The sequence below is a fragment of the Saccopteryx bilineata genome, chromosome 2 (assembly GCF_036850765.1).
Source record: "Saccopteryx bilineata isolate mSacBil1 chromosome 2, mSacBil1_pri_phased_curated, whole genome shotgun sequence".
NCBI classification, from domain to species: domain Eukaryota; kingdom Metazoa; phylum Chordata; class Mammalia; order Chiroptera; family Emballonuridae; genus Saccopteryx; species Saccopteryx bilineata.
In genome coordinates, this window is record NC_089491.1 from 346,642,286 (window position 1) to 346,758,741 (window position 116,456).

Consider the following 116,456-nt stretch of genomic DNA (forward strand, 5'->3'; position numbering starts at 1 on the left):
GGAGTAAGAAGAAAAGATGGAGGGCAAGCATGGGAGCCACGTGTCCGTTGGTCTGGACTCTGGAGGGACGAGGCATTCTATCCTGCGCCCTGCATAGAACCCTGCAGAGGTAGTAAGACATCATAAAGATTCAAGGATGGTGTGTGTCTCTGTCTGTTAGGGCTTTTGTCACAAAATGCCACAGAGTGGATGCCTTATCAGTGACAGAAATATACTGCTCACAGTTCTGGAGGCCGGAAGTCCAAGATCAAAGTGTGGGCACGGTTGGTGTCCTGTGAGAACCCATTTCCTGGTTTACAGATGGCATCTTTACCCTATTGTCACCACATGGTGGAAGGGGTGAGGGAGCTCTCTAGGGTCTCCTCTGTAAGACCACTAATCCTACTCGTGAAGGCTCTTGCTTCATGACCTAATCACCTTCCAGAGGCCCTACCTCCTGATGTCACCATCACCCTGGAGGGGAGGATTTCTACATGTGAATTTGCGGCAGGGGGGACCAAGCCTTCAGACCATAGTAGTATGTTTGAACATGCTGGGAAGAGGCACACTGATTGCCATGCAACCAAGAAAGGTAGCAAGACAATCAGGAAGCCGTAAGGAGACCGTGCAGAGCAAATGAGTATGTCCCTTGGCTGCCCGCATGAATGGGCAATGCAGAGCCACAGGGCTGTGGCTGTGTGGGCAGATAGTGCCGACGAGGGACACCGAGGACCATAAAGGCACACCCCCTCCTGGTGCTTTAGGCTTATGTAAGCTCTGAGAACTAGTCATGACCCAAAAAAGCAGTGAGGACCCCTACTGAGCTTATTCCAACCTGGTAAAAAAAAAAAAAAAAAAAAAAAAAAGCCTGAATACAGAAATTGAGTTGTTACAGAGAAGTAGAGAAAGAAATTGTTTTTCTTTCTTGAGTTGAATATTAAGATTTCTACCCCTGACTGACTTATTTTCATACCAGTCTTATCCTTTCTGCTAGACTCCAACAGGGCAAGCACGTAGCTTTCTTACCTGTATCCCCTACCATGGCTGGCCCCATGATTTACTCAAAATCGATGCTCAGACAACATGTTTTTAGGTTGAACTGAATTGAGTCAAGTACAGATAGTGACATAAACAGCAAGGTTGGATGACCAGTGGCACTGAAACAATTCTTCCTGATTTATGGGAAGGGTCCCGGACATTTTTCATGCTTTCATAAGAAAATGGAAGCATGGCATTGGTGGTCTGGCAATGTTAATGGCATTTGCTTCTCTGGCGTAGTGAAGGTTGTTTGAGCCCCCACCCACCCGCCCATGATGAGAAGGAGTTGGCATTGACTCTCATGATCAGAGAGCACCTGCAGTTCTGCAAGATTGTACTACAGAATTGTAGAAGGGGGAGAAATGTTAACCAAATAAGCCAACACTCTCATAAATGGGGAAAGAAATTAAAAAACTGAAACCCAGAGACAGAGTTCATGAGCGTCAGAGCAAGATTCTGCGCCCCCCTTCTCCCCGTTTCGCTGTCCAGCTGACCTTCCATGACCTGCCCTTTCAATCTGCCTCCGGGAGATCCTCAACTCTCTTGCTCCACAGTCTCCGTTGTCCACACTCCCGACAACCTGGGAAAACCTCAGCTGGGATCAAGCCAAGGTTCCTGAGCTCTGTGTATACCTGGGGCTGCTGAGTCTCAGACGACTTCACAGTAGGTGCCACCATAAATTCATGGCGACGGCCAGACTCTCCTGGGCTCTCCATGCTGCTGGCCATCTATGAATTCTTCCCTGCCCCTCTCTCTCACCATCTCCACTGCAGTTATTTGACAATTTTTCTACTTCCCTCCAACTTATCTGACCTCACTACATCTCCCCTGATCACTCAGTCCTACAGAAATGAACCCTCAAAGTCCATGATCCCGGACCATTAGACCTACGTGTGCACCTGCATTCCCAGTCCGTCCTTGTATCTGTGCGCTGAAGTCCACCCCTCACAAAGTGCTCATTCTTTGCTTTGTCCCTTCTCCGTTTCCTTTTCCACGTCTTCTTCTGAACTACTTCCTTGTCATCAGCACTGAGTAGCTGCACACAGGTGGTTCCTATACTTAAAATCAAACGAACTTCCTCAGCCCCTTGTCATCATGTCCTTGTCCCACAACCCCTCACTTCTTCTCCCTTCTCGGGTTCTCTGTACTCCCTGTCTCCATTCCCACCAGCATGGTTGTTGCCTGTGGTCATCAACAATTGTCCTCACCAGGGGCCTCATCACTGGTAAGTCCAATGGAGTGTGTCCTACCCCCCACCCCCACTGGACAGCAGTCTTCTTCTTCTGGAAACATCCTCTTGATGTCTGTGATGACACATTCCTCTGACTCACCTGGTCGCATCCCGTCTCTTTGCCGAGCTACTGTTCCTGTATCCGTTCCTAGCAGCCTTTGGACTTGCTAGGCTCTCTTCTCCGGTCACCCTAAATGCTATCGCTAAGCAGTTTTATCTACTTCCTTGACTCCCATTACGATCTAGGTTGAGAACTCCCAGATCTGTACTTGCTTGTGCACACCTGGGCCTGAGCACTAGATCAGATGCAATTGGATGTCTGCATGTAACATTTCTGACTAAACATGTTTAAAACTAGACTCCTTACCTGTCCCCTCCCATCTGCCAGTGGAAGGCAGTGCCATCAACCCGGATATCATCCTGGGCTCCTCCTCCCAAATTCACAACTCCCAAATTTAATCACTGAGTGCTCTCAAGTCTCCTCTCTCAATAGCCTTCAAAATCAGCCCACTTCTTGAAAGAACCCACATGAAGTGGATTCAAATCCCAGATCTGCCTTTTGGTTATGCAAGTAACTTAGCCTCATTATAGTGTCTTCATTTATAAAAAATGTGAGTGGTAATAGGGGCCTTCTTCATGGGGACGCTAGGAGGACTAAATGAGGTGGGGCGTCCAGGGGGAAGACTTTTGGCACAAGGTTAGCCTAGTCCTCACTGCTGCTGTCCAGAGCCAGCCATGTCCATGCCATCTCTTCTCTGGCTCATGCTGCCGTGCTTCTTGTGTAGGACCTAGATCTCCCCACAGATACCATCAAAAGGATCTTAGGAAACACAATGTGACAAGGTAGCTTCCAATGTGACAAGGTAGCTTCCCTACAAAAAACTTCACAGTAGCTTCCTATTGCCCTTAAAAGACATTTCAAATTTCTGAACTTGGCTTCCAAGTCCTTTGTGATCTGGACGGAAGCTCTCTTTCTTTACCTCAAACCCTCACCTGAGTGGTCATCCCAGCTCCTCCTCATCCTTCGGATCTCAGCTTAACACCCTTTAGAAAAACAGGCTTTCTCCGCCCAAGTCTGAGGAACTGCCCGTTCTCTCCTAGTCTGGAAAACTCACCACTGGACCCATCACTGAGTATGTGTGTGTTTCTTGGTGCAGATTATTAGCTCTACTATCTTTTACACTTATTGCTTTATTTATTTTTTAATATTTTTATATTAAATAAATAATCTAGTTTTATTTTTAAACTAGATTTTGAGGTCCCTGGAGGGCAGGGACTTCCTTTGGGGCACTGCTAGTTCCTGAGAACCTAGGAGAACGTCTGGCATCTAGAACACGTTCAGTAGCTATTTGTTCAACAAATTAGATGACACCTGGGCTCTCATCTTCTCAACACAGTTGTCAACTTTTTAGGCGGCGGAGTGCATTGCGATTTATTTCAGAAACTGAACACCCAGTGAATCTTCTTAAAATACTGTCTAATGGGTTCTTGCTCAGAGACGTCTCACCTTGAGAAACCTTGTGAAAAACCCTTCTCAGGTGAGCTCCACCCCCTCCTGGAAGTATATCTTTATGGACTTGGCCCCAGAGGCCCTTCACCTTGAAGAAACCTTCGTTCTTCTTCTGATGGAAAGATTTTTTTTTACATTAGCAAAGCCTATGGGTTACTTTAACATGAAATAATGACCTGAGCCACACTTGACAGCCCTTTCTACTTAAAATTATTTGTGAGAGTCAAGTGAGCAGTTAGTCGATCAATGGCGGATTTCACTTTGGACAGTCTCTCCTTCCTAACACTTTCGCTGTAATGACTTGGAATGTGTGGGAGCCTCGGTTGGTCTTAGAAAGCAGAAAAAGAGAGTTTCTTTCATGTAAAAGTGTTCTTTTAGAATACCTTTCCTCAGGCCAAAATAGAGGAGGGTCAGAAAGGGCCTGTGTCACTAACTATTATGAATAAGCATTTGTTGTTTTCATATTAGTGTTTGGTTATTTTTTTGGTCACCCAACTCTGTTCCCTTATCCTCCCCCCTTTACTCTTTCCTTCCTCTTCTTGAGGAAGAAGGAAGGGGAAAAATAAGACAAAGTATATCATAGATATACCTATACATTCATAGAGGGAGCGGAGCTCACAATATACAGAGAAAGAAGGGTCTGCATATAGGCACGTATATTCTATTAATATCTGTGCATGATATGTGTGTGTTTGTATGTATATGTGTGTATATATATAAATACTCAGGATGTCCCAATGTGTTTATTGATTAATTTCTGAGGCCATCCTCATAAATAGGTAGAATTTCCATAGATGCATATGAATATATGAATGTGTTCATATGTATACAAACATATATGCATAATATGGTACATGTGTGTTATCTAATATATCCATGTAATATATATATAAATAACATATATAGGTATATATGTTCTGTGTATGTGAATGTGACATACAGGGTGGGGCAAAGTAGGTGTACAGTTGTTCATGTGGAAAATAATATAATAATTAATAATAACACAAGAATAAACTCCGTTTCATGTATTCACAACTGTACACCTACTTTTGCCCCACCTTGTATATACACAGATATGCATATAAATATATGTGTGTGTATATATATAAATATGTGACTATATATCACATATATAGTACATATCTTTATTATATATATAATATGAATATATATCCATAAATTCTTATGAATCTCTGGAAATTTTTTGTTCATTTATGAAGATAACCCTGGATATTAAAAAACATGTTAGGATATACTAAGTAATAATAATAATAAACATCTTGGAATATACTACGTCCCTCGCAAAACTGCACCAACCATACGTACTAGCTTGAATTTTTATTTATTTTTATTTTTATTTTTTTAGTTTGAATTTTGAATGCTTAGTAATCCCTAACCTTTTGGGAAATGTCGGTAACCTTTTTGTTTGGTCTGAATTTGACACACCTGCTTTCTTCCCAAAGCTGTCCTCTGACGACCAAGTAAATGATGTGTGCTCTGGATTTGGTGCTGATTCCCTGAGACTACCTGAAAAGCCTGCAGACACCGGAGAATGTTACAAAGACTTACCCAGGTGTCCTAGTGAAAGCCATCTCGTGCTTCTTACACTGCGAACTGTCTGCTTGTCCAGGACAGGTCTCCCTCCAGCCACCGTGCTGCGTTGTTGCCCCAGAGAACAGAGGGCCTCCCCAGAAGCAGCTCAGACCCTCCTACTTTGTCCTGTTGCAGGAAGAAATAGCCATCTCATCTCTCCACTTCCTGATGCCTGAGGGCAGCTTGCCCCTGCTCCCTGGGTTATAGAAGCTCCATCCCTCTGACTGTCCTAAGGGCAGCAGTGGGGGTGAGACTCCCAGGGTTTTTGTAAACCAGCCCTGCCTTCCCGCTGAGTGTTATTATTAATTAGCTGTGCAATCCAGGGCACATCACATTCCTCCTCTGAACCTCAGTTCCTCTCTGTCAACTGCAGAATTTGGACGATCCTTAAGGTCCTTTTTGGGTCTGCTGTTCCATTCTACCTTTCTAAGTTGCCTTTAATAAATGTGGAAAGGCCACGGTCATTCTAGTCCCCATGCTATGTATTAAAAATGTTTGCCCCGATTAATGAAAGTTAAATCTCTTTTGTGCTAAATACCAAATTAGGACTTTGGGAGATGCTAACAGTAGATTTAACAGTGGTCAGTACGATGCAAAAAGATCTTGAAACTCACTATCCGTTTACTAACGAGATCCGAAATTGGAAACATTACAGGATAGTTTTCTTCTCTTTAAGAGTTCTGGAAGCAACAGAAGTTTCTGTGACCTGGCGATCCTAGGACAGCCTGACTGTCAAGGCAGGCGTCTGAAAAAAACGTCTGGGAGGGACCAGGCCAGGTGGGTTATGGAAGACTCTCAATTCTGTGTTTATATAGTATTTATATGTGACTGTTAAACTGTTGATGGAGGCAAAAACAGCTCCAGGCGTTAGACAAGGGAGTCAGACTGGACCTCATTTCGGCAACTTGGGTACTTGAGTTCTGGCTAAGAAAGAATTTAGAACCAAGACTCAAACCAGAGAAAGTTTATTTAGAAAGTCACAGAGGTAGAAGAAGTGAGCTGTCGAAGGAGTGGGCTCAGGAAACCAGTTACAGAGGCAGGAGGAGGGGCCCTTGAAGCTTAGAAGAGAGACAGGAAAAGGTAACCAGGCACCTGGAGGGAGGTAAGGGGGGAGGAGAGGCGCCAGCACTGGCCAGGACAGGGAGAGAGCTCTCTGGTCCTCCATCCTAAGGGCTTTTAAGGTTGAGGATTTTAGGCCCTGGCCGGTTGGCTCAGCGGTAGAGCGTCGGCCTGGCGTGCGGGGGACCCGGGTTCAATTCCCGGCCAGGGCACATAGGAGAAGCGCCTATTTGCTTCTCCACCCCACCCCCTCCTTCCTCTCTGTCTCTCTCTTCCCCTCCCGCAGCCAAGGCTCCATTGGAGCAAAGATGGCCCGGGTGCTGGGGATGGCTCCTTGGCCTCTGCCCCAGGCGCTAGAGTGGCTCTGGTCGCAACAGAGCGATGCCCGGAGGGGCAGAGCATCGCCCCCTGGTGGGCAGAGCATCGCCCCCTGGTGGGCGTGCCGGGTGGATCCCGGTCAGGCGCATGCGGGAGTCTGTCTGACTGTCTCTCCCCGTTTCCAGCTTTGGAAAAATACAAAAAAAAAAAAAAAAAAAAAGGTTGGGGATTTTAGAGGAGGTCCCAGGGGAGAATCTCCATAGAATATTCGTCAGTTTTCCAGGTGTTATCCTTCCAGCATTGTCTCTACCCATTGATCAGCACCAGGGCAGAGGGTCATTGGTCAATGCAGCTGGTCCTGAGGTCAGCCTCAGTGTCACTTGTCTGGTTTTGCTGCTTTTCTGGGCACACAACTGAGGCCTAGATGTATTCAATGCGGGTCAGAACCTGGTTGTCCTGGGGGCTTAGTCCTTAAGGGCTAGTCTCTGGCCCCTTTGTTCATTCTCCCTCTGTAGGGGGTCTAACCACATAACTAGCAACATGCCAGGGAGGAAAGGTCAGGGGAGGGTCCAAACCCCATGACCAGTGATATGAAAGGTCAGGGGGTCTAAACCGTATAACCAGCAGTATGCTGGGGGCGGGGAGCTTACCCTGCGGTTAAGGTCCCTGTTTGCCCAGTTTTGCCTGTTGCTAGGCACCCGGGGCCTTCCACCCTGGTGACCTTCTATACCTAGGCCATCGTCCTTGCTCTGCTCATGCCTAACTGCCTACCACAAAGCCATCTTCGAATTCAGGGGACAAAAATAAGTCAAGAGCTAATGAAACAAAAGTAAAGATTAATGATAAATGAGAGAACTACGGGAATGAATTTTGATCCAGCCCCTACAGCAGTGGTTCTCAAAGTGTGCACCAGGGCTCACTGGTACGTCCTAGAAGATTTCCAGGTGCACCCTATAGTATTCCAGAAAAGATGTGCCTGTTGGGGACCAAAAACCAACAGGGTTTTTGGAGTTTAGATTTTTGGGGGACAGAGGTGTGGGGAATTGGCTGTAAGCTGACAGGCTGCCCAACCCCCCACCTCACTTGCCTGATTAGGTTGCAAAAGGCTGTTAAGCTGTGGTGCTGGATTGTTTACACTACCCCTCATATTCCCCAGAAAGACTGGAGGCAAGTTTCTTCTATCCTTTGTTTGGTGTAAAGTTAAGATGATATGTATGATGGGGATTTTCTGCACCCAACACAATTAAGAGTAAAAAGAGAGAAATTCTTCAATGTATTGACGAGGAAATGAGTGTTTGCCTTTCAAATATATGCCCAAACATTGAAGAAATTGCTAGGACACATTAGGCTCATGTTTCTCATAAACACAAGAATGAAAAAACTTAACATATTTGCACCGGGACCTGCCAAATTTACTAGATCTAACTAAGAATGTATCTATATATGTAAAAGATAAATTTTTAGTCATTTTTTAATTTTTAACCCCTCTTTTTTATGAATTCTAAAAAGCATAACTCAAAAAATGTAACATAAAAATGTTTTTTAAAGTCAGAATAAATTTAATTTTGTTCAATTACCATAAAAGCATGCTTGGACTTTATATTTTTTTCTTTAATATTTGACTTTATTATAACATATTTCTCATAAATTTGTATATATTGCACCTACAATTATTTGTAGGATTTTTTTTTTTTTTTTTTTTTATTTATTAATTTTAGAGAGGAGAGGGAGAGACAGGAGAGACGGGGGGGGGAGGAGCTGAAAGCATCAACTCCCATATGTGCCTTGACCAGGCAAGCCCAGGGTTTCGAACCGGTGACCTCAGCACTTCCAGGTCGACGCTTTATCCCACTGCGCCACCACAGGTCAGGCTATTTGTAGGATTTTAAATGTGTCCCGACTTCAAAAAGTTTTAGAACCACTGCCCTACAGGGTTTATTTTGCGTGAGTGAGCGAGAGCTGCCTGGCGCAATCCCGTGTCTTCTTCCCTGTCCACCAGGAAGAAAGAGAAGATCGTCAAATGAGATAGAATTAAATGAAAGAGCGCAGGCTCGTCCCACTCTGCGGGGATGAGGGGGAAAGCCATAATTATTTTCTCAGTGTCTCCACCCCATCATCATGCTGTCTGTCTCAGGGAACCTTGTGTCTGCCAAGCACTGCATTCAGAAAACACCCATTCTCTTTCCAAGGTGGGAAATGAGTCAGGAGCTTCTGCCTAGTGAAGAACACTCAGCATGACAGACCAAGCATGATTGAAGCCCACTTAGTCGTCTTTCAGAACAACCCTTAAAGCAAATTTGCCCTCCACTGCATCATTTTGCTGATTTTCTTTTTAAGAGCAAGAGGAAGGGATTAAGAGAGAGAGAGAGAGAGAGAGAAAACATGAATTTTGTTATTCCATTTATTTATGCATTCATCGGTTGATTCTTGTACATGCCCTGTCCAGGAATCAAACCCGTAACCTTGGCATATCAGTACAATGCTCACCAACTGAGCTACCCAGCCAGGGCCCATTTTACTGATTTTAACTAATAATTGATGATTGTGCTTGCCACTAACTGTACCAAAAAGGGGAAGGGTGGGGTGTAGAAGGAATTTACCAGAGTTAGCAGTGCCAATTATGTCTATTACTAGAATAACTAGTTATCCCCAGTCTCTGTTTCACCCATCTCCTTCCTGTACCAGGGCTCAGCCTGTGGACCTAATCCAGGCTGCCACCTATTCTTGTAAATAAAGTTTTATTGGAACACAGCCACAGACATTCACATGTGGATTGTCTGCAGCCGCTTTCACACGGCATCAGTGGAGTGAAGTAGCTGAGACAGAGGCCGTTTGGCTTGGGAAGCCAGAAATACTTACTGTCTGGCTATTTACAGACACAGTTTGCCATCCCTGTCCTGTAGCAATAGAACACGCAATGTTGAGTTGTACCCATTGCCTGGAAAAGAGACCTTGTCTTTTTGCCTTCCCACTGCAGGTTGGTGGAAGCCTGGCACCACTTCACCTTATACCATGAGATAAGCTTGAGCACTGCGGCTACGCCGGGTAGAGCAGTGGAGTGAGGGGTGTGTGTGTGCGTGGATTCTGCCACCATGGACCATATTGTCCTGGGGATGCTCAGCCCAGACAAGAGAGAGATAAATTTAGTCTGCGTTTTTTTGTCACTCGCCACTAAATCAAATCCTAATATATTGGGTATGTCCATTTTTCAACATAAAGTATAGACCTGGTTGGTTGGCTCAGTGGTAGAGCATCAGCCCGGCATGTGAATGTCCCGGGTTCAATTCCTGGTCAGGGCACACAGGAGAAGTGCCCATCTGCTTCTCCACTCTTCCCCCTCTCCTTTCTCTCTCTCTCTCTCTCTCTCTCTCTCTCTCTCTCTCTCTCTCCCCCTCCCTTTCTCTCTCTCTCCCTCTCTCTCTCTTTCTCTCTCTCTCTCTTCCTCTCCCACAGCCATGGCTCGGTTGGAGCAGTTGGCCCTGGTCACTGCAGATGGCACCGTGGCCTCGCCTCAGGCACTAAAGAAAAATAACTTGATTGCCAAGCAACAGAACAATGACCCCAGATGAGTAGAGCATCACTCAGTAGGGGGTGGTTTCCTGTTAGGGCACATGTGGGAGTCTGTCACTCTGCCTCCCTGCTTCTCACCTAAGAAAAAATGTTTAAATATTCTTTTAAACAAAATGTAGCTAGAGCTAAAGAGATGTTTTTAATGTATCTTCCCTGAACAAAAACACAGGTATCTGCATCAAGTCAAAGAAAAGATGTGATTAGAGCCTCTTAAGATAATTCCAAGCAAGTGACCTCCAGACCATTTATGGAGAGCTAGGGATCGCTCCTTGTTTGTATCTGAAACTTCAGTTTTGTAAGCTGTAATTTTCTTACCTTATCGAACCCATCCTTAATTGGGCGAGGACAGGATGTTCTTTCTCGCAATGATAATAATTATGAAACAAAGTTGTGAGGTCCTAAGTACTTAAGACTGTCAGAGGCAAAATGAGTGCTTTTCTCACATGTCGCTGCAAACTGATAGGTGCTTGTCGAGGACCAAATCAAGGACATATTGGCTGCAGCTGGACCTTTCCCTCCTGCAGTTATATTTAAATTTTTTTTTTGGCTTTCACTGTTAAGTGGTGAAACTGTTCCATCACAACAGGCGGGAATCCTGTGCCTGGTGTCACGGCAGGTGCAGGGCACATGTTGGAACAAAATGCCTTTTTATTAATTTAATTAGCACCTGGGATCACAGGCTGGTGATGCATTACCTAGAAGCTGAAGCATGAAGGCCACATAATCTTCCTCCCCTGCCCCTACCCGTCCTGTAGATAGCCCCAGGGTCTCATTCTTCTCTAGTTTCTCCTAGTGAAAGGTCACTTGTCATGTATAATCCTGTTGTCACCTCTTGGCTTTACCAACCTTTCTCTTCAATTTTTTTTAAAAAAAGTGAAAATATAAGTCTTTCTAGAAATGTGGCCATGTATCCAAATATTTTATTTGCTTAGAAAATGTTTGAGAATTAGAGGACGAGTACTCAGTAATATAAATGTCTCAGGCAGAGTCATAGAATTTAGGGTAGTGAAAGACACTGTTAAAATCCCTTAGCCTCGGCTTCTGAGCCTCTGGGGAAGGAAACGGAGGCCCAGAAAAGTGAGGTGCTTTGTCAACAATTTTAGGAGAGACTGGACTAGAAAATAAATCCTTGACTTCTCACCCAGAAGATAATAAGACACTGAGCTGACAGAGCGTGTGTCGTGGGTTTTCACACCCCAGAGATGTTTCCCGGAGAATACGACCCTCCTTTTCGAGCTCGCGGACCGAGTTAGGATAGCCATAGTCAAAGCATGGTCCTCCACCCAGTGAACTTTGGGATTCCTGGGTTTGCTGTTCAAAGATTCAGCCGCCCATGGGCAATCAGAAAGGTCTCTCTGTTTACTGATTTTGCTAACATGGGGATTTGAATCATATTAACAAAACACGTGATAGGAAAAATCTCTTAGAGTGAGGTGACATTCACTCTGCACACCAACCCATCGTTGTCACCCATAGCTTTGTTACTCTCTTCTTGTGAACAAGGACTCAGTAACCACCATAATGTGATATTTTTAAATGATTTTTATTGCGAGAAAATTGCTCTTTAAAGTGATAGAAAGTCAGTTCACACTGACCCAGGCCAAGAAGTGGGGGCTGGGGGGGAGGGAATGATGGATTCTTGTAACTGAAAAGTCTAGGATGTCAGAGCTTTAGACAGGGCCCGATGCCATGTTAAAAGATGTCCTTAAGACTGTATCTTTCAACTTGGCGTTCTTCTGCATTGGCCTCTTTCTCGGGGAGTCTCTCGGTGATGACAGGAGGCTCCCAGCAGCTACTAACATACCTGAGCAGGTCCCCACTCCTGGGGTTGGAGTGTGTGGTCAGATTATTGAGCCACAATTCCATTCCAGGTAACAAACCTACACTACAAAGCCTGTCCTCACTCAGAGCATGCAGACCTCTGCCTCTCTAAATGCAGTAATTCTTCATTGAAACAGTTTATACTGTGATTATATACTCCCTCATTTTGTTATAAAAACATCTGTGGGAGGGATCTTTCTCCTGCCAACCATGTTTATTGCCTCCTCACTATTTACTTTATACCCCCAATGATGCTGAGCATAGTATTAAGCATAAGGGATGTGTTTAATAAAAGTGTATTGGTTAGAAAATTGGACGTAGGATAACAAAACACTATTTACTAAGAGAACTCATCTTATGAAAAGACCACAGTGATTTGGTAACTGGGACAGTAAGTTATGTGTAAATAGTGCTTCCAAACCTTTGAGGGTACTTAAAAATCATCTATTCACTTTGCAACCTTATTAATAATCCTAACTTGATTTTCCAATGTGTGTGTGTGTTTTATTTTTTAACAAAGATGGTGTAATGGTAAAATGCAAGTTAGGCCCTGTCCAAATTGACTCAAAGTTTGTCATAATTGGGTCTAATGTGTTCAATTCCGCTGCAAATAAAAATTCATGGCGACAGTTCTCTCTCTGCTAGTCTTTTAGTCCCGGTGTCCATAGTGTGAAAGCTGGCCAGTCTTGGTAAGTTCATAGAATTATGCCACGGTGATGTCAAAGTAGATGGCCTCGCCTGACCAGGCAGTGGTGCAGTGGATACGCTCTAGGATGCAGAGGACCCAGGTTCAAAATCCCAAGGTTGCTGGCTAGAGCGTGGGCTGATCCAGCTTGAGCGCAGGGTTGCTGGCTTGAGCATGGGATCATAGACGTGACTCCATGGTCATTGGTTTGAGTCCAAGGTCACTGGCTTGAAGCCCAAGGTCGCTGGCTTGAGCAAGGGGTTACTCATTCTGTGGTAGTTCCCCAGTCAAAGCACATATGAGAAAGCAATCACTGAACAACTAAGGTGCCGCAACAAAGAACTGATGCTTCTCATCTCTCTCCCTTTCTGTCTGTCTGTCCCTATCTGTCTCTCTGTCTCTCTCTCTCACTAAAAAATAAAAATAAAATAAAAAAATAGATGGCCTCAATAAGCCAACACTGTGTGTTCGTTGGTGGAAGAGAGAGCATCCCTTTCTCAGGACAGAGCTGCAGGTGGGGCGTTAATTCCTCGTGGAATTTCCAAGCTGAATGTGGGGATCGGGACTGAAACAGTTAATACCATTTTACTTACCTTATCGGAGTAAAGTCATTTTTCTGGTGGAAAATGGAGACAGTTATCGCTTAATCATCCTAATTTTTCTTACTGCATATTAGGAAAAGTCACCAGGTCCCTGGCACTCTAATTATAGTGTCTTATCAGCCTTCCCACTCCAGTGGGTCCCGGCCACTTCCTCACCCCTCACTAAAATAGCTTCTCAGAGTTCTGCCATTCAGCTCCTGGTTGGAGTTTCCTGGCTTAAATTAGATTTATGCCATATAGATGAAGCCCTCTCCTTTTGATTTTTATTTCTCGGCCTTGTTGGGCCAGCTGTCTTTACCGATGGAAATCAGGTTCCTTCTTAAGGCAGCGTTCATCACAGGACCTGCTGACTGCAGTTCTTCCCACCTGACGTTGCATCGTGTACTTCTTTGCCTGTGGGCTGCTGTGGTGACACTCAAAATTATACCTACATTTAATTTTAATTTCTAGCACAATTTCTCAGAGCAGCAAATAGAAACAAGTGATCAGAAGTGCACAAGCTCCTGACATGAGAATAACTTGAAGGAAGAGAAAAATGATGTATATGTGGGGTTTAAGAAGGATGTGTCCAATGCACAAATGTTACTAGATACACACACACGCACACGAGAAACACAAACCATAGTCATATTTCCCCAATATTTTAAGGTACACAGAGTGTGACTTTGCATAGCTGAGTTTCAAAAACAATAGAACAAGCCTGACCAGGCACTGGCACAGGGGATAGAGTGTTAGCCTGGGATACAGAGGACACAGATTCAAAACCCAAGGTCACCCGCTTGAGCGTGGACTCACCAGCTTCAGCATGAGATCATAGACATGACCCCACGGTCACTGGCTTAAGTCCAAAGGTTGCTAGCTTGAAGCCCAAGGCCACTGGCTTGAGCAACGAGTCACTCACTTTGCTGTAGCCCCCTGGTCAAGGCACATATGAGAAGGTAATCAATGAACAACTAATGTGCCGCAATAAAGAATTGATGCTTCTTATTTCTCTCCTTCCTGTGTCTGTCCGTATCTGTCCCTCTCTCTCAGTCTCTGTCACAAAGAATCAGAACATCTGATGAACCCACAGTGCAATGTACAGATGTTGCATTATAGCACCATACACCTGAAATCTACATAATTTTATTTGCCAATATCATTCCTATAAATCCAATTTTTAAAATTAAAAATAAATAATAAAAACAAACAAAAAGAATCAAAACTTTAAAATCATGCGCATTCTTACGTGAGTACTTTGTAACACGTATTCTGTTACGTTTATAAGTAGAATTTAATCCCTTTCTTCATGACTTGCAGTCATCCTTGAGAACATTCTTCACTACGCTACGCGTAGTGAACAACTAAGGTGAAAAATTAGGATAATTAAGCGATAACTGTCTCCATTTTCCACCAGAAAAATGACTTTACCCCGAAAAGGTAAGTAAAATGGTATTAACTGTTTCAGTCCCGATCCTCACATTCAGCTTGGAAATTCCATGAGGAATTAACAGCAGCTACATTGTGGCAGATAGCACCCGAGGACAAAAATAAGTCTTAAGCATTTCCATTCAAAACCACAAACGTGTGTGTTTGCCCTCCGTGCCAGTCGTGATGCTGAGTTCTAAGAATAAAGACGGACAAAACCTGGGCCCAGGATCCAGAGCTGCTCGTTTTCCCGGAAGGGACATGAGCGCACAGGAGAGGGGTGGTGAATGCGCACAGTTGCCTGGCCTCCGAGGTGAGCAGGAACCAGAACGTGAACGTGACCCGGAAGTATTTCACACGGTGGGCTGACCTGCTCAGACTCAGAGCTTCACCCGAAAGGCCACAAGAAGGATGGACAAAGTCGATGCAAACCTAGGGATAGTGAGAGATGTTTGGAGAGGTCTGCTCTAGTCCTAACAAGAAATGATGCCACGCTGAGCTAAGACAGTGACATATTAAGAGATAAAACCGACAGAACCCGGCGTCTACTTTAATGGTGAGATCAAGATGCAAGAGGAGTCTGAGTTGGACAACCAGGTAGATGACGCTGCTAGCCAAAATGGGGCGTTCAGTAGGGTGGGCTTGGGAAGAAAGATACTGGGTTTCGTTCTTCATTCATTTATTCAACAAATATTGATTGGCCTCCCTGCAGGTGCCAGTCCCTGGGTTGGTCCTGTGGGTACAGTGGTAAGCCAGGAGAACATGATCCCTGCCCTCTGGGAGCTTACAGGAAAGGACTAACCGAGCCATCCCATAAATCTATGTGCAGACTTCAACGTCGAGGATCGCAAGAAAGGATAGGATGTGGGGCTGTAAGGCATTATCACTGGGGGGCTGATCACTTCAGGGGGGTCCAGCAGCTTCCTGGGGAGTCCAGGTTACAGTGCAACTAGAACAGGTGAGTAGGAGCTAGCTAGGTGAGGGGGGGGGCAGATGTCCCCAGAGAAGAAGCAGAAGGTCCAGGGGCCCCATACTGGCAGTGGGATATTTTCAGGGAACTCATAGAAGTACAGTGTTGCTCAAGCAGCAAGGGCAGGAGCGAAAGCCAAAAGAGCACATTGATGCCAGACCACAGAAGGCCTTGGAGGCAGGCAGAGGGTCAGCCCGTCTGCAGCCATGTGGCATTGCTGTCTTTGGGACCGCAGCACACTTCTGTACCAGCTGATGAAAGCTGCTGACCAGGCACCCGGGAGCTGGCCCCGCCCCCTCTCTTCCACTGACCCCGCCCCTCTGCTGGACTTCCCCATTATTCAGCAGCCGAAAACATACTCTGGCACGAAGGGGCAGCAAGTGCAGATTTTTTAAATGCTGCTCTAAGACTCTGGCATCTGTTCTGCTGACCAGCACCTGTTCAATACTGGCTATTCAATATATTTGCTATTTTGACTGCGATCCCTCTCTGTGGGACACGTAAGGCGTGAGGGGTTTATTCCAAGAACGAGGAGATGCGTTTGAAAAAGACAACGTGTGCAGATACGTGTTTTGAAAATGCCACTCCAGCTGCGGGGTGGACAGCAGACTGGGAAGGAGCCGAGTAGGGGCAGATGGATCCGTTAGCGGACTGATGTTCATCCTGCCTTCTGGTAGGGTAGTGACTGTGGTAGAGATGGAGAGAGATGAACAGATTCAAGAGAGAGAAAGAGAGAGGAAATCCCAACCGGAATCCCTGCAGGCTCTCTCCTAGTGATTTGCAAACAGATTCTAACATTGATAAGGAAATGCAAAATGTCTAGAGACATCAATTATCAATTTGTTGTTCCACTTATGTATTCATTGGTTGATTCTTCTATGTGCCCTGCCTGGGGAATCGAACCCTCAACCTTGGCATATCAGGCCGATGCTCCAGTCAACTGAGCTGCCTGGCCATGGCCATGAGCTCAAAATTGTTTTTTATGGATTTTTGGTGGATTCCCTGGGACTTCTACATATAAGATTATGTCACCTCTGTATGGAGATAGTTTTACTTCTTCCTTTCCAATTTGGATGACTTTCATTTATTTTACTTTATTTTTTTTGCCTGGTTGCTCTGACTGGGACTTCCTGTGCTATGTTGAATAGAAGTGGTGAGAGTGGGCAGTGGCGTGCAGGTTGGCATAGGGCAGGTCAGGGGTGGGCATCCACACAGAGGGGGTCCAGGTGCTGGCACGGGCAAGAGGCTTTCGCAGTATGCAGGGACTTGAGTTTTTGTGCCAAGAGGCCTGCAGAAAGCTTGCCAGGCCAAGACTGCAGGGACACAGAAGTCTGATTCTCAAAATTTTAAGAATTAATTCAGCAATAATTTAACTCACACTTATTATTGACTCTTTTTTTCAATAAAAAAAAAATTGTTGAATCTCTACTCTGTGTCAGGTGCTGAGTTGAATGCTCTTATTTGCAAGGCAACAGACTAAAGGCATACATCTGGCCCTCAAGGTGCCTTGAATCTAGACCAGGGGTAGTCAACCTTTTTATACCTACCGCCCACTTTTGTATCTCTGTTAGTAGTAAAATTTTCTAACTGCCCACTGGTTCCACAGTAATGGTGATTTATAAAGTAGGGAAGTAACTTTATAAAATTTATAAAAGAGTTATAGCAAGTTTAAGCATATAATAATAATTACTTACCAAGTACTTTATGTTGGATTTTCGCTAAGTTTGGCAGAATAAGTCTTTTTTTTTTTTTAATTTTTTTTTAAATTTCTTTTTATTTTAAATTTTTATTTATTTATTTTTTACAGGGACAGAGAGAGAGTCAGAGAGAGGGATAGATAGGGACAGACAGGAACGGAGAGAGATAAGCATCAATCATCAGTTTCATTGCGACACCTTCGTTGTTCATTGATTGCTTTCTCATATGTGCCTTGACCGTGGGCCTTCAGCAGACTGAGTAACCCCTTGCTCAAGCTGGCAACCTCAGGGTCTCGAACCTGGGTCCTCTGCGTCCCAGTCCGACACTCTATCCGCTGCGCCACCGCCTGGTCAGGCCAGAATAAGTCTTTATAAAACAACTTACTATAGTTAAATCTATCTTTTAATTTATCTTTGGTTGCTCCACTACCACCCACCATGAAAGCTGGAATGCCCACTAGTGGACGGTAGGGACCAGGTTGACTACCACTGCTCTAAACACACAGATCAATAGAACAGACTCGAGAACCCAGACATATGTGCATACAGATTACTCAACTAATTTTTGACACAGTTACAGAAACAACTCAGTGGAGGAAGTTTCGCTTTTTCAACAAATGGTGTGAAGTGGTTGGATATGCTCAGGCATTAAAAAAAGAGAGAGTGAGAGAGAGAGAAAGAGAAGGAAGGAAGAAAGGAGAGAGGGAGGGAGGGATGAAGGAAGGAAGGGAGGGAGGGGGGAGGAAGGAAGGAAGGAAGGAAGGAAGGAAGGAAGGAAGGAAGGAAGGAAGGAAGGAAGGAAGGAAGGAAGGAGAAAAAAGAAAAAAAGAAAGAAAGGAAACCACAACCTATACCTCACACCTCATACAAGAATTAACTCAAAATGGATCCCAGAGTTAAATGTAAAATATAAAACTAAAACATTTAGAAAAGACATTAGATAAAAACTTTCAGGACCGCCTGACCTGTGGTGGCGCAGTGTGATAAAGCGTCGACCTGGAACACTGAGGTCGCCGGTTCGAAACCTTGGGCTTGCCTGGTCAAGGCACATATGGGAGTTGATGCTTCCTGCTCCTCCCCCTTCTCTCTCTCTCTGACTCCTCTCTCTCTAAAAAATCAATAAATAAAAAAAAAAAAAAAAAAAAAAACTTTCAGGACCTAGGGCTACATGAGGGTTCTTAGACTTGACACCAAAAGCACCAGGATGTATAAGAGGGGGGGAAATGATACACTGTATATCATCTGAATGGAGAAGGACTTTGCTCTGCGAAATACCAGCTTAAGGGGGTAAAAAGGCAAGGAGCCTCGAGTCTAGCGCCGCAGAAATACAAGCAACAGGAATCCTGGCCGCAGTAGAGGCCCAAGCAAAATGCTGTGAGAATACAAAGGAGAAAGAGATTAAGTTCAGCCAAGGGAATCTGGGATGCCTGAGAGGTGATAACTGATGTGGGGTTTGAAAGGCAAACAGGCTTGCAACAGATGGTCCCAAGAGTAAGAAGAGCATCCCAGGCAGAACCAACAAATGCTCCAAGGCAGGAAAGTGCACGAATGTTTATACAGTGAGCAGCCCAGGCAGATCCTGCATGATGGGAGGAGAGGGGAGGACGTGGCTGGAAAGGTGGGCCTGGGACAAATTGTGCAACTGAGCGCCGTGGGGACATAGCCCTGCCCTCACATAGCCCTCCAAGGAGAAAATAATTTTACTTAAGATGAGAGGTGCTGAGAACCCTGGGAGGTGTGAACTGTGAGCATCCAGCAGAATGGGATTGTCTGGCCAGGGGCCATCATGCCTGATGCCCATCTGCTCGAGGTGGCATGGCCTGGGGGGGAGGGGGCAGCTGTGAGGGACTGTGCTGCCTCTCCTCTGTGTGGTCCCTCTTCTGCCCTCTGTCTTAGGCACAGGCTGGGCTCCCTGGTCTACCTTCTACCCGTGGGAGTGTCTTCCTCGCTTCCTCCTGCAGTCTCTTTTCAGCTCAGCCCTCAGCTAGTGTGGCATTTCAGCCTCAGGAGTGGACGCAAGTCAGTTAGCAAGTGATCAGTTCGTTACTCTATGTCTCAGAATTGTGGATCCCCTGGGACAAAAACAAAAATCACCTTCATTTGACCATTAGAGTTCTGCATCCACTCTTGACATCTCCTCATCTTATTCTATAAGGGAAACATGTCTGGGGTTGGGGGGGTGCAAAGTAAATTTTTGACCCGTTTCTCCAAGGTGGCCTTGCTGGTACGTTCAGCAAGTAAGTCCTATTGCACTATCCAAGTAGCATTTCCTCATTTAAAGGCAATTAAGTCGAACAGTCTTCCAACAACCAGGGAACTGGATTGCCGGACATTTACCTAGTCCAGTCCTAATCTAGTAGTAGAAGGTTAGAGTTTTGGAAGGAAGGAGGTACGGAGAAATAAAAGCATCATGGACAGATATGTGGGAAACATGGACCAGCTTCCAAATGGGAAGGAAGATTGAGTGGTTATTTTGGACCTTGAGTTCCTGGTTTCCTAACTGTCTTAATATCTCTTGCTCCCCTACCAGGTAATTCAGGTAAGGGTTTGTAGCTCTTGGTCTCGTCATTGTATTTCCCCCCTTGATGAACTGCCGAGGCTCACAGAAGCACACTTGAAACTGATAGCATCCCATAGAAAAGCCAAAAACCTACAAGTGGCATTGTCACTACTGAGATGAAGCAGTGGCTGTTGACATTGAGATGTGTTTCTGGACGTTATCAGCCAAAACGAAGTGTAGCCCTCACTGTCCGGCCAGAGGTTGGTTTGTGGCCATAGCCTGACCAGCTGTGCTCCCTGTCCAGATTCCAACTCTGAATTCAAGGCACGTTCTTAAAAAAAAAAAAAAAAAAAAAAAAAAAAAAATTATACAAATTCAATAAAGTTCTCTTCACTTGCCATTTCACAGAAAAAATTAATGGGGGCAGAGTAGTGTAATTCCCCCCATATATTTTTGGTGATTATCTATTCATTGGGAACTCCAGCCTACAGGCTTCTTTAGTGTCTGTTTTGTTTTTTTAATCCCTAAAGTGAATATTGAGTCAAAAAGCAACTGACCCTACAGATTCCAAAAAAACAAGCTCGACGGTCATCAGAATTTCTTAAATTCTCTCTGTTCACATTGTCTAAATACTATAGCTGTTCTTTCAAATCTATCATATCAACAAATGGTGTTGATGGGCTATGAAGTTTTTCCTGGCACAGATGTCGTATGACCTGAAAAACACACTCCATCATTCGTGACTAGAATGTTCTCTCCAATTCATGCCAATAAAAACTTGGAATGATCCAAGATAGAGTTTATACGTATTACACTGCACACAGAATACAAGAAGACGGGCTCAGAACTTTAACCCCATTCCTGGTGATCCAGAAAGAAAGTTCAGGGTGAGAGGGAGTTTCTCAGAGGACTTTTGGCCAAGTTTAGGTCAAAAAGCCAGGATAGAGGGTAGTAGAGAAGAGGCCAAGAAACTTAATAGGGAGAATGAATGGGGCTAGGAGCCTGGTGAATGTTTCAGATTCCTTCAGGGAAAGAAAAAAGAAAGAGGACATTCCCAACAAAGGACATGACCAGGGCCCCCAAGCTTCCAGGGAGACCTGCCTGGTTGTCAAACACGGCTACAGCCTAAGGTCCCCCAGGAATGGAAACTGGGAAGGGCGATGGAGATTGTGCTCTGAAGATGATTATTAAGTGTCTTCTTTTTAAAAAGAATTATTTATTGATTTTAGCGAGAGAAAGAGGAAAGGGGAGAGAGAAATGTTGATTTGCTTTTCCATGTAGTTATATATTCATCGTTTGATCCCCTGACTGGGGATCGAACCCTCAACCATTTTGTGGTTGGGACAATGCTCTAACCAACTGAGCCAACCACCTGTCCAGGGCTTAAATGTCTTCTTACGGAATGTGGACCCACTGAAAGTTTTCTGTAAGAGAGTGATACACTAATGATAGTAACATACCAAATGCTTACTATGTGTCAGCTGTCCAACACTATGAGATGTTCTCATTTCTTTCTTAGAGCCAACCTATAAAGTGTGGACTCTTCCCATTTTACAGATGAAGAGACTGAGGTGTAGAACAGTGAAATAACTTGCAAAATCTGGTTTTTGGTGGAGCCAATATTTACACGTAGATCCTCTAGCACCAGAGCCCATGCTATCTTGCTTCTGGAGGAAGTCATCATTGTGTTTTAGAAAGATACCTCCATGGCTGTGTGAGGAGGAGTTAGAGGAGAGACAGGAGGCAGGGAGACCAGCCAGGAGGTCATTGCAGCAGTCCCAGTGCGAGCTAATTCAGGTCTGAATCTGATAGGACTTAATAAACAGGTGGATATGGAGGAGAGGATAAAAATAAATACCCAAGGCATCTAACTTGAATGGATATCAGAAACATAAAACAAAGAACAAGATATAGGGTGGGTCAGCTGGAGAAGACAGAATAGTGGGCTTTGTTCAAGGCTAAATGATTTGAAATATGAAGGACGTCCAGGTGGAGGACTCTGCAAACTGGTAGAAAATATTGTGGGAAAGGTCAAGGCTGAAGATGGAGATGGAGGTGGATACCCTTGAACGTCATGAAGCATTCAGAGCTCCTTCCAGGTAGGAGCCCTTCCAAGACCCTGCCAGGGGCTTACCTATCTATTTATTCATGTCTTCAGAAGTGTTTGCAAAAATTTCAAGAGTACATTGCTGTAGCTGTAGTTGATACAGACAACAACTGCTACCTCTTCCCAACCCACTTTCTCCTCACTCCCTTTCCCCTCAGGTCCAGCGGCACTGGGGTATTCCGGGCATTTGAGGGAAGCTGAGATAGAAATACGATATACTGTGGGATTCATGGGCTATGTCTGTGTGATTTCCACGCACAGTTAGGTTATTGGAAGTCATCCTAGCATAGAAATTTTCTCTTTTTTTTTTTTTTGTGGCAAAGACACAGAGAGTCAGAGAGAGGGACAGATAGGGACAGATAGACAGGAAGGGAAAGAGATGAGAAACATCAATTCTTCGTTGTGGCTCCTTAGTTGTTTATTAATTGATTTCTCATATATGCCTTGACCAGGGGGCTATAGCAGACTGAGTGACCCCTTGCTCGAGCCAGAGACCTTGGGCTCAAGCTGGTGAACCTTGCTCAAACCAGATGAGCCCACACTCAAGCTGGCGACCTCAGGGTCTCAAACCTGGGTCCTCCACATCCCAGTCCGACAATCTATCCACTGCGCCACTGCCTGATCAGGCCATAGAAATTTTCTTGAAGAACACTCTTGCCCCAAATTGTATAGATGTCAGGTACCACGGAACTTCACTGGTTCGCTGGATTGAGTTAGAGGTGATAATTGGATATAGTTGACGATTGAAGCCATATTATCATTGCTGACAAGACTGCACAAATTGTTAGCAAGAAAAGATTGCCAAAGGCCCTGGCCGGTTGGCTCAGCAGTAGAGCGTCGGCCTGGCGTGCGGGGGACCCTGGTTCGATTCCCGGCCAGGGCACATAGGAGAAGCGCCCATTTGCTTCTCCACCCTGCCCCCCTCCTTCCTCTCTGTCTCTCTCTTCCCCTCCCGCAGCCAAGGCTCCATTGGAGCAAAGATGGCCCGGGTGCTGGGGATGGCTCCTTGACCTCTGCCCCAGGCGCTAGAGTGGCTCTGGTCGCGGCAGAGTGACGCCCCAGAGGGGCAGAGCATCGCCCCCTGGTGGGCAGAGCATCGCCCCTGATGGGCGTGCTGGGTGGATCCCGGTCAGGCGCATGCGGGAGTCTATCTGACTGTCTCTCCCCGTTTCCAGCTTCAGAAAAATACAAAAAAAAAAAAATAAAAGATTGCCAAGAATACAGCCTTCAGGAATCCACATTTAAGTAGCGGGTAGGAAAGAGCCAAGTGAAGGAAAAGTTATCAGATAGGTTAGAAGAGCCATGAGTGTGTAGGAGTTTGGGAGCCAAAGGATGACTAGTATCGGGATGGAAGGGAAAGCAGTAGGAGTACCAAGTGCAGAAGAGAAACTGTTGAACTTAATAGGTTGGTAGAAATGGGCTAAGGAGTCCCCAGGTGGTAAGAAACTTGAGGTAATGAGTGTAAGCTACTTTTAAAAGAAGTAAAGTACCATTTGCTCTAACCAGAGTATCTCGCTCAGTGCTCACGAATGTTAATTTTATGTGTCAACCCGTGTTTTAGAAAGATACAAATCTTTCTAAAAATTTGTTTTAGAAAGGGACAAATCGTAGCATTGTCAGCCACAATGCCCTGACATTTGGTCAACCATTATTCTGGATGTTTCTGTGAGACTGGTTCTTGAATGATATTAACACTTAAATCAGCCTGACCTAGTAGTGGTGCAGTGAACAGAGCATTGACCTGAGATGCTGAGGAGCCAGGTTCAAAACCCCAAGGTCACCAGCTTGAATGTGGGCTCAGCAGCTGAGCATAGGGTCACCGGCTTAAGTGTGGGATCAAGACATGACCCTATGGTCACTGGCTTGAGACCAAAGGTCATTGACTTGAATCCCAAGGTTGCTGGCTTGAGCAAGGGGTCACTGGCTCAGCTGGAGCACCCCCCCCCCACAAGGCACATATGAGAAAGCAATCAACAAATAATTAAAATGCTGCAACTACAAGTTGATGCTTCTCATCTCTCTCCCTTCCTATCTGTCTATCCCTGTCACTTGCTCACTCTCCAAAAAGAAAAACAAAACAAAACAAAAAACCCACTTAGATAAGTGGACCTTGAGTAAAGCAGATTGCCCTCCATAATGTGGGTGGGCCTCACCCAATCAGTGGAAGGCCTGACTAGCATTATCACTGACCTTCCCCAAGCATGAGACAATTCAGCAAGCAAATGACCTTCAGATTTGATCTGCAGCATCAGCCCTTCCCTGGCTCTTTAGCCTGCTGGCCTACCCTGCAGATTTTGAACTTGCCAGCCTTCAAAAGCATGTAAAATCTCTCTCCACAGACAAAAAGATAATCTAGTTCCGTTCCTCTGAAGTACCTAGACTGATACAGTCCTGTGGAAATGCATACTGTTTAAGCATGTCCTCCAGAAGCTTGCCTGGTGCGAGGTAGCTGGTGGAGCTCACATCAGAGGAGTGGGAAGTTTCACTAAGGAGACTGCATTCAAGGTGGGCCCCGAGGGATGGATTGTGTTGGGTAAGCTGGCTGGGAAAGAGCAATTGGAGTGAAAGTTGTAATTGGATAAGGAAATGCATGGAGCCCTTTAAGGCAGTGGTCCCCAACTTTTTTTGGGCCATGGACCGGTTTAATGTCAGAAAATATTTACACGAACCGGTCTTTAGGGTGGGATGGATAAATGTGTCACGTGACCAAGACAAGCGTCAAGAGTGAGTCTTAGATGGATGTAACAGAGGGAATCTGATCATTTTTTAAAAATAAAACATTATTCAGACTTAAATATAAATAAAACGGAAATAATGTAAGTTATTTATTCTTTCTCTGTGGACTGGTACCAAATGGCCCACAGACTGATACCAGTCCGCAGCCCGGGGGTTGGGGACCACTGCTTTCAGGCATTCGTAGGAGTTCAGTTGGAACCTAGTCGAGTCTATACAGCAGGTCCTTGAATAAAATCATTTCGTTCAAGGTCGTTTCATTATAACATTGATGAGAGAAAAAATTAACTCCCAGTCAGGACCACTGTGCATGGAGTTTGCACATCTCGCTGTGTCTGTGGGTTCTCTACAGGTGCTCCAGATTCCTCCCCCACCCCAGAGATGTCCTGTTGAGGTGACTGGTGTGTCTGCATTGTCCCCATCTGAGAAATGAGGGTGTGTGTGAGTGAGCCTGTGATAAAAGGCACCCTGGGAAGGGGTTGGACTCCACCTGTGCCCTGAGCTGCCAGGACAGGCTCTTGCCATCCTTGACCCAGAAGTGGAATAAGTGGGGTGGAAAACAATTAATCTTGTTTTTATTCATCCTTCCTAAATGTGTGTATAGGCTCACATTTATTTCAACATTTCATCTTAGAAGTGTTTGGGGTCTTTAGACATTTGGTGACCTTTTTTTTTGTTTGTTTTTTTTGGGGGGGGAGTTTGTTTGTTTTTTTACAGAGTCAGAAAGTGGAATATATAGGGACAGACAGACAGGAACAGAGCGAGATGAGAAGCATCAATCATCAGTTTTTCGTTGTGACACCTTAGTTGTTCATTGATTGCTTTCTCATATGTGCCTTGACCATGGTGCTTCAGCAGGCGGAGTGACCCCTTGCTCGAGCCAGCGACCTTGGGTCCACACTGGTGAGCTTTTGCTCAAACCAGATGAGCCCGCGCTCAAACTGGTGGCCTCAGGGTCTTGAACCTGGGTCTTTCCGCATCCCAGTCCGACGCTCTATCCACTGCGCCACCGCCCGGTCAGGCTGGTGACGTTTTTGTGACCAGAAATATATATAAAAACTTAACTTTTGCCTGGCCGGGCGGTGGCGCAGTGGATAGAGCGTCAGACTGGGATGCGGAAGACCCAGGTTCGAGACCCCAAGGTCACCAGCTTGAGCACGGGCTCATCTGGTTTGAAAAAAAAAAAATAGCTCACCAGCTTGCACCCAAGGTCAATGGCTTGAGCAAGGGCTTACTCGGTCTGCTGTAGCCCCACAGTCAAGGCACATATGAGAGGGCAGTCAATGAACAACTAAGGTGCCACAACGGAAAAACTGATGATTGACGCTTCTCATCTCTCTCCGTTCCTCTCTGTCTGTCCCTATCTATTCCTCTCTCTCTCTCTCTCTTTGTCTCTGTAAAAGAAATAAATAAAAATAAAAAAATAAAAACTTAACTTTCATTAATTAGCCTATGGTAACATTGATTTCGCTCTCTGTGGTTTCACTTAAAGTTGCAGTTTCCAAGAACCTAGAGACACTATTAAATGGGGAGTTACGGTATAAAAAACTAGAGGGAGAGAAGTTTGGATGGACCTGTGAAAGCCAAAAGCGTAGAGGGTGTCTCAGTATGAGGAACAAAGTATGTGTCATTCTTTTGGTAGAAAAGAGGGACTTATTAGAGGTCTTGGCTTCGGGAGGTAGCATGCCTGGGTTGCACATGACAAACAATTCTAACTACTGTGTGAGCTGGGTTCCAACCACCCCTTGAGTACACAGTGAGCAGGGCACTGTGATCAATGCCATGGATACCATAATGACACAGCCTCCACATTGAAGGAGCTCACTATCTGGGAGAGGAAGGAGACAGGGAAGGGGCCATTAGCATGTGCTGTTGATGAACTCTTTAATAAGAGGCAGTGCCTGTTGTAAAACGAGGGCACCTAATCCACATGGGTGGGTGTGGGTCGGGGTGAGGTGGGGAAGGTCATAGAAGCTTCCTGGAAAAGGGGATTTTACGGCAGTTTTCTGAAACTGAATAATATGCTCATACAGACCAGGTTGAATCATTAGAAAATGAGTCACAATTTCATATGGTCCAGCCTAGTTGAGTGTTACAATGGCGTTGAGATCCCCCGGGGCCAGACCTCAAAAGCTGAATTCAGGACTATCTTACAACACTTATTTTCTGTCTTATGGGTCCCCAAATGAGAGGCCTACGACGTCTCAGTATGCAAAATCTGAAATCGGATAGATTAGATTTCTAAAAATATTTCTGTCTCCTTCCCCCATTCCCTTCTTTTGCTAACTGCTCTGCTTCCAAGAACCTCTGACCCATGGCCTTCCACCTGCTGAGGTACTCAGTGTTCCTTCCATGATTTCCACTCTTCAAGGGCTGCTGCTTTGTGTTGGGAAGCCAGCGAATTGATTGAGGGAATGTCAATGTGTGAGTGACTCCGGAGCCCTGTTGTCCTCTCAGAGCTATTTGGGTCTTTTAAGAGAAAATGCTAGGAATCTTGATTGGAATTTGGCCAGTAAAAACAAGGCCTTTGTGTATCAGTTTGTATAGACCATTTATAAGTCAAGAGTTCAGAAGGTGGGGCTACCAATTCTGTCTTCCCCATTCAGACGTATTTAGTTTGTGACTTTGGTTAAGTTGATTTCTGCTTCCCATTTTATATCTACTTACAATTTAGCCTTATTAAAATCTTGTTTGACATTTGATGGGCCAAAATGAGCTATGAAATTCTTGTCTAATTAACTAAAACAGAGGATTTCAAAACCTGCCTCTTCAAAAAAGATTGATGACTCATTGTCCTAAGTGGAAGAAATCATGATGTTATTTCATCTCTTTCCTGCATCCTTTAAAGACTAGGCTGGTTGAATTACTCTGTGTCGTTATATCACATCTGTAGTTATTTTTCTAAAAGAAACTGGTTTTTCAAAAACATCACATTTAATGTATGTTTCATGATTTGGATCAGATAAACAAGTTTAACTGACAGTCTTTTTACTTGGATCCTTTTCCTTAACATACACTATTTCAAAAGCAAATAAGACATATTGTCATGTGCCATAATGCCAGTACCAGAAATTTTAAAGTAATAACATTTGAAACTTTAACAGAAGAAGGAGTAGTTCATTAAACCAGTGGTTCCCAAACTCAGGTCACCAGACTGGCCCTGGGTGATTATGTATTCAGTACCTCCACCATCACCACTACCATCAGCATCATCTTCATAGGTAATGTTTATTAAGTATTTAATTCATAACATCATGAGATAATATTATCACGCCCATTTTATAGATGAAGAAATTGAGGCACAGAGAGGTTAAGTAACTTGCTCAAAGTTAACCAGCTAGGAAGTAATAAAGCAAGGATATAAACTCTGGCAGCTGCAAAATCCTTCACTGTCCCTTCCTACCCAGTTTAGACTCGGTTGACCTGGGATGAGCTCTGGAATCTATATTCAAGTCCCCAGTTGATTCTGAAGCAAAGGATAGGTTTGGGAACTACTCCATTCAATGAATTTACTTGACACTGGATGGCTAGTTCCTTACTCAGGTCTTAGAAATAATAGGTCACATGGCTAGTCGAGTGACACAGTAGCCTTTCATTTGATGAGTAAACAAATATGTTTAAACACTCTTCAGTGTTCTTCAGGCACAATGCTAAGGGACCTGGTGAACTTTAGCAAGTACAGCTAGTGCTCGACTTACGACCACAACTGGTTCCAACAGACCAGTCCTAACATGATTGGGTTGTAAATTGAGTAGGCTTTATGTACAGTACTATGAAATGATGTTATAAAAATCTTTAAGTCACATTTTATCATAATTTTCTTTCATTATTGTTATATATCATAATTTTCTTTGTTCATTTTATGCCATTTGTATCATCTCTACACCATTTTGTTTCTTATTTTTACATTTGTCAGGTTTAAGTAAAACATTGCATTACCAGTACAACTGTTCTAATATTTGCAAAACATACAAAATTACAAAATACAGGTGCATACAAAAATACAAAATACAGGTGTAAAAAATACCATAGGAAACATTTTCCCAATTGCAAAACCTATCAAAATATATAAACGTGTACAAAACATTTTATTGGCCCATGGTGCTTGGCTGTGGATTGTTGATGTCGTCATCTGAGGCAGCAGTTGGGGTTACCGGAGTTGGTTTTTTCATAAACATGTGCAATCACATTCACTTTCTTTCCTCCTTCGTACTTGTTCATTGATTGCTTTCTCATATGTGCCTTGACCAGGGGGTTACAGCAGAGCAAATGGCCCCTCGCTCAAGCCAGTGACCTTGGGCTCAAACCAGCAATCGTGGGGTCATGTATGATCCCATGCTCAAGCCAGCGCCCCTGCACTCAAGCTGGTGAACTCATGCTCAAGTCAGATGAGCCCACTCTCACTTTCGTGTCGAGATCGATGGTCTTTCTTTCCTTCTTGGCAGGCTGAGGTGTAGACAAAGACAATTTCCTCTTGATAGACATCTTGGGAGGGGTTTGATGAAAAATATCCAAGACACAAAACACAAATTGCTGTACTGAGTCTGGGATAACAGTTGAAATGGTGCACGCAGAGATAGTAGTGCTGCCGAAAGCTGGTCCGCACTGTTGTACACCCAGCTGGGCAACACTTGCGCTGCCAGACGCAGAGCAGTCATGGCTAGCGATTGTAAGTCATAAAGTCGAATGGTTGTAAGTTGCATAGGTCGTAAGTCAATCAATATCTGTAGTATCTGACCCACGGCACAGATCACCAGGTTTAAAGGCACATGGGAGAAGCTGGCAGTCCGGGAGAGATCACAGAGGCCTGGATTGAAGGTCCAGAGTAGGCTTCCTGGGAGGCGTGGTGTGCTGGATCTCTGAGAGGGGAGCTTGATTTGCCGAAGCAGGAAAGGAGGAGGGAACTATTTGTTAAGAGAACCAATGGCAGCAAGCTTTGCTAAATGGTGATCCCAGACCGGTATGTGTAGGCCAGTTGTAGGCCCAACAGGACTGGATGAAGCTGAAAGTTGTTTTGGGAAAGTGCCTGGAATTAAATTTGGAAAAGGAAGTTAGGACAAGGTTATGGTAAACCCTAAGTACCAGGTCAGAGTTAGGACTGAACCCTGTAAACAATGGGGAGCCATAGAAAAAAAGTCTGAAAGGGTGAAGTAACGGTATTGAAGGTCTCACTTTGGAAAGAACTGTCTGTATTCAGTCACTGGGCTGGCTGAAGGGACAGCAATCAGAACCAGGAAAACCATTGAGAAGGCTGAAGAAACAATATCAGTCAGGGAAAACACCGTCGTCTAGTTGTGGCTATACGCCAATTTGGGAGTCAGGTTATGCCATTGACCAAGCAGAGTGATTTGTCTAACATCTCTGGGTCTGAGGTTTTTCTCATTGGAAACCGGATGAGAGATGACGACGTCTGCTCTCACAGACTGACCAAAACACACAAAAGATTTCTCTAGGATGGGGACTGGTTCTGGGATACAAGCTCAGTGGGTCAGGATTTTGAGTTTTCAGGCCCATGTAATTAGTGTTGTCAACAGCAATAGGGAAGGCTGTGGACCTTCACTTTCCGGAGACGAGGAAAGAAAGGGAACTAACAGTGTATCAGAAATTATGCTGGAATTATAAAGAAATTGCCCTTCATTTAAGAGTTAGGTCTTTTTATCCCCATCTAACAGTTGACCTAACTAGAGTGAAAGATAGTAGTTTGAGTCATATGTAAACTACGGTCTGCCTAAATCTAAAGCTTGGCCTCTTGTACTTTAGCATATTGTTTTTGACTTGTAAAGTTTATATTTTATTTCACTGGTTTTGGCCTGATAGTCTAGTTGGAGACTATTTTGAACTTTGATTCTGACATCTATCAAGTTAACTCTCTGTTGTGCCAGCGGCAGAGGCCAGACAGGTTCACACTGGACTTGGGCAGACGGTAGAGGAACTGTGGAGCCGGAAAGCGTCAGGCCATCACCCATTTATTGGAGGCTCGCAGAGACGGGTGGGCAAGCAAAGAAACAAAGGTAAACTGCCTTACACAGTGGAGGGTAAGGGATCAGGAACACCGCCCCTCACAGTGGTGGATGAGGGAATCAGGGAGCCGTACCTCGCAGAGGCAGGAGAGCAATCTGGGAGAATCGCCACCAAGAGAAAGCACCCATAGCTCTTCACAGAGACACACGCGTGGCTCTCTGCCACGTGCTCACACACTAAACGTGCAGCTGGGAAACCAGCAAACAAGCCTAACACAGCTGTTCCCTGCCCCCCTCCAAACTTTCGATCCACTGGAAGAGGGACATCAGATTTAAAGAAATTGGGCAAGAGAAATGGTGGAAGACTATTTTGGAGTAGATGGCCTTGATCTGCTAGGTAGGAGGCAAGGTCACCCCAGAGTGGAAGTAGCGTAGCAATGACTTGGTTGTAAAGTGGGAGTAAAAGACAATGAAATAGTGTAACTGCTAAAAATGACAGAGCAAATGGAAGGAGAGTAAAGGACAGAAGGAAGTTAAACAAGAACTGAAGCAGTGGGAGGAGGAGACGGTGGCACATGTGGGCCAAACACTTCCATTAAGAAAAATAAAATGGGCCCTGGCTGGTTGGCTCAGTGGTAGAGCGTCGGCCTGGCGTGCGGAAGTCCCGGGTTCGATTCCCGGCCAGGGCACATAGGAGAAGCGCCCATTTGCTTCTCCACCCACCCCCTCCTTCCTCTCTGTCTCTCTCTTCCCCTCCCGCAGCGAGGCTCCATTGGAGCAAAGATGGCCCGGGCGCTGGGGATGACTCCTTGGCCTCTGCCCCAGGCGCTAGAGTAGCTCTGGTCGTGGCAGAGCGATGCCCCGGAGGGGCAGAGCATCGCCCCCTGGTGGGCAGAGCATCGCCCCTGGTGGGCGTGCCGGGTGGATCCCGATCAGGCACATGCGGGAGTCTGTCTGACTGTCTCTCCCCGTTTCCAGCTTCAGAAAAATACGAAAATAAATAAATAAAAATAAATAAAATAAAATGGTGGAGGGAACAAACAGCAAAGGAAAAGTTGGCCCACCCGTTTCCTGTGTTAACTGTGGGAAGTCACAGACGGGGAGACCATGTTGAATGATCAGATTGGAGAAGACAGGGAAGATGGGGATACATTGTCTAAGGAAGATTCCAGTAAGGGGAAAACATGAGGATATACCATTAAAGTCATCGCCCACAGGGTCAGGCCTTCCATTTTGGGGGTTTTTTGTTTTTTGTTTTCCAAAGTTAAAAGTGGGGAGGCAGTCAGACTCCCACATGCGCCCAACCGGGATCCACCCAGCATGCCCACTAGGGGGTGATGCTCTACCCATCTGGGGCATTGCTCTGTTGTGGCTGGAGCCATTCTAGTGCCTGAGGTCTGCGGAGGCCATGGAGCAGTCCTCAGTACCCAGGTCAACATTGCTCCAATGGAGCCTTGGCTGCGGGAGGGGAAGAGAGAGATAGAGAAAAAGGACAGAAGGAAGGGTGGAGAAGCAGATGGGCTCTTCTCCTGTGTGCCCTGACCGGGAATCGAACCAAGGATTTCCACACGCTGTGCTGATGCTCTACCGCTGAGCCAACTAGCCAGGGCCAGGCTTACTGTTTTTACCTTCAGTCTTACCATATGGCCATACGCAAAAAGAGAACAACATCTAATTTTCTTTTGACTAGGTTATTTAGACATACAGGATATAAACCAAGAGTTTTAGACCCTTACACATAATGAGAAGACTATAAATACTTTGGCGACAAGTACATACAAACGCAATACTTTTAAAGATACTTAACAGATGCTGACAAAAGGCATTTCAATAGGAGTAACCACACAGACCAGTGGGATAAGTCTTCTAAGAGAAACCCACCTGGCTCAGGAAACAGTACGGACTAATCTGCGTAGGGCCTAGGATTTCTACTCCAAGGTGGTACTAGAATTTCTGTAGTTTTAAGTTGGAGCAAAACAGGAAGTCACATTCATCGTGTCTTCTGCCCAGAAAGGATCATTTGAAATCCTTCCTCACTTGTTCATGAAATTAGCTGGCTCTCTGGTATGCTGTGAATGCACCACGGTATCAAGGTGGGAGCCCCCCCCCCCACCTCTGTGCTTTCTCCAACTCTGTCACCATGGCAAGCCAGGTGGCTGGCTATTTGTGCTGCTGCCAAATATAAATTTATATTTAGAGGATTTCCAGTCCCCCAATGTGACAGTTAATTTAAAATGAGTGCAATTAACTTCAGCCTACACCTGAAAACAACACTGTTTTAGTCACACCTCTTACCACCCATCTATGGAAGGCCTTAAATTCTAATCTTGATCTGTCTTTCACAAAGATTAAGTGATTCAATGTCAACACCTGCCCCCTCCTCCAAAAAAAAAAGGAGTCGGTGAAAGTAGGAAGCGGGGAGCCTAGCGCAGTTTTACGTTAGAACCGATTTTCCGGAGAGAGGTAAGCTCAGGCTTTCAGGGGCTGATCAGGCTAAAGGCCTGCAGCGGTGCAGGGGCCGGGGCGTGGGCTGCTCGCTCCCCTGAGGTCTGCGTCTCCTTTTTTCAGGGCACCTGCCACCTGCCTGTCCTACCGGCCGGCCCGGGATATGCGTGGTAACTGTCCCGGTCCCGGCGACACGCCGACGGCGCGCGGCCGTGTTCCACGTCGGTTCGGGCAGTGTGCGGAGTGTGCGCGCCGGGGCGGGGCGCTAGGACCCTCTCCTCAACTGTTTCGGGGCACTTTCTCCCGAGGCCTGGGGCCCCCAACCGAAAAAGGTGACTCCTCCCCGTTGGGTCCGAAGTGGCGGGAAGCCGGGTCTTTGGAGCAGGCGACCCAGACACGAGAGGAGCTGTAAAACGTGGAGGATCCCTCCGGGGCGCCCGGCCCGGCACGGCGCGGGGCTCGGGGCCGGCCTTCAGGTAGGACTCGGCGGGGGAGCGGCAGGGGACCCCGCGGCGGCAGCGGGGGGTGTCTGGGTCCCGCACCCCTGCGCTCGCGGCCAGGGCGGCAACGGTTTCCCGGCGCCCCCGCCCCGGACCGTGCGTCCCGGCCCTCCCCGCGCGCCTGTCCCCGCGGTCGCCGGAGCCGCTGAGGCCGCGAGGGCGGGGAGCGGCGAGAGGGCGGAGGGTGCGCGGTGCAAGCGGCGGCGGCGGGAGGAGGGCCGGCGGGCGGGCAGGGGCGGAGGCGGAGGCGGGGGCCGTGTCGCACGCAGCTCCAGGCGGGGCGGCCCCGGCGGCGGAGGGACGCGGGCAGACCTTGGCGGGACGGGGATTTAACCGGGGCCCGGGCCCAGCGACCAGGCGGAGACATCGCCGAAGCCACTGGGGCGGCCGGGAGATGCGGGTGAGTGTGGCGGCGCGCGGGGGCCGCGGGGAGGCGGCGCAGGCCCTGGCCGGAGCCGCGGTGTCGCAGTGAGGGAGCCCGCGGCGGCCAAGCTTGGGCGCCGGGCGAGGCCTGAGCCGCCGAGCCGCGGCGGGGCGGAATGGCGGCGGAGCCGGGGCCTCGTGGGCGGAGGGCGCCGGGGGCGAGCGGGGCGGCCCTGAGTCAGCGCGGGCGCGGGGCGGTCGGGCCGGGCCTGAGCCCGCACCGGGGAAAAGCTCGATTCATCGCGCCTGAGGCGGCGGCCTGGCGGTGGCCAGGCCGGAGCCGGAGCAGTTTGGCAGTGCGCGCCGGGCCTCCGTGCGGGGAGCCCCGCGGGGCGCCGGCCGGACCCTTCCCCCTCGCCCGCGGGGCCGCTCCGCCCCGACTCGGGCTCTCCCGCGAGTGCGGGGCCCGGCCGGCCTACCGCCCGCCCTACTTTCCGGTTCCCCGCCGGCATTGTTGCGATGGTGCTGGTCGCGGTTATTGAGTAATAGTGGCCCTTGGGCTCTGTCCCCTCGGGCGAGCAGGCCGGGGAGGCGGCAGGGATGCGAGTGCGGCCCCCGGCGCCCGCGAGTCGGGCCGGGCCTGCGCTGCGGCCTCGGCGCGCCCCCGACCCTGCGCCCGGCGGGAGCGCGCGCTGACCCCGCAGGTAACCGCGCGCGGCCCCGGGGCCTCCCCCTGCCACCTGGGGACGTCGTGGGCAGTGGGCGGGGTGATGGGCTAGAGAGGGCAAGGCTTTGTGAGCACTCCTGGAGACGGACCCCCCAAGTATGGGCTTTTCACCCCGGAGCGAGCTCTCTGCCAAAAATAGGATCCTCTCTTCCGATTGGAGGGCTGCTGTCGCTTGTAGTTCGTAGTTGGGGTTAGTGGTTAGTGTGCAAATACGGAATCGCATCAACGTACTCCGGTCTTTATTTTCTCTGTGTACAGGCCCCTTCCCGTGGTGGCCTTAGAACAGCTCAGGTTGGGAGAGGAGTAAATGGTCACGCAGTGTTTGAAAGGCACTTACCGGGGTGACAGCAGGGAAACCAAAGTCACTTTTATTTTAAGCCCTGAGCTTCAAGAACCTACACATACCTTAACAACTCTGCAGATGTGTGCAGTTTTAAGTTGAACACTCCATTTTATGACCAGTCTGCCTGGCTGCTTTTCCGAAGTCCTGGAGAGCTTGTGGGTTGTGTAGGGTTGGGGGTAGGGTTGTTTTGTTTAGAAAAAACTTGGATATGAGAATTTCTGTGTGTGTGTGTGTATGTGTGTGTTTAAAAGGTCCTTGGATATTAGAAAAATATTTTACTTGCAGTTACATTTGTTGCTTCTCATGGTAATTGGGCATAGTTGCTTCTTTGCAACACTGGCTGGCTTTAACTCTATTTTGCCCATTTTTGGATGTTTCAGGAGGGTGCTCATTAACTTGAGAGGGGTGGCTGAATTCTCTTAAAATGTTAAACTACTTTTTTTTCTCATTGGTGTCATCTTTTACAAACTATTTTGCTAAAGAGTGGGGCAGAATTTAGATATAGTAGGATTTTTCACTAACTTATGAAATCTACAGGCCACAAGCTCAGGTCTTTGTAAGGTAGTGGTTCTCAACCTGTGGGCTTTAGGCGACCCCTGTGTTTTGGTCGTTCGACCCCCGCCGGGGTCGCGACCCACAGGTTGAGAACCGCTGTTGTAAGGTATTCCACACCCCCTTCCATCTTAATATGTCATCCCGAGGACCAAGGGCCAGGTCAGTGCCCGAGCTGATGCTGCAGTTTCCTTAGCTCTTCCAACCCCCTAGACTCCTTCACCTCTTACAGATTATCTTCCAGAAGTAACTCTTTGTCTGTCCAGCCTCCTTTTCCCATGCCTTTCAGTCTAGGAATTCCTTGAGGGGGGGATAGTTTGGGTTTTTTTTTTTAACTTTTTTAATTTTTAATTTTATTTTATTTATTCATTTTAGAAAGGAGAGAGAGAGAGGGAGAGAGAGAAACAGAGAGAGAGAGAAGGGGGAGGAGCAGGAAGCATCAACTCCCATATGTGCCTTGACCAGGCAAGCCCAGGGTTTCGAACCGGCGACCTCAGCATTTCCAGGTCGACACTTTATCCACTGGCCACCACAGGTCAGGTGAGGGGATAGTTTTTATTTGTTTTTGTACCCCCGCCGTAGAAGAGAAATTGGTCATGGGTATCTCAGTTGTTGTTTTTTAAATGAAAAAATCTTATGTAATAATTCTGACCTAGTATTTGGCCACTTCTGAAAGACAGTCACTGCACTTCCACTGGGTAAGAATGCAGGCTTTAGTGTGGTTATTATTATAGTACCCTCATCATCTAATGAAGGGACCAACAGACAAATACCCAGGTTTCTTTTAGCTGTGGCAGTCCAGGAAATGCCAAGAAACCAAGTTGTGAAACTTTAATTTGCTCTTTCCCCCCCCCTCAAAACCAGCATTAAGGTGTATATTTAACTTTTTTGGAAAGAAGATCAGGGTCTTTTCAGCAGTAAAATACTGCCGCTTTGCCTTTAAGATGAAATTGTTCTGTGGTGGAGGCCCTTTCCCACTGGAGAGGCAGGGCCAAACCTCGTAGTACAGGGGTCCCCAAACTAAGGCCTGCGGGCAGATGCAACCCCCTGAGGCCATTTATCCGGCCTCCGCCGCACTTCCTGAAGGGGCACCTCTTTCATTGGTGGTCAGTGAGAGGAACATAGTTTCCATTGAAATACTGGTCAGTTTGTTGATTTAAATTTACTTGTTCTTTATTTTAAATATTGTATTTGTTCCCATTTTGTTTTTTTACTTTAAAATAAGATATGTGCAGTGTGCATAAGGATTTGTTCATAGTTTTTTTTATAGCCCGGCCCTCCAACGGTCTGAGGGACAGTGAACTGGCCCCCTGTGTAAAAAGTTTGGGGACCCCTGGCGTAGTATCAGAGTGAGGTGACATCTGTCACAGGAGGGACCATTCTTGGGTCCTGGGGAGTCTTCTCTCAGAAGTTCACTCCCAGTATACTCAGCAGGCATAGGGCCCTTTTCTTCCAGTATGGAAGATTCAAATGGGTGTGGTTTAAAGTGAGGAAACAGGCTTGGAGTGGGTAGGGTCAGGCCTAGCAGGAGCTAAAGCCTGAGTTATGATAAGACACAGGGACTCCGGAGTCCCAGCTTTGACCAGACTCTCCCTAAGCATGGGCTTCATATGAAGGTGGAAGAGGAGAAAAAAAGTGAAAATGCTCTAAGGGTTGATATCTGATCATTGATAATTACGACAGAGTTCATAATGCAGAAGTTGGTCAGCTACCCAGAATGAGCTTTATTCTTGGTCTTTCAGTGCCTGGTGGGCACCGAAGGAGAGTAACTGGGCACTGGTGGGGTAGAAATGAGCAGTTCTGAAACTTGGGGACTGTTGTTAAGTTGGATGTGAAGTTTGTAAAAACCACTTAGGACTGTTCAGATCTAACAAGCTGCCATTTTTAGAAAGGCCTGTCTCGGAACATGCTTTGGAAAACAGATTGTATTAAATGTGTGCAGTCTTTAAAATGTGTGTGCATAAAGTGTGTGTGCACTGGTGAACACATTTAAAGTCTTAAAACTGCTTGTAATTCCAAAGTGGTGAACTTTGTGCTTTTAAAATACTTAAAAAAAAAAAAAAAGTAGGATCCAAAAGATAATACAGATGATCTCAGGATGGAGAAAGCCTCTCGAAGCATCACACAAAAGTAGGAACTGTGGAAGAAGTGATTCATTAGCTTACTTTAAAATAACTAAACTTCTGTATGTTAAAATGCCATAAACAGAATTCAAAGGTAAATGGCAAACTGAGGAAATACTGTAAGTTACAAGCAAATTGACTTTCCTTACTATAGTTACAAGGAAATTGGCTTTCCTCGCTATATAGGGGGTTTGTAAGAAAAGGAGCAGGAAACAGGAACAAAATTTCAGCCTCACTAGCAGTCCTCCTGGAAATGCAAATCAATCAGCAAGAGACTGGTTTTTAAATTTTTGGCGTACTTTAAAAAATCAGCTCCTTCTGCTGATGGTGTGGAGAAAGGAAACTACTTAGATATTGCTAGAAAGAGTATAATTTGGTATAATTTTTCTGAAAACTGTGTAACAAAAGCTTATAAAATATGCATGCACTTTAGAATAGCTAATCTATTTCTAAGGTTTTAGTCTAAGAAAATATAAAAAATGACAAAGATTAATATTCTGTCGTGGGTGCCCTGTTTAATGCCCTCTTACTGAGCATTTGTTTTCAGGGTTTTTTTTTGCTACTGAGGATGGTTATTTCAGCATTGTTTTATGCAAAGATTTATCTAATGCTGTATTTAATGATTTCTCAGTGAATTTTAAAGTGACAGAAACATGCTATGCAAACACATAAAATATTATATAAAACAAATTTTTGGTGTGACTAAATGCATTGAAAAAAGAAGGACAAACCAAAATGTTAATAGTGATTATCTCAGCAGTGGAATTGTGGGTTACTTTTAGTTTATTATTTTTTCCTCCAATTTTCTATTTATAATATAGTGGATTAATTTATAAAAAACAAAGGCAGCAGAAGCTGGGGGCCTACCTGAGAGCAAGATGTTTCCACTTAGTCTAATGCCGAGATTACTGGGCATTGGCGTTGCTTGTGGCTCCCTTCCCAGGTGTGTCCCAACCTATATGAGAATGTCCAAGTTCCCATGGGCTGTTTCTGGGTGGTATTGTGAACTTCCTATGTATAGCTTTGTGCTACTTCACAACTCTTAGTGATAGTAGATGAATTTTTTAATTGAATGTTTCAACCTATTGTCATGATGCTTAAGAACATCCGTTTGCTCTAAAAATTAGAAAAAATAAGTTCTTTTGGCAGTTCTATAGCTTGAAAAATTGAAAGATTACTATAAACGTAAAGTGTCTTTTAAATAACCCAAATTAGGCATACTGTTGGAATTATGAGAGATAGGTGCACCAAAATGTATCATCAAACGCCCGCGGGAGAATGCCTTTACTATATATATAGAAGCTAGTTAAGTATATACTACCTAAAGGTGTGTGGGCCTGGAGGCTTTTCCCCTCCCCGCAGGATGGAGGGACCCGCTGTGGTCACTCACAAGAGGTCTGAAATCCTGGAGGGGGTGACACACCAGCCACGCCCACAGGCTTGTCAGCCCCAAGTGGAACCCCATGAGTACAGCTCCAGGCTCGTGTTGGGGAACCAGGAGACAGTAGGTTTGGGGAAGGGTAGATGGAGAAGAAGGAGTCTCTCTGAGTGGTTTCTTCTGTCTCCCAGCTTACAGATTTGAGATCCATACCTGATTTACTTACAGGTTCATCCTACACATGATACCGCCATTTATTCAGCACTTAGTATGTCCCACAGACCAGGCTGAACACGCGACATTGACTTTGGAACTGCCCCCCTCAGCTTGCTTCCAGTAAATGCCTCCCTTTGGACGTGGGTGCAGGGATGTTTTACTAGTCACTCAGGTAGAGACTTCTAGAATCCGAGGGTCTCCTGTTGGACAGAGGGAAGCCCCAGAGGTGTGAAAGACACTAGCCCATTGAGCAGTGTGCCTGGATTAGCTGGTCCCTTTGTGAGTGTGCAGGTGACTGCCCCCCTGGGAGATGTCGTTCGGTTTGGTTTAGTGGAGGTATAACAATGAAGCATATTGTGCCTGTAATCACCTTGGACATTATGAAGTATTTGTTTTGGTCACTGTTATTTTTGTAATGTAGGGAGGAAGAAATTTTATCTCCACCCTAATTAAGTCAACATGAGACTGATAAACAAGAGAAAATAACCAAATCTAATTACATATGAATGTATGGGAACTCCACACACAACAGAGACTCGAAGACCCCCCGATGCGTTAGAGGCTGAGTCAGAAAGGTTAACATGAGTGTGTGGCTTTCTGAGCAAAGGAGGAGGGAGGCGCCCTGGACTTCAGAGGGGAGGAAGTCATTCACAGGATGACAAGAAGGGCAGATAGTTGTTAATTACTGTAGAAGTTTGCCCTGCCCAACTGATGGATCATAGGAAGTTATTTCTGGTGATAGTTCTTATCATGGGCAAGGCCCCAAACTCAAATTAAGGGAGAGGTAGAAGTTTCTCATGAGTCAGCACGGTCTCCATTGCCTTCAGCTTAAGGTAACCACAAGTGGTGCATCCTGGGAGACCTGTTCTTACTTACCTGTGTGGAGTGCGTTTGCCCTTCTGTGTTCTGTGACATGGAAGGTGTGGGAGTGGGAAGGTAAATCTGCATAAGTAAGTTTAAGAAATGCTAGGTTGAGGAGCCTTTAATAGGTTTTGTTTATGTGGGGTTTTTTGCTTGTTTGTTTGTTTGGCAAGAGAGAGAGGGAGACAAGCAGGGAGAGAGGTGAGAATCATCAAGTCATAGTTGTGGCACCTTAGTTGTTCATTGATTGCTTCCCATATGTGCCTTGGCCTGAGTGCTCCAGGCGAGTCAGGGACCTTGGGCTTCAAGCCAGTGACCATGGGATTATTACTTTGATCCCACCCTCAAGCAGGTGATCCTGCACTCAAACTGGTGAGCCCAGGCTCAAGCCGGTGGCCTTAGGGTTTTGAAAGCAGGACCTCTGTGTCCCAGGTCAACGCTCTATCCACTGTGCCACCGCCTGCTCAGGCAAGGAGACTTGAATATGTTAATGTACATATGTATCATGTATCTCCCTGCTCTTATAGGGAGATCTATAGCGTACACATATGTATGTATATATGTAACAGGTGTGTGTGTGTGTGTATATGGATATTTAACTTAATATTAGCATTTCAGAGAAGAAAACCCTACTCCCATATTAAAGAATGGATTTTGTTTTGTCGAGCACATACTGATTTTAGAATCAGAGTGTGAACAATTATGTGACTTCCAGTAGAGTTGTGTATAGTAAATCGTTGTGTTCATTTTCCCCTTGTCTTTGGTGGCATAGTGATTAGCATCTTGAAACACAAGTGTTCTCGGGGTGTGTGGGGTTCTAATGAGTAGAGTTACAGGCATAGTCTAGAAAAGCACTACTTCACTTCATTTCTCGTTTAAACTCAAGTCATAAATGCTATTCCAGGAAGGATCGAAAACGTTTAAAGCACGTGGACCGATATAAATTCGGGACTCAGGAGCAGCGACAGCAAAAATCACAGCTCTGTCATTCACACTTTCTTGGTGGAGCCGTGTGTAAGCACACTTTTTAAAGCTGGCGAATACTGGTTTGTCACATTAGCTACAGAGGTGCTATGTCAGCTTTTTTTCTTCAGAAGTCTAGACTGCCCGAATCTGAAAAAGCCTTTTGGTCTGTTGAAACTCAGACTTTCCTTCTCCTCATGAAGGTTCCAGTAGATTCTGCCCAGATACCTTTTCTCTCCTACAAGCTCAGTGGTTTCCAGAGAGGAAATGCTCCACATAATGTGGGATTAGATTCACTTGGGAAACGGAACCAGGTGTATTTTCTAGAGCATTTTGGCCACTTATCGGGGGTTGGGGGTGACATGCAGCACTTTCCAAAATTCTGAACCAGGTTGACCTTTTCCCTTGAATGATCTCAGCATTAGTGTCTACGTGGAACACTTTGTCTTCAGTTCTAGCTTTCCTTCTGTTAATGGGCAGTCAGGAGATAGCTCTTTGGCTTGATTCTCCGTTCTAGTTTATTTTGCTGTGGGGGGTTTTAGTTTTATTTTGGTTCCTTGACTTCCAGCTGAGCCCCCAGCTTCATGTGGACCTCATATCCTCACGCCTAGTGATGCAGGCGCCAGCTGTATTCATGATCTCACGCAGTCTCCTGTGACTACAGGTCTGTGCCCAGTGGGTATTGGAGTCCCCATGGTTTGGTAGAGGGGCTCTGCCCCCAGTCCCTGAGCCCCCTCTTCCCAAGTCCCACAGCGGCTGCGTGGTGGCCCTGGCCCTTTGTCCTGGCCCAGTTCTTCACACCAGGAACGTGGCAGAGGGAGAGGTCAATAAAGCAAACCAGTCTGGGGAAGTTCTATTAACTTTGAGATTTTACCTACCTGTAATAAATGACAAATGTAGAAGTTTTCATCTGATTGGCTGATTTATGGAAAATGTCTGTGATTAAAGAATTTGCAGATTATAACAAACAAGCCACATGTTAAACATTTTATTTTGAAATTGTGGATGTGGCTTTAAGTTGAACGTCCACATTGCTTTTATGGTAGCCGTATAGGTGTGTGTGTATGTGTGTGTGTGTGTGTGTGTGTGTGTGAGAGAGAGAGAGAGACTAGGACAGTAGACTCCATTAATAGTTGTAATGAGGCCCTGGCCGGTTGGCTCAGCGGTAGAGCGTCGGCCTAGCGTGCGGAGGACCCGGGTTCGATTCCCGGCCAGGGCACACAGGAGAAGCGCCCATTTGCTTCTCCACCCCTCCGCGGCGCTTTCCTCTCTGTCTCTCTGTTCCCCTCCTGCAGCCAAGGCTCCATTGGAGCAAAGATGGCCCGGGCGCTGGGGATGGCTCTGTGGCCTCTGCCTCAGGCGCTAGAGTGGCTCTGGTCGCAACATGGTGACGCCCAGGATGGGCAGAGCATCGCCCCCTGGTGGGCAGAGCATCGCCCCCTGGTGGGCAGAGCGTCGCCCCTGGTGGGTGTGCCGGGTGGATCCCGGTCGGGCGCATGCGGGAGTCTGTCAGACTGTCTCTCCCTGTTTCCAGCTTCAGAAAAATGAAAAAAAAAAAAAAAAGTTGTAATGAGGCCCTGGCCGGTTGGCTCAGTGGTAGAGCATCGGCCTGGCATGCGGGGGACCCGGGTTCAATTCCCGGCCAGGGCACATAGGAGAAGCGCCCATTTGCTTCTCCACCCCCCCCACCCCACCCCCCACCCCCGTCCTTCCTCTCTGTCTCTCTCTTCCCCTCCCACAGTCAAGGCTCCGTTGGAGCAAAGATGGCCCGGGCGCTGGGGATGGCTCCTTGGCCTCTGCCCCAGGTGCTAGAGTGGCTCTGGTCACAGCAGAGCGACGCCCCGGAGGGGCAGAGCATCGCCCCCTGGTGGGCAGAGCATTGCCCCTGGTGGGTGTGCTGGGTGGATCCCAGTCGGGCGCATGCGGGAGTCTGTCTGACTGTCTCTCCCCGTTTCTAGCTGCAGAAAAATACCAAAAAAAAAAAATAGTTGTAATGAAATGTGATTTTAAAATACATTCTAATGATTCCCTTGACAACACTGAATCAAGAACTGCAGTTTTTACATTAAAAAACATTTTTTTTTCAAAATGCACAGGATTAGTTTGTTCTATCCCTGGTCTGGTGTAGACTGAGTCTAAGTGCCTACTCAGTGTGTGTGATCTGGAAGAAAATGTAGTCCTATCGTTTGCACTTCGTATAGCCATTGCGTTTATATTTTGCAGAAGTTGAATTATTTGTGGAGTTTTGGTGTGTAAATCATATTTTACAAAATGGGATTGTGTTTGGAAGCTCCAAGCCCTCTGGAGTGTCCCTTTTTGTGTGAGGTATTGATACAAAACTATAGGGAAAGTCTGGATTTTGTGATCTTGATACTCTTTTTAAAAATTACTAACTTCATTTTCAACTGGGAATGTGGTTTGATAGTTTTCAAATTAAGCAATTTGAGCATAAGCTGGAAGCCTTGCCTGAGAAGACACGGGTTCATGCATCTTGCCGAGGACCCTCTTTGGTAACAAGCCACAAGTGACAGAGACTGGAGCAGGGGTCGGGAACCTTTTTGGCTGAGAGAGCCATGAACGCCACGTATTTTAAAATGTAATTCTGTGAGAGCCATACAATATGTTTAACACTAAATACAAGTAAATGTGTCTCTGAATTCTTTTTAATAACGTTGTTATGCTGTTGCTAACCAATGATGAATAAAGTACTTCTTACCATTAATGCGACTTCTGGTGCTACATGGTTTTGCTGATGCTTTGTAGTCTGGTTGATACGTGGTGAGGTTAAGCTTCATGCAGGTGTTGAGACTTCCATCTGTTAAACGTGATCATATGTTGGTCTTAACGTTCTTTAGATGTGAGAAAGACTGCCCACATGCATACGGAGAGCCAAACATTGTCACTACAGCAAGACTCACACGCTGCAGTGTGTGGTATGTAACGGGAAGCGTGTTCCCAGTTTTGACAATCAGCTGGTCCGTGGATTGAAATTTTTCATTTCTCCCCACTTGTGTTTGCTCGCCAACTCCTCTTGCTGTCCTGCAAGTCTTCCCAAATCTTCATTCAGTGACTTGAACTTATTCACCCACATGTCTGAGGCCTTCAGGTCAGCAGCTTGTAGCTCAAAATCTCTGACAGAGACACCGGGGATGTAACTCAGGTCGGCGCTGTCTACTGCACACTCATGTGGATGGGTGATGAACTTAAAAAGACGAGTGTGCCTGACCAGGCGGTGGCACAGTGGATGGAGCGTCGGACTGGGATGCGGAGGACCCAGGTTCGAGGCCCTGAGGTCACCAGCTTGAGCACAGGCTCATCTGGTTTGAGCAAAACCTCACCAGCTTGGACCTAAGGTCATTGGCTCGAGCAAGGGGTTACTCGATCTATTGTAGCCCCACAGTCAAGGCACATATGAGAAAGCAATCAATGAACAACTAAGGTGTCGCAATGAAAAACTGATAATTGATGCTTCTCACATCTCTCCATTCCTGTCTGTCTATCCCTATCTATCCCTCTCTCTGACTCTCTCTCTGTCTCTGTAAAAAAAAAAAAAAAAAAAAAAAAAAAAATTAAAAAGACAAGTGTGCTCACGAAATTCTCCAAAGCGCTCTTTGAATGACTGCAGGAGATTAGATGTGAAGCCGGCTAGCTGCTGGAGACCAAGATGTTGAGCAGGGTCACTTGCTGTGCATGCATCTTTAAACTCTCCCAGTTTTTCAAAGTGTAGTAAACGACCTTCAATGAAGAATTCCAGCTTGTTTTCAAATGCAAACACTGCTTGTTGAAGGGATAAGACTGTATTTCCAACGCCTTGCATTTTCACATTGAGCTGGTTCAGTAGTTCAGTCATGTGCACGAGATAGTAGAACTTCAGGAGCTACTCAGTGTTAGCTAACTCAGGATGCTTGACGTTTTTCATTTCAAGGAAAGTCCAGATTTTGCTCAGACAAGCTGCAAAACGGCTGAGCACCTTTCTTCTTGACAACCAACGCACATTGCTGTGCAGAGGCAGACCAGGATAATCATTCCCAACTTCATCCAGCAGTGTTTTAAACTGGCGATCATTTAAAGCTTGGGCAACAATAAAGTTGACCACCCGAATGACCAGCGACATCACCTCACCAAGCTGCTCGCCACACATCTAAGCACAAAGCACCTCCTGATATAGGATGCAGTGAAAACTTAGGATGGGTCTCTTTTCATGTTCACGAAGAAGCGCTACGAATCCTCTGTTTTTCCCCACCATGCACAGAGCACCATCCGTACACACCGAAATAAGTTTATCCATCGGTAGATATTTTCTTTAGCGAACTCAGTGAAAGATTTGAATAAATCCTCCCCTCTTGCTGTCTCTTTCATAGGCAAAACAGCAAGACTTTCCTCACATAGTGTGTCACCGACAGCATACCTTGCAATCACGTTGAACTGGGATAAATGGCTTACATCTGTTGACTCATCCAAAGTGAGAGAAAAGAATGGTGCTGCATTTATATCCTTCACTTGTGTTGCCTCAGTTTGATATACCATCATGATGGTATGATTGTGAACAGATCTTGCCAACAGAGGCATGTCTTTTATTCATTTGATTATCTTGTCTTTATCTGAAAAGTCGTCAAAAAATTCATTGGCAACATCAAGCATGAATGTTTTGGCATACTCCCCATCTGTGAATGGCTTTCCGTTTCTCACAATTGCTAAGCACCAGTTGAGTCCAAACACGGAGTTGCTGCTGACTAGCTTGCACTCTGCACAGTAGCTCTTGACATGCTTTCTTCCTGCTGTCCCCCGCTGGATATTTCGATGCAAATATAGTATGGCGTGTGTCGAAGTGGCGCTTTATATATGACCATTTCATTGATGCAATTTTATCATTGCATTTTAAACACACTGCAGAACCTGCTCTCTCCACAAAGGCAAATTCCTTTGTCTATTCCTGCTGAAAAGTACGGTACTCCTCATCTTTTTTTCTTTTAGCCATCTTTTTTGTCAAAAGCATTTCTGCAATTAGCTAGCTGACTACTTGATTAAAAGGAGGGAAGTTTACTTCCTGACCTCACAACGACCCATGTATGTTACGCATTATCCAATAAAAATTTGGTGTTGTCCTGGAGGACAGCTGTGTTTGCAGCCACCCGCAACCATGAACATGAGCAGTAGGAAAGGAATGGATTGTAATACAGGAGAATGTTTTATATTTTTAACATTTTTTTTATTAAAGATTTGCGAGCCAGATGCAGCCATCAAAATAGCCACATCTGGCTCGTGAGCCATAGGTTCCCAACCCCTGGACTGGGGCTTGAGTCTGGTGGGACCATCTTCCAAGGTGAATGAAGCTGAGGATACAGGCTTGATCAGATTTTCCCTGCACTAAAGATATGGCCAGATTGTTTGGGGTCAGAGTAGGGAGAATATTATTTTTAAAAAACCCCTTCTACCTCAAAAAAAAACAACAACAAACCCTCTTATTCATGGTTATTATCAAATGGCATATTTTTGTGAGCGCAGAAGGTGAAACTGAATCTAATTATTTTTGGTTGCTCAGAGCCCTGGTTTAAACACACAGTTGTGTGTTTTGTACCTCCTGGTACCTTTTCCCTGATATTTATAATGTCTGAAAATACTAAATTTTCAAGTACTTCCTGTTATACAGTAGTAGCTGGTAAGGACATTTGCGTAAGATGTCACATGTAGCCCTGAGCATGAGCACAGAAGGGGGTGCAGATCTGACTAGTGGGCCCACAGGGCCAGTACAGGAGGTGGCAGTAGGTGGCAGGCAGCGAGCTCATTGTGACCCTGAGCAGTCAGTTGGGACCATTGTCTCCTCACCTGGAAGAGGGCGCTGCTGCTTGATTCCCTTGGTACCTTCGGTAGGGAGAGGAAATTGGTGAGTTGTATTCAAAAGAAATCAAAATATTAAAAGCTCCAAATTAGAAAAGGAGCCTGGTGGGGGAGGGGAGAACACTGGCTTTTTTAAACCAATCTGGAGAGAAATGGGAAGTATCTTTGAAAAGTCACTTAGGGAGGGAAAGTTGCTGATCAGAATTTTTGAACTTAGGGTTAATGAATTTGTGTTAGTAGAAAGCAAAGTAATGAAAAGGCTGGAAAACAGCCTGGATTGGGGGAGTAACTTGTTCCTGAGAGATGTGGTCGCTTCCCAGCCCTGCTCAGGGGGCAGGCCTGCATAGAGGCCCCACAGCACTCAGCAGCTACGGGGCAGCCCTCACTGCAGGCACCGGAACCTTGGACAGGAGTTGAGCAGAATTGTGGCAGCTGTGAGCTGAAGCCTGTTTCATTCAAACACACGTCCAGCACTTGTAGCAGGATGATGCCACCCTCCCTGACGAGCCTTCATGTCAATCCCTCACCAGGAGAGGCAGACACTTGCCATCTGCATGTGACGTGTGTGCCTCCCCAGCTGACGGTACATGTTTGGATTTCCACTCTCAGTGGCCTTAGGACAGGGGTCCCCAAACTTTTTACACAGGGGGCCAGTTCACTGTCCCTCAGACTGTTGGAGAGCCGGACTATAAAAAAAACTATGAACAAATCCCTATACACACTGCACATATCTTATTTTAAAGTAAAAAAAACAAAACGGGAACAAATACAATATTTAAAATAAAGAACAAGTAAATTTAAATCAACAAACTGACCAGTATTTCAGTGGGAACTATGCTGCTGTCACTGACCACCAATGAAAGAGGTGCCCCTTCTGGAAGTGCGGCGAGGGCCGGATAAATGTCCTCGGGGCCGCATGCGGCTCGCAGGCCATAGTTTGGGGACCCCTGTCTTAGGATGTTTAATGTGTCCCCAGCATCCTGTCACCTCAGAAGGGAAAAACCACTTGCTCTCTGTGTTTGTGCATTCGCTAGTCGGGGACCCTCACAATTGCTAAAATTGTGATTGACTGCAAAACGGAGGACAGGTCCCTCTGTGGTCGCGTTTCCCAGACAGGGTTCAGCAGGGCAGCTGTTCCCCATGAACTGAGGGAGTGTAGGAACCATCTACAAGCTGACATTTTATTTATTTATTTTATTTATTCATTTTAGAGAGGAGAGAGAGACAGAGAGAGAAGGGAGGAGGAGCTGGAAGCATCAACTCCCATATGTGCCTCGACCAGGCAAGCCCAGGGCTTACAAGCTGGCATTTTAAACATTCTGTTAAACGTGTCTTGTGGTAGAATGAAAGACTCGGATGAATTTTAAGAATGAGATTTCAGAGAAAATTTGAACTTCCAGCAGGTGCTCCCAGCTGAATCCCCAGACCCATGAGAGTACAAAGCTCCTCTCGTTCTGGTCGGAGGGGTGCTGTGGTGGGAATTGAGGGAAGGATGGGCCCTGGTGTCCTCAGTCATCAAGGGCATTGTGAAATTTTCAGGCAACATTAATTTAGTTCATTTTGACTTAAAAAATAAGCATTCTTGTTTTTGACATTTTTCCCTGAAGTGTTTTTATTGTTAAGTACCATGCTAGAAATTTCAAGGACATCTGAAAAGCATTGTAGAAGTGTTGATGTGAACAGTAGCAAGGGCTTGCTTAGGTACCCTTCTAAACAAGTTCTTCACCTCATTCACCTATTCCTCACAACAGCCTCATTACATCGGCACTATTATTGTCCCCATTACAGATAATAATAGGGCAGAAGGGGAGGGAGCTGTGAGTTGCAGGGCCAGAGCTTTGAAGTCCCCATGCATTTGACATGGTCATGTCTCTCATGTGGCTCCATGCTTCTTGAATTGTTTGTGCAGTAAAAAATGCCTTTTAGGCCCTGGCCGGTTGGCTCAGTGGTAGAGTGTCGGCCTGGCGTGCAGGAGTCCCGGGTTCGATTCCCGGCCAGGGCACACAGGAGAAGCGCCCATCTGCTTCTCCACCCCTCACCCTCTCCTTCCTCTCTGTCTCTCTCTTCCCTTCCTGCAGCCAAGGCTCCACTGGAGCAAAGTTTGCCCAGGCGGTGAGGATGGCTCTGTGGCCTCTGCCTCAGGCGCTAGAATGGCTCTGATTGCGGCAGAGCGACGCCCCAAGATGGGCAGAGCATCGCCCCCTGGTGGGCATGCTGAGTGGATCCCAGTCGGTCGGGCGCATGCGGGAGTCTATCTGACTGTCTCCCCGTTTCCAGCTTCGGAAAAATACAATAAATACGTAAATAAATAAATAAATAAATAAATAAAAATGCCTTTTTATAGGATGATCCCTGTGCACACGCAGACATAATTGAAGTCAGAGACACACTGAAGGACACCTACCTCATGTTCCATAGCTCTCTTCTTTCTGTTTCACTGTGGAAAGTTCCTTTGCTATTTACTAATTCACAGTCATGGCCCACACATGAATGGATTGCCATCCTCAATTTAAAAAAGCATACATAACGTTAGATAATGAGGATCAAATCTTAATGCCACCCTTCCTGGTTTTAATGTGAATAAAAATGCTTGGAAATGAAATTAATGCAAGCACCAAACTAGATTGTTGATTAAATGTGTTCATAAAAGTGTCATGCTCAAACTGAGCCCTGAGATTTGGTCCTTAGCAGTGAAAAGTAGTTTATGTGGATAAACCATGCAGTGGTTTTCAACCACCTGTCCACGGGCCAGTTCACCAGAAATTTCATCGATCCACGGAAGAGTTAACCACCCTAATGTTGTATGGAGATTATAGACCTGATGATCTTGGTTGAACTCACACACAGGGTGAAATGAGCCTTAGTGGTCCCCGAAATAATTCTGTTTTCACCCAAATGTAAAAAGGTTAAAAACCACTGATTTGTTAAATATTAAGTGCCCATGGTCATCTACAAGTTTTCGAAAGCAGTTTATACCAGTGATGTTTATGTTGCCCTACTTGGAAGTCACATAATAATTAAAGCAGAAAGAATTTATATGCTAACCGAATTAAAATTCAGTTATTAATTGAACATTTAAGGCTTTGAATGCTTGCTTGTATGTGGGTCTTAGGACTAAATGACTTTCCCATTAATTAATTAAGTATCAAATCTAATGTAAATAGTTTCTTAATACTAAGATGTTCATAGAAAATTTTGTACTTGGCCCTGGCCAGTTGGCTCAGTGGTAGAGCGTCGGCCTGGCGTACAGGAGTCCCAGGTTCGATTCCCGGCCAGGGCACACAGGAGAAGCGCCCATCTGCTTCTCCACCCCTCCCCCTCTCCTTCCTCTGTGTCTCTCTCTTCCCCTCCCGCAGCCAAGGCTCCATTGGAGCAAAGATGGCCCGGGCGCTGGGGATGGCTCCTTGGCCTCTCTGCCCCAGGCGCTAGAGTGGCTCTGGTCGCAACAGGGAGATGCCCCGGAGGGGCAGAGCGTCGCCCCCTGGTGGGCAGAGCGTCGCCCCCTGGTGGGCGTGCTGGGTGGATCCCGGTCGGGCGCATGCGGGAGTCTGTCTGTCTCTCCCCGTTTCCAGCTTCCGAAAAATACAAAAAAAAAAAGAAAATTTTGTACTTAATGACATCTGAAATTTCTCAGTGATAAAACTGTGTGTATGGGGGAGTAAGTTGGATTGGCATGTTTCTGTGTTATATCATTAGAAGGGCAAAGATTGATCACCAGTGGAAGGCAGCTGCATTAATTTATTCAGTGTAAGTTTGAGGGCGCGCTCATTTCAAAGCTCTGTGGATTTTAGGAAGTGGGAGGTGCCTGGGGAGAACTAACTAACCCATGAAGCTCTAAATACACTTGCTCTTGTCCTGTCCCCAGAATGGTGGGTCTTGGCCCTGTTTCTTACTTTTTATAAAGCCGTAAGTTTTACAGTATTTATGGCTTATTTGAATAATTCTATATGCTGGATTGTGTGACTAATAATTTTTTTTTTCAAAAAATGTTTAACCAAAATTAAAATTGAAATCTTTTCTAAATGATTGCTGGGTTGTGTGACAAGAGCAGGTTTAGTTTTGTAAGAAACTGCCCAACTGTCTTCCTGAGTGGCCACACCATGTTGTGTTCCTACTGGGAATATGGGGGAGTTCCTGTTGATTCAGGCCCTCCCAGCGTCCGGGGGTGTCAGTGTCCATATTCGGGCCCTTCTGATAGGTGCAGTGGTATCACGTTTCAGTTTGCATTTCCCTGGTGAGGTAGGATGCGAAGTGTCTTTTTTATAGGTTCATTTGCTATTTGCATATCTTTGATAAGGTCTTTAGCCAATTTTTTTCAATAGAATCCAGAGTTCTTTACATATTTTTTGGCTTGGTCCTTTATCGGATATGTCTTTTGCAAATATTTTCTCCTACTCCGTGACTTGTCTTCCCCTTCTCTTCACATTGTCTTCCCAGAACAGAAGTTGTTTATTTTAATGAAGTCCAGCTTCTCAGTGGTTTCTGTCACGAACCGTGCCATTGATGGGCGGCATATCGAAATGTCCTCACCATCATTGGTCAGCTCGGCTGTCTCCTGTGTTGTCTTCTAGGAGTTGTATAGTTTTGCTCCACTTTTATTTTTAAGGAAGGTTTTGCAAATATTATATGAATTATGTTTGACATACTAAAATTGCCCTTACTTTAACTTACTGATTGGAGGGGTGGGGCCTGTGGAGTGAATGCCAATGAGCACAGGTTTTTATTTTATTTTTATGATTTATTTATTTATTTTACACAAAGAGGAGAAAGAGTTGGGGACAAGAAGTATCAACTCATAGTTGCTTCACTTTAGTTGTTCATTGACTGCTTGTCCTGTGTGCCTTGACCGGGCAAGCCCAGGGCTTCGAACCGGCGACCTCAACGTTCCAGACCCACTGCCCCACCACAGGCCAGGCGGTCATTTCTAATTTAAACTAGATGAATTAGAGGGGTCTTTTAGGATCATCTAATACTACCCTATTATTACTATTGTATTTAGAGGAAGAAGGAGATCTGTCATTTGGGGCATTCCTATGGTTTACCAGGCACAGAGCCAGGCGTTTTTATATACGATGTCTTACTGAAGTCTTTCCAGAAACTTTGAGAGGTTGGTGTTTAGGTTTTTCATTTAGAGTGAGCTAACAGAATTAGAACCAGCATCAAAAGAGGAGCCAAGAGGAGCGAATCCGACCGCAGGGCTCACTGGTTGCAGTCTCTTCTGGGGTCATGGGCATAGGATTTTCTAGCTCCCGTCTGGGGGTGACTTGAGTTAAGGGTCGTCTTACTGAGAGCCCCATTAGAGGACAGTGGGAAGCAGGAACACAGGCAGAAGACGGTCACCTTTGTATCAGACTGTGAATTCAGGATGACACCGTTCAACTGGGAGACACACACAGTTTTATTATGAGACTCTGCTGTGAATAATGATTGGTTGTGTGTTCTTCAATAAGGTTTGCTTTGGAAGTTGAAGCACGATAGTTGTCAGGCTTCAGTTATAAGTTTATAGTAGGTATGCTTGTGTACCTACTAGCTATAGAGTTTAAAAGGAAAATTCAAGTCTCATAATTTTCATTGTATCATGGGAAGTGGGGACACTAAGTCACCACATTATCCTAGCTGGGCTAATTTTTTCCAAGTGACACAGATACCAGGACAGGTGAACTTCTCCTAGTTTCATCAGTGACGAATTTGCATCTTCTCATTTTCACGGGGCTGCAGCCTGGTGTCCACTCTGGGAAACTACATTCTTGAGGGCTATGCCTCTGGGCGCTTGCTGTAGCGGCTCCTTTCATCACAGACCTCCTCTGATTTATCACAGGCCTTGGACACTGTCGAGGGCTAGAAGTTTCATTAAACTGCTTCTGAGTTCCGACCTCCTGGTGCTCCCACCGGTGTGCCCTCTGTCTCTCCGTCTCTCCCCATCCCCTCTTCTGGGCGTGGGGGCTGGGGACTCACTTTCCCGTGTCTTTTAAATAAAAGCTTCAGCCCTCATTTCTTAAATTCTTCCCTTTTACTTTGAGGATTTTATTTGCATTGATACCGACAGTTTTTACCTTTTTGCACATTGCTAAATTTAATTTTTCAGGTGTGATTTTCCTTTGAGCTATAGTTCTAAACTACCCGCTTGGACATTTGCCTTTTGGTGTTTTTTTTTTTTTTTAATCACTTCACATTTAATATAGCTAAAATTAAGCTCTTCATCTCTTCCCTCTAGATTTAGGCTTCTTCATGTAACTTATTAAAGAGAAATTCTCTTAATCACTTTTTTTTTTTACCTAGTGAGGGGTGGGGAGGCAGAGACAAACTCCTGCATGTGCCCCAACTGAAGTCCACCCAGCAAACCCACTAGGGGGTGATACTCTGGCCTTCTGGGGCATTACTCCATTGCTTAGCAACCAAGCTCTTCTTAGCACCTGAGGCAGAAGCCTTGAAGCCATCCTCAGTGCCTGGGGCCAACTCACTCCAGTTGAGCCATGGCTGTAGGAGGGGAAGAGAGAAAGAGAGAGAGAGAGAAAGAGAGAAGTGAGAGGGGGAGGAGTGGAGAAGCAGAAGGTTGCTTCTCCTGTGTGCCCTGACCAGGAATTGAACCCAGGACATCCACATGCTGGGCTGATGCTCTACCACTGAGCCAGCTGGCCAGGGCAATACCATCACTTTTCTCTTTGGGGTTGTTTCTCTTTAACTCCCTTTACCCGTGGGATTTTGCCAGCGGGAGAATTTTATAAAGAGTGTTCAATTTAGTGATGTAGAGTTCACACGGACAGATTTAGGAATGTCTGGAAGATGATCATTTAACCCAGAATCACCAGTGAAATTGTGCTTGTGAGTTCATATTTATTTACATAGTGTTGCCGGGTGTTACCTAAAGTAGAGGACACTATTAATTGGTTAAGATCCTATTTATTAGTGACTCACAGATGTTTTTATAGCTTTTTCTTTAGGTGATAGGAGGGGAGATAGGTGGACTCCCACATGCACCAGATGTTTTTATAGCTTTTACAGTGTAACTTTTTGTTGTTGTTTTGTTTTTGAACCATAAAAGATGTCAAATAAAGTACAGTAAGCATGTTCACCTCCGGGAATTGCATGTTATCCCATTTAACATATTTGTCTACTTAAGATCTGGAGTGGGTTTTGTACTGACTGTCCTTTGACCGTCTTGCTGAGCATAAATGACGTGGTCATGGAGTCAGAGTCCTGGGGTTCCGTGGCGGCCAAGCCGGGGCTGCTGAAACTCCTGTGCTCTGTTGCCTCCATTCGTGACTGGAGGAATTGTTGTTTCTGTGGGAGCTGAGCAAAATCAGACGGAAGTTCTTCCCCCTCTACATCCACAATCCCCTGAACTGTCTCCATGGGCCCCCCACTGACATGTACCCCGAACCCAGCTCCTCCCCCCATGTCTTCCCTCCTCCACAGGTAACTATTTTTCATTTTGGTGTATCTTCCCATTTTGTTCTTTTTGAGAAGAAAAAAATGTGTTTTAGGGTTTACCCCATGCCCCCCACACACAAAAGGAACCTTGCTTTTTCCAATGAATGTGTCCACTAATCACTGTATTGTTATTATCAGTAAGTGGAGGTCACCCTGTTCCTTTGTGTGACCACACAACGCTTCATTGTGTGAATACACATAACGTAGTCCTCCTGTGTCCCCTCTTGATGGATTTTGGGTTGATTTCCAGTCTTTGCGATGACGTGGCTTGAGTTTACTCCTCGTGGTTATGGGCCAGTTTATTTTGGGAAAGACTCCTAGAAATGGGATTGCTGGCTCAAGAGGTGATTGCATCTGTAAGGTCCTCACATGCAGCCTGATTACTGCCTGTGTTTGCTGAGCAGTCCCGGTAGTAGTCAGGAAGTTGTGTTGAACTTTTACTATACTGTCTGTGAAATTCTGCAACCCAGTGATAAATTCTTAGAGGTTTGAAAGTACAGGTTTGAGAGACAGCCCTTGTCATACTTAACTTGTACCTTACATTGTGCCCCTATATGCCTGGCCGGCTTGTCGTAGTTCCTGCTGGGAGTGGTCTAAAGCATCTGGTGTCTCTTTTTCCGTTGCTATGTGTCCAGGTTGAACTGGTGTTTCAACTATAATAACCTCCTGGTTATTAATTGAAATTTAAGATGGTAATTGGAATTTTTTTATACTTGTCATCTGTAATTGTTTAAACTTAATTATAATTATTCTCTTTTATATAGATATGGAATGATGTATTTAAATCTTATAAGTAAGCCCTGGCCGGTTGGCTTAGCGGTAGAGCGTTGGCCTAGCGTGCGGAGGACCCGGGTTCGATTCCCGGCCAGGGCACACAGGAGAAGCGCCCATCTGCTTCTCCACCCCTCCGCCTCGCCTTCCTCTCTGTCTCTCTCTTCCCCTCCCGCAGCCAAGGCTCCATTGGAGTAAAGATGGCCCGGGCGCTGGGGATGGCTCCTTGGCCTCTGCCTCAGGCGCTAGAGTGGCTCTGGTCGCAACATGGCGACGCCCAGGATGGGCAGAGCATCACCCCCTGGTGGCAGAGCATCGCCCCATGGTGGGCGTGCCAGGTGGATCCCGGTCGGGCGCATGCGGGAGTCTGTCTGACTGTCTCTCCCTGTTTCCAGCTTCATAAAAATGCAAAAAAAAAAAAAAAATCTTATAAGTAAGTATAAATTTTGGAGGCCTTGAATTTCCGTAATGAAGTCATGTAGGCTTGCTTACTATCTAAGTTAGTTAATGCTGTTCCTGATAGATGTACAGTAGAACCCCAATTACTGACTGCACAAATAAATGGTCTGCATTTACAGGATCTTTAAATTTAGATTTCTTCTTTTTTTTTTTTAGATTTCTTCTTGATTAAAATTGTGAAATTTAAAAATAACCAACATTCAGCCTGACCAGGTGGTAGCGCAGTGGATAGAGCAGTGGTTTTCAACCTGTGGGTCGCAACCCCGGTAGGGGTCGAATGACCAAAACACAGGGGTCGCCTAAAGCTATCGGAAAATACATATTTATTTATTGATTGATTTTATTTTTATTTATTTATTTTTTTCTGAAGCTGGAAATGGGGAGAGACAGACAGACTCCCACATGCGCCCAACCGGGATCCACCCAGCACGCCCACCAGGGGCGACGCTCTGCCCACCAGGGGGCGATGCTCTGCCCCTCCGGGGCATGGCTCTGTTGCGACCAGAGCCACTCTAGCACCTAGGGCAGAGGCCAAGGAGCCATCCCCAGCGCCCGGGCCATCTTTGCTCCAATGGAGCCTTGGCTGCGGGAGGGGAAGAGAGAGACAGAGAGGAAGGAGAGGGGGGAGGGGAGGAGAAGCAGATGGGCACCTCTCCTGTGTGCCCTGGCCGGGAATCGAACCCAGGACTTTTGAACGCCAGGCTGACGTTCTACCACTGAGCCAACCGGCCAGGGCAATACATATTTATTATACAATACATTTTTAAATAAAATATGTATTTCCAATGGCTTTAGACGACCCCTGTGTTTTGGTCATTCGACCCCCGCTGGGGTCGCGACCCACAGGTTGAGAACCGCTGGGATAGAGCATCGGACTGGGATGCAGAGGACCCAAGTTTGAAACCCTGAGGTTGCCAGCTTGAGTGTGAGCTCATCTGGCTTGAGTGCGGGCTCACGAGCTTGAGCACAGGATCATCGACATGACCCCAAGGTCGCTGGCTTGGACCCAAGGTTGCTGGCTTAAGCAAGGGGTCACTCGATCTGCTGTAGCCCCCCCCCCCCCAGTCAAGGCACATATGAGAAAGCAATCAATGAACAACAAAAGGGCCACAACGAAGAACTGATGCTTCTCATCTCTCCCTTCCTATATGCCTGTCCCTATCTGTCCTTCTCTCTGTCCCTGTCACAAAAAAAAACAAAAAAAAAAACCAACATTCAAATACAAAATTCAAATGAAATAGCTTTAAATCAGGGGTCTCAAACTCGTGGCCCACGGGCTGCATGCGGCCCGCCGAACAATTTTGTGCGGCCCGCAGACTAATCCACGGGCTTACTTAATTTTATCCAAAATATTTTGAACTTCGTGGATTAGTCTGCAGGCCGCACAAAATTGTTCGGCAGGTCGCATGTGGCCCGCGGGCCGCGAGTTTGAGACCCCTGCTTTAAATAGTTCTGGGGATGTAAGTACAAGTAAATGTCCAGTTCATGAATTTGCAGGCTCCCCCTTGACTGGTCAGCGTATAGTCATTTGGACTTGTCGTCACAAAGTCACAGCCAAAGCTCTTGCTTGTCTTTTGCGCGATCCCTCTGAAAGCCCTGCTGTCATTGCACACTGAAGAGGGAGACCTGGGGCACGCTCCAGTGAAGTGGCACACCTTCACCTTCAGTAGAAACAGCTTGGAGAGGTGACAGGAAGACCACAGGTTTGGAATCCAAATATTTGGGCCTGAATCCCCGCCACTGTTAGCAGAGTATCTTTGGGCAAATTATTTAACATCCCCGAGCCTGAGCTCCCTTGTTTGTGAGAGGCAGACAGTGCCACACAGAGCGTTGGTCACTGGAAGGGTTTAGGGAAAGCATCGGATCTCCTGTGGGCACAGAGTCCAGCATTGTGCCCACAGTGAGTTCTAGGTCCTTCCCTTATGGAGTCAGTCAGCTGGCATGGAGCAGGCAGTTCCCCTTGGTGGGCACTGTCCAGGCGGGGCGGGCATGGGTGTGGTGGGAAGGTGGTCACGGAATCCATTCATATCATAGAATGAACAACTGTCTGTGTTCTAGATGTTAACTGGGCAGCAGTGTGGAGGGGGTAGTGGAGACTGGTGACAGACCAGGAAAGAGCCCTTTGTTAGTGACCAGGGGAGAGATCCCAGCCATCAGAGGATTTCACCCACAATAGTATATAGCTAATAAGTATGATGTTTTTGCTTTTGATTTTTTATTTTTAAGATTTATTGATTTTATGGGGAGGAGGTAGAGCAAGAAGTATCAACTCATAGTGGCTTTATTTTTATTTTTTATTTTTTACAGAGACAGAGAATGAGTCAGAGAGAGGGATAAGAGGGACAGACAGACAGGAACGGAGAGAGATGAGAAGCATCAATCATTAGTTTTTCATTGCGCGTTGCAACACCTTAGTTATTCATTGATTGCTTTTTCATTTGTGCCTTGACCGTGGGCCTTCAGTAGACCGAGTAACCCCTTGCTGGAGCCAGTGACCGTGGGCTCAAGTTGGTGGGCTTTTTTTTTTTTTTTTTTCTTCATTTTTCCGGAGCTGGAAACTGGGAGGTAGTCAGACAGACTACCGCATGCGCCCGACCGGGATCCACCCGGCATGCCCACCAGGGGGCGATGCTCTGCCCCTCTGGGGTGGCGCTCTGTTGCATCCAGAGCCATTCTAGCACCTGAGGCAGAGGCCACAGAGCCATCCTCAGTGCCCGGGCCATCTTTGCTCCAATAGAGCCTTGGCTGCGGGAGGGGAAGAGAGAGAGAGGAAGGAGAGGGGGAGGGGTGGAGAAGCAGATGGGTGCTTCTCCTGTGTGCCCTGCCGGGAATCGAACCTGGGACTCCTGCACGCCAGGCCGACGCTCTACCGCTGAGCCAACCAGCCAGGGCAGTTGGTGGGCTTTTGCTCAAACCAGATGAGCCCGCGCTCAAGCTGGCGACCTTGGGGTCTCGAACCTGGGTCCTCTGCATCTCAGTCCGATGATCTACCCACTGCGCCACTGCCTGGTCAGCCATAGTGGCTTTGCTTTAATTGTTCCCTCACTGCTTGTTCTATGTGCTTTGACTGGACGAGCCCAGGGCTTCAAACCGGCAACCTCAGCATTTCAGATGGCTGCTTTATCCACTGCACTATCACAGGTCAGGCAGTTTTTGATTTTTTAAACATAAGCACAGTAAAACCACGGTGGCCAGCACCTAAACCAGATCTGTATTATGGGTCATTCCAGCGTCTTTCCATCTTGTCTAGGGGATTGCCAGCCTTCTCTCCCCTCATAGAAATTGTTTGTTTGTTTGTTTAAATCTTGTATATAAAAATCTTGTTGTCATACTATATGATTCCTCTATCACTTCTTTCAGTCAGGACTCTTTCTGCAGTCGTGTGCTGCAGCATGTGTGACTCTCCTACGATTTATTTGTGAATTCTCTTGGTGGCCTTGCGAGCTGTTCCAGGTTTGGATGTTTTGTTGACTCTCTCTCTCTGTCCCTGTAAAAAAAAAAATGCAGCACATGCACACGTCTGCATATTACCTGGTGTACCTACGTAGTCGGTCTAAACCGTTGTTTTGCTGGTAGTGCGCGCATTGTAGCCACGTCTTAGAAAACATGTACAGGTAATGGCTTTTTTTTTTTTTTTTTTTTGTATTTTTCTGAAGCTGGAAACGGGGAGAGACAGTCAGACTCCCGCATGCGCCCGACCGGGATCCACCCGGCACACCCACCAGGGGGCGACACTCTGCCCACCAGGGGGCAATGCTCTGCCCCTCTGGGCATCGCTCTGGTGCGACCAGAGCCACTCTAGCTCCTGGGGCAGAGGCTAAGGAGCCATCCCCAGCGCCCAGGCCATCTTTGCTCCAATGGAGCCTTGGCTGCGGGAGGGGAAGAGAGAGACAGAGAGGAAGGAGAGGGGGAGGGGTGGAGAAGCAGATGGGCGCTTCTCCTGTGTGCCCTGGCCGGGAATCGAACCCGGGACTTCTGCACGCCAGGCTGACGCTCTACCACTGAGCCAGCCGGCCAGGGCCCAGGTAATGGCTTTATTGAGTAATTTCCAAGATCATTTGTATTTTAACCACATTTAAAATGTTAATAAACTAGAGATGTTAAACTTAGTTTTGTGTTGGTTTTTTAACAGTGAATTTTAACTATTTTTTATTAACTCTAATAAAGGCTTTATTTTTGGAGGATATTGTAACATTTTAATATTTTGGGGTTTTTTTACATTTTTCTAAAGCAGTCAGCCTAACTAAAGCAGCTGCAGATCGTGTGTTCTGGAAACCCTGGTCTCCTGCGTCCCTGTTAGCAGTCTGACATGAAAGGTGTTCGTGCGCCTCAGCGTCGCCGCTGCAAAGGCGTTTGCTCAAGGTGTTGGGTCTTAATCTATAGAAATGGAGGCAAACATCAGGACCACATTCACAGGCAGAAGCAAGAGCTGGGTGTTCTGAGTATTTGAAGTGAAATCGAGGAGAGAGTGCAGTCCTCTTACTACTTTAAAATTTATGGGTGCCTCCCCTGAAATAGAAATATGGTTATATGGTCATTAAAGTCTTAAGAATTTACGGTTGGCCACTTCTTCTGAAGCTTCTTCCCTTGCCTTATGTTTGTGCGACAGTGTTGTGGAACCCGAGTTCGCGGAGTTGCTGTAATAGGATTCTGTGAGTTTTTTATGATGCTTCCTCTGCTGACTTCTTCCTCATAGCTGGAAATGGAGAGGGGATGTCTTGATTTTTGAATGAGTCTGAGTTGCATAGTGTGTTTGTGCTCTGCTTAGAAGGTAGTGCATGGGGAAAAGGTCTTAAGAATGTGTATTCCTGTCTGTTCTGTTTGGTAATGCCAAGGGAATAATGCATCAGGAGAATGTGCAGCACGTGCTCGGTGAGACCTTATGGTCCTCGCTCAGGGCCACGGCTCGCCCTTTCTCTGGACTCTAGGAGGCCCATGGACATCTCTGTCCTCTGAACTGACACTGCCATGGCTGTTTGTAGGTCCCTGGCCAGAGCCCTGCCACACACCTTCCTTTTCCTTCCCACAGCGGTTCTTCACAGAGCTTTCTCGGATCCTCTGCCTTCACTCCTGGCTCTTCCTCAAGGGGCTCTTTCTCAAGGGGCTCCTGAGAGCCAAGGCGTGGCTCTCTGTTCCCCACAGCCCCCAGGCCCCAGGGTGCCGGTGGCGGGGCCCTCCAGTGTTCACAGCCCAGTCAGGCTCCTCGAAGGCTCTGCTCATCCCTCCCAGCTGTCTGCCCCCCACCTGATCTCAGAAATGCAGGGCACGCCCTGCACCCAGCTCCTACTCCATGCCTAGCACCCACTATTGACGGTGACTCAGTGTCCATGTGGACGGCCTCCCAGAGCCTTCACCTCGCTCTCCCTGAGCACCCTTCTGCTCCCAGGCCTGCCCCGCGCCCAGAGCCTGCAGCCCACCTGCAGCTACTGCTACCCTCCTTCCCCGTGCTCATGCTCGTTCCCATTCCCGAGGGTGTGGGCGCTCTCACTGCGTCTCGTCCCCCCACTTTCCCCATGCCTTTGTGGCCAATGTTCTTAGCCTGTGTTTGGCCCCTTCCAGCCATTCCAGTTTTATTTCTGCCCTTAAAACCACAGTGCAACTGTCCTTGCTGAGGTCACCGGTGACTTCCATGAAACAAAAGCCAGCAGCACATTTTAGAAATCGTCATGGTGACGAAAGTAGTGCCTGCCGTCTGCGAGACACTGGCTGCCCGACACCCGAGGAGCTGGCAGTTTGCCCAAGACCGTGCAGGAAGTCAGGGCAGCCGCTATGGTCAGGGAGCCGGCAGGGCTTCTGCTTCCTTTGCCTCCAGGGTGCAGGTCGCTATCATTGTTTTGGGCTTTAACATTGCAAATACAGATTCTGGGGTTCCCTAAATCTCTAGTCAGTTTCTAGGTGTTCCTCAGGACTGACTCAGCGTGGGCCCATCTCTCTAATTTCTCTTGTTCCCTCTGGCTCAGACTCAAGCAGTGCCCGTCAGATGAGCTCACAGGCCCCGCTTCCCAGGATGACTACAATAACCACAGTCACCTGTCCACAGGTGAACCCCTCCCACCAGCGTGTCCCTACTCCCGTGCGTGCGGTCCTCATAAATGGGCCCACGGTCCATTTGTCAGCCGTATGTGGGAATGTACACGCCTGCTCAGTCAGGCCAGTGGGTGCTCACTGAGGCTGGTTAGGAAGGATGACAGCAAACACCCAGAATTCCTCAGCAGGGGGCTTGAAGCCCCCAAACCAGGGAAATGAGGTCTAGCTCATTATTTGGTGAAAAATGTTGCAGAACAGTGTGTGGTTGATCCCAAGGGTTAGGAATCAGTAAGGGTCGGCAGAGATTTATCTTTTTTCTTTTTTTTAAACTATGTTGTTTGTGCCTTGAAATAGGTTTTTTTTGTTTTTGTTTTTTACAGAGACAGAGAGTCAGAGAGAGGGAGAGATAGGGACAGACAGGAACGGAGAGAGATGAATGAAAAGCATCAATCAGTTTTTTGTTGCAACACCTTAGTTGTTCATTGACTGCTTTCTCATATGTGCCTTGACCATGGGCCTTCAACAGACCGAGTAAGCCCTTGCTCTAGCCAGTGACCTTGTGTCCAAGCTGGTGAGCTTTGCTCAAACCAGATGAGCCTGCGCCCAAGCTGGCAACCTCGGGGTCTCGAACCTGGGTCCTCCGCATCCTAATCTGATGCTCCATCCACTGCGCCACCGCCTGGTCAGGCTGAAATAGTTTTCTTGAAAAACTAGTCCTGAGATATGAGTTCAGGCAAAAGTACTGTACGGCCAAGTCAGTTTGAGATGCTTTATACTGTTATTTCTGATGGAAATTCATGATACATGTTCACTTAAGGCCTCTGAAGGCTGGTAGCAAACAATATAAAGTATTTAACTTCATAGAAGCTAGCCATTCCCAGACTCCCTTCATGTTGTTTAGAGGATGGCTGGTTAGGGTTCAATAAAGGACTTGCCAAGTGCTCTTTTAAACCAGTCCTTTTGTTGCTGGTGAAACTCAGAATGATTGGTATCAGAGAGGATGTATTTTTCGTAATTCTCAGAAGTTAGTTCACATTTCTACTCAGTGATGGCATTTTAGACACTGTTTGTCCTGAGAAACAGGCTGTTTGATTAGCGCATGGTTTGAATTGTTCGAAACCGATTGTGTTGGATTTTGTATCCCTTTGAAGCAGCAGACTTTCCTATGAGACAAGTCCTTAAACAGACGGGAGACGGCCTTCTCCACTGACCTGCTTGCTTTGACTCTGGGTGCTGTTCCGTTCTCTTCCTTTCCTACGGAGAAGTGTCATTGTGTGTGCCCGGGCTGGTGTAGACTGCCCCTCCGGCTGCCTGGCCTGTGGCTGGTGTGAGGTGCCGTGGGTTCCTCCCACATTCTGCAGATCTGTATCCAAACACCAGGGTTCCTCCCAGGTGCCCCTGACTGTAGTAGCTAAATCCTGTAATGCTAAGGGTCTATATACCAGAGAGTACTTTTTTTTTTTTAAAGATTTTATTCATTATAGAGAGGGGGAAGAGAGAGAGAGAGAGAGAGAGAGAGAGAGAGAGAGAAGGGGGGAGGAGCAGAAAGCATCAACTCCCATATGTGCCTTGACCAGGCAAGCCCAGGGTTTTGAACCGGCAACCTCAGCATTTCCAGGTTGACACTTTATCCACTGTGCCACCACAGGTCAGGCCCAGAGAGTACTTTTGAAAACTGCCAATTTCCTAATATCTACTGACTTTTTGGCCATTCTGAGTCTTTTGACTATGAAATGGGATTCATTAGAGAAATATTTTTATTCCTCACCTAGGAAACATTTGAACTTCTCTGACTTTTCATGCAGTCTGCTTAAGATTCTTCACGGCTTATTTTTATTTTTTTATTGACTTTATTGGGGTGACATTGGTTAATAAAATTATGTAGGTTTCAGGAGTACAGTTCTAGACTTACATTGCCTTTGTATGGTCTTGTGTGTTCACCGCCCCAGATTTGGCTCAGATGACACGTTCTCGAAGTGATTCAGGTTTCGGTAGCTCACCTACCTGCCTGGGTTCACAAAGAGCAGGAACACCATTGAGGCAGTGAGTGCGCTGAGCTCCATGCTGGGGGCCTCGGGCTGGCCTGGTGGCTGGACAGACAGCCTGTTCCTGCTGTTTTCAATGCCATCTACCTCCCAATGACATTGTTTCTGGGGCAGTTACACTAATTCAGGGTCACACTAAAAACGCTTGTTTAAAAGCCTCCTTGTGTGGTGTGTACATAGACGAGCCATAAGGTATTTCTGCAATATGGCGTAGTGAAAGGTTCTGACCTCATGCAGGGTTGCAGAGCTAGGGCCCTTTGTCCGTGGGTCCAAGATCCTAGGGCATTATAAATTGTACTTTGCAGTAGCTTTGGACACTTAGGTATAATGACAGGTATCTTTTGTTAAGTGTTTACTGTGTGTTAAATATTTTGTATACATTAGCTTAATTGAATGTCACAACTCTTTAGGAAAGTGGTTTGCCCACTTTGCAGACTAGTAGATCGAGGCAGGGAGAAATGAGAAGTTACATCGGTTGCCCAAGAGCATAGACTCCATAGGCATGGGGCCAAGCTTCAAACCAGGCCTCCCTGGGTTCAGGGTACGTTTTAACATTTCCGGACTCCCTTCTACAAGGGCGTGAGCAGTCCCTTCTTCAGCTTCGCATGCCTTTGTGTTTTGCCAACTGCTAAGTGAAAAATCATTGAAATTCACAGCTACCTAGTGAGAGTGAATGGTTTTTCCTGTTAGGTATTTGTGTTTCTCTTTCTGGAAATTTCCTTTGTATTTCTTCAAGCTTGTCTTTCTGATATATCAGTCAAGTAACAGGGCTGAAGTTTTGGTACTTTTAGAAGAACAAACAAAAAAGCAATATGCTAGTTGTCCCTGTGCAAGTCTACCCAGCTTTCCCGTGGGCTTTAGTAGTCCTAATAAGTTTGAGCTAAGTGTCTGAGTAAGTGTATTTTTCTACACATCTCTAATAAGAGTGTTTCCCTATACAGAGGTGCGCCCTCGCTGGGTTAGGGCAGCGCCTGCTGACGCCCATGGACTGTTTCTATCCATGTGTGACCTTGTCACCCACCCAGGGTGTTGAGAAACAATTCCCCTCTCTTTCTTCTTCAGGTTTGCCTGCGATGAGATTTTCTTCTCTCCGGTTAAAAGACGTCCTCTTGGAGCTGCTGTGGATAAATTTGGAATGATACTGTATATTTTCATCTGATGGAGAATTAGCTATACCTTGAGTAAGGATTGCTGCGCACTGGACAACTTGAGAATATCGCCCACCATGTCATCGAACAGGAGTCAGAATCCCCACGGGCTGAAGCAGATTGGCCTCGACCAGATCTGGGACGACCTCCGTGCTGGAATCCAGCAGGTGTACACCAGGCAGAGCATGGCCAAGTCCCGCTACATGGAGCTCTACACGTATCCTGCTGCTGGAGTGGGGCTTGCCTGGGGGCCTCTTTGCTAGTATAATCTGAGAATTATTAGCAGTCTGGCATCGTATTTTCTCTTTCCAGCTCTTCCTGTGGTATAATCACAAGTTCCTTTTTGGCTTTAAAACTTAACTCCTTTACTCTCAGTTTTTTGAGCAGTGGTGAAATCGGCTAGTTGGAAGCCTAAATCTGTGCTTTCAGCACAGTGGCCACAAGCTACATGTGGTTGTCTGCATTGGAAATCATTAAAATTAAGTAATGAATTAAAAATTTTAGTTCCCATGGCCCGACCTGTGGTGGCACAGTGGGTAAAAGACCAATCTGATTTGGTCAAAAATTACATATGAAGAAATTCCCCAGAGACAAGTCATCAACCAAATTTCCTTGATCTCCACGCTAATGTAGGAGTACTCTGCTGCAAGTGGTTAGATAATAGTCGGTTTTGTTTCTTTTGAACTTGAAATGGGAAATGAGATTTCTTAGCAGTTTATGGACACCGTTCTCTTTGCGGTGCTGTGCCTGGCTCAGAGGATGGCCTGGGTCCTGCTGGGAGGGCAGGCACTTAGGAGGGGAGCACAGCCCTGTAATGCTGTGAGCTGTGTTAGTTTATTGTTTTCTTAGCCTGGCTTTTCAAAAGTTTCCCCCCCAACTGTACACTAAGGATTGCATTCAACTTTCTTAGTAAGTTATAACATCAGCATGTTCAGAACTGACTTGACCTCATCCTGTGTTCTATGACACAGTTCGTGGTCCCTGGGTGGGGCTCTGCTCACCCAGGGCAGACCTGCTGAGCCCTGGTGACTGCGGCAGATGCTCTGCGGGGTGAGGTGCCAAGACACACTGGCCCCGCGCTCCACTTGCCCGCATGTGGTCATCACTCTCGGGTCAGTGAGTTTTACTCTGTCCTATCTTCCAAAAGCAGGGTCCATGGGGAAGAGTCCAGCTACAGTATTCTCTCCCCTTCATAGAAACTCTTCTCAGCAAAGCAGATGAAACAGAAAGAGAAACATCGTGCTCTCTTGGTAGATCAGAGACGATCCTTGTCTATGTGGAAATAGCCACCCGGCCCGGGGACTGTATTAGGGTAGTTTTTATCTTGTACTTTTTGGTCAGGGGTCTTATACTCATCCCATTTTGCCCACCTCGCAAGCATGGCTTACACGTATAACTGTAGTTCGTAGTTTTTCCAGATGCGAGCTGCGATCTTACACGTTTTTCCTCTCCGAGCAAGGCTCTTGGGTCACAAATAGTCACATAGAGAAGAGATGCAAACAGTCATAGGCACGCGGGGAAGTACTCAGCCTCATAATTTTTAAGGAAATGAAGAATTTAAAAAATTTTAAGTTATTGAATTTCAAACAAATGATTATAGCCAGTGTTGGCAAGAGGAGAGAGCTTGGCCCCACGCTCAGGTGGGCGTGTCGGCTTGCTGAGGTCTTTCTGGAGAGAAACTCAGAAATACAAAGACATGAAAATGTACGCTGGTCAGAAGGAAATAGTTGTATTCAAATTGTGCAGAGCTATTCAGAAAACATTAATAATGAGAAACAGTGAGAAGCAACCTCAGTCTTGAACAGTAAGGATTTGGTAGTTAATGGTCATAAACAGCCGTTAGAAATATATTAACCAGTCACTGTTGTGAAGTTGTTTCTGGTAGAGAGAAAGCAGGGAGTAAAGTGGTGTGTGTACTGTGGGCCCCCACGCACCCTCTCTGCTTTGAGAAAAGTTACCACTGTATTGAAAGTGGTTATTCATAAGTACTGGGCTTGTGAGTGATTTTTTTAAAATGATCTGTACTTTCTAGATATCCAGTATATAACATGCATTTAAAATACAGTTTGCTGGTTTTTATTAGTTTTCTGTATGCAAATGTAAGTTGTCTCTACCTTTCACTACTGGGCTGGTGCAGTTGAAGAAGTTTCTAGAATTGAGAAAGTATATCTACCCTTGAGAGCTCTCACAGAAATTATCCTTAGATTTCATAGTTGCCTCTAGAATTGAGTTTTTGTTTTTTATTAGTATGAATATGGTACATTCAGCTTTTTGGTTTTTTCCTTTTAAATTTGATTCATGGTGTGTATACTTCAAGCACTTGGAGTGTTTTTAAACAAAGCTCACAGTTAAGTTTACAAGCGGTCCCCAGTCTCTGCTTTTGGAATCTGCTAGCTGTGGACTGATGCGCTTTGTCCGGCATGTTCACATTCCTGGGCCTGTCCAGCCACGGCCTGGAGGGAACCTCGTGCTTTCAAGACTTTGTGGACAGACTGCCGGCTGGTGGGGGTCTGCCGCTCTGGCCGGTTTGTACCAGTGAGACACATGGTGGCAGGTCAGGATGGGACATATTTTTCATTTACCTTTTAGGGCAAGTCTCTGCAAGTGATCTTAAAACAAGTGAATTGTTGGAATTTCCACTCGGAGTTCCAGTTGAGTAAGAAATGGCAGGAAAAAATGGTTCTGTCCTGCTCAGTTTTGCTTCTTTAACTGAACTGACTTTGCTGAGGTGGGAATGGTGTGAGTTTGACAGTAACTGGAAGTCACCAGTCAGGTCCCCTTCTCCCCTTCAGAGGAGTCGGTGCTGCGGGCTTCCTTACAGAGCCATGGGCTCTGGGACAGCGCACACAGTGGCCACTGTGTTCCCGGCAGGCCTCTCACCCCAGCTCCCAGGCAAGGAGGCTGTTCGGGAAATGTCTGCAGAGATGAGCTTTGTGTGGCTTTGCCTGAGACCTCAGCATATGACGTGACCCCTTTCACTGGGACTTGTCCCTGCCATCATGCCAAAGGTGGGCCTCAGCAGGTGACTGAGCAGATCCAGGGTGACCAGGTGTGTGGCCTGTCTCACAGGGGGAGCAGACCTGGTTCTTCACCACAAACTGCCACCCCCTGTCCCGTCCCCACCTGCCCATGGGGGCGTGGGGGCTGGGCAGACACCCACTTCCAAAGACAGTGTCCCAGGGAGCCTTCTGAAATGACTCTCAGGCCCTAAAAGTCAAGCGCATGGGGTTTCGGGGTCACTGCCTTTCCGATTTCCAGGTTATTTGTACCTCCTGGAAGATTCCTCTTAACTGCTGTATTTAACTGTTCCTCTCCATCTATTTTGTTTTTGCTTTAAAAATAATTCTAGATTTGATTTTTTTCCCCAGTTATTGGTCATATTTATTTTGTGTTTATATTCATCATAGAAAGTAAATGATTTATTAGCAGTTGTTCACATGTTGGCATGGTTGGTGTGGTGTGGTCTGGGGGGCAGAAGGGGCTGGCTTCCCGCAGACAGAGCAGCTGGGCTGCCACCATAGGGAAGCCCCAGGGTCAGAGGTGCCCCCATGCCGGCATCCCAGGCCCAGTCAGCTTCCCCGGGCCATGCTGCCCCCCTTCAGGACAGCACGCTCAGGAGCCAGGCACAGCTCACCAAGAATCTGCCCTTTTCTGACAGCATTTCCCCATGTGATCTAGTTGATTTGAAGCTCAGATTTATTAAAAATGCCGAAGTTTGGAGGTGGTGTGTGTCACACAGCCCATCCGGTCTGTCTGAGCGTGGGATCTGCTTCTTCCTTGGGTGACATTCTTTTACAAAACGTGGTTCACTGCTCCTCATGTGTATGTTTGTATATAACTGTCTCTTCCTCTTAAAAAAAAAGCGATAATGGCTCTCCTGTCTGCATTGTAGGGAGGAATCGGCAGAGCTTGTGATGGGGGGGTGGTTTGACAGCTGTCCCTGAGAGGAGATGCTAAGAGGGGAGAGAAGGGCTTTGACGCTGCTGGGGCTGGAGTTTCAAGAGCTAGGAGAGGTTAGGTGGGTCTCAGCATGAGTATCGATAAGGGGAAAGAGTCCGTCCACAGTGTCACTGGCGGGGGGGGGGAGTGTGGGGGTGAGGGCAGCACTGTCAGGACGGCGTCTCAGGGTGGCCTGGTGACACGGTACTTTAGCTGGCTTTGGGGAAGGGTAATGCTGGGTTGTGGTGAGTCTTGGCAGTTAGGTAAGTGAGTTTTTTGGGTTTTTTTTGTTTTTTTGTCATTACAGGTCCATAAAGATGGTTATATGAGTGGAGAATTAATGACTTGATGTGAACAAATTTTAGGAGGATTAAACAGGAAAGAGACAAAGGCCGGGAGAGAACAACTGGCCTTTAGGAAGAGCAAGCCCAGTTGTCCTTGGAGTACTAGGTCTCTTGCCTGCCATTTCTTCTACTTTTTGTCCTTCATCCTCAACATGTAGCTTTGCTTAAATCTACTTATAAGTCATTTTAAAATAAAGCTTCGATTATTTTGATATCTGTAATTGCCTGCTCCTGGAAATAACAGTTAAACGTTGTAATAGACTGGTGATTAGCTTTTTTGTGTTTACTGAAGTAGGTAATTGTGACCTTCCCTTTGTACCTGTGGCCTTCTCATACACCTAGGACAGTTTTCCCCAGCCTCATAGGACTATCTAGAAGGTTCGTGTTTTTTTGGCGACCTTGCCCTGACCTTGCCTCCTCCTCCAGGGCTGGCTGCTTTGTGGCCTGCGGGCCAGCTCGGGAACAGGGCTGCTTCAATTTGGGCTTTACTGGGATGTGAAGAGTGAGGTCTCCTCTCCGTTTTAGTCTCCAACAGGCTGTTGTTGCTATGTTGAAAATGTATTGATATTGAAATACTTAGTAAAATATGTCTGTATTGTTCACTGTTCACACCAATGGTGCAGGTTGGTTCCCTTAACTTTCCTCCCAGTCACGTCTATAACTACTGCACAAGTGTCCACCAGTCAAACCAGGCTCGGGGGGCTGGCGTCCCGCCCTCAAAGTCGAAGAAGGGGCAGACGCCAGGGGGAGCTCAGTTTGTTGGCTTGGAATTATACAAACGACTAAAAGAGTTTCTGAAGAATTACTTGACAAATCTTCTTAAGGTAAGACATTTTACTTGTATACTAAATGTTTCTAATAGAACTTTTTTTTTTAATTTTTATTTATTTTTTACAGAGACAGAGAGTGAGTCAGAGAGAGGGATAGACAGGGACAGACAGACAGGAATGGAGAGAGATGAGAAGCATCAATCATTAGTTTTTCGTTGCGCGTTGCAACACCTTAGTTGTTCATTGATTGCTTTCTCATATGTGCCTTGACCGCGGGCCTTCAGCAGACTGAGTAACCCCTTGCTGGAGCCAGCGACCTTGGGTTCAAGCTGGTGGGCTTTTCCTCAAACCAGATGAGCCCGCACTCCAGCTGGAGACCTCGGGGTCTCGAACCCGGGTCCTCTGCATCCCAGTCCAATGCTCTCTAATAGAACTTTTAAAAAGTAAAAAAATAACTTCAGTGTGGCTGTTTCACTGTCCTTTTTTCATTGTTTTCATTGTTGGTGTTGGCGTGAGGGTGTTTGGCTAGTTTGTTAAATAAGTTTTAGAGTCCCTTACACTATAGTAGGATACTCCTAAAATTACTAACCATTTTGTCATTTGGTTGTTAGGAATTGATGACCCTTTTCATTTATAGCATATAACTATGAATTCAAATTACCTCTATTGTACTTGGAACCCAGTATGCTGTTCTGAATCAAATATGATCATAAGGTTTTCTAGCCTTTTGGTAATCACATTTTTCCAGTGTAAATCTTGCCTTTTTTTTTTTAAGAGACAGGAAGGAAGGAAGGGAAATGAGATGCATCAGCTCGTAGTTGTGGCACTTTAATTGTTCATTGATTGCTTCTCATATGTGCCTTGGGGTTGCTTCTCATATGTGCCTTGGGGTGGGGGCGCTCAGGCTGAACCACTGACCCCTTTGCTCAAGCCAGCAACCTTGGGGTCAATCCCACGTGTAAGCCAGCAACCTCGGGGTTTTGAACCTGGGACCTCAGCATCCCAGGTCGACGCTCTGCCCACTGCATCACCACTGGTCAGGCTGTATCTTGCTTTTTATACACGATCACATGGTGTATCTCAGAACCATGGTACAGTGGTGCCCTAGGCTAGGACAAGTGTCACTGAAGCCCCCCTTGCCTCCAGGTGTGGGCTCCTCCTGGCCCCGGCCTCTCGCTGGGGCAGTGCTGGAGCTTCTCCCCTTCATATCCTGCCTCCTCCTTCCCCGGGCTCCGTCCTCTGCAACAAAGGCAGGGTGACGCCCCATCCTGCCACAGGATGGGCCTGTGGCTCTGGTACCTGCTGCTGCACACGGTATAGAGAATGAGAGAAGAACTCGACTCTCTAATCTTTTTTTAATTAAATTTTTTTTATTTACATAGATAATAGGCAAAAATTTCAACATACTCCAAAATTCTTTTTCTTAATATATTTTACAAGCTAATGAGAAACAAGCATTCTAGTAGACTGTATGTAGTCAGTTGACCACAGTTTATGACTTAGATGGTACCCTTTTCACGTTCCCTAAACTGTTTCTAAAGTCTGCCTGAAACCACCAGGTTTGCAGTTTATCCGCAACAGGTTGTCAAGTGAGCGCCGGAGTCACTCTCAATCTAGCGCACAGTCAGGAAGCATGCAGTGCCATCGGCGAGGGGCCGCCTTTCAGGAAGGATCATGGGCTGTGATCAGAAGGGCTCAGCTCTGCATTGCACTTCTTCTTATTTAAATGAGCACTAGTGTGATGATCTCACGCCATGGTCAGATTCCTGTGTGGCCCTGGGTGTGTGCGCACCCACACTGGGGAGCTGTACCTGTGTGGTGCCCAGGCCCTTGACTCTTGATCATGGGGGGCCTCCTTCCCCTGGCTCCACGCTCTGCAGGTAGTGTTCACTTGTCACAGGTGACACTCAATGTGTCATTGATACCTAAGAAGCAATTTTCAGTTTCCTTCAAACAAAAATTTGTACTTTAAGTTGCAGACATCTCAGTAAAAATAATCTTTGTTATAAAGCATCTATGTATTAACACACAGACACAGTTGACAGTATGGAGGGGGGCAGGGGCAGGGTGAGGGCTGGTGGAGGAGGACAGGGGACAGCTCTTATTAAAGAAAGAAGAAATAGTCTACCATTATACTCATTTTTACAAAACCATAACATTGCCACAAAAAGCTTTAAATTTTTATAATTTTTGAAGTAAACCCAATGAAGGCAGAATGTGAATTAAAAAAATAAATGGTATTGGCCCTTGGTCCAAATTGGTAACAGGACATTTTTTAGGTGTGTGTGTGTGTGTGTGTGTGTGTGTAAGCAGATGGGCGGTTCTCCTGTGTGCCCTGGCCGGGAATCGAACCTGGGACTTCCACACGCCGGGCAGGCGCTCTACCGCTGAGCCAACCATCCAGGGCCGACATGTTAATTTTTTAACAGAGAGACAATATCCCAAGGATGGTTTTGAGGTAAATTCCTGTTTGATAACAAAAAGGAATAATCCTCCCATCTCCCAAGTTCAGGATTCTGTTTATATCTGTCTATGCAGATTTAACACCATGGAAACAGTTCCAGTCACAGATGAAAGAATTTTTATTAACATTCTTGCCTGCTCTGGCCTGTTGGCTCAGCGGTAGAGCGTCAGTCCAATGTGTGAAAGTCCCGGGTTCGATTCCCAGCCAGGGCACACAGGAGAAGCGCCCATCTACTTCTCCATTCTTCCCCCTCTCCTTTCTCTCTCTCTCTTTTCCCCTCTCTCTTTTCCCCTCCTATAGCCAAGGCTCCATTGGGGCAAACATGGCCCAGGTGCTGAGGATGGCTCTGTGGCCTCTGCCTCAGGCGCTAGAATGGCTCTGGTTGCAATAGAACAACGGCCCAGATGGGCAGAGCATCGCCCCCTAGTGGGATGGCTGGGTGGATCCCGTCAGGTGCACGCAGGAGTCTGTCTGCCTCCCTGCTTCTCACTTCAGAAATATACAAAAGTAAACAAACAAATAAACAAATAAATAAAATTCTTGCCTGACCTGTGATGGCACAGTGGATAAAGCATTGACCTGGAATGCTGAGGTCGCCAGTTCGAAACCCTGGACTTGCCTGGTCAAGGCACATGTGGGAGTTGATGCTTCCTGCTCCTCCCCCACTTCTCTCTCTCTCTCCCCTCTCTAAAATAAATAAAACCTTAAAAACAAATTTAAATAAAATTCTCTTGTCCAATCCTCACAAGTACGTTCTTGTGAGAAGTTAAATGTATGGCATTTCTGTATGGAATAATTTAAAGACACCCATCTCCCCGAAGCTGTGTGCATCAGTGTGTTCCATGCCCTCAGTCTGTCCGGGTCACACTCTCGTGTGACGAGCACTGTCGCTAACGCTGCCATTGCCTTGTGCGCAGGACGGGGAGGACCTTATGGACGAGAGCGTGCTCAAGTTCTACACGCAGCAGTGGGAAGACTACCGGTTCTCCAGCAAAGTGCTGAACGGGATCTGCGCCTACCTCAACAGACACTGGGTCCGCCGCGAGTGCGACGAAGGCCGGAAGGGGATCTATGAAATCTACTCGGTAAGCGCCTGGAAACTCCTTCCCCCGTGCATTTCCTAGGGCCGAGTCCTGTTCTCAGTTCCGGGAGCCAGACAAATGGTAGACTGTTTTCAGAGTAGTAGGCGCACTTTTCTTGTTTTTGTTTGTCAATAAGGGATCCTTAGTTTGTGGTGAGATGGGAGAGGGAGAAGGGTGAGTGCACCGGAGTTCTGAAAAGGCCCGCACCTGTGTGCGCTCGCTCATTCATTCCAAGCCCCTTCTCCAGTGGCTCGCCCAGCCATCCAGTGACCAGGGCTCTAGAAGCTGAGTCCTGGCCGCTAGGCCCCTGAGGCCCGTCCCTGACACTCCCCTCCCTCGGGAAACCACTTGGCAGAGAGGACTGCAGTTGCTCTCTTCTCACTCACATGGTAGCATGATAACATGGTAGATGGATGGTAGCCCTAGGGTTTTAGAATGAAGGGTTTTTTAACAAACTATAGAAATGATCCCTGAAAGTATAGTCTTGAAGGGTTTTTTAAATACTGCGTGAAAATAGATTTTGGAAAGGCAAATTGTTAGATCACCTTCCTTACTATGTTCCTTCAGTCAAGGAAGTTTTCCTGGGCCCACTGGTTTCTGATGTGTGGTCCCCAAACCTGCAGCGTCCCCTCACCACAAACTTGGTAGGGGAGCTGATCACTAGGCCACAGCCCGGGCTTTGTTAGGAAGCCTGGAGGCGGCCCGGCCGTCTGTGGAGCAATCCTTCTAGCACAGTGGTCCCCAACTCCCAGGCCGCGGACCAGTACCGGTCCATGGGCCATTTTGTACCCATCTGCAGAGAAAAAATAAATAACTTACATTATTTCCGTCTTATTTATATTTGTCTGAACGATGTTTTATTTTTTTAAAATGACCAGATTCCCTCTGTTACATCTGTCTAAGACTCACTCTTGACGCTTGTCTCGTAAGTTCAACAATTATATTTAAAAATACCACAGTTTTTACACCGGTCGCATAATTTTATTTTGTGCATTTATCCGTCCCACCCTAAAGGCCGGTCCATGAAAATATTTTGACATTAAACCGGTCCGTGGCCCAAAAAAGGTTGGGGACCACTGTTCTAGTACACGGTCAAGGTGAGGAGGACCTGTCTTGTCAGGCTCTGAGGGGAGGACTCAGCAGCATGGTGTCTGTTGTAATGGCTGTCGGCTCCGCAGACAGGACCCTTAGGGCCAGCGGTGTGAGATATCACATTCTGCATGATGAGGTGATCTGTTTGCCCAGGAATGGTGTGTAATAGCAATGTTGCTTTATCCCCCACAAATTTAATTAAAAGAGAAACGTAATGTATCACAGACACATGATACATCTTTGTCATTTATAGTACAACTCAATTTCTTTACCAAACCATTATTGCTTCATCATGGTGCTTTGTTATTATAGTTATATGCTTTAATGGAACTTGCTGGGTTCAATGTTTTGATTTGAGCTTTTTGTACTTCCCATTTTCTACTTAGAAACGCTTCCTTGGTGTCGGAATCGGCACAGTTCTGGTTGGTTTCCTCTCAGAAGCCTGCTTGGCCAGCAGCTCCCCGTCTGCCCTCCAATAATGCCACATCCTAAAGACCATGCATTTGCTTAACTTTCTTCTATATTCAGTAGCAGTTAAAGAAAATACTAAAAAGTGCGAATATACTTTATAGAGCATATTTTTAAAGATTCAACTGCTTTTTTTTCTTTTTAAAGTTACTTTCAAAATTCATACTTTCTACATCCTTAAATGCTTTGTTACTGTTTGGAAATACACTGTAGGGTAGGCCATGATGTTTTAGCACAGGTCAGAAACAGTGTTCCTTGCTTGTGCTCTTCAGCGAGCCGTTTGATTCACGGAGTCCAAGTGTAAGGTGACGCAGCAAGCCGTTCTTGTGCAATAACCTCTCAAGTGTTTTCCAGAACCTCCAGGGGCTGGGGGTGCCTTGTCATGAAACAGGAACTTTTACTTTCTTCCTGATGGTTCTTTTCTCCTTCTTAATTATTGAAAGTTGTTGGTTTTATCTGACTATTGGTGGTGCAGTGGGTAAAGCTTCGACCAGGAACACTGAGGACCCAGGTTCGAAACACCAAGGTTGCCAGCTTGAGTATAGAATCATTGATTTGATCCCATAGTCGCTGGCTCAAGCCCAAAGGATGCTGGCTTGAGCAAGGAGGTCACTGGCTCATCCTGAGCCCTCCCTCACCCCACCTCCATCGAGGCATGTATGAGAAGCAATAAGTGTCAGCTAAAGGGCTGCAACTATGAATTGATGCTTCTCATCTCTCTCCCTACCTGTATCTCTCTCTCTCTTGCAAAAAAAGTTGTTGGTTTTATAAAGTGTGAAAAAAAAGTGGTTGATTTCCTTTCAAATCAACCAATGGACATAAATTAATTTCATTGATAGATTACAGTGATTTAGCAGCTGTTCCGCTGGGCTCCCTCTGGTCTGCCTTTGCTCCTGCTTTCTCATCTTGCCTGGCTCCTCTCCTCTCTTTCTTCAAAGTGGCCAATCATCCAGTCATATTAGGACCATCTAAGGCTGCCTTGATTTAGGAAAAAAAATTAGTTGGGAACAGTTCTTTTTAAAGGTAAATGCCTTTCACAGACGTCCACAGCTGCAGTGGTGCATTTTCCACCACCGCACTCCTGCAATAATACACTAGAGTGTGTATTATTCGTGCTTTATTCAAAATACTATTCTCTGGTCCTGGCCGGATGGCTCAGTTGGTTGGAGCACCATCCTGAAGTGCAGAAGTTGCCAGTTCAGTCTCCGGTCAGGGCACATACAGAAACAGATTGATGTTCCTGCCTCTCTCTCTCCCTTCCTCTTTTTCTCTAAAATCAATAAACAAACATTTTACACACACACACACACACACACATTTCTCTTAAATATTATTATTATTATTATTATTATTATTTTTGCAGAGGCAGAGATAGACAGGGACAGACAGACAGGAACGGAGAGAGATGAGAAGCATCAGTCATCAGTTTCTCGTTGCATGTTGCGACTTCTTAGTTGTTCATTGATTGCTTTCTCACATGTGCCTTGACCGTGGGCCTTCAGCAGACCGAGTAACCTCCTGCTGGAGTCAGCGACCTTGGGTCCAAGCTGGTGAGCTCTTTGCTCAAGCCAGATGAGCCCTCGCTCAAGCTGGCGACCTCGGGGTCTCGAACCTGGGTCCTTCCGCATCCCAGTCCGACGCTCTATCCACTGCGCCACCACCTGGTCAGGCTCTTAAATATTATTTTCAGGTCAGGTCTCCACCTTTTTGTGTGTGGAAATACCACTTGATGACAGTTCAGTATATAAATTAAATTTGTATATAATTTTGAAAGATGTACCTTACCCAGTTTTGTCTATGTTTGCATTTGGGGGAAATAAGACTGATAGCATTTAGGTTTAAGTGAGTTTCTCAGTAGTTTGTATTTGAGCATTAGGTTTCTGTAACTTGAGTATTGTTTTAATTGAATAATACCTCTCAACAGTTTAACACTCATGCATGAATTACAACGTTTCTCTCTTGGGGAACCTTATTACGGTAACTTTCTGATACAACATTTGGGGAATTTTTAAATACTTAAAAATTGTTATTAAGTATGTCAGGTCAAAAATTAAATTTGGCCCAAGAAATAATTTTCTAGATCACATCCACGACGTCCTGTGCGCGGTCTCTGTACACACGTGTTCCTGTCCCAGCTATGAAACATGCACTGGCGTGCTGTGCACACCGACGCCTGTGGAAGTTGTGAGTTCAAGAGAGTGGCTCTGATCTCATCGTGATAACAGATTTCTACCAAGTTAGAATCTAGAAATGTTGATCAACATAGTCCGGGACCCTAACTGTTTCCTATAACTTCAGTCCTAGAAAAATATTGTACAAGTATAGACATTTTATGCTTTTCCTTTTCCTTTTCATCCAGCTCGCGTTGGTGACTTGGAGAGATTGCCTGTTCAGGCCCTTGAACAAACAGGTACCTGCTTGTGTGAGCGTGGCCGCTGTCTTCCTCTCTCCTTTGGGACATCTCGGGAGCCTCTCTTGTCTTGCATTGTGTAATGGATTTAGTTGTTTAAGAGCTATCTATGACATATACTACAGCCTGTAATCTGCGTGTCTTTTTCCTGTGTCCTTTCCAAAGGTAACCAATGCTGTCTTAAAACTGATTGAAAAGGAAAGAAACGGTGAAACCATCAATACAAGACTGATCAGTGGGGTTGTACAATCTTACGGTAAACAAGTTTTCCTTTAATTTTTTCAGCATTTTCATATCAAATGATAATTATAACAGTATTTTGAAAGATCCATTTAAAAATATTTTAGTAATATCAAAAAGAATGTTAGCAGTTACAAAGGAACTCATAAGTCTCTTTAAGTCGCTGTCATTCTATTTGAATATTACCCATCATAAAATTGTTTGGTTCTTGTACCTGAAGGAACTTTTGGTGAAATAGACATTTGAATTATTTTCTTTTCTGGTCTCAGGCTGAATTAGTGGATATATATTATGATGGTGTCATTAATGGAGTTGAATTATAACCAGAAATTTATGTGAGCTTGAAAAATTGAGATTAAGACATGAATAAAGTAATAGTGTTTTAGAAACTTAGGTAGCATTGTAATTTTTTTTTAAGTTTAAAAGTCATTTTTATTATTTTTACACTTTCAGGAATATTAAAGTTTTCTAAATCAACTTCATGATAACTTTGAAACCTGCCTGGCCATGGGCCAGAATTACTTGCTTTTTCTACGTCTTGGGTCTTTTCTTTTTCGTTTTTGTTTTTTCTTTTTGTATTTTTCCGAAGTGAGAAGTGGGGAGGCAGAGAGACTCCTGCATGCGCCTGACTGGGATCCACCCGTCATGCCCACCAGGGGGTGATGCTCTGCCCATCTAGGGCTTTGTTCTGTTGCAGCCAGAGCCATTCTAGCGCCTGAGGCAGAGGCCATGGAGCCATCCTCAGCGCCCAGGCCAACTTTGCTCCAGTGGAGCCTTGGCTGCGGGAAGGGAAGAAAGAGAGAGAGAGGAAGGAGAGGAGGAAGGGTGAAGAAGCAGGTGGGAACCTCTCCTATGTGCCCTGGCGGGGAATCAAAATCAAATCTAGGACTTTCACATGCTGGGCTGACGCTCTACCACTGAGCCAACTGGTCAGGGCCTCTTTTGTTTTATGGAACGAGTGCGCTTTAATGCTGATGAGTATTGCAGACTTTAGGTCCTGCCCTTCGCATTCACCTTCTGAGCATGTCTTAAGCCGGGTGCTACACCTCAGTGTATTCTGAAAAATATAACAAGAACCTGGGGGGAAAAAAAAAAAAAAAAAAAAGAACCTGGGGAATTGAAAGACAGTTCCTGTTTCCTTGTAGTGGAGCTGGGGCTGAATGAGGATGATGCATTCGCCAAGGGCCCCACACTGACAGTGTACAAGGAGTCCTTCGAGTCGCAGTTCCTGGCCGACACAGAGAGGTTCTACACCAGGGAGAGCACCGAGTTCCTGCAGCAGAACCCAGTCACGGAGTACATGAAGAAGGTAAGCCGAGTGGCCGCACCTCGAGTGGAAGGTCATTGCGGTGGAAGGTATGCCTCTCCAGCGTGTGGTCAGCAGCTTTTTTCAGAGGTCACTTCCTGGGCGGGGTGTGTCAGTAGCGAATGCTTCTGATTAGTTAGGGAGCTTCTATCAGTGGGTTGGTCATCATAGCTCCATGCTACCTTCACTTCCGGAGCTGCACTGTGACAGCTGTGTGCTGTGCACTGTCTCCCCTAGAATGTGTCTCCACATCCGGCGGGAGCTGTGATCTCCCCACATCAACAGAAAAGACAAATAGGCTCAGATTTGCAGAGTTTAAGCTTTGCTTTTTTGCTTCTAAAGTATCACCTAGTAATCTGTGACGCAGGCATTAGTCTGTGTTAGAGGAGAGGTTCCCGTGACCCCGCAGACCCCAGTCCTCATGCAAAAGGTTGGATGGGTCTAGACCGCAGCCTCCTCAGTAGCGAGTGAGCTTATAACAAAGCACTTGCGTGAGTGTTCTTTGTTTTCCTTCTCGGGACACAGCGTCCTGGTTTACGCTCTGAGCAATGCCCCAGGTCAGAACTCCACAGACTTCCCAGGAAGGGCCAGGGAGACTTCGCAGGACTGTGGTCTCGCTGCAGCTGCTCAGCTCTGCGCTGTGGTCCCATGGCCGTCAAGGCAACAGCTGCACACATGGGTGCAGCCGTGTCCCAATAAAACTTGACCTGTGGGCAGGGTTTGGCCCGATGGAGATGTCCAAGGAGATTTCCGGGAAGTTGGGGACCGCGGTGTCTAGGATGTGCCTTGTCCCTTGTGCTGTGTTCCCTTAGAGAGCACGTGGACTTGCACAGTCACTTTCTACACACCAAGATAGGAAGTCAGGAACAGTTACGTAAGAGCAGCCACTCCCTCTGTAACCACATAGAGCCCTGGCCGCTAGCGGGGTAATGTTCTGTGTGTTTCCCATAGAAGCTTGAAGTTGAAAGTCCTGGACAAATTTCTGACATCTCAAAAGCTAACAAAAGTGGAACTCTTCATAGGTGTCGTACTTGGGATAGTAATAGTTCTTTGTGTATACTGACGGTTTAGGTTAGCTTTTGTCTGCTGACCAGGAACCTCATGCAGTCTCATGCAGCTGCCCGACAAGTGGGATTTTGGAAAGTACTGTCTGAAACTTAGCGTTGCCCATTGTTCCATTTTAGTGGGCAGTGTAGTTTTCATAAATACATCTTTTATTGCACGCTGCTGTTGATGCTTAATCTCTTAAAATGATGCTGTTTTAAAAGTGCTACCCCAGAGGTGGGCGAGCCTGTTCTCTTCATGGATATGGTTATGGGCCGTGGTCCTGCTTGTCACTTGCCCTGAGGAACAGAGTGGAGCCTAGTGCAGTAGGGGCAGCTTTTCAGGCCAGAGCTCCCCAGACACCCCCTGGGTGCCCCCATAGCTCCCTGGGTACCCCTAGAACCCTCCGGGCGCCCCCAGAGCTTCCAGAGTGGGGCATCTGTTTTCAAAATCAGGCATGGAACCAACAGGAACATGAAGAGCAAAGACTCTTAGAGCGAACTTCTTTCTAGAGGGTTAGAGGTTTGGTTTGGATTTGATTGGGTCTTACTAGCCATGACCTCGTCACATTCAGGAAGTGCTTATACACAGAACCTATGAGGACAGAGCTAGAATCAGCCATGAACGGTCTTGCTCTTTCCTGCACGTGGCCTTGCATTTAAAAGCTGGGCTATGAGGCTGATTAAAGCCCCATTTACCATTCACTAGGTAGTGGTCGGCAAACTCATTAGTCAACAGAGCCAAATATCAACAATACAATGATTGAAATTTCTTTTGAGAGCCAAATTTTTTAAACTGAAACTATATAGGTAGGTACATTGTTATTAACTTAATTAGGGTATACTCCTAAGCTGGCCTTTGCTAAACATTCAAGGGGCCAAAGAGCCACAGGAGCCGCGGTTTGCTGACCAAGGCACTAGGGGGTTAGTTTAGTTAGCCTGCTATTCCTCAGACTATTCAACTGTAAAATGGGGATAATAAGCTATTATAGATATATGTTATATTTGGCAAAGAGCAAGCACCTGTATAGGACATTACAACTGCTCATTGTTCAGCAAGCATCTACAAATCCACGGGATAGAGGCGGCATGTTTTACTCTGTAACTTGAGAATTTTGTTTATATTATGATGTTCTGTCAGGAAATAGAATACAGAACTCATGAACAATATTGAGAAAAAGCATGAACGTCAAGAACCTCGTGTCCTGCTCCCAGCAACCAGCTTGGAGGAGGTGCCCCGGCTCCCTAGGGTCTCTGTTTTATCTCCTGAGTGGTTGGGGATGTCTGAGTGGGAACCCCTGAAGGTCTAAGCCACATCAGCGTTTTAACGCATCTCACTGTCTCGTGCCATTGAGACTAGTCTGAGCTACAAAAAAAAATCTGTTTGACTATTTTAGGTTTTTCATATCATCAAAGAAAACTTTAAAAATATATACAATAGACCTTACTTCATTAATTTGCTTACCTTTTTTGTCTGCTGTTTAATTTTGTTTTTACTGCAGACTAATCCTAATAGAATAATAGGGATAGTCTGTAATGCTAAATTTTATTTAGTCATTTTGAATTTGATCTTGGTATTCTGATATACTTGCCAGCCCAGAGCCCAACTTAAAATCAATAAGCTGTAAATGGCCGTCCTTCCTGGAACCTAAGCTACAGTGACACAACACCTGGGACCTTGGTTCCTATACTTGCATGTAAATGTTTACGTGACCTCGTTAAGTCATTTAAAGAGGAGTTTGGATGGAAGATGTATACTGCAGATAAAATGGAATGCATCAGTGACATCTTAAATATGCCTGGCATTCACTCTAAAATAAAAACAACACCCTCCCCCATTTTTTGTAAATCGTAAGAAATGTTAGAGCCGGTTTATGAGCTTGGTTAGTGATCTCTCACGGAGCCATTCTGACCGCTCACCGGGCCGCGCACCGGCCTTCGTCCCGCAGGCAGAGGCACGCCTGCTGGAGGAGCAGCGGAGGGTGCAGGTCTACCTTCATGAAAGCACACAGGATGAGCTGGCCAGGAAGTGCGAACAGGTGCTCATCGAGAAGCACCTGGAGATCTTCCACACAGAGTTCCAGAACCTGCTGGACGCCGACAAGAATGAAGGTGAGCCACGCGGCCCGCCCGCAGCAGGTCCTGGACTCGGATTCAGGGCGCCTGCGCAGCCAGTGGTTTCTGAGCAGCTGCTCTGTCTGCCTTATTGTATTGTGTTGGTTCCAGGCCACTGGCCATTTCACGTGTGACTCTGGGGAAGAGCATCTTCTCAGCTTAACCTGCTGTAGAAATTTTTCCATGACGTCAGCCTTATGCGATGTTTTTTTTGGTTTGAGAGAGGTAGGGATGGAGAGGGATTTAAAAAAAACAACAACACACTATAAATTTGTTGTGCCCTGACTCTGGATCAAGCCAGCAGCCTTGGAATATCAGGATGATGCCCTAACCAATGGGCTTTCTTGTCCCCTCCAAGGTGTACTGGGATATATTAAGAGCTCAATAAAAGATTGACTTGCGGATTTGGGATTTTTCTTCTTTGACCCTCATAAACTAACCATGTGCCATACATATAATAAGTGAGGAATTTGGGGGCCCTTTTGTGACTCATTTGTTTTTATAGTTGAGGTGGATATTTATATTCTTTTAAATTTATTCATCTTTTTTACAATAAATTTGTGAGTGCCTATTATGTGCCAGGCATAAATTTTCTCTCAGTGCTTAGGAAGCCTCACATGTTTCCTGATATAAAGATGTTTTTTCTCTCTTATGTTAGTAGATTGTCATAATAAGGGGAAAGACAAAACTATAAATGCATTACTTCGTTGTTATTGTTAGCTAAATAGGCATTTGCTAAATACAAACCATATTATTATAATTAAGTCTAAAAGCACGGCTCTTTTATTTTGGGGTACCAGTCATCTCAGTGTACACACACTTGGTGGGACGTACACGCGGTTTACTCAGTGCATAAAGCTGGTGCCTCCTCCTTTCAGATCTGGGTCGCATGTACAACCTCGTGTCTCGGATCCAGGACGGCCTCGGGGAGTTGAAGAAACTCCTGGAGACGCACATCCATAATCAGGGTCTTGCAGCCATTGAAAAGTGTGGGGAAGCCGCTCTAAATGTGAGTGCTATTTAATGAAGGGCAGTTGGGCCTGCGGACCCCACGCGTGAGCCGCAGGCATGTGCGGTGGGGCTCCAGTCTTGCGTCCAGGTGGGGAGGGTGTGACCAGACTCCCAGAGAGAACCCGTGTGACTTTCTAAAGACGGTCCGCAGCATCTGTGTTGTCCACACCTCCAAAAGCTCCTCTCTAGTGATTTTTAGGCTCTGAGGGTGTCATTTCTTTATATTCTTCCCTTTACATCTTCTCACTCTTCCATTTGTACACTAGACGATTCCTCCAAGTTCTGCTGTGATCTTGAATTCTGATAGTGTTGGGAGAGCTAGCAGAGAGGAAGCGTCTCTAGAGTACACTGTTCCTGTCGCACCAAACTTTCTCTCTCAGTTTATCGTGTGTGATTACTATACTTTTGACTATATTATCTTTAATATGGTTTTGAATTTTTTTAAGTTCTTGTTGCCTTTGGAAGTCTCCTTTTCCACTTTTAATGATGGCGGTTGCTGTCACTTGTTGCCACCTCATGGATTACTGAGGGGGTGACTGTAAACCCCTTCCGTTAGGTTTATAAAATAATTTTACACATAAAAGGTGCAAGGAGTGCTCGCTTCGGCAGCACATATACTAAAAGGTGCAAGGAAACTGGCTTAGCTGCGAGTGTTGTGGAAAAGACGCCCAGGTTTTAGTGTAAGCTGGTGAAGGCCGTCCCGGCGCTGGGATGGGAGGTGTGGCGGCGGCGGTGGAGCCACCGAGCGCAGACCCAGCGCGGCCTGTCTGGTTCAGCGCCCAGCTCCCCTTGGCCCATTGGGCCTTCAGCAAGCTGCTGTTTGTCTGTCTGTTTAAAAAGAAATGGAATAATGACTGACTGCCTTAAGGTTTTGTGAATAAATACTTGTAAAGTGCTTATTCTGTGCACATAAAGTGCTTGGAATTGGTGTTTCGGGTGTAGAGAATATCTTTTATTGTATTCGTAAACAAACAGTCTTATGTGTTTTGATAATGGAAGCAAAGCTGCTTCTTGATCTAACTTGTTAGCATCTGAAGGAGTTTCTATAGTAGCACATTACTAGACAGTTGAACCCCTAGTAACTACCTGTTGTTTGTTTTCCCTTACCTAGGACCCCAAAATGTATGTACAAACCGTGTTGGATGTCCATAAAAAGTACAACGCCCTGGTCATGTCAGCGTTCAACAACGACGCGGGCTTCGTGGCTGCCTTGGACAAGGTGGGTTTGTCAGCACGTGGCTTCCCGTGGCAGTGACAACGGCACATGCTGCCCTCTGACTGGGTCTTGTGTGGTCACAGGCTTGTGGGCGCTTCATCAACAACAACGCAGTCACCAAAATGGCTCAGTCGTCCAGCAAGTCCCCTGAGCTGCTGGCCCGGTACTGTGACTCCTTGTTGAAGAAGAGGTACAGTGACTTTGTGGTTTGTTGTTGGTGTTTTTTTTCAGTAAGCCTATTTAAAGTCTCAGCTGTCATTAAGGAATTAAAATTTGTGTCACATTTGATGTACACAAAATTATAATTTTGGTACCTCTTGACAAAGTACTTAAAGGCTAATAATCTTTGTTTTCTTAAAAGACAGTGCTTTGCCTGACCTGTGGTGGCGCAGTGGATAAAGCGTCGACCTGGAAATGCTGAGGTCGCCGGTTCGAAACCCTGGGCTTGCCTGGTCAAGGCACATATGGGAGTTGATGCTTCCAGCTCCTCCCCACCTTCTCTCTCTCTGTCTCTCTCTCCTCTCTCTCTCCCTCTCTGTCTCTCTCCCTTTCTCTCTCCTCTCTAAAATGAATAAATAAAATTTTTTTAAAAATTAAAAAAAAAATTTTTTTTTAAAAGACGGTGCTTTTGATTACTCTGTACTTTTTGTCTCGGTTTAGTGAGTTTGTTTTCTAGTTCTTTATATTTTAAGCATATTATTTCTCAGATGATATTTTTGCTGTTGATGTACACATATTAAGAGCTAGAGGCAACATTCTGCTGTGAGTCTCTCCTAGGTTGTGTGTGTGAGAAGCCCTTGCTGACACTGTGTCTGACTGTGGATCTCTCCTGGGGTGTGTGAGAAGCCCTCACTGATACTGTCTGACAGTGGGTCTCTCCTGGGATGTGTGAGAAGCCCTCGCTGACACTGTCTGACAGTGGGGCTCTCCTGGGGTGTGTGAGAAGCCCTCGCTGACACTGTGTCTGACAGTGGGTCTCTCCTGGGATGTGTGAGAAGCCCTCGCTGACACTGTCTGACAGTGGGGCTCTCCTGGGGTGTGTGAGAAGCCCTCACTGATACTGTCTGACTGTGGATCTCTCCTGGGGTGTGTGAGAAGCCCTCACTGATACTGTCTGACAGTGGGTCTCTCCTGGGATGTGTGAGAAGCCCTCACTGACACTGTCTGACAGTGGGTCTCTCCTGGGATGTGTGAGAAGCCCTCGCTGACACTGTCTGACAGTGGGGCTCTCCTGGGGTGTGTGAGAAGCCCTCGCTGACACTGTCTGACTGTGGATCTCTCCTGGGATGTGTGAGAAGCCCTTGCTGACATTGTCTGACTGTGGATCTCTCCTGGGGTGTGTGAGAAGCCCTCGCTGACACTGTCTGACTGTGGGTCTCTCCTGGGGTGTGTGAGAAGCCCTCGCTGACACTGTGTCTGACTGTGGGTCTCTCCTGGGGTGTGTGAGAAGCCCTCGCTGACACTGTCTGACTGTGGATCTCTCCTGGGATGTGTGAGAAGCCCTTGCTGACATTGTCTGACTGTGGATCTCTCCTGGGGTGTGTGAGAAGCCCTCGCTGACACTGTCTGACTGTGGGTCTCTCCTGGGGTGTGTGAGAAGCCCTCGCTGACACTGTGTGACTGTGGGTCTCTCTTGGGATGTGTGAGAAGCCCTTGCTGACATTGTCTGACTGTGGGTCTCTCCTGGGGTGTGTGAGAAGCCCTCGCTGACACTGTCTGACTGTGGGTCTCTCCTGGGGTGTGTGAGAAGCCCTCGCTGACACTGTGTCTGACTGTGGGTCTCTCCTGGGGTGTGTGAGAAGCCCTCGCTGACACTGTCTGACTGTGGGTCTCTCCTGGGGTGTGTGAGAAGCCCTCGCTGACACTGTGTCTGACTGTGGGTCTCTCCTGGGGTGTGTGAGAAGCCCTCGCTGACACTGTGTCTGACTGTGGGTCTCTCCTGGGGTGTGTGAGAAGCCCTCGCTGACACTGTGTGACTGTGGGTCTCTCCTGGGATGTGTGAGAAGCCCTCGCTGACACTGTGTCTGACTGTGGATCTCTCCTGGGGTGTGTGAGAAGCCCTCGCTGACACTGTGTCTGACTGTGGATCTCTCCTGGGGTGTGTGAGAAGCCCTCGCTGACACTGTGTCTGACTGTGGATCTCTCCTGGGGTGTGTGAGAAGCCCTTGCTGACACTGTGTGACTGGGCGGTTCTCTCCTGGGTTGCACTGGGGTGGTTTCCTCGGCAATTCGTCTTGCATGGTCACCATTGTGAAAGGAAGGCTCAGCCTCACTTTACTATTCCAGTCATCAAAGCAACAAATGTTGTGATAGATTTTTATGCCCCCAAGTTGTGCTGGTTTTGATATTAATAAATTATGTCTTAAACAACTTTCTAAGGCTCACGTAACCCCATTATGAAAAAGACCGAGAAAACCTCCATGTGCCAAGAAGGAGACGGCAGACAGTCTCACTTAGAGTTGTGGAGTCCTAAGTAAAATGCTGGCAAACTCAGTTTATCAGGGAGATGGAGTGGTTCTCTATCCTCTGGAACATGGTGTGGCTTTCTTGGAATGTAAGGATGGCCTGGTGGTAGCATGTCTGATGTAACTCACTGTATAAACCATTGTCTCTTCTGATGGGCATGGGAAACGTTTGATAGCTGTCTCTCACTTTATCAGAAAGCCATTTGCCCACGGCCAGTGAGAATTGAAGAGTTGAGGTTTTTCCTAATTATTGTAATGCTGCTCTCATGTTTACAAACTAGTCAGATCCTGTGATGTGTTCGTTTCAGGGATGGAAGTGGACTTTAAATTGGAATACCTCTTCCGGCCTGACTACATGTTTTAGGCTATGTCATAGGAAACTTTTCAGTATTTTAAATAAGGTGGTACCCGAGTAAGGCCTCGGTCTGTGTGTTTGACAGAATACAGTCTTTAACCTGCTGTTCTTTCACAAGTGGCTTCTGTCAAGTCTCTTGACTTCCACACTATGGCCGCTGCGGAGACAGAATGACGGAGGGCCCTTGATGAGCCCACGCTGTCACGGCGCCGAGCAGGTGCTCAGATACGCAGCTACAGGCCGCAGAAACGGCCCTGGCCCAGGGGGGTGAGGGCCGGGCACAGGTCGCCGGGCCGGCTGCTGTCCATGGAAGCAGCTCTCAAGCACCTCTTGTTCAGTGGCCGGGGCCATTTCGTATGATTTATGGGCTCTTGTTTATAAAGGTGTTCTTGTAGCAAAACCTTAAAACTTTTCTTTACCCTGAAATCACCTTCTGATTCACATCAGTTGTTAGTGGACAGCCATCTGTTTCGTAGACATAACTACAAATGGAAGGCAGCACTTTAATAGTATTTGAAACCCTTTCATTATCTTTCATTATTAGGCCATTAAAAGGAAACTGTGTTTTCAAATTTAAAGCACATTGTGGAGGCATTTAGAGATAAGTATCATTTACTTATATGTAAATGGAGTATATTAAAGGAAACCTTCCTTCAGACTGTTTCTGTGAACATTTTAGTAAGAATCCCGTGTTGGTTTTGTCTCGGGTATTCTCAATGGCTGTGCCAGATCTCGCTTCTGTGGTGGAGTTGCAGTGTAAGCTGACCCGTGGCCATAGGTAGGAAACGTGCTGACCCGAAGGAGACTGGTTCTGTGTCTGTGTTCACACCCACATTCTGGGGGAGAGTTGTGGAGTGGTGCTGCAGATGACACATTGGCTAGTGTGTTTTGAAGCATTGTCTTTTTCTTAAATTTCAGTTCCAAGAACCCAGAAGAAGCAGAACTAGAAGACACGCTCAATCAAGTGGTAAGGTCCTCAGCAATCACGTCGTCGCCGTGGCCGGTTCCCCGACCAGTGGTTTAGGTCATTTACATAAGGGCATCTGAACTGTGGAAAGGAATGGAGTCATTTGTTTTATTTTAAATCTATGGTTTTGCTCCCCAAATTGAGCCATTAATTTTAGTGTTTGTACTTTCCTCATTAGTACTAAGCCAAGCCAGTGTTCCTTGAATAATTTCAGATGGTGACTGTTTAAGACTGGGGGCGTGTCTGCTGTGCTAAAGGCCGATGAGGCCACGCGCTCTGCGGCTCCAGCTGTCAGGCAGCGAGTGCACTCAGCGCCCCTCTCGGCTTTTTTAGATGGTTGTCTTCAAGTACATCGAGGACAAGGACGTGTTCCAGAAATTCTACGCGAAGATGCTGGCCAAGAGGCTTGTGCATCAGAACAGTGCCAGCGACGATGCCGAGGCCAGCATGATCTCCAAGCTGAAGGTAGACTCAATCTTACATCATTGCTAATGTGCTGAGTCCTGTTTCCCCAGAAATTATGTCCCTGCTTGGGCAGAGCTGTTCGTCAGGGCAGCCTGCACAGGGAGGGCTCTGCGTTCGACCTCCAGAAACCTGCCACAGTCATGGGCACGTCCAGTCTCCCTCTACCGGCCGAGCAGCGTCCCCCCGGCCCCAGCTCTGCCCACCCTCCCCAGTCAGAACTGCACAGAATGGCGTGGCGCACGCTCACCTGTTGCTGGCTTGGGTTGGTTGGTGCTGGCTTTGCTCTGGGTCTGGTTAGCGGCCTGGCCCTGTACCTGCAGGAGGACAGAAGCCTCCTGTTGCTTTGCCATTGAGAAGTGAGAAGTGCTTTCTCTATCTAGCTAGCGTTGGCTTCCGGCTGCTGGACCGTTGAGTGCTGTTGTGTCTTAGAGCTGTTTGACTCTGACCTGGAATTACAGGTCTGTGGGTGTCGCACTGAGCTCAGCCCCATAGTATAATACCATAGACCTGGCGGCTTAAACAGCAGGAGTTTTCTTCTCATGCTGGAGGCCGGGGCAGTCAAGGGAAGGTCCAACCAAGGGCTGTCTTCCTGGCTGGTAGATGGCCGCCTTCACACATGAGGACACAGCCAAGAAGGAGTCAGTTCGCTATGTCTTAGAATGGCCAGTCCATCATGGAGGCGCCCATGGGGCCCCCTCTACACTCTCCCTATGGCCCCAGCTGCAGACACAGTCATGTTGGGGGTTAGGACATCAGCATAGGAGTTTGGGGACAATTCAGTCCATAGCAGTGGCTGGGACGCAGACAAATGATGTCATAATTGTGTTCTTCTATGGCATTACAAAACCCTTGCTTTCATATGCTCAAGTAGTGGTTATGTGTGTGTAGAGATGTAGAGATTTAGCTGTCCAGTGTGCAGCTCTGCTGTTCACTAGTACTAACTGTAGCCCGTGCATTTTATACCATGAGACACCGGTAGTGACACCAGCTTGTGCAGCAGTTCAACAGGGAAGAACATGTCACGTACTGGGATTTCTCTCAGGCCCCTGTGTGCGTTTATATTTGTGTAGAAGTTAACGAGGCCATTACCTGGTTTCTTACAGCAAGCGTGTGGGTTTGAGTACACTTCTAAACTGCAGCGAATGTTTCAGGACATCGGCGTGAGCAAAGATTTGAACGAGCAGTTCAAAAAGCACCTGACGAACTCAGAGCCGCTGGACTGTGAGTGCCCATGGGTCCCCGAGTCCCTGGCACAGGCTGTGTTCTGAGGGAGGCCGTGCCCCTTGTAGCAAACGAGAGCAATGGCTGAGAGTGGGCAGGGTGGTGGATCCTTCCTCAGAAATTCAGGGACCGACGAACAAGGAAACCCACACAGAGGCTGTGTGTCCTGACTCCTGTGTGTGTGTCAGTGTGACAGGCATGACAGCATGCCCCACCTTTCCCAGGAGCTGGTGGCATCCGGGTCCTGAGCCCCTATCGCTTCGCCTGGCGGATGGACCACCCACCACAGGCACCTGCCAGCTCAGGAGTCTATGCAAAGTTTAAGTTTTTATTATTTTTTATCTTGTTTGGATCCGTTCTGAATAGTTTTTTGTCTTAACGTGTAAGAGACTAAATTGGCCATACAGATAACAGAGCCACACATAAAGCGTGGGACTTAGGGTTGCCATTGGGGACTGGGGCAGCCTGGGCTCCCGTCGTAACGTCTGCGGCCGCAGGGTGGCAGGTCACACTGACACCATCAAAGTCACTCTGTCTTCCTAAATGGAAAACAGATTTTTCCCAAAGCTGAAGAACCAGTCCCTTGTTGAGCTGACTACCATGCACTGGCCCGCCGTTGGCTAGCTGTGATGCTGGAGTAAACGTTTACTTCCGGGGGTCCTTTTCTCAGCTTGGGGCCTGATGCCAGCCATGCCTGTGGGGGGACGCTGGTACCCTGGCACAGACCAGAGCCAGTGGAGAGAGCAAGCCTGTGATGTCCTGAGTGTGGAGGGTAACAAAGGACTCACTCTGGGGAGAAAGAATTTCTGGCTCTCCCACCATTTACTACTTAATTGAATAAAACAATATAATAATTTGTTAGTTTTGTATTGCTGCAGGACTTGTATTCAGAGTGTTTTACTTGAGTGTCTTGCTGTTTCTGAGACTAACGTGCATCCTATTCCCCCCAGTGGACTTCAGCATCCAGGTTCTGAGCTCCGGCTCGTGGCCCTTTCAGCAGTCTTGCACGTTCGCCCTGCCGTCAGAGGTGAGGGCACAGCTTCTCCTCCCTGAGCTGGGGGGGGGGGGTTCCCCTGCGTAGGCGGACAGGTGGGCTGGGCACCGTGCGCCGGGGTGAAGTCCTGTGGCCACCCCTGTCCCACTCCGCACAGCACGTTCCTCCCCTCCTGCACGTGAAACCAGTCAGGGCTGTGACGGGCGGCATGTTCATCCACCTGTCTAGAGTAGAAGCCTCTCTTGATTGTACCTTCAGACGCATGTTTTGCCGTGCTCTGTGAGCCCAGCACACGCGTCTGTGTTTTATGCTGATGTGAGCGCTGGCTGCGCTGTGGGCCCAGACAGTGCGCCTCGCCGGAGTGGGCAGGTGTGGCACACGCCGGGCGTGCACTCCCACGTGCGCTTTCCCCTGCAGCTGGAGCGCAGCTACCAGCGCTTCACAGCCTTCTACGCCAGCCGCCACAGCGGCCGGAAGCTGACGTGGTTGTACCAGCTGTCCAAGGGCGAGCTCGTCACAAACTGCTTCAAGAACAGATATACTCTGCAGGTACGGCTGCCTTTATTCTGGGATATTTTAAGTCCAAATGAAGAGAAGACAAACTGCAGAAATCAGAATCCAACGATTCATGGCACAGAATCTGTAGAGTTAAGCCCCTGGGGGAGGAGAAGAGAGGTCACTGAACAGTATGGCCCTGGGCAGGGGAGCTGAGTGCTATGTCTTTCCCACCGAAGGACACGTTCCTTGATGATGACACTGAGCCTCCCAGTGTCCTGCTTCATGCGATGAGGGCCGGCAGTGCTGCTGCTTCGGGGAATTAAATAATGGACTGCTGAGTGTTGGGACTGGCTCCACGCGCCAGGGTCTGTTTGTGACAACAGTGCTTGGCCTTGGGCAGGGCAGGTTCAGGTCAATGATAGTGGTCGGTACTCACACAGCACTGAGTACTGACAGCCTCCCGTTAGGAGCTCCCCGCACGAGCCCAGGTCCCTCTGCTTGAGTGTGTACGCAGGGTTTCCTGTTCGAGCCGTCACCGGTGCGCACACGCACACAGGCGCCAGTCTATTTCTGAGCAGTCAGGGGCTTTAGATGCACCTGCAGGCTCTGCTCGCTGCAGCGCTCAGGCCATGGAACCTGGCTCAGCTTCCAGAAGCTGCCTTAGCATGTCGTCATTTGCTTTCAACCATGTCAGACTTCACACAGGAGGGCTTAGGGTTACAGAAAATCAATACAATGAAACATGCAGGTGGTTCTATGTCAATAATCTACCAAAAGATCGTTTTCCCTGGTGTTTATGCAAAAGCATGTTTGGAGACTGATGCTTAATGTTTCTGTATATACCAGATGGGATGTGTGTTTGTGTGCATGTGGACATGTGTGTATGTACATGGACAAGACATTTCAAGAGAAAAATCAATCATTTTAGCATTTGATGAGGCGGAAAAGGACGCCTCTCCGGGCATGCCATACTGCGGGGAATTGTGCAGAGTTGGAAGTCCTCGGACTCGGGCCACATGCTTCTGGGGGTTTCCCACGTGTTGACGTTGGCCTCTCTGTCTCTTTTATGTGGGGGACCTCAAAGGCGTCAACCTTCCAGATGGCAATCCTGCTGCAGTACAACACGGAGGATGCGTACGCCGTGCAGCAGCTGACGGACAGCACGCAGATCAAGATGGTACCTCCCCCCCTTAGTCTTAGGCATTGCGGGAAGGTGTGGGGACAGGCAGGGGGGGGGGTCTTTGCTTTGAGACAGATATTTGCCTACGAATATGCTCTTATTCCAGGGTTTTAATGCATGGTTTTTAAAAGTTTATTAAGTTTTTATAAGAGTGTATTTGAGCCAGACTGACTCAAAAAATATGCTGGGGAGCAAGGTATCGGATGCTCAGGAGAATTCACAGCTCTGCAGTGTCTGTGCATTCGACATCAGGAGGGGGCAGGCTGGGAGGCAGCATGTGGGAACTGGATTGCAGGGTATTCACACACCCTCCGAGGGGTGTCACTCTGGCCTCGCAAAGATGTGTGAGCCTGCGTGCACAGGGACAGGATACAGGGCAGGCTTAGCACCTCCCACTACGGTAGTGGGCCTGGGGCACGAGGAATTTGTTATCAGATCGCCTTGTGAGGTTACTTTCCATAGAATTCCTTTTAGAAGTTTAAAATTCAGTGTGACACACACACACACACACACACACACATACATACACACACGTGCACAACCTGCTTTTCTCATCCATTTAACCCATTCTTCACCCTCTTTCCAGCTAAGCTTTTCCTACTACTAAGCTTAAATCTTCATTCAATTTTAATGTTATTCTTATTAGTCATCTTTCATGGAGATATAGTTCACATTCAGTAACACTGTGTACATATTAAAGTATACAGTTTAGAAGTTTTCCACAAGGTTGTGTAACTACCACCACCGTTCAAAACATTGTCACCCCAGAAAGAGCTCAGTCCCATGAGCGGTGACAGTGCTCTGCCAGCCCCGGGATCACTGACCCACTGTCTCTGCGTTTGCCTGCTCTGGACACTTCCTGTACATTGACTCATACATACGATGTGTGGCTTTCCGTGTCTGCCTCTCTGACGTCGCATACCGTTGGCCCTCATAGCATGCGCTCTGTTTCATTTCCTTTATGGCTGAAATACACTCCCGCGTACAGCGGGCTGCATTGTGTTGTCCGTACATTTGTTGGTGGACGTAGGGGTTGTTGCCACCTCTTGATTGTTATGAATAATACTTCCTGCGAACATTCAAGTGGACAACTTTTGTATGAACGTGTTCTCAGATGGGGAAGCGCTGGTCATAAGTTACAGTCACCTTCGGGGACCTGCCAGCTGCCCGGTGGCCACACCAGCAGTGTTCCAGCCTTGTCCCTGTCCTCGCCTGCGGCTGTTCTACTGCTTCTTATTTTAGCCTTCCTGGTGGGCGTGAAGTGGGGCTTGTTGTGGTTTTGATTTGCATTTCTTGAATGACTTAATGGTGTTGAATGTCTTTTCGTGGCCATTTGCATGTCTTCTTTGGAAAAATGTCTGTCCAAACTTACTGTTCATTTTTTATTTGGGTTATTTTAGTCTTTTTATTATTGAATTCTAAGGTGTGTGTTCTATAGGTCCTTGTCAGATGCCTGATTTACAAAGATTCTCTCCTGTTCTGTGGATTGTCCATTTTTTCTTACACAAGCAGTTTTAATTTTGATGATAAAGTCCACTTTATATTTTCTTTTGTTGCTTATGTTTTTGTGTCATGCCAAAGGAACCGTCGCCTAATTCAAGGTCAAACACCGTTCCTTCCCCTTGCTTGTATCACTGACCTTATGGGTCAAGGCCTTCACAGTAAGGCGTGTCTTTCACGCCATAGACTGAGACTGTTCAGTAAAGCGGAGCAGAGACTTGCATCTGTAATGCAGGGATGGAGACAGGCGAGCTGCGCTCTGCAGGTGCCTGTCCCGTGGAGGATGTGGGCTCTGTGAGGTCCATGGTCGGGAGGCGGGTGCAGGACAGGGTTTCCGCGAAACGGGGCAGTGTTCCCAAAAGGTCTGGGAACATGCCTAGTTTCCAGACATGCGTGAAACATGCCTGACCACACAGTGCATGCCTCATTTTAATGTTAAGTCTCTGCCTGGGGTGATGATTAGCATGTTGATAAAGAAGGCTTATCCAGAGGGCACTTGAGAAGGGGTTTCAGGCGCCATCTTGGACCATTCCCGGTGGACCTTGGGTCTCTCACCTGGTTTGTGCTGCAGGCTTAGCTGGTCCGGAAGTCCCCCTTCCTGGCACGTCAAGTCTGCTCTCGTTGGGGACATGGTGGAGGAGAAGAGAAGACACAGTCAGGAGGAGTTTAAGGATTGGCCAGTAACACAGTGCCAGAGCCTGGTGACAGTGGTCCAGACAATGTTGTCAAAAATCATTTGGCCTTAGCCTGACCAGGCGGTGGCGCAGTGAATAGAGCGTCACACTGGGATGCTGAGGACCCAGGTTTAAGACCCCAAGGTCACCAGCTTGAGCGCGGGCTCCTCTGGTTTGAGCAAAAAGCTCACCAGCTTGAACCCAAGGTCGCTGGCTCGAGCAAGGGGTTACTCAGTCTGCTGAAGGCCTGCGGTCAAGGCACATATGAGAAAACAATCAGTGAACAACTAAGGTGTCACAATGCGCAACAAAAAACTGATTGATGCTTCTCATCTCTTCATTCCTGTCTGTCTGTCCCTGTCTATCCCTCTCTCTGACTCTCTGTCTCTGTAAAAAAAAAAAAAAAAATCAGTTGGCCTTAAACGTATGGATATTTCTGGATTCTCAATTATTTCTCACCTCTCTGTATTGTCTGTCCTTATGCCAATACCACATTGTCTTGGGTTACTTTTGTTTCTTGGTGAGTTTGCAACTGTGATTCATAGTTTACTAGTTTAGTTAAATTTATTCCTTAGCATTTCATTATACTTGATGCTATTGTTAATGGGAGTTTTGATCATTACTAGTACATAGAAGTAGTTGGTTGCTGCATGGTGATCTTGTGTCCTGAGTGGGCTGAACTCATTTATTAGTTGTGATTGTGGATTTGGTGAGACTGTTATAAAATAGACAATCACATCATTTACAAATACAACCATACTCCTTCCGTTTCCCATTGGATGTGTCTTTTTACCTTTGTCTATTAATATGGTGTGTGGTGTTGATTGGTTGCTTGCATTGAACTACTGTTGTATTCTTGGGGTAAACCCACTACTTGGTCAAGGCATATAATACCTATTATATTATGCTGGTTTGGGTTTTCTGGAATTTTCTTGAGGATTTTTTCACCTGTATTCATAAGATCTATCAGTCTATCATTTTCTTTTTCTTTTTTTTATAAATTTTTATTTTAATGGGGTGATATCAATAAATCAGGGTACGTATATTCAAAGAAAACATGTCCAGGTTATCTTGTCATTCAATTACGTTGCATACCCATCACCCAAAGTCAGATTGTCCTCCGTCACCTTCTATCTAGTTTTCTTTGTGCCCCTCCCCCTCCCCCTTCCCCTCTCCCTCCTTCCCTCCCCCGCCCCATAACCACCACACTCTTGTCCATGTCTCTTAGTCTCATTTTTATGTCCCACCAATGTATGGAATCATGCAGTTCTTGGTTTTTTCTGATTTACTTATTTCACTCCGTATAATGTTATCAAGATCCCACCATTTTGTTGTAAATGATCCGATGTCATCATTTCTTATGGCTGAGTAGTATACCATAGTGTATATGTGCCATAACTTCTTTATCCAGTCTTTTATTTTTTTTAATACAGTGATTAAAGCCTTTAAGCAAACTCTTGGCCAATACAACAAGAATCCATAAAAGAGTAGTGTCCTTAACATGTTCACCAAATCCAAATTGGCACCAACACCATTCCAAATCCCTGCGAATGCAACCCAACCCCAGTTCAGTCTGTTAGGAGCTATCACAGGGAGCAGGAGTCCAGAAAAAGTCTACATCCAGGAAAAGTCCGCATGGCACTGGAATTGTTGTCACAATTCTATACTTTGCAGCTCACGTCCAAGTCCCAATGACCACTGCTTCTAGCTGGTAATGATTCAGGTAGACTGGAAAAGCCATCTGCAGCATGTGTGGAAATGGAGCCTTTGTTCTCCTCTGCCTGGAGAGATGAGACCAGGGTGCTTTTCCCTGGAGCTCTGCGACTGTGGCGTGGTAAAGAGAACCTTGGGATACACTAAGCTGGGTGGCAAAGGTAAATTCACAATAGAAGTTGGCAAAACGGGGAGAGAGAGCTCTAAATTAGGAGTAGGTCCTGGCCTGAAATATGAGTGGGGCATTGAGGTAGGAGGAATAAAGGAAACACTATATATTAAACAAAGCAGCAGAAAATAGGACTATCAACACCCACAACAGAGATCTTTGAGGGAAGAATAAAAAACCTGACTATTCAGGCAAAACATAGTTAAGTGGCCCTATGCAAGTGAGATCAGTTTACCTGCTTCTTGGAATAAATACCCTAGGCTCGTCCATAATGTCGTAGATGGAGCCAATGGCCCTGGGCACCTTCAGCCTTCAGTGGCAAACCCCAGCATTCTGGGCAAGGTTAGGTCATAGGTGGCTGGAGCAGGGCTGGAAGAGACTGAACCCTCCCTTAGAAGAGCGAGGGGAAAGCCTACTTTCCAGTGTCCCTTTTTCCTCACAGCAGAGGCGTGTAAGCCTGTCAGGCTTTAACTCAATGACCTTCCTTTCCACTATTGAAGCAGGACCCAGATGGATTCCTATGAGACCCCTTTGGGGCGTTGGAGCCTTTAAGGGCATATCCTAAAAGCTGGTAGTTCCCCTGATCTCTATTGGGCTTTTTCTGCCTCTTGGTACCTTAAAAGCCATGCTCAGAAGATCTCGCTGAGGGGTTTGAGGATCCCCATCTGCCTATATAAACCTTTTCCGTATATCTGGAGCTATTTGGAAAAATACAAAACAGTGTTATTAGCTGGATCAAATAAAAGAAGGTATAAGTTTGCAGGAGAAGAAGATTTGGCGTCTCCTGTTCATCAGTATTCAAAAGAAATTTAAAATTTTTTAAGTAAAAAGCATGATATGGTAGACCCGTAGGAGTTCTAGGATATGACTCCCCCCTTTTAAATTTTTTTAAATTGACCTTAAAATATTTGCTGGGTATGCTTTAATAATACCTTGACTTTAAAGATTGTAAGAAATACCCATAATTCGAAAGGTTTGACAAAATACAGTAAATGCTTTTGCTATATATGCAGAAGCATTGTCAGTTTTAACCAATTTAGGAAATCCAATAATAGAACAATGCATACAGACAATGAGCTATAACCTGCTTAGCAGCCTCTCCTGTTCTAGCAGAGGTTACTATGTATATAAATCCAGAATAAGTGTCCACTGTAACGTGGACATAGGGCTGTTTGCCAAATGAAGGTATATGAGTAACCTCCATTTGCCAAAGTTGTCCTGGTAGGAGTCCTTGAGGATTAACTCCAAATGAAGGGACAAATTGTAGTATAGGACCCCTTGGACAGGATTTCCCAATCTGCCGTGCTGCTTCCTGAGAAAGTTGAAGCTGTTTACACAGGGCTGCAGCGTTCTGGTGATGAATAGTATGAGACTGAATTGCTTGATCTATCATGGTTGCTCCAAATAATTTTCTTTTGGGTAGCTTGATCAACAAGGGCATTCCGTTGTGCTAAAGCTCCAGGGAGCATGGAGTAAGCTCGAGTATGTCCTATAAAACATGGAGCTCTATGTTGACATACAAGTCTTTGAAGAAGGAGGAACTGCTGAAATAGTTCATCCGCAGTTATCCCTAAGACAGCAGTCTTTATGGAAACAACCATAAGTAAATATTTGCTGTCTGTATATAGATTAAAGGAGGAATATGGCAAATGCTGAAAAGCCATGATAATGGCATATAATTCTAGTCTTTGAGCTGATTCTAAGTTGACTATTTCAGTATAAAGTTATCCATTGATTTGCAAAAGCAATTTGCCATTTAGTGGAAGTTTTCCAGAGCCATTGTTGATCCTTTGAAAAAAGGAACAACAATAATTTTGAGGCTCAAAACCTATAAGCTGTAAGGGTCGCCTATGCCCCTTGATAATCAAGGAGGCAACAAGATCGAAATATGGAAGTGTATTCCATGGGCTATTAGATGGTTCAATGTGCCCAAGCTGTAGCTGCTCTTGTACCAATTGAGCAGCTGCCCTAAGTTTCTCCTGAGGAAAGGGCCATTGGTCTATCCATACAGGATTATCTGATTTCCAAGTAATTGGGTCTGCACAATGCAGTATTGGGGTAGCAGGAGCTACCAAGGCCCCTATGCTAGATTTTGATATCCTAATCCATACCTTCTGGTATTGGGTGCCGTTTCTATGGGGGTGAGAATTCCTCGCTGTTCTTTCCCTAGTCCCTTAGTGGGCAAAAATCCCCGATCAAGCATTAGGACTGACCAGCAACGCTCCCACATTTTTCAAAACATCTCTACCCCACAAATTAACTGACCATCCAGGGAGCGCATAAAGCTTAAAAAATCCAGAATGACCTTCTTAATCTTCCCAATGTAAAAAACTAGAACTTTGTTGAGGGGATTTACTCTGCCCTATACCTTGTAATTCTGTGGCTGCTGCATGAGTGGGCCAGGAAGGAGGCCAGTGTAGCTTAGCAATAACAGATACATCAGCTCCAGTATCTAAAGGTCCTTTAAATTTATGCCCTTGTATTGTTAGTTCCATTTCAGGGCGTTCCTGACCTATTTATTTTAAATCCAATTGGCAAAATCAGAGGAGCCAAATCACCAATTTGCTTGGGGCCCCTTTTGCAGGATGTGGCCTGAGAAGCAGAATTAGCATCCTTATACTATTCTTCTAATTGCCTGAATTAGCCCTGAGACAAATTCTTTTTTGATTAATTTTAATGGGGTGACATTGATAAATTAGGATACATATGTTCATTGAAAACAGCTCTAGGTTATTTTGACATTTGCTTATGCTGCATTCCCATCACCCAAAGTCCAATTGTCTTCCATCACCTTTTTTATTTATTTATTTTTTAAAATTTTATTTATTCATTTTAGAGAGGAGAGAGAAAGGGAGAGAGAGAGACAGAGAGGGAGAGAGAGAGGAGAGAGAGACAGAGAAGGTAGGGAGGGGCTGGAAGCATCAACTCCCATACATGCCTTGACCAGGCAAGCCCAGGGTTTTGAACCGGCGACCTCAGCATTTCTAGGTGGACGCTTTATCTACTGCGCCACCACAGGTCAGGCCCTTCCGTCACCTTCTAACTGGTTTTCTTTGTGCCCCTCCCCGCCCCCAACCCCCTTCCTCTCCTCCCCCCCACCTCGTAACCCCCACACTCTTGTCCATGTCTCTGAGTCTCATTTTTATATCCCACCTATGTATGGAATCATAAAGTTCTTAGTTTTTTCTGATTTACTTATTTTGCTCAGTATAATGTTAATCAAGGTTCATCCGTGTTGTTGTAAATGATCCGATGTCATCATTTCTTATGGCTGAGTAGTATTCCATAGTATATATGTACCAGAGGTTTTTAATCCACTCGTCCTCTGACGGACACTTGGGCTGTTTCCAGATCTTCGCTATTGTGAACAATGCTGCCATAAACATGGGGGTGCGTTTCTTCTTTTCATACAGTGCTATCGTGTTCTTGGGGTATATTCCTAACAGTGGGATAGTTGGGTCAAAAGGCAGTTCGATTTTTAATTTTTTGAGGAATCTCCATACTGTTTTCCACAGAGGCTGCACCAGTCTGCATTCCCACCAGCAGTGCAGGAGGGTTCCCTTTTCTCCACATCCTCGCCAGCACTTATTCTGTGTTGTTTTGTTGATGAGCGCCATTCTGACTGCTGTGAGGTGATATCTCATTGTGGTTTTAATTTGCATTTCTCTAATGATTAGTGATGTTGAGCATTTTTTCATATGCCTATTGGCCATCTGTATGTCCTCTTTGGAGAAGTGTCTATTCATTTCTTTTGCCCATTTTTGGATTGGATTGTTTGTCTTCCTGGTGTTGAGATTTACAAGTTCTTTATAAATTTTGGTTATTAACCCCTTATCAGATGCATTGTCAAATATATTCTCTCGGCCCTGGCCGGTTGGCTCAGCGGTAGAGCGTCGGCCTAGCGTGCGGAGGACCAGGGTTCGATTCCCGGCCAGGGCACACAGGAGAAGCGCCCATTTGCTTCTCCACCCCTCCGCCGCGCTTTCCTCTCTGTCTCTCTCTTCCCCTCCCGCAGCCAAGGCTCCATTGGAGCAAAGATGGCCCCGGCGCTGGGGATGGCTCTGTGGCCTCTGCCCCAGGCGCTAGAGTGGCTCTGGTCGCAACATGGCGACGCCCAGGATGGGCAGATTATCGCCCCCTGGTGGGCAGAGCGTCGCCCCTGGTGGGCGTGCCGGGTGGATCCCGGTCGGGCGCATGCGGGAGTCTGTCTGACTGTCTCTCCCCATTTCCAGCTTCAGAAAAAATGGAAAAAAAAAAAATATATATATATATATTCTCTCATCATGTAGTTTGTCTTTTTATTCTGTTCTTATTGTCTTTAGCTGTGCAGAAGCTTTTTAGTTTGATAGTCCCATTTGTTTATCCTGTCTTTTATTTCACTTGCCTGTGGAGACAAATTGGCAAATATATTGCTGTGAGAAATGTCAGAGAGCTTATTGCCTATGTTTTCTTCTAAGATGCTTATGGTTTCACGGCTTACATTTAAGTCTTTTATCCATTTTGAGTTGATTTTTGTGAATGGTGTAAGTTGGTGGTCTAGTTTCATTTTTTTGCAGGTAGCTTTCCAATTTTCCGAACACCATTTGTTGAAGAGGCTGTCTTTACTCCAATGTATGCTTTTACCTCCTTTGTCAAATATCAGTTGTCCATAAAGGTGTGGGTTTATTTCTGGGTTCTCAGTTCTGTTCCATTGATCTATATGCCTGTTCTTGTGCCAGTACCAGGCTGTTTTGAGTACAATGGCCTTTATAGTATAACTTGATATCTGGAAGTGTGAAACCTCCTACTTTATTCTTCCTTTTCAAGATTGCTGAGGCTATTCATGTTCCCTTTTGGTTCCATATAAATTTTTGGAATATGTGTTCTATATCTTTGAAGTAAGTCATTGGTATTTTTTTTGTGTGTGTGTATTTTTCCGAAGCTGGAAACGGGAGGCAGTCAGACAGACTCCCACATGCGCCTGACTGGGATCCACCCGGCATGCCCACCAGGGGACAATGCTCTGCCCATCTGGGGCATCGCTCTGTTGCAATCAGAGCCATTCTAGCACCTGAGGCAGAGGCCACAGAGCCATCCTCAGCGCCCAGGCCAACCCTGCTCCAGTGGAGCCTTGGCTGCGGGAGGGGAAGAGAGAGACAGAGAGGAAGGAGAGGGGGAGGGGTGGAGAAGCAGATGGGCGCCTCTCCTGTGTGCCCTGGCCGGGAATTGAACCCGGGACTCCTGCACGCCAGGCCAACTCTCTACCACTGAGCCAACCGGCCAGGGCTGTCATTGGTATTTTGATCGGTATTGCATTGAATTTATAAATTGCTTTGGGTAATATAGACATTTTAATGATGCTTATTCTTTCTCACCATGAGCATGGTATATGCTTCCACTTGTTTGTATCTTCCCTGATTTCTTTTATCAATGTTTTATAATTTTCTGAGTACAAGTCTTTAATCTCCCTGGTTAAATTTATTCCTAGGTACTTTATTTTTTTGGTTGCAATGGTAAAGGGGATTGATTCCTTAATTTCTACTCTGACAGTTCATTGTTAGTGTATAAAAATGCCTCTGATTTCTGAGTATTAATTTTATATCCTGCCACCTTGCTGAATTCACTTATCAGGTCTAGTAGTTTTTTGACTGCGACTTTAGGGTTTTCTATATACAATATCATATCATCTGCAAATAATGATAGTTTTACTTCTTCTTTTCCAATTTGGATGCCTTTTATTTCTTTTTCTTGTCTGATTGCTGTGGCTAGGACTTCCGGAACTATGTTGAATAAGAGTGGTGAAAGGGGGCACCCCTGGCTTGTTCCCAATCTTAAGGGGATTGCTTTTAATTTTTGCCCATTGAGTATGATGTTGGCTGTGGGTTTGTCATAGATGGCCTTTATCATGTTGAGGTATGTTCCCTGTATTCCCACTTTGCTGAGAGTTTTAATCATGAGTGGGTGCTGGATTTTGTCAAATGCTTTTTCTGCATCTATTGAAATTATGTGGTTTTTGTCCTTTTTGTTTATGTGATGAATCACATTGATTGATTTGCAAATATTGTACCAGCCTTGCCTCCCAAGAATAAATCCCTCTTGATCCTGGTGTATGATTTTTTTCATATATTGCTGGATTCAGTTTGCTAATATTTTGTTGAGGATTTTAGCATCTAAATTCATCAGGGATATTGGCCTATAATTTTCTTTCTTTGTGTTGTCTTTGCCTGGTTTTGGAATCAGAATTATGCTCGCCTCATTAAAAGGAGCTTGGGAGTCTTCCTTCCTCTTGAATATTTTGAAATAGCTTGAGAAGGATAGGAGTTAGTTCTTCTTTGAATATTTGGTAGAATTCACTTGTGAAGCCATCAGGCCCAGGACTTTTCTTTTTTGGGAGTTTTTTGATAACTGTTTCAATCTCATTTGTTGTAATTGGTCTGTTTAGGTTTTCTGATTCTTCCAGATTAATTTTTGGAAGATTATATGTTTCAAGGAATTTGTCCATTTCATCTAGGTTGTCTAGTTTTTTGGCGTACAGTTCTTCATAGTATTTTCTTACAATATTTTGTATTTCTGTTGTGTCAGTTGTTATTTCTCCACTCTCTGATTTTATTTGAGTCCTCTCTCTTTTTTTCTTGGTGAGTCTGGTTAAAGGTTCATCGATCTTGTTTACCTTTTCAAAGAACCAGCTCCTGGTTTCCTTGATCTCTGTATTGTTTCTTTAGTCTCTATGTCATTTATTTCTGCTCTGATCTTTATTATTTCCTTCCTTCTACTAGCTCTGGGCTTTACTTGCTGTTCTTTTAGATGTAGGGTCAAGTTGTTTATTTGAGCTTTTTCTAGCTTCTTGAGGTATGCCTGTAATGCTATGAACTTCCCTTTCAAGACTGCTTTTGCTGTGTCCCATAAATTTTGAGTCAATGTATGCTCATTATTGTTCGTTTCTAGGAATTTTTTAATTTCTTCTTTGATCTCATTGTTTACCCATTCGTTATTTAATAACGTGCTATTTAGTTTCCAAGTGTTTGAGTATTTTTCAGTTTTTCTGTTGTGGTTGATTTCTAGTTTAATGCCATTGTGATCAGAGAAACTGCTCAATATGATTTCAATCTTCTTAAATTTGTTGAGACCGCTTTTGTGCCCTAACAGGTGGTCTATTCTAGAGAATGTACCATGAGCATTTGAAAAAAATGTATATTCTGCTGCTTTAGGGTGAAAGGTTCTGAAGATATCTATTAAATTGAGTTGGTCTAGTACAGGGGTCTCAAACTCGCGGCCGTGCGGCCTGCCCACCAATTTTGTGCGGCCCGCAGACTAATCAAACTTCGTGGATTAATCTGCGGGCCGCTCAAAATTGATGGGCGGGCCCTGAGACCTCTGGTCTAGTATGTCCTTTAAGTCTGCTATTTCTTTGTTAATTTTCTTTCTTGAGGATCTATCTAGTGATGTTAGTGGGGTATTGAAATCCCCTACTATTACAGTATTGCTGTTGATCTTGCCCTTTAAATCCATCAAAATCTGCTTTATATATTTAAGTGCTCCTATATTAGGTGTGTAGATATTTATAATGGTTATATCTTCCTGTTGGATTGCTCCCTTTATCATTATGTAATGATCTTCTTTATCTCTTACTATAGTCTTTGTTTTAAAGTCCACTTTGTCTGATATAAGTATTGCTACCCCAGCTTTTTTTTCATTTCCATTTGCGTGAAATATTTTTTTCCATCCTTTTAAAGATTTTTTTTAATTATTCATTATAGAGAGGGGAGAGAGAGAGAGAGAAGGGGGAGGAGCAGGAAGCATCAACTCCCATATGTGCCTTGACCAGGCAAGCCCAGGGTTTTAAACCGGCAACCTCAGTGTTTCCAGGTTGACGCTTTATCCACTGCACCACTTACATGTCAGGCCTTTTTCCATCCTTGTATCTTCAGTCTATGTGCATCTTTTGTTTTAAGGTGTGTCTCTTGTAGATAGCTTATGTATGGATCCTGTTTTCTTATCCACGCAGCTACCCTATGTCTTTTGATCGGATTATTTAATCCATTTACATATAAGGTTATTATTGATATGTAATTGTTAATTGCCATTTTATTCTTTAAAATTATCTTTCTCTTTTGCTATATTTTTTTTCTCCTTTGATCTGTTTACAACAGGCCCCTTAGCATTTCTTGCAGCCTTGGTTTGGTTGTAGTGAATTCCTTGACGTTTTTTTGTCTGGAAAGCTTTTTATTTCTCCTTCAATTTTAAACAATAGCCTTGCTGGATAAAGTAGTCTTGGTTGTAGGCTCTTGTTCTGCATTACTTTGAATATTTCTTGCCATTCCCTTCTGGCCTTGAGAAGTCAGAAGTCATCCTTATGGGGGCTCCTTTGTAGGTGGTAGTCTTTTTTTCTCTAGCAGCTTTTAATATTTTCTCTTTTCTTTTTTCTGCTCTGCTTCTGTGCCTTTATTTATTGTGTCCTCTAACTTGCTGATTCAATTCTCAGCTTCATCCCTCCTGCTTTTAATTCCTTCCATTGTGTTCTTCATTTCTAATATTGTATTTGTCATTTCTGACTGATACTTTTTTATTATTTCAATGTCCTTTTTTATATTTGCTATCTCTTTATTTAGGTGTTCGTAATCACCATCTATTGTTGTTCTAATATCTTTGAGCATCCTAGCAATCGTTATTTTAAACTCTGCATCTGGTAATTTGGTTATATCTGATTCACTCAGGTCCTTTTCTGGGGATTTCTCTTGATTCATTTGTGTTGCATTTCTCTGCCTTCTCATTTCCTCTATGTAAAGGAAGTTTTGGCCACTGGAGTCCACTGGGTGTGGCCTCTGTTCCCTAGGTATGGTCTGTCTGCAGGCCCGCCACCCCCTGTGCTGTTGCTGCCTAGGGTGTTTGGGTATGGGCGTTGCTGGTGCCTGCCCACTGGGGCTGTTCCTGTGGTTTCTGCCTCTCCTTCACAGAGTGGCTGTGATTACGTGCTCGGGTGTACAAGCCTTGGTGGCCTTGGGCTTCGCCCCGCCCCCGTGGGTGGCATTATGCTTGGCCCTGAGGGCAGTGGTGAGCACCTTTGCTCAGCTGTGGGTCTCTGCCTGTTTCCGGGCTTCTGCCTCACCCTTGCAGGAGGAGCCCGCTCGTGGGACGGCTGCAAGCCTTGGCTCCACAGGCCAGGCGGCACTGCATGCCCACGCTCAGTAGCGGGACTCTGCCTGTTCTGGGGTTTTGGCTCCACCCCCGCGGGAGGAGCTGGCTCCCAAGTCAGGCCACAAGCCTCGGTTCCACAGGCGGGGCAAGGCTGTGCTCCTGCACCCTTGCTGAAGGGCGAGTCTGCACCCCTTCCAGGGTTCCCGCCCTTCCCTCACAGGCTGGATTGCAGGCGACTCACAGCTGGGCTTGACCACTTTTGCACGCTCCCTCCTCCCCAGCCAGGCAAGACTGAGCTCACACCTGGGCCCATTGGTGGCCAGCCGGCTTCCACCTTTACCAACAGAGCCATGCTTCCGTGTCCCGCCACCCGCCCTCGGGCGAGCCCTCAGCCATGTGGGTGGGAGTGCTGCAGCTCAGACCCTAACACTCACTACTGTAGTCCCGAAAGCTCCCTCCTTCTAAGTGACTCTGCTCTGAGTGCTGCGGGAGAGCTTGTTTGGCTGGTGTCCTGCTTCCCTTTGCTGGTATTGCTGTTTCCAGGGGAAATACTTACTTCAGATTTAGGGAATGACTCGTCCCAGGGGTTAGGGTGGCTGTCTCCCAAAGTGTTTCTCCCTGTGCCTCCTAGATTACACTCTCTTCCTGCTACTCTGGTCCTCTCCTCTCTCCCTGACCCCCGGAGCCCCGGGTGAGTGGTTGTGAGAGAGATGTTCTGCACAGTCCCTTTAAGAATAATCCTGGGTCTGAGAAATCAGTCTCTTTCTCACAAACAGTATCCTGTCTTGTTTCCAGCTAAATACTGTCCATACGCTTCTTCTAGGCTCTGGGGCTGCAGGCTGGGGCTTTGTTCCTGGGATTCAGGACCCTCCCCTCTCTGCTAAACTCACTTCCCGCCACTTGAGTCTCTCCCGGCTGCCGTTCGCTCCGGGGAGCTGGGCAGCCCTCTCTGTGTTTCCGCTTTTCCTACCAGTCTTGGTGTGGCTTCTTCAGTATTCCTTGGTTGAAGCATCCTCTTAGTTTAGTCCAAAGTTGGTTTTTCCAGATGATAGTTCTTAAAATTAGTTTGTAATCCACTTTGGTTCTGGGATGTGGGAGTTGATATGTCCGCCTACTCCAGCACCATCTTGTCTTTTTTCAGTCTACCATTTTCTTAGGACATTTCTGGCTGGTTTTGGTGTCAGGGTAATACTGGGTGTGTACAGTGTGATGAATTGTGCTCCCAAGATAGTCTAAATACATCTTGAAGTTCTGTTGACAGAATGAATTTACTCCTTTGCATGCAAGACTCTTCTCACTTCTCCTCACGCAGCAGAGGGAGGGTTCTGAAGTGAGGGTGGGGCGCTGGTTGCCGTAGACTGGGGGCCCTGTGCCCTTGTGCCTGCTCCGAGCTGGCACACCGGGGGGCATGCTTGGCGTGGCAGTGTGATCAGAACTCATGCCTGGTCTCGACTAGTCTTCAGGGGGGACTGGCGTGTAGCTGTCACGCCTGCTGTAGCCGTGTCCTGGTGCTGCCTTGGGCTTCTGGGCAGAGGGCTACACAAGAGGCCTATTGCCCCGACAGCTGTGACCCTGTGCCCCAGGTGGTGCTGTGCAGACAAGGGCAGGCCCTTTCTGTCTGTCCGTCTATCTATTTGTGGGAGAGGTGTGTGGTGTGTGGGGCCCGGGCCACGGTGCAGGTCAGGCTGGCAGCTTTCTCGTTCTCGGGAGCATGGAGCTGTGAGGGTAATAATGGAGGGTGAAGTGCCCCCTACACTCTGGGGCCGCATGATGGGCTGGGGAACAGCAAGTGGCTGCTCGTGCCCCGGGGAGCATGTGGTCAAAGGTTCTTCCTGACCCTGTGGGGACACTGAAGTATTTCTTTTGGGGTCAGCGTCAGCCAGGAGCTGTCAGGCATATAAATGCATGGGCTCCTGTTGTTAATTAAAGGGACCAGCGTGCGTGGCCTGTGTTTTGTGGAACAGAGCCGTCAATTTGCGTTATTGGGCGATGGAGGCTCAAGAGGGGCTGATGTCACTTCTGGCCCTAGTGGATTTGGGGATCCTACAAAAGCACCCTCTCTTTTCCCTCTGAGTATGTTTGTTGATTTGGTGACTGTTTTTCTACAGAAAAAATAGATTACATGGTTGCCTTTGGTTTTTATTGCAAAGAAAAACTCATTTTCTCTTTAACTTACCCTTTTCTGTTTATTTGCAGGACATTTTGGCACAAGTCCTACAGATTCTTTTGAAGTCGAAGTTGTTGGTATGTTTGTGCACTTTTTATATAAAGCTAGAAAAAGCCTTTTTCTGAGATTATGTAGTAACAGCTGTTTCCTTGCAGGTCTTGGAAGATGAAAATGCAAATGTCGACGAGGTGGAGCTGAAACCGGATACTTTAATAAAATTATATCTTGGTTATAAAAAGTAAGGAACTGTGCAGAGTAGATGGTCCTGGACCAGAGCTGTCCCCTGGCCCCGAGCACAGTGACCACTGTCACTGCAGACAGGGCGGCGAGCTCGGCATGGCTAGACAGGAGGGCGGGGGTTTGGTGTCGACCTTGGACACCATGTGATGATGCTAGATGTTTCCCCATTTAACTCTGGTTTCCAGTTTTTTGTTTTTTAATTTGGCAAATAGTCTCTTTAAATAGCTCAGCTAGAAGTCTGTACCTCTGTCCAAGTGTCCTGGTTCTTTCTCCTGACACAGTTCGGGAGAGCAGGCAAAGGGCCCGGCTCCAGGCGTGCCGACGGCCAGGCTGGTGGTAGAGCCGCTGTGTGCGGTTAGAGGCAGCTCTAGAGGCAGCTCCGGAGCCCAGGGTGGGAAGGCAGGGACGGCCCCTCCGTCTGGGGCGTAGTGGGACCGACAGCAGCCTTACTGCCTTTCAAATAATGGTGAATGTTTCCTGGTTTTATTTTTCACAGTAAGAAATTAAGGGTAAACATCAATGTGCCAATGAAAACCGAGCAGAAGCAGGAACAAGAAACGACACACAAAAACATTGAGGAGGACCGCAAACTGCTGATCCAGGTGACTGCGCCCGGCCAAGGGCCGGGAACAGGGTGGCGGCTCAGGTGGGGTCCCTGAGCTAACACGGGGAACAGGTGCATGTGGTGAGCTCAGGTGGGAGGGAAGGACGCTGCTCTGTGGAGGGCTGGGCGGCCTCTGTGGCTTGAAGACTGAGTTTTCCTTGTTTTTTAAATGCCTTATGGTTGGGTTATCAGAATGGCCCCTAAGACCAAATTTTTTTTTTTTTTTACAGAGACAGAGAGTGAGTCAGAGGGAGGGATAGACAGGGACAGACAGGAACAGAGAGATGAGAAGCATCAATCATTAGTTTTTCATTGTGCATTGCAACACCTTAGTTGTTCAATCGATTGTTTTCTCATATGTGCCTTGACTGCGGGCCTTCAGCAGACCGAGTGACCCCTTGCTGGAGCCAGCGACCTTGGGTTCAAGCTGGTGGGGTTTTTACTCAAACCAGATGAGCCCGCACTCAAGCTGGCGACCCCAGGGTCTCAAACCTGGGTCCTCTGCATCCCAGTCCGATGCTCTATCCACTGCGCCACCGCCTGGTCAGGCTAAGACCAAATATTTTAATGTCAGTTTTGTTAGAGTTGAGACATAGGTGGGGAGAACTCGTGGCCCACTTCTCTGCAGGGCGCTTGAGCCCGTAGGCTGCAGTGTGGGCGCAGGCGCAGACTGCCCCGCGGGACTGAGAATGACTGTCGTTTTTGCTCTGTCCGCAGGCGGCGATCGTGAGGATCATGAAGATGCGCAAGGTCCTGAAGCACCAGCAGCTGCTTGGGGAGGTGCTCACGCAGCTGTCCTCGCGGTTCAAACCGCGCGTCCCCGTCATCAAGGTACAGGGGTCACACAGCAGAGGCAGCTATTTTAGAAAAGATGGAGAGCCCTGGCCAGGTTGCACAGTTGGTTAGAGCATCATTCAATGCGCCCAATCGAGAGCATGTATAATCAACCAGTGAACGCGTAAATGAGTGGAACAACAAATTGATGTCTGTCTCTAAAAAACAAAAGTCAGTAAGGTACTATGTAGTTACTGAGAAATGGGATAGAAGTAGGAGCAGCCTGACCTGGTGACGCAGTGGATCGGGCGTCGACCTGGAACGCTGAGGTCACCGGTTCAGGGCCCTGGGCTTGCCTGGTCAAGGCACATATGGGAGTTGATGCTTCCTGCTCCTCCCCCCCTTCTCTCTCTCTCTCTCTGTCTCTTTTCTCTGAAATGAATAAATAAAAATAATTAAAAAAAAAAAGAAGTAGGAGTAGGCGGGTGGTGTGTCCTGAAGCAGGAGCTTGGTGGTCCACGTGCACCTTTTTCCAGGAGAAAGTAGGCCTTACTTTTAATGTCCATTAAAACACAGAGATTTATCCCTGCTGCAGCATGTCAGTGGCCCTCCGCTGAAGGGCGGGACTCCGGGGAGCAGACCCCAGCCCCTGCTGACCACGTTCAGCTCATTCTGGCAGGGTCATTTATAATAGAAGCGGGTGGGCCGGCCGTGAACGGCCTCTGTCTGGGGTTTGGAGCTGTCTTCCTGCGGGCCAAGTCCCCTGTCCCCAGGGCCCAGTTGAGGATCTACCAGGAGTCAGCTATGTTTATTCCAAAAACTATTAATGCCATCTATATGGCTATTGTATTTCATTTTGAACAGCTTTTTTAAAATGGTGTGTAAAGAAATAATTATTTTTAAAATTTTTTGAAGTTGCTACACATGAAATGTGCAAATTTCAGCCTCCACTTGAAGGAAACTACTATATAACTACAGCTGACAGTGCATCGTGGGTGTGGTTTAGAAGTATTGTGACCATGAGTGGCTGCTTGGCGGCTTGGAAGCATTTGTTTAGTTCTCCAAGGAGGCACTGCTTATGTTTCTGTCCCTGCGAACTTGTAGAACTATGTGCCGCTGGAGTGCTAGGAATCCACCAGAGACAGACGGACGCATGCTCCCCAGCCGCAGTGCGGGGAGGACAGAGCCGCCTGGGTGTCGCCCTGGGCTCCTCGGGCAGAGTTTGCTGCTGCTGGTGCTCGGCTGATGGGGGGAGCACCCAGTCGTAAGAAATAAGGCAGCGACGGCCTGGGCCTCCGCTGTGTTTCCCTCAGTGAGAACATCCTGCAGAGCGAGTGCACCCAGGGTGCTGACACTGCGTGGTCCCGATACAGTGTGGCCATCGCTGGGAGGCGCCTTCACCGCCTTTGTAAAATTGGTTTTTATTTTTAATCGTGGTTAAAAAACAATTGAAAATACAGTTCAGTTATGGTAAATACACTCACATTGTTGTAAAAATAAATAAAATAGGAGCGAGGCAGCTTCCCTTTCTGCAGCCACTGGGTAGGCGGCAGCCAGAGGGCAGCCGCAGGCCGATGGGCACACGAGGTGACCGTGCTCCCCGCTGAGCTCTCGGAGGTGGGCGAGCCCCTGGTGAGGGCGCCTGTCTCTGTCTTGGTAACACTTTTTTTCCCCTACCTCTTCCTTTTTTAAATAACACCCAGAAATGCATTGACATTCTGATCGAGAAAGAGTACTTGGAGCGAGTGGACGGTGAAAAGGACACCTACAGTTACCTGGCTTAGCCCCGGCGGAAGGTCTGACTGTGCCGCCGCAGGAGCATGCCCGGTGGCCGGACGACACCGGTTCCGAGCAGCTGCCGGCCGCCACCGGCCCCCCTTTTACTGAGACCACGACTCCCATCCGCCGGTCTCAACTGTACATCAGAACTGCTCAGGATCGATACATTTCAAGTCTGTAAATATGGACACCGACGCCATTTAACCTAATTTAAGAACAGAGGGAACGCCCCTTCCACGCTGAGGGCTGCATGCTACTGCATTAACTCGTCCGCCGGCTCCACGGTGGCCGCGTGGCTCTGAGACGTGGGTCGCGCGTGGAGAGGAGCCCGGGCGGACCTGCGTGTAACCTGCTCTGGAAAACCATTTGTATAGTGTGTTTCATTTTTTAATGTGTGAAAATAAAGAAAATTAAAGGATTTCTGTACAAGTTGCATTTGGTTTTTTCAGTTTTACTGATTTCTGTATGTAAATAAAAGATGCAATGATTGTGCAAATTTCTACTCCTGGCATCTTCCTGTAGTCGTAATGGGCTGCAGTCTTCAGATTAAAATTGTTTTCCAAGATCTCCAAGTTTTAAGCCCCTTGTAGTTTTACCAAACATGGATGTTGACTTATGTGACTCCTCCAGTGACATGTCAGGGTCAGCAGCGTGTGGGTTCCATCTGCCACTTGTAAGGGTGGATCGGTTCCTCCTCGACCCCCTGACCTGGGAGCCAGGTCCCCCGTCTCGCAGGTGGAGGGCTGAGGAGAGGAGGGTACTCGTCGCCAGTGAGGACAGGAACTAGAAGCAGCGTGGGCAGCAGCCCCGGGCCCACCTCCCTGCTGCCAAGTCTGTGCGACCACTAAGGAGCACAGGGACCTAGAAGTGTGACGGCCTGGCGGCACCTTCATGCCGATTCTAACCGGTTGTTAAATACAAGAAGCCACATAGGTCGAGATGAACTTGGGCAGCAAAGGTGTGAGTCCCCGCTGCTCTGAAGGGCGCCCACCGCAGGACCAGACCATCCAGCAAGCCTCTGCTCTCCTGGCACCTGCTGGTAAGTTGTAGTGTTCTGGGCTGCTTGTCCCCTGGGGGAGGAGACGGCTCCAGCTTGCATGTCTCCATGACGATAACTCTGTTCTCTGTAAACAGCCATGATTGACTTGTCACCTCATTCGCTTCCTGGCCGGAGGACGGAAAACATGGGGAGGTGGCAGCAAGACCCCCCCAGGTGGGCCCAGTTCTGCCGCTCGATGCTTGCAGGTTCTTCCTTCTGAACCTCCTGGCTTTCTTAAGGCTGCGAGGACTCAAACACACCAAGCAGACCTGTCCGAGTCACACAGACGTGGGGAAGTGTAGTCAGGAATATGTAGAACAGGTTCTCGGAGCATCTTGGAACAATCCTGGTAGGCAGTAGGTTAGTTTTAAAAGTTAACGGTTAATTCCTGCTTTTCTCGCCCCCTTTCTCCCTCTCCTCTCTTTAAAAATCAGTAAGTAAAATCTTAGAAGTTAAACAGGTTATAAAAAGTAATACGATTAAGCACTCACAGAATGGTTTCCACACTTATTTTTTTCATGATAGCCAGTGTATTCAATCAGGCAAAAGCAGGACCTCCTTGGGGACCCTCCCCCCCATCCTGAAGGCCCGGGCCCCCATGGCTGCTGCTCCTCCTGAGAAGCGGAGTCCACAGCTTGCCTTGCTCACAGTGGTTCCCTGTGTTGGCCTCAGCTCAGATGCCCCCAGAAGCCACTTTCAGAACTTGCCCTGAGCCCCGTTAAGGTGGGAACTATTTTAATGAGATTTCACTGGTGTCTTGGCTTCCTCCAGGATAGGAAGTAGCCAGGTGTAAGTAGCTTGGCCAAGCCAGGACCTTCAGAACAGGAAGCAGATGGGATGGGGAAGAAGGTGGTCACCCCACATCCTCAGGTCCCAGATCTGTCCCTGCCCCCTCCCGCTAGCTAACTTGTTTAGGGGGGGGGCTTGACATCCTCATCTTATTTCCCATGCCATAACCTCACCTAACGGGTGGTCAGGAGCCACCTAACGCAAGCCAGAGAACTGAGTTTCTTACATGCTGACAAGCAAGGAAACGGGGAAAGATCCTGTCAGCATTGTCCTCCCAAGATAAGCACATAGAACTTTCCTGAAGCTGCTTACAGGCAGAGGCCCGGGTGTTCTGAAACCCTCGGGTACACAGTCGCTACAGAATCTGCCCGGGAGGGATAGGACTGCAGGCGAGGTGTCTGTTACAGGGCCCACTTCCTCTACCCAGAGGTTAGATCTGGTGAGGCAGGACCGTTCCTTGGCCATTACGAGGGTTGGAAGTCGTGCTGGGCATGGCTGTGGGCTCAGGCACCTACAAGGGAACAGTCAGTTTGGGCACAAGAAGCTCCTGAAATTTAAAACACTGAGCACTTTAAGATGAGTGAATTTGCCTGACCAAGCAGTGGCGCAGTGGATAGAGCGCTGGACTGGGATGCATAGGACCCAGGTTCGAGACCCCAAGGTCGCCAGCTTGAGCAAGGGCTCATCTGGTTTGAGGAAAAGCCCACCAGCTTGAACCCAAGGTCACTGGCTCCAGCAAGGGGTTACTCGGTCTGCTGAAGGCCCGTGGTCAAGGCACATATGAGAAAGCAATCAATGAACAACTAAGGTGTTGCAGCGCGCAATGAAAAACTAATGATTGATGCTTCTCATCTCTCTCCGTTCCTGTCCCTGTCTATCCCTCCCTCTGACTCACTCTCTGTAAAAAAATAAAAGATTAGTGAATTTCTTGAAGAAATTTAAAGACTTGACCACAGGCAGTTAAAAACAGCACACCGCCCGGTCTGTCTGACTTGAATCCCACTTCTACTTCTAAACACTTGTTTTCTTCCAGGAGTCACAGTAATGTCACTGTGGAGGGGGGGGGGGCAACGCTGCATCCTGAACTCTGTCCAGTTACCCAGGGAGACCCATGGTGACCACATAAAGGTGAGTGTGTACTTGTTTTAAACTTGATAGAGCCTGAAAGGACAGAAAGCCCGTCTCACATCCCTGACACCTCCTGGCAGTTCTAGCTTGTGTCACACATGGAGGAGTGAGACCCCAACAGCTAAGCGCCCCCGCCTTGTGAAACAGGTGCCATCACTCCAGATAATGGTGACCACCTCCCGCAGCTGGATGGCTGAAGAAACAAGCCACCCTCCCGTGCCCAGCTGTCTAGTGACAGAAACACATTGTTCCTAAAAAGCTATGAAAGCCACCCCCACCTTGCTCAGGGCCAGCACAATCACCCCCTGACAGACGGGGCTTGCACTGGTGATGGGATCCTCGCTGGGGGTTGTGACGAGGGGCTGCAGGAACAGCAAGCATGCATTTCAGGTCACTCCTGCTCCAAGAGGAGCCCAGAGCTCAGATACCCAACACACTGCTTAGGTGCTCAGAAAGCTCAGGCTGGGGCTGTTAAGGACCCATCTCCAAGTCTACATGGACTTGATGTTTGCAGCATGAGGGCAGCTGTTGAACCCCGGGCGCAGGTGGCATCAGGACCGAGTCACGGGACGGAGACAGGAGCGATGGGAGGCCTGGAGAACCAGACAATACTGGAAAAATAAGCAGCGGTTTCTGGGAAGGTGAGTACAACTGGCGTCTGAATGTATAAATTGTCAAGTACTGATTGAAAATTGTGATGAGCAGAGCGACATTATTTCGTGGTACAGGCATTGGCCCACGGGTGAGGGGCTGCCTGGACCTGAGGCCGGGACAGTGAGAGCCGCGGCTGTCCCCATGAGGGTCCTTAGGGCTATTGGGAAGAGGCCTGGGGACTCCGGGCCACTGTCCTCAGAAAGCGATGTGTAATACACTCCTAAACTGTCTGGAGACTTTGAAACAGCTGTGTCCTGGCCCGTCGTTACACCCCTACTTCTGTCTGCCTAGTGGGGAACAGATGTGTTCAGGGACACTGACCTCTTTTCCCTTAGATTGTCAAAGAAAAAAATGACAACAGCCAATACATCAGTAGCCATCGGGGTGAGTGTAATTAAAATATGAATTTTTTTGTCAGATTAGCAAAAAAATTATTTTTTGGTGTGCCACGTAATAGTTTGCCATGAGATGTAAAAGGTTGGGGAGGGAGGTACATACTGTTGTTAAACTTAGCTTTTGTCCAAATCTGTTAATTGGGTAATCGACTAACTTCTGTGCTGCTGAGTCCCGCCCTGTATAAGGAAGTCTGAGGCTGGCAGCTCTGCTGTGAAGGAACCCCCCACCCTGGGCGTGTGAATGGGTCTGGTTGGGAAGCTCCGTGTCATGAAGGGCATGTTTCTAGTCAGGGTACAAGCAGCTTGCTGTGCATTAAGACAGCAGATGGTGCTCACAATAACAGCTTTCCATTAATACTTTCCATTTGTCCTCATGCTGCGTTTGCGTCTGTGGCCTAGTCAGTGAGCAGAACCTCCGGCTGCTGGGGAGACTGGCTGGGAGGAACACCGCACCCTGACGGGCTGCGCTGGGGCTGAGCACCCAGGTGGGGCACGGCCGTCCAGGGCAGGCCCGGGGTCCTCCTGTGACTCAGTCGGCAGCAGCCAGCAGAGTGTGGCTCTGTCTCCTGGGTGGGGTTCATAAAGGTAACCGTGGAAAACGAGCGTATACGGCCAAGTCATTTTGCTGCCAGAGCTGAGTGACAAATTAACTTTGTTTTAGGACTTGTGCTGTGATGCCTTGTGCATCGATGGAACAAACCATTCTCACAGTGTTTGCATAATTGGAACAGAAGGTAAGCTTCACATTAAATAAGATCACATTATAAAGTAGTAATTTTCGCCCTGGCCGGTTGGCTCAGCGGTAGAGCGTCGGCCTAGCGTGCGGAGGGCCCGGGTTCGATTCCCGGCCAGGGCACACAGGAGAAGCGCCCATTTGCTTCTCCACCCCTCCGCCGCGCTTTCCTCTCTGTCTCTCTCTTCCCCTCCCGCAGCCAAGGCTCCATTGGAGCAAAGATGGCCCGGGCGCTGGGGATGGCTCTGTGGCCTCTGCCTCAGGCGCTAGAGTGGCTCTGGTCGCAACATGGCAACGCCCAGGATGGGCAGAGCATCGTCCCCTGGTGGGCAGAGCATCGCCCCATGGTGGGCGTGCCGGGTGGATCCC

The 116,456-nt window shown here is 46.7% G+C and overlaps 1 protein-coding gene and 1 pseudogene across 2 annotated transcripts; one reads left to right on the plus strand and one right to left on the minus strand.

The window, feature by feature from the left end:
* The first annotated feature begins 33,579 nt into the window (after positions 1 to 33,579).
* Positions 33,580 to 111,782, plus strand: CUL1 (cullin 1). 2 transcript variants are annotated; one of them, XM_066262527.1, is made up of 22 exons: positions 33,580 to 33,701; positions 64,885 to 65,187; positions 69,903 to 70,077; positions 73,405 to 73,572; positions 77,489 to 77,539; positions 77,705 to 77,795; positions 78,925 to 79,088; positions 82,078 to 82,240; positions 83,122 to 83,252; positions 84,366 to 84,473; positions 84,554 to 84,660; positions 88,209 to 88,257; positions 88,591 to 88,722; positions 89,826 to 89,943; positions 90,894 to 90,970; positions 91,355 to 91,486; positions 92,520 to 92,612; positions 107,982 to 108,029; positions 108,108 to 108,190; positions 108,689 to 108,794; positions 109,514 to 109,627; positions 111,274 to 111,782. In XM_066262527.1, exons 2-22 carry the CDS (start codon positions 65,048 to 65,050, stop codon positions 111,352 to 111,354), a joined length of 2,331 nt encoding a protein of 776 aa, XP_066118624.1. In that variant the 5' UTR covers positions 33,580 to 33,701; positions 64,885 to 65,047; the 3' UTR covers positions 111,355 to 111,782. The 2 variants fall into 2 exon arrangements, with proteins under 2 accessions (XP_066118624.1, XP_066118623.1); XM_066262526.1 differs by lacking the exon at positions 33,580 to 33,701 and adding an exon at positions 33,968 to 34,125.
* On the minus strand, positions 58,930 to 59,034 carry LOC136327606 (U6atac minor spliceosomal RNA; annotated as a pseudogene).
* Positions 111,783 to 116,456: the final 4,674 nt, after the last annotated feature.

Bases quoted from the DNA above. Each gene is read 5' to 3' on its own strand.
- CUL1 (XM_066262527.1), top strand. From the start codon at position 65,048: ATGTCATCGAACAGGAGTCAGAATCCCCACGGGCTGAAGCAGATTGGC. The intron at 88,258-88,590 runs GTAAGGTCCTCA...CGGCTTTTTTAG, and splicing joins AAGACACGCTCAATCAAGTG to ATGGTTGTCTTCAAGTACAT. The intron at 108,795-109,513 runs GTGACTGCGCCC...CTCTGTCCGCAG, and splicing joins ACCGCAAACTGCTGATCCAG to GCGGCGATCGTGAGGATCAT.